Source organism: Salvelinus namaycush, chromosome 30, assembly GCF_016432855.1.
Source record: "Salvelinus namaycush isolate Seneca chromosome 30, SaNama_1.0, whole genome shotgun sequence".
Lineage (NCBI taxonomy): Eukaryota > Metazoa > Chordata > Actinopteri > Salmoniformes > Salmonidae > Salvelinus > Salvelinus namaycush.
Genome location: NC_052336.1, coordinates 12586809 through 12730987, shown reverse-complemented (window position 1 = coordinate 12730987; position 144179 = coordinate 12586809). Strand labels below are relative to the sequence as shown.

General features: G+C 41.2%; 4 protein-coding genes across 4 annotated transcripts in view; 1 reads left to right on the top strand and 3 right to left on the bottom strand.

The window, feature by feature from the left end:
• LOC120025185 (protein lin-7 homolog C) overlaps positions 1–3782 on the bottom strand; it is an 8047-nt gene extending 4265 nt beyond the window's left edge. Inside the window, exons 1-4 of the mRNA XM_038969639.1 lie at positions 3660–3782; positions 2269–2387; positions 1689–1760; positions 1398–1607 (exon numbers count right to left, since the gene is read on the bottom strand). Of these exons, the coding sequence (XP_038825567.1) occupies positions 1398–1607; positions 1689–1760; positions 2269–2387; positions 3660–3696 (438 nt within the window). The 5' untranslated portion in view covers positions 3697–3782. The remainder of the gene's footprint in view (positions 1–1397; positions 1608–1688; positions 1761–2268; positions 2388–3659) is intronic.
• Positions 3783–5325: 1543 nt separating this feature from the next.
• On the bottom strand, positions 5326–13001 carry LOC120025232 (brain-derived neurotrophic factor). Its single transcript, XM_038969710.1, has 2 exons — positions 12722–13001; positions 5326–6730 (listed from the first exon to the last, which is right to left on the bottom strand). The coding sequence occupies exon 2, from the start codon at positions 6707–6709 to the stop codon at positions 5900–5902; it is 810 nt and encodes a 269-aa protein (XP_038825638.1). The 5' UTR covers positions 6710–6730; positions 12722–13001; the 3' UTR covers positions 5326–5899.
• Positions 13002–39460: 26459 nt separating this feature from the next.
• On the bottom strand, positions 39461–60633 carry LOC120025153 (kinesin-like protein KIF18A). Its single transcript, XM_038969608.1, has 18 exons — positions 60559–60633; positions 59834–60166; positions 59348–59505; positions 59069–59173; positions 58821–58931; positions 58501–58698; positions 55874–56050; positions 55561–55635; positions 55342–55451; positions 54322–54484; positions 54001–54165; positions 50637–50758; positions 49533–49801; positions 47158–47217; positions 41306–41711; positions 40782–40871; positions 40567–40664; positions 39461–40009 (listed from the first exon to the last, which is right to left on the bottom strand). The coding sequence occupies exons 2-18, from the start codon at positions 60141–60143 to the stop codon at positions 39873–39875; spliced, it is 2754 nt and encodes a 917-aa protein (XP_038825536.1). The 5' UTR covers positions 60144–60166; positions 60559–60633; the 3' UTR covers positions 39461–39872.
• A 362-nt stretch (positions 60634–60995) lies between these two features.
• Positions 60996–121598, top strand: LOC120025326 (12S rRNA N4-methylcytidine methyltransferase-like). The gene is made up of 6 exons (XM_038969847.1): positions 60996–61151; positions 61450–61698; positions 103586–103722; positions 110196–110387; positions 114073–114251; positions 119243–121598. Exons 2-6 carry the CDS (start codon positions 61453–61455, stop codon positions 119665–119667), a joined length of 1179 nt encoding a protein of 392 aa, XP_038825775.1. The 5' UTR covers positions 60996–61151; positions 61450–61452; the 3' UTR covers positions 119668–121598.
• Positions 121599–144179: the final 22581 nt, after the last annotated feature.

The following is a 144179-nucleotide window of genomic DNA, read 5'->3' as shown; positions in this document are numbered from 1 at the left end:
TGCTGTTGTTCTGGGATTGATTTGCACTTTTCGCACCAAAGTATGTTCATCTCTAGGAGGCAGAACGCGTCTCCTTCCTGAGCGGTATGATGGCTGCGTGGTCCCATGGTGTTTATACTTGCATACTATTGTTTGTACAGATGAACGTGGTACCTTCAGGCGTTTGGAAATTGCTCCCAGGGATGAACCAAACTTGTGGAGTTCTACCATTTTTTTCTGAGGTCTTGGCTAATTTCTTTTGATTTTCCCATAATGTTAAGCAAAGAGGCACTGAGTTTGAAGGTAGGCCTTGAAATACACCCACATGTACACCTCCAATTGACTCAAATGATGTCAATTAGCCTATCAGAAGCTTCTAAAGCCATGACATCATTTCATTTTCTGGAACTTTCCAAGCTGTTTAAAAGGCACAGTCTGTATGTAAACTTCTGACCCACTGGAATTGTGATACAGTGAATTATAAGTTAAATAATCTGTCTGTAAACAATTGTTGGAAAAATGACTTGTGTCATGCACAAAGTAGATGTCCAAGCAGACTTGCCAAAACTATAGTTTGTTAACAAAAGAATTGTGGAGTGGTTGAAAAACGAGTTTTAATGACTCCAACCTAAGTGTATGTAAACTTCTGACTTCAACTGTATCCTAGTCCTGGACCATTGCTTAAAGGAATAATCCACTCAAAAGTATACATTAGTCCACTGTTGATAGAGTCCCAAAATGTGTTGCATGTCAGCAATCAAGTTTTCAAGATATAGAACTTTTCAAAAAGCCAGTTGTTGCCACATCATCATGATGATGCGTAAAACCACTAAACAAGGGACACTTTTTTGTTGTTGTCTGTTTAACTAAGCCAGTGTTTTATCATAATGATAGCATACGCTTTTGAGAATTGAGGGGGGGTACAAATAATGTCCTAACCGACTTGCCAAAACTATAGTTTGTTAACAAGAAATTTGTGGAGTGGTTGAAAAACAAGTGAATTACTCCAACCTAAGTGTATGTAAAGTTCCGACTTCAACTGTACTATTTAGAACGTAGTGTTTAGTAAAAACAAATGCAGTAAGCAAAATATAACAGCATACTAGGCTCATCCTACATCATCTAATGCGCAATTGTGTCGATTCCCTACATTAATTCATTTTGGTACAGCTTGTCCCCTCAGCTGTTGTCAGACACACGTGGGCCTCGAAATACAATTCTCTTCCTCAAGTGTGCAGCAAATTCTACTAAACAAAAAGCCAAAATGAGTATGACATCCTGGAATTTTTAAAGCATACTCAATTTTCGAAATTGCACATTCTACAAAACTTTATTTTTCGCCTTCCCAAAATGCCTACTATTTAGAACGCAAGTACGGGTATTCGGACACAACCAGAGACTGCATAAACGACACGTACCACTCCATTGACAGAAAGAAGCTGGTCGCCTCTCTTGAGGCCCCCGTGGCGGTCGGCGATTCCCCCAGGAATGATGCGTGAGATGTAAATAGGAGAGTTCTGTTCCTTCCCTCCCATTATATTGAAGCCAAGTCCTTCCTCCGTCTTAGGTAGCTCCACCACGCGAGGGTGTGAGTGCCCCTCACTGGCCGCAAACGCTGCAACAGTGGCCTACAAGACAAGAGAGGAGAGGTTGCTAACCCAGAGTTGCCTACAGAGTTGTTTAATATTGGTTGTTGTTGTTGTGCATACCTTGGCTGTGGCATTTGCCCTGACTTCTGGGCTACTGTTAATGTCCACTGTCTCATACACATGTTCATACACCTACAACAGAGTTGTTTAGAAAAGGCAGAAAGAAGGTTAGTCGAATGCAAACTGCAAAGCTGAATTACTTCCTTCAAAAAGTCTGACATGTTAAAAATGGAGATCCTGGTAGTTCTTGCTGTCCAGGGTTCCAAGCTATTAATTAATCCTCAAACTGGATAGCTTATTTCGTAATCACAACACTATACACTGACATCAAAGGAATGACAAATCTTATATCTGAAATCAAATAACTAGTCTATAGGCAGCAATCAAACAATTCATGTTTTATAGGCCTGTCTGTATCAGCCCCATCTCACACAAGTACACAAATCAGAGCCTGGAGGTCCAGGGTACTGCTGGTTATTTTTTTCCACTCACCTGGTGCCCCAGGTCTGAATCAATCACACTGATTGGGGGAGAATGAAAATCAGCACTACTTCTGGCCTTGAGGTCCAGATTTGGCCACATAATTTGAGTTGAACTTCGAAGGGTGTGATGGGCATTTAATAGCATAGTCTCAGCTCACCTCTCGCACAGCATTACAGAACTCGCTCTGCAAGACCCTTTGCAGTGCCTGCAGTTTCTGGGGTGGCACTTCCCCTGTCCTCTGGAGCTTGTCAAGCAATTCAATGGCCCGAGAAATGTCTGTGGGGAGAAAACATGGAGACCACCCACCTTCAGAGATCTTACCAATAATTGACATCGATTTAGAGACTTTGTTTTGGGAAATAATTGCTTGAGGCAGAGGATTTAACACTCCAGCACAAGAGTAATGGAGTCTGTTGGTTTTTGATTTTGTAGATTGATGAAGTAAATCTGTCCATGCACAGGGTATTATGAAGCAGGCATAGCTGATCATTACCAAATCTTCATCACACATGGTAGAATTCAATGGACAGGGACTTGTATCATCAGGACTTCAAGTAACATAGTCCGGGCTTTCGGGCGCAACATTTTCAAACTAACCTAGCTAGCTACTGAGCTACAGCTAGCTACATACTGGACGCTGAACTTTTGTTTGGGTGCAACTGCTAACATTACTAGGAAGCTACAAAGTACCAGTGGTGGAAAAAGTACCCATTTGTCATACTTGACTAAAAGTAAAGATACCTTAATAGAAAACAACTCAAGTAAAAGTCACCCAGTAAAATACTACTTGAGTAAAAGTCTATTGGTTTTGGTATTTGGTTTTAAATATACTTAAGTATCAAAAGTAAACGTATTAATAATTTCAAATTCCTTACATTATGCAAACCATACGGCACCATTTTTTAAATGTATGGATAGCCAGGAGCACAATACAACACTCAGACATTAATTTAAAAACAAAGCATTTGTGTTTAGTGAGTCCGCCAGATTAGAGGCAGTAGGGATGACCAGGGTATGTTCTCTTGATAAGTGTGTGAATTGTACCATTTTCCTGTCAAAATGTAATCAGTACTTTTGGGTGTCAGGGAAAATGTATGGAGTAAAAAGTACATTATTTTCTTTAGAAACGTAGTGAAGTAAAAGTTGGCAAAAATATAAATAGTAAAGTACAGATACCCCCAAAAACTATTTAAGTAGTACTTTAAAGTATTTGTTCATAAGTACTTTACCCCACTGCAAACTACCAGCCTTAGAGGATAGCTATCTAAATTAGCTAACGTTAGCTGGCTACAACATTAGCAACTCAGCCCATCTGTCTTTCTGAAAACTAAAGCGATTATATTGGAATAATCTATTTTTCTTTCGACTTTTGAGAGATGATTGTACTTTGGGCTAGTTATTTCAAAATTAAATGGCTAACGTTAGCTAACTAAGTTAAATTACAGATTAGCTACCGTTAACCAGCTAGCCATCTGTTTGGCTAGTGTGTATTTTCATAATTTTAACCATTATTATTGATCAAGCAATCTGTGTTGTTTGACGTTTTACCTCTTTCCAGTCGAACAGGTTCCCCCAAAGACGCCATAATAGCCTAAATCCGGCACTGTTCAGGAGAAATGATAAGACTAGCAAAATATCCACTAGGCGATAAACAACAGATTTGAGCTGTATTGACGGGGATTGTTGTTGCGCCAAGGACACGCAAACGGCGCAATATACAGTCAATGTGCTCAATCCACGATGGGGGAAAAACTGAGAAGTCATATATATTTTGGAAAATGTGGTGTCCTAAATGTATAACCTGCAATATTTACAGTTTTTCAATGGTTATTTAAATTATAGATTTTAACGTATAGTTATTAAAATGTCTTATCTGATCACTATTCATAACCCAAAATGAATTGTTTGTAAATGTCTTTGTAAACCTACAATGTTGATTCAATATGTTTAAAACCATAATTTTGATCTCTGTCAGTGCTTACATAATGTATGCATTTCTATTGACTAATTTCCACTTCTCACAGCAATAAGGAATTTGTTTTCTGAAAGCTGAAACACTACATAGGCCTAGTACTCATTACTATCTATTAAACTGTGTTACCTTATAATAACTGCAAAACTGATCACATAGACTATTGACCCATTTTTTATGTTTTTGTTGTGATAGGAGACACATTATGTAGGGCTGTAATTTGGAAGGATACCTCAAATGATGTTTAGAACAGTGATTTTTCTATTATAAAATGCAATTTTCCGAGTACTATAGATATGTATGCAATAATTTAAGTGCTATTTGTGTGTGCAAATTGTACGGAATATACCTTGAATGCACTTTTATTGTTATCTTTTATTATCACAATTAGGCATGTTTTGGTATCCTTTGTGAGAGAATGTTGTCCATCCATTTCTAGGCATGGGACACCTACCTGTGTCGATGGCACAGGGTTGAGATGGCCCATCCAAGGAATTCGCCAGTCAAGGATCCTGTCTTCAGAATTGAAAACTTTTGAATGTACTCATCATCAAGCTCTCAGAGGTCATCAAGGATCAGCTTGTAGCCTAGGCTATACGACGTAGACTTATGGGCCTTTTATATGTTCTGATTCTTTGTGTTGTTGATTGAGTATATATTGAGGCTTTTATAACCAAGCTAATGCTGATGAAAATAAAATCTATCTGGTCTATTTGTTTGTCTGTTTGTTTGTCTGTCTGTCTGCTATAGGAGGATGGGCTCATTGAAATGGCTGTAATGGTATGAATGGAACATAGCCAAACATGTGGTTTCCATATGTTTTGATACCATTCCATTTATTCCATTCCAGCCATTACAATGAGCCTGTCCTCCTCTAGCGCTTCCCACCAGCCTCCTCTGGTCTGCATGCATGCAGGCAGACAGGCAGGTACGTAGGTAGGTAGGATGGTAGGTATGCATGTAGGAAGGTAGGTATTTATGTATCTGTCTGCTGATCTGTCTGGCCGTCCATCCGTCCATGTTTTCCTCTAATGTTTATGCAGTGTAACTAGAAATGTAGGGTTCAAACTTTATTGACATTGGTTTTGTTTTTCAGTTGCCTATAGTCATTTTTATTTCTTCAAATATTTCAATTTAATATTGCAAACAACTTCACAACATACAAAATTAATTATATTAATCCAGAAACATATGTCAATGAATAAATTTTATATATATATATATTCTTATATTTTGTCCTCTGGTGGGGATAAAAAAATAAACAGCAAAGCTTTGACAACAGCACCTTGACATAGTATGTAATTCCAACATTACCTTGAGAAGTTTAGAACAGTAAACAGATAAAGTACTGAGGAGGAAACCCTTACTGTTGAGTATGTAAACGGAATGTTTTGGTCGGTATCATATCCTTTTTTCTTAGGTGGACAAATTCTCAATTCACAATTGAAGCAGCATGCAAGTTTTTTTTAATGGAACTCGTCCTCACCCTCTCCCTCATCCTCATCACTCTTTTCCTTCTTTCTCAAATTCTTGGCAACGTAAACAAACCACAATGTCTTGAGGAATGTGATATAGTAATTTAAACTGGGCGCAAATGACTGATCAGATCTTTTTTTAATTGTTTACAAGGTCATGAATATGTTCAATAAATAGACTGTAGTATCACTTTTACTGTATAAACTTCATCTTTTTTTACATGCAGTCCATAAAATTTTCATTTGACGGAATAATTTACCCTGTTATGTATATATACAAATAGATATTTTCTCTTTACTCTCTTTTTTAAACTCTCAATAAAATCTATACATTATATACACTATCTTCCTCTTTTAATGGTCAATGTGCATACACATGATGTGTCTATCCTTATAAACCGCCAGCCAATCTTCTTTTTGCTATCCATGGTGAGCGCTCGCACGTAGGACTGGGTTGTCCTGCATTGGGAGTTATAATGCCTCTTGTCTATTCCACGGCAGCCCTCCTTTGTGTACCCCATAGGGTTACATTTGGTCTCATAAAAGTATTGCTTCAGTTGGCCATTGGGGACAGGGACCTTTTCCAGGACGGTAACGGTCTGCCCAGACATGTCTATTGCTGTCTTTTTGTCCACAGCTGTCACCCACTGGCTAATACTATCACACACACTCAGCTCTCCACGCCGCGACGGGTCAGAATGCCGCCGTACCCTCATGGACATATTAGCGGCGTCCAGGTAGTTTTTGTATTCCTCCAGGAGAAAAAGCAGCGGTGGCTCTAAAGGCACTTGGTTGCTGATCATCACCCGCGATGCATACAGGTCAACATCCTTGGTCTCCGTGGTGACCACAGAGGAAGGACCCCCTCCTCCCTGGCCCTTGTCAGCCCCAGGCCCCAGCTGAGCTGCTTCTCCATCCACCTCCAAGAGCTCCTCAATCACCTGCTCAAACGTGTCTGTGAGCGAGGGCAGTCCCCCATGCTGGCCCGGCCCACCCCCGCTCTGTGGAGTCCCGTGGCCCTGGCCGACCGTCACTGCAGCACCCAAGTAGCCTTCCGTTCGGTGGCTCCGCATACCCGGGGCGTCTCTCATGGGAGCAGCTCTCATGCAACTGAAGTATGAAATAACCATAGTAAGGAACAGGATGGTCATCACTCTTCTAACCTGGTGGATCTAGAGAGAGAGAGAAAGAGAGAGTGGAGAGAGAGGGATGAGAGGGGAGAGAGGATGAAATGTTAGTGCAACTTATATGTATATAATCTTATGTAGCTATATTATGTATTATATAATACATCAACACTTTTCTTCCATTGAGTTATCAGAGTTGTGTGCTTATACAAAATACTGTACATAATACACTCATTATTACAGTATTCCATATCTCAAGGTTGGATCACAATCTAATTGTGTTCCTTTCAGTTATTACTAAGCACCATTAGATGATGCACGCCTACCATCTCCCCCCATTACTACCAGAGTATCACATTTCTCCTCCAGCTGCAAAGAAAGCCAGCAGTCTGACACCACCATGAGTGCCCACTACTATTTGGCCAACTTGAAAATAAAGGTATAAGTAATTACCATACATGATTGGATGTTTTTTTCTGGATTGGATCTCTTTAAAAATAACAACCCAGACCTAGTTGAAATAATTGCGCATGTAACCGATTGTGCTATTCTTGTGATTTCCATTTTTTCTGTTTCCTCATTTCCAATACAATATTTCCCATACAATATTTCCCATACAATATTTCCCACAAAGGCCCCAGAAGCAACATTAAGGGCTGCTGACACCAGCGTTTTCAACTGAGGCCAAGTTTTTTCAGACTGGGAGTGGATGTGGCTAGGCATCATGCTTTAAGTGTCAAAGCATTAGATTGCTAATTATCTCCTAATGGTCCATCCTATTATGAAGTGCAACCCAATATATCATTATTTTCTCTTCTTCAACAACGACAAACAACAAAAAAAATTTAAACAATTATGTTAAACTGATAAGGAAACTACAGTATGTCTTCATCATAATCATCATCATCACCATAATCATCATCATTATCTTTCTCATATTTTGATGTTGTAATCCCTGGATGGCATGTACTGTATCATAAACACTATGTGGCCTGAATACTTTTTTTCAGTTTAGCTATTGAGCAGGCAAGTTATATCATGTTTCCAATCCAATGTCATGTATTGTAGCCTAACACGTTTCATGTGTTAGCCTGACTTCACACCACATTTCCCACAGGGTTAATAGAGACTTATTGATCGATTGATTGGTTGAATACATGAATGTTTCTGACTAGGTTCAGATAAGTGACTGTTTATTTTATGTAATTTTGTAAAAGGCAACCAATATTTGTTGTAATATTACCATTAATATGCTAAACTTGATAGGGTCAAATTGGGAGCAGGATTTATTAAGGGACATAGAGATGTATAAATAAAGGAATGCTGAGAGTGAGCAGTAGCGCTAGCAGAGACTGAGAGAGAGTCAGTAAAGTACTGGTTAGAAAAGTGAAGAGAGGTAATGTGCTTGCATCCTGACACACTCACGTACCCCTTCTATCAGATGCATACTCTGTACAGCTGCTCACATAAATTTGGTAAACAGACATTGCAAGGGAAAGAATGCCACAAGGGCCCAACAGAGCCAAAATATATGAATATACACACACACCCTCATCCTTCACCCCTAGCTCACAATAGCATCTCTTACCTTTATGCCCTATGAGTCACAGCAATTCAACATATCCACGGACATCCCAGACCCAGAGTCAAACATATGAAAACAACCACAATATAAGAAACCTAGCTATCGCTCTCCAGAGGGGGGCATTTAAAAATAGCCACGGCAGGGCTTTGACTGCACTCTGCACTCTGCACCCTCCTTGTGTCCCGACCTGATGCAGGAATACGCTCCAAGCAGATCCGCTCCCCCACCAGGCAGTGTGGCGGACGGAAGGACCTTAGCAGAAGGGAGGGGCAGACCCCACCTAAAAAGCATTTGTTTCATTCTTAATTGGTGTCTGGGGCCACGGCTGCGATTAGCCAACGCCACGGTGACTGCCATAGAGATATTGCATCTATAAATAGGCGTGCTGGGAGTCTCACAGTCTCGATTGAGAATATCACATCCTTCTCCTTAATGAGCCGCTGAGTCCCCAAGCTCAGTGACGTGTTTCTCCAGAGTGTGAGTGTGTGTTAGAGGGAAGGGAGGGGATGGAGGAGGAGAGGATGGGAGGGCTTGGTTTGTACGTGTTTGCAGGGGGATGGGGGCATCTTTCCTCTTACCGACAAAACAACCTTGGAGACAAAACGCAGCCAAGCAAACATAGATGAGCAGGAAATCATTCCGACATTTTCTCAATATTGTAATTTGAAAATAATCATTCATATGAGGTAATCCTTTATCATCCTATAAAGTGTTCCTGTGACCTGTCAAATCCAGTCATTAGGCTGCCCCAATGATCTAGGAAAACAAATACATGGACTGAAATCCCATCACACTGCTTACTGATACATGAACTGATTGGGGGTCCATCTTCATGTAGAAGATGCTGCAGCAGATGTAGTAGTCCTTCTTCCCTGATGGATCACTGGGGCTAAATTGCAGTAACAGGGGGTGGGGAGTCAGTGCAGGCGTCATTTTGCAGCATAACAACCACAGATGACGTCTCTCCCAGGTCTCCATAGGGGACAGGATGGAGGGGAGGTGTTTTGGGGGCAGTGCCACTCATCAGTGTGCAATTGCCTGCCAGTCCTCTGGGCCTCCTCACACCGGGAACAACAAATAATTTTATTTCTAACTCGGCTATTTCCTGTTTCCATCAGGAAAATCAATATGGCTTATGCTCTCAATCAACATCCTGTTAAAATGCAATCTAGCCGATAAATCACTTCATTGCTGTGGGACTGGCTCAGAATAACAGCACTCTCTGAGACCGATCTAATTCAAACCAAAATAAAAGTGATTCTCACTATGGCTGATATGTTTTCATTTAATATATTAGATTTGAGAATATCTTCAGCTCTGAATTGGATTTTACAGTCAAGATTTTTTATCTCCAGGTAATCAGTGCAGTCATATTTAATTATCATGTACTGGATATGTACAGTATGGGTGTGGAAGAGAACAAGCAAACTTCCACACTCTATCCAGTCATAACATATATTCCGTAATATCAAGATTCCATAAATAAAATCAGTCCTTTACAGTTGCATTTGGTGCATTCAGAACGTTCATTGATAAAAGTTGACGGATTTCCACATAGTGGCAGGGCTTTGCGATAACACATTCAGATGAGCACATGTTCAATTGTTGTTAGAGAGGCCAGCACGGCTATACGGTTGGGTTTAGAGATAGCTTGGTGCCTTGCAGTGTTTGCTCTTCGTGTCAGGTGGGGATTATAATGAAAAATCTCCCTTTGACAGATGCTGGAGTGGATTCACAAACACAATGGTGTTTCAACCATGTACAAAACTCAGCACATGACAACATATGACTTCATATTTCACTTACACTTAACTTACACAGTCATGAATGTGGGCAAATTTTCTGTGGCAATACATACTAACTTTCTATTTCAAAGAGTCATTTTCTCAAGATTCTTGTCTTAACAGGCCTCTCTTTTTAAAATGTTTTCACTTTGAAAACACATTGTCAAGTAAGTCACTACGGGGGGGGAAATACCCAGTCTCCACATGATCCAAGATCCCTGTACATCAGCTTGTGCTATAGCTACACCAATCAACATGTTTCCCTATCCAGTCCATTAAAATATGACCTTTGGATGTGCTCCAAATAAACCTACCTAAAAGATAATGCTTCATTTATATGAACTATATATTTTGGAAACATACTAGAGGACTCAGTCACAATATACAAATGTAACGCCATTATCCTTTTTCCCCGTAATAGCTAACAGATGCAACCAAGAAACCACGTGGAAGCCTGTTTTGAGAGATCTGCTCCCTATCTGACACTTGCAAATAGCATCTTGAAATGGATAAGAATCATAAAATAAATGTAATGACCACTTAAAACAAGACATGTTAAGACTGTTGGAATATGTTCCAGTAGATCATGAAGGCCCAAGTGGCATCTTTTCCATTAACAGACAATGTGAGCGTTGTCCTCCACCACTTCCTCTGGAAATGTCATTAATGTCATTAATGTGCCAGTTTACAAAAGACAGGTCCAATAGCCTATATATAACAATATCATAATATTCAAAGGTTACCCACTTCATACTTAAGCCACCTCCTGATAAACGTAGTACTCTAATAAGTGCAACATTTCCTGCATGTCTATCCGTAAGTTGCACTTACTACTAATTAGTGGTGCAACATGCTAGCCTGTCAACGTGACTGCCAACCAGGTCACACAGGTAAAATGATAACTGCTTCAAAACCACAGCCTAACAATATTTTATTATGTGTACATTGGCTGTCAAAATTACAAGTTGCCAATTGCTAGCCTGTAATACCAGTGTAGGCCATCTTAATTAATAAATAAACATAAGGTCTACATTACATGTCAATGAATTTATTGACCCTGTCAGACAGTGTCCCTACATAGGTCGACAAGCCCAGTACTCTGTGCTCTCTTTGGGATTTTTACAACCATTAAATAGCCCTTATAAACCCGTAGGGTAATTACATTTAGCAACATGATGAAAGACATGTCTTGAAGATAATGACTTTCCTCAACAGTGCTCAAGTTAGCTTATTAGCCTACTGCATATATTCATATTTAAAGAAATCAGCAGTATCTTAAGACGATGTTGATTGGAATTTGATTGCAAGTGGTGTATACGAACAATATTAAGATAAAGGGGCAACAGCAGCACATAAGACCTAGACCTAGGCCTACTTTAAAACGGGTGTCAAGATGTTTCCATATATTTGCGCTAGATGGCGTATTAGACCACGAAATGTTCTTAAGACACATCCTCTCTCTTTCTCTCTCTCGAACACACACACACACACACACACACACACACGCACGCACACACACACACACACACACACACACACACACACACACACACACACACACACACACACACACACACACACGCACGCACACACACTTACTTACTTTAAGGCGATAACAAAGTCAAAAAGGAAAACATGAACACTTGTAGACTGAAAAAGCAAAATGTTACTAAACAAAAAGAAAATCGTGTTAACCGTATGGCATTAATTCATATTTAGTTAGTTTTCCAAGTCTGTGCCAAATTTGGAGCCTACTTTCAGAGCTATTTGATGCAATGTCCCGAGACAAACTAGCCCACACTACAAAACAGCAACAATCTCAGACAGAAAGCAAAAAAAATCTCTACACCAAACATTAACAAGGTTTACTTGGTAAACAGCAGTATCGAGGCGCCGCTGGGTTGTTCTCGAACTAGAGCGCATAAAATGTCATATTTGTGGTATTTTCCGCGCGCTCCTTGATAATTGCGCGACTGCTCCATGTAGGGATTCGTTTTATAATCCGTATATTCATCCTCGCCTTGCCTTGTGAGGTTATCCGGATTAAGAGAGAGCTAGACTAACACTGCAGGGTATAGCTCAGCATAGGTCTCAAGTTTCCTATAAAGTCTTAATGACTACATCAAACTTTTGTTTTCATAATTTGCTTACAAACCTGTCTGTTTTTTGAGAAAAGATAGTCAATTTACAGATTGTTAAAAAATGTGTTATCTGAATTACGCTGCTATATTATTTAACATAACATTTAAATGCATTGCATTTATGGATTATGGGTTAAAAGGAATAATCTACAATAGGCCTACAGCCCATGTGGGTAGGCAATGTAGCCTACTCGCCTATTTCTTACAGTGGCAATAGCCAACATGGCTAAATGTACAACTCTTCGCATTAATTAATTAGCTAAATACATCAGGAAACTAAATTATTACCTCCACTGACCCCTTTCGTGGTCCCTATTAGAAATTCAATCAGCATAATAACGCCGTTTTTTATTAATGAACAAGAGGATAGAGTTACACGTATCCTCTCTCAAACTGCGACAAAGTCGGTGCGCCTGCATGATCCCCAACTTGATTACAATACTTTTAAAACATCTCCCCACTCACAAAACGAGCGAGCATCGACACAGCAGAGCGAACACGATCAAAAAAGTTTAGAAAAACATACCTTTTACTGCCCAGTCGTAAAGGAGACCATTCAACAGGACAGTGTCATCTGGGATGTTTTGGACAACCCCCTATGTAATTACTTAGGCTATATTTTCCCTGTACTGTCCGACAGCTTCAGGATATCTCTTCAGCTTTGGAGCAAATAGATTAAATTATTGATGGTGGAAATTGCATGGTTGAGGTAATGGACTCCCATGGCTGCGCGGCTCCTTTGGAGATCGCTTAAAACCGAAGGGGTTGCATGCTATAAACTGCGCCGCGACGGCACTACGCGATGAGAGACCTCTTGAGCTTGAAATGACGCCTGTATCCCTTGCAACTACAGTAACTTACTACATAATGACGTTGCAACATGTGACTCTCCGCTGGCTGACTGGTTGCTTGCCACCAAACACAGTTACCAGAGTCCTAAAGCAGGCCTAGCTCTCATCATGCTTTTTATACGCCTTTGGTCGACAGATGGGAGTAGGATAAAGAAGGGATTGGCCATGGATCTTTCTTCCGTGTTTCACTGACATCAGATGTGTTATTTTTGTAGCTGTACTGTACATAAAAAAATAATAACGCATTTGATTCTGTGCCATGTGGCTACATTGCGTGTCATGATAAAATGTGATTAGATCTGATAAGATGTCCGAGGCTTATAGCATATATATATATATATATATATATATGTGTCTACTACTTAGAACTTGGTCTTAAAAAATCCCAAATAAATCATGAAAATAAGAAAACCAATACCCTACCCAAAAATATAGATTCTTATTCCATGTATTTTACCAGAAATATGGCATTTCTTTAGAGAGCACTGTTACTTTAGTTGTGAAATTGGACAGAATCACACATTCACTGCTACATAATTATTTCATTAATGTGTTATAACTAAGTGTATATTCTGTATGGGATTGATTAAGTCTACAGAAGACTTACGTCTAGCAGTGGATACATTGAAATGTTCCTGTATAGACCAGGAGATGTGTTATAAATGCAAAAGGTAAGCCTGCCTAGCTAGACCTCGTTTTCCTAAGCCTTTGAAACGGTTCATCGTCAGATCCCATAGGTAGGCTATGCCATGTATGTTATACCAACAAAAACTATGGGTTACAAGTAGATATAACCATCTCAGGGAATGTCCAAAGTTAAGACAAAGAAGCATTTGAATAGGCTAGCTCTCGAAATTGTTGTAACTTAAATTGAAGAAGCCGCAGATTCAATACAAAATAGCCATTTACCAGACGCCTTTATCCAACGTGACATATAATCATGCGTGCACATATAACTTATCTGTGGGAATCCCTCGTTGTGACATTATACCAGTGCACAAATATTCAGCAACATGGACAGCGCCGCGATCAGCGCGAGAAAAACAACAACACCATTGACAGTGTTGCGGTCAGCGCGCCCACGAACTAAACATTCAGCACCACGGACAGCGCCTCTATCAACGCGCCGCATACTCAACATTCAGAACCGCGGACAGCACCACGATTTGCGCGAAGTGAAGGACTAATCGCTGATTGCGAACTAGAGCTACTGAACAGCGCCGCTTCCAGGTAGCCTATATAATGAGAAGATTCCATGTCCTAGTTGTTAGGATCTATGCAGACGGAAAGCCTACTGGTAGACACTTTTTGCCATGATAGCAATTGTCTCCATTCCCTTTTCCCCTAACATAGAATTGTAAACTTCTCATAACACATAACTTAATCATATGAAAGCAAAAGTCTTATCATTAAATGCAAGGCTTCTCAATATTAAAGGTATATATTCAAGAAAATGTACACGTTATTCTGAAGATCCCAGCAGTGTTCAATAAGGCTTGAATCAATAAACTTGGAAAAGGAAAAAAAAATGTCTCACTTAAATTAATAAAGCCTTTGACTTAAGCACACAGTGGCTGTTCTTTAGAGAAGTCAAGTGATGAAGAGAAAAGGTTCTGGGCTCAACCTCAGTCAAATTGTCCTTGTGGCTTGGACCTCCTCCAATGAACGATTTATTGTGATGTGTTTGCTATATGGCCATCGTGATTCTTCTCTGTACAAGTTAATGAGGTGGATGGTTCTTACTTGGCATATAGCAGTATGGGATTGAATGCTCACACCTGCTTTGTGATTCACTCCACCTCCAACACACCTGGGGACATGCCAAGATGAATATAGCCCTCCCTGGAGGATCACAGTAGGCGAGGGCAAACTCTGGATGACAAAGAGTTGCATCAGCAATCGCTGAGCGACATGACTCCAAAAAAAAAAAGAAGCTTGCACGGGGGCTGTTCCAACAAGGTAATTTATAAATAAATCACTTGGCATCTCATTAGAAGAACAACAACATGGTCTCTCTCATATCTGCAAATACAGCACAATGCAAGGTGGCGTTCTAAGTAGTGGACAATTCAGGAGACTTGTTACCTAAGATAGTTTGTTTGAGGAGATTATTTAGCATTTTGTGTAGAGCTTCAAAATGCGTGTCTGAAATAAAGTGCATCGCAACTGAATTTAAAAAGCATAGTTGGGTCACGTTTAAGCAAAGTCAGAAAGAGCTAGCCAATACCGAGTACCATGCTGTGCTATGCTATGCAATGCTATCCTATGCTATACTATACATGTCAGTGCTAATGATCAGCCCTTGCACCTACAGTACACTATGTGTCTGATGAAGGTTACATTGGGTGCCTGATCAGAACTTGCTGCCCCTAAACTAAAACTCAGACACACATGCTAACATAAGACCCTTATGTTATGTTGAGCAGTGAACCAAACTGGCTTTCAGCATGCCACTTTCAGAATAAAAGATTTCAGACAATCACCAATCCTTTTTCAGAAAATAGACATCATTCTTGAAGTTAAGTGTGGGACATCTCCCACTAGGGTTATCTTTGTCAAAAAGTGTCATTGCTATGCAAAAGGAGTTCTCAAGAGTGATGGGTGCTTTACCATGAATTGTGTGGCAAGCCAACATTTCCTTGTTTCACGTCTTTCATAACATTACAATCCTTGGACAGAAGCGGCCTACTGTCTTTCTCTTACCCATTGAACAATTTTCTACTCAGAAAAGGGCAGCATGATGAATTAGATTTTTTATATAAAGACGTAAAGTTAGGCTACTTGAAGGGTACTATGAGGTGGTTTGAGCATGCCATTTAGAGCATGGTGATGGAGCCCTGTTCACTCCCATAGGTTCTCTTAGGGGTTGGTGGCAGTAACCAGAAATCTGAAGCATGGAATATACACTCTCTCTAGCTTTTACACCATTTTCAATGTAAGCGAACATTGAACTTAATTTTGTATTTTGGGTGAACTAAACTTTAAAAACTAAAACAGACATCAACTTTTAAACAGATGGTTCTGAAGTCCATAAACAAATAATTTAGAAATATTGAATAACGTTTTGACGTTAAAGTGTGGTTCATACAACATGATAGTCTTCACTTAGCGAACACAAGAAGCACACACTGTGGCACCCTATACCTGCTCTTCACTGACCAGATGCCCAAAACAACACTGATGACACTACACACAGGCATACATCTTTTCACATCTTGTCTTGCCAACTGTGACATAATTCTGACAAGTCAGCGATGCCAAGATCCATACTGTGACATGAACATTCAATTAAGACACCTTAAATTTGCAAGAAGTCTCATATATCTTTCTCTCTCTCTCTCTCTCTCTCTCTCTTTCTCTCTCTCTCTCTCTCTCTCTCTCTCTCTCTCTCTCTCTCTCTCTCTCTCTCTCTCTCTCTCTCTCTCTCACACACACACACACACACACACACACACACACACACACACACACACACACACACACACACACACACACACACACACAAACACACACACACACACACACACACACACACACACACACACACACACACACACACACCACAACACAAAAAAACAAAAACACACACTTTGTTTCGTCAAATTGACTGCAGCACCAACTCACACAAATGAAATGTACAGAAACAGAAATGTTTGCCAGAAAGTCTGGAGGATCTAAGCTGAGCTCTTATTTGAGCACTACACCTAAGTATTTCAATAGGTAAGGTAAATGAATCGCTCGCCCCTGTCCATAACACAGGCATCCAACTTAATGTCAATATCAAAAGAGTGTGGAAAGCCAACCAGTGGTAGAGCTCAGCACCTCATTCCATGTTCAAACACTCATGGCAGGTATCCTGAGTCCAACTCTACCACATAAGACATCTCAAAGTTATGCTGAATACAGATATTAATTAGGCTACTGTACAGACACATATGCATAATATGCATGCACAACAAATGCTTTTACAATTACATATATTTTTCTGAGCACATTCAGTACAATGCACTCTCTTTAATCAATTACATGTAAGAACGGAATTGAGTTGATTGTAAATATGACAATTCCCTTATGCCTCTTTTCTGTTTTCTGAACAGACGCAATTCATCGGACCTCATTGTTCCACACACACAAAGACACACACGCACATAGACACACACAAACACACCCACGCACACACACACACGCACCGAATTGTCCTGCAGTGGCGTCATGCCAGCAGCCAGTCAGACTCTTGTCTCGTTGGTTACAATTACTGGACAAGCAGCACAGCAAGGTATTGGTTTTGGAAACAACAACCTCGACATATTGTGTTGGATCAGCTTTTGTAATCGTGTATTCCCATGATTTAAACTAACCAAGATGTGTCTCGGCATCGTTGAATGGATAAATAGCTGGATTCAAACGTTTCAACCAGCCATAACTCATTATGATGACATGATAACTAGATGGATGGAGGTGCTGATGATGAAAATGATGACGCCACCGCTGCCGATTATAATCCGATTATTGTAATATTATTATCATTAGCCAATTAATATTATGATAATCATTAGCCTTTTGTTGGTTTTGATTTTTACTGTTACGGAAATGTTAAACTATCCCCTATCCAATTACGCACGAAAAGGATGGAAAACTTATTATTTTTTTGTTAAAACGTTGTGTTGAGACTCGGAGTTCCAACTGGAGTGTTATCAACTGTTAGCCTACTTCAGATCCTACCATGTAAAATAATAAAATACTTCCGAGAGCTATAGGCTATAGCTACAGCTATACATATTCATAGCCCTCACCATTTAAAGTTCATGAAAGGTTGACTCGGAAAACTAAACACCTTTATAGGAAAGCAAACAGAAATATCTCTCATCGCCCTATGAGTCATCTATAAAGAATGAAACACGCATATACTGTCAAATATGATGCCACAATAGCATTTCATGTTATTTGGAATGAAACCTACCATCCTCAGATTTGTTATTGACGCCCACCCCAACTCTGCAGCGCTAAGAGTGCGGAGAGGGGGGCGGGTTGAGGGAGATTCTCAGTAAGATAACACATCCCCATTTATGGACTGATCCGATGACGTACATTGCAGAAAGTTCTAAAAAAAAACTTCATACATACAAAGTGTGTCGTGCCACCCCACAGACCCCCCCCTACCCCGCCTCCGCTCTTCCCTCCCTCCGCACGCCTACACATAAACCCACGTCTCCTCTTGCTACGACTTTCCTGAAGAAAATATGTTATTCCTGAGAAAATGATTAAAATAAAAACCTGACCAAATTAAGAAATATAACAGATGACCTAAAAATCTAATAAATAACAATATACACGTTGCTTTGTATGCAGCCAATTTGTCATATTGTCGCTGGTCTATTCATTCATAAACCCACTGCAACAAATAAAACGAAACCGTTTTAGGCGATCGATTCGTTAAGCATAGCCCTAGTAATTATCATCTTATTATAAGGCCTATTATATAAAACATTTAATTCATAATATGAACATGATTCCTCTTGTTCTTATTATTACAGCTGATATATGTTACAACACACAGCGTCATCCTAGCTAACGGGTCTCCTGCTTTCCTATAGGCAATAGCCTAATAAGTATACTCATTTCGTTAAATTATTAAGTACATTATTTAATTAAATAATGAGTCACGCATGGACTATGTTTTAAAGAGCCTTATTTGGTTCTCTAAAGCAAGCTAGAATTGAACTTAAACATATAATTTAAAAACACAATCAAGCTGTAATAATTCAGACGTAGTCTATAAATGAGGATAATGCATCAATAATGCATTGAAATGTAACCCCACTGGAAGCCTCTTGATTAAAACAGGGCTGCGAGCGCTTGTGGGCGTTGATATCTTAGGGTTTCTCGCGCAGCTGTTTGCCATTCAATAGCATCGTCCTGAAATCAGAATATTTGAACTGAAGCCGTACAAAGAGATAGATTGAATACAGACAATATCCACAGTTTCTTCGCTGGCACGCAAGACGAATTTCTAAAGTCCGTTGGCTGTTAAGTCAGCAAAAACATTGTCGCGGACTAATCAATTTGAAGATCATCGCAATCTTGCATGTCTGATTTTCTACTGTTTTAAAAGCACACTGCTTTCAGACAATTTCTTATCTCGCCATCTTATCTCGCACCACCTTTAGCCAGCCATAGCCTAACATCTGTCAATAGGCAGTTTGACCACGCCTATCTTTCTTGTAATTTCATATCTCTGATTGCATCTTTGAAATTGCTCTGATTTCTATGCGAGGATTTCTCGGTAATGTTTGTGTTATTCAAATTTCATTAAATCATTGTGTAATTTGTGGTTTTGCTATTTATTGTAAAGGTGGAAGTTGTCTCCGACAGGTCGAATGTGGGCTACACAGACTTGCGAGCGGACAAAGAGGGGTAGCAGGTGATGCTAGCACTAGAGTGAAAGCGCAGTATGAATGAAACCAAGGAGCGGCCGTAGTAAAAACACAAGTGATTTGATCGCGATGACGGAGGATGGTAAGATGTTAAGCAGATAAGAGTAAGCTATTTTTTGCCGCTTAGGGTCGAGAGAGGAATAAAATAGTTTGATATGAAAAATACATATAGGCCTAGATAGATAGATAGATAGATAGATAGATAGATAGATAGATAGATAGATAGATAGATAGATAGATAGACAGACAGACAGACAGACAGACAGACAGACAGACAGACAGACAGACAGACAGACAGACAGACAGACAGACAGACAGACAGACAGACAGACAGACAGACAGACAGACAGACAGATAGATAGATAGATAGATAGATAGATAGATAGATAGATAGATAGATAGATAGATAGATAGATAGATAGATAGATAGATAGATAGATAGATAGATAGATAGATAGATAGATAGATAGATAGATAGATAGATAGATAGATAGATATGCCCTAATATGAAGCGAGTCAGTGAGAAGGAGGTAGCCTGGGTTGAGGCTAATATTTTATTTAGGACATGCACCATTATTCTGCTTAGTGCCGGGTAGAATGATTCATGAATTGCGCATTCCAAAGTTCCATTTCGATTGGGAGACAGGATCCCGTAGCCTAGATTGTGTTGCAGTAAATGTAAAAAAATATATTTGAGTGATTCTAAAGGTTTTGTTTGCGAGTTTTATTAAGCTTCCCTTCATGTATAGCCTTGGTAAGTCACTCTGAACAAGAGCGTTTGCTAAATGACTACAACATAAACCTAAACGAGTGCTTTGCGTGTTTAATTTAAGGCTCCATCATGAACTCATAGTAATGATTAATATTGTAATCTGTATAAAAATATACATCCTTCAAATGAAACTTTGATGAGGTGAAATAGCACCCTGCATAAATCCATAAACGCTGACTGTTATCAATCAAATCAAATCAAAATAGTAATTCAAATTGGAAAATAATTAGCTGGATATAATTTCACGCAAATCAATGCACAATACCATGACGGTGCATTTGATAGGATCCAAGTTCAATTTGAAACCACAAAACAATATAGACGATAATGAAAAGGATGGCGGATGAATAACAATGAATCACAATGGAGGGAACTCTTACCTTTTTAAGGGCTGACAACCACTATCAGTGGTTAGATCTCCAAGACCAAGACTTGCATTTCCCAAAGTTAACGCTGTATACCAAGACTGGAGCTTGAAAAGAACGCACGCCCTATACAGCGGCTCTAAGATTTCAACTTTCACATGCTCTAAGTGGCGAGACAAATCTCAAAGCGCAAGCCCTTCATTGACACGCGCTTTTCTCCTATTTTCCGTTTTAGATCACAGGGCTCCCTCAGCATACTCTTACCAAAAGTTGAAAAAAATTCCCCAGCTTTGGTAAGGGAACAGCAAAAGAGAGTTGATGTCCACTTGGTGTTTTAGTCCATGCAACGACTCCGGTGCCTCTGTCCAACGTGCTGAAAGCATAACACAGCGAGGGTAACTAAGGCGGCAAAAAAAATCTATAGTTTTGTTAAGTGCCATTTGATACTGCTTTACTCTACTGCTTCCCAACGCCTTGTCACGTGAACGTTTTTCTCCCCAAGCCCGTCCTGTTAATATTTGATCACATGTTGGCCGGACCTTAAGAAAAGCAGCACCTATACCAAAAGCCTCTAGTCACCACAAAGGCTCAATCAAATAGCATCTCCAAAATAGCTGTACATCTAACAATGCCGATCCTACTGCGTTATTGGCGCACTCTTCGAGTCATGTACAGGGCAGGACGACAGGTACACACACATGTTGCTTTTCATTGGCACCACACTTGAAAAAAAGATATTCAATACATACCATAAAACCCTGGTTGGCAATATACACAACCTTAAATCCCTCAAAGACAATACAGCACACTCGCTCATTGCGCGCACAGATGGTACAATATATCCCAATACATAGTTTACCTGCATTTCTTGAGCTTAGAAATTAATGTCTTCCAATATTTTTACGCAAGCTTTGCCAATATCATCCTTCTTAACAAACACATGGGTTTCTGTTGAGAGTTTCTTAAGTAGCCCACAGAGTCCATCCCATCATCCAGCTAGCCTAAATTAATTCCCGGATTAAATCGCAAGCATTGCTATTTCTTGGATACCATTCCTGTTTCGATTGTATTTCCATGTTACTTACCATTTTCCTCAACGCTGTCCTGGAGATAGAAGTGTCTTAATATCCACTCACTCCAACAGATGCTGGTAGGTAATGTGTCTTGTTTGAAGTCATCATATGAGAACTTCTGCTGTGCTCAGTAGATCGCCCACCACTTCGGTGACTTATCAATCTAATAACCCTTTGCAATCTCCGCGTGCTTAAACTCTGTAACACCTTGGTGGCTCTACAGTCAGGACAAACAACAACCAGCCGCGATTTTCACAAAAGCCTGTATAGATAGAAAGACAGATATACGCAATACCCTCTCCCGGACAACGCCATTAGAGGTCTTACGTGATTGAAATAAGCGAATGCAGTCAAGTTTATGAGGGACCCTAACTGACCGCTCAATGAATACAATCTCAATTATTTAAATTAGGCTATGTTTGCACAATAATGTTGAGCCCCCTAACAGTTGTACAATATAAGACATATGCACGAAGTAGCCTAGGTTATAGCTTTTTCTGCCTATCTATTGTTACCACTCAGGCAATATTACGCAAAGCCGGCACAACTTTTAACATTTTGATTTTTTTCAACCAGAGGTGGGATGATACCCGATAAGACAAAACATTCTCAATCTTTTATCGTCCCTCTCGCTAGTGAGATGATGTTCTTTGAGAACTTGTTGCTGCTAAAAAATAAAACTAGCGTTGAGGACGAAACAGAGCCAGACTCATATACTTACATTTGCAATATACTGTTATTTGCTTCGTTTTCAAATGCCTAGACAAATCTGAAGTGAATCCACGTCTTCGAGTAGCCTAAGCTATGCCCTAAACTTCTAGATATGTTTCGGTATTTTGTTGTAGCCTACACCTCAATGGTTTAAATCCTAAATGTTTCAGTTTACAACCATTAATTCCAAGTTCAAACGCGATATCTGTTTTCAGTAAAATTCCATCAGTTGCACCGCGAACACTGAGCCATCTAATTGTTATGCAGTGACGAAGCGCTATGCTTGGGGTATTCGTCACACCTGTGACACTCGTATATGCGCTACAAATGTACTGGTAAGTAACATGAGTAATAGGAGATATTTGCCCAACTTTGAACCAGGATTCGAACTATCTAGGGAGCTGTAAAATAAGTGAAACAGAATGGTATTAATAATTCGTCGCTCATGGCAAATACTGTAGGAATGGTAGCCTATGGCTACATTAGATCTCTAGCATATGCACACTGCACGCACCACATAGGCTACGTGGACCGTCGGACTAATTAGACAACTAGGTTTAACAATGTAACACATAACTAAATCAGAGGGCTGTACCCGAAAACACGATGCCACTGACACTTGCATGCATGGTAACCCTCCCCTAATTCTGATTATGTACATACTGTATGTCTATTTTAACTTCCAGTCCAAGAGACCACTACTAGAGTAAAGAGAGATAGCATTCCCCAGGTAAACATACATAAACTCCATCAACCTCCTGTGTGTGTGTGTGTGTGTGTGTGTGTGTGTGTGTGTGTGTGTGTGTATGTGTGTGTGTGTGTGTGTGTGAGTGTGTGTGTGTGTATTTGTGCATTTGTGCATTTGTGTGTGTGTTTGGGTGGGTTATGGAAGTCAAGAGGGCTGTGCGAGACTATGAAGTCCCTGAAATCAACTTGATACCCTCAAAAACATCACATGTGCACAATCAGATAGCCTATTCTTTTTATAGAAAATTTATTTTTTACATAGCTCATCACATATCAACTAAAAGTTGATGTAGTTTCCATACCTGTTCTACAGCAAGGCTATTCCCTAAGACTGTTTTTGTTTGGCAAAAATAACAGCACCCAAAAATAAATCAGTCTCCCTCCATGGCAATGGATACTACATTTCTTTAGTTTAATTCTCACTTATTTTAGACGCCGATCAGCTCTGTGCTAAATTAAGGCAAACTGTGGATGAACCACACATTATTAGATCACTAAGTTTGATTAGCAGTAGCCCTCCCACAAGCACATAGCATAGCTCTCTAGAAGGTGGTACACTAGAATGTACTTCACCCGTCACCTCTCCGTCTTCTACCGTCATCCTACTCTCAGTCCTCCATAGTCCTCCTCATAACATGGCAACTTGACTTACATCTACTTGTTATGTTGTTAACGCTTCTTCTGCTCCCACAGCTTTCACACACTCTGCCACTGACTCATGCTCGCCCCTTTTCCACTATCCATGCCCTCCCCCGCACTCTGCACCACAATATCTTATGGCTGACTCCGAGGTCACCAATTGATCACTTGATTCCTGGACTGCATGTTAGTTGGCATGGAATTCTCCCCTATGCCATGTGCCCTCCCCTACAATATCAGTCACCTCTTGTCTACAAAACATGCACATGACTTTAAGTGTTGTAGATGAACTGGTTTGTTAGGATTATTCTCTTCTTATCTTTTCAAGCTGTGATTGAACAGATCCAAGACTGATCAACACCAAGACCATTCCAGGAAGGGATTCCTACAATGGGGCCATGTACCAAGAACTTCATGTTTAAAGCAAAACAGGTCAGTGAACAGCAGGGACCGTACATTTAGCAATCTTGAAACAAAAGTCCCAAAGCAATTAAAACAGATCAGGCAATGTTTCATTACAGCATATTCACTATGCACACAAAAGGGAACTCAGTTTCAGTCAGCACAAAAACTCAGTATGAGCAAAAAACATTGTAACAAACAAATGATAACTTGTTACTCCGAGTCAACACATTGATATGATACATTTCCAGTTCCTGAATCCTCAACGAACAGAAACTAGACCTACTCCTGTGATAACTGCTCACAGGTCCCACCATTATGCATTCTTCACAGGGTCAGGGACGGACTGGGACCTGAAATCGGCCCAGGAATTTCTAATACACTGGCCCATTTTTTCCATTGAGGCGCATTATTAGCCAAATAATTATAATTCTGTACAAAACCCCCTATTTAGACCTGCCCACTGCTAAAGCTGGACCAGACCATATGGCATTTGCCCTAACTGCCCTATGGCCAGTCTGTTTCTGCAGGGGGTGAGCAACTCTTCACCTGCAGCATCATCAACTAACTACCTGTAGGATCTCTATCCAGGATTCTCTCGTATCATACAATAGTCACTAAGGCTTTAGTTTTTTGTTCATTTTATAGCAACAGTACATAGTTTTGAGTTGCAATATAATTTTTACCCTGATTTGATAATCAAAATCAAATCAATAGATCCACAGTCTGGTAGAATTCAATCATGTTTTAAAAATTGTTTGTGGGTTTGTAAGATCATTTCCTCAATAGATTCCTCATGCATTATTACTTATGCATGTAGTGCAGTCCTTAGAGATGTGTGATTACATTGGGTTTCTCTCAGTATGCTCCAACAGGTGAAATAGTGTTAGTATTGCAGGGCTAGCTTGGAAAATGCTAGGCCAAAATACAATCCTTAGCTTGTTTACCTGTAGCTATTTATTTAGAATGCGTGTTTCTTTATAGTTTAACATGTGTTTTAGGTCATCCGGCCTTCTTGTTTATGTCTGTTAATTACATTTGGGCATAGCCTGGTCTCTGAAATCATTACTAAATGTAAAGTGCCCACCTACATTTTTTTTGTCCATCAGCATTTTCCTTCGTTGCCTGTAACGACAACTATTATGGGTGGATGGGTCCTAAGAGGACTGCGTATCATTACTCTGTCTTAATCTTTGTTCCATAAATATTGATAATGAGTGCCTCACGTCACGAGTTACTAGTACCTGTGCTAAAAATAGTGTACACACTGATGGTGGGATATCTCTAACCCTCAGATCCCAGTCCATCTCTTCAACTTCTCTCCCCATGTCTCTGTTTACAGGATGTTAGGCTCTACAGATGAGCGCAGACTGAGCACATGGATTGCACAATTACTAGCATGACAGTGAAACTGTTTCACTCCCTTTTTATTTACCATTAAGAATCCTATATGCAGAAAGAGTAAGTATTTTTCTGTCACAAAAGGACATAGAGAAAAGAGAGAATTGTTTTAAATTATGCTTTTGTAACACAGACACCCCTCTCGTATTTCGACTGCCCTTTAGGAAGAGAACACTAGCAAAACCTATTTATCTTCTCATCACGGTGTGCTGAACTCTTTGTAGTTATTCTCTGTCATGCTGCACTGCAACATCAGAATCAATATAGGTTTATCAGATTTCATGTCCCCTCCCCAGTCTACTTGCTAGTGTCATACCCGAGTCATATTCTGTTGGCCCAACTTGTGACATAAAGTGACTGGCCTTCATGGCCAAAACTCTGACGTAACCACAATGATATGGGGTAAAATAAAATCTATCTAGATGAGGAAAAGGAATGTCATTACAGGATAGTCATTACAGATTATCAGTCATTTCCTTCATAACAATGTATGTTTTTACTCTTTCTTAACTCGCTTCCTTGTTGTTGTCACATCCCATAGGGCACAGACGTCAGTTCAACTAACATTACCTCAATGTGAAATCAACAAAACATGTCACCATGACGTTGGATTTAGGTAAAAAGTTGGGTGAAAAAAGTACTTTTTGTAAATCCAATCAATTTTCAACATTGATTCAACGTCATCATATTTTTGTTGTTGTTGTTGTTGAAATGTGTAAACAACGTTGATTCAACCAGTTTTTGCCCAGTGGGGTGATGTGTGATTGTTTATGGCTCTGCTAGGGCCTGTTGCATGCTGACAGCTCTGAGCTTGTCATAAATCATACCCTGTCAGGTTTGCCTGAGCTCATCACTAAATAGCAGCATTTCAGAACCAACCATGTACATTTCAAAAGAAAGTAAATATGCATGTTGCTATTACTTTTGGGGCTTTTGCAGGTCTGTAGAGCTGCTTGCCCTCTCCCTGAGCTGAGGGTAAGAACGAACACACCCATTTCACTAGGGTCAGAATTGCTCCTCTTAATAAACAACATATACAGACAGATACAGTGATGGTATTGCTCAGTCCAAAAGCAGTAGTTCATTGGCCATTGTATGTGTACAAAGAGGTAGGTGTACATTTGAATAAGTACATTTGCATACTGTTCCTTAGCCAGGCCAAAGGCATTGCAGGCTTCCGAGGAGTGCTGACCTGATCATTTGCATTTATGACTAGCCTGGCAACCCACACAGTCCATTACACTAATAGAAAAAAATAACTATCTGAAGTGTAGTAGATTGACCCTCAATTCTTACAATATAATGATATTAGTCCAGTAGTCAGAGACACTGTCTTCCATACTCATGGAAGTTTCTGCAGGGGGCCAAGTTCAAAGCTAACTACTCCCATTACAAATAAGTGAGAGAAGTACTGGTCATACTTTTCAGCACCCAACTTTCACACCCCTAAAAGCTATCTGTTACGCCATCTTAAGCCCTCACTCTATTCACTGGAGTAGGACTCATAAGTATACTTTTGTCTATGTTATGGGAAAAGCAGTTTAGGGGTCATGATCGGTTGGGCTCTATTCATGATATTGTTCACAGAAGGCAGCTGAGATGAGAGAAAAACTTTTATTCAAGCATACAGTCAGAACAAAACTGTCAGTCAACACAGAAAGTCAACACACAATTACAGTGTTGGGGCCTTGTGTAAATCTCAAACTTCTCTGGCTCCATGCAGATACTTAGCATTTTTATATTATCAACTTATACCTAAGAAAATGACCAGACCCATGCAGCTGCTGTGTTTAAATCCATTGGATTTACAAACAAATATTTTTTAACCTGTCAACATGTTTTCTTTGTTTCACTAATTTGCTACTGATGTTGAATATAATTGAGGAAGAATATTTGTCTCAAAACTTGAAATCCTTTAAAATCCAGCAGGTGCAAAGATGAATACCACTATAGGATAGCTAATGAAGCATCAACACAGGGCAAATGTGGTTGTGATGTGATGCTTCTGTAGCATTACTCAACGATTCCTAACATGTCCCTCACTTCAACCGACTATCCACCCCCAACAATAAAGTCATACAAAATTCCTCATTACACTTGAGAAACAGACGGTAGGCACAAAGGTTCAAAGTTAAGGTCTTAAAGTGAATAAAGGCTCTCCAGTGAATGGCGAGGAATTGTTAAGGATGATACGAAGGAGTGGGATTTCTCCTGCATTTGTCCACGAGGGATATCACAGCCAAAGTTTCTCTATACATCAAAGGGCCACGGCAAATAAAAGCACACTTGTCAGGGGCGAACAAACTGCTTCCTTTGTGCATTCTACCAGCCAAATTCAGGGACACAAAGCCTTTGGATGTAATACACTGCAAAGAAGACTTACCATTCAGATGACATGCTTTGCTCTGGCAGTTTGCTGTGTGCTTTTGTCTGCCCTGACCAGGACAGATATATAATATCACTGCATCAGAATCCTTTCAGTCCCTTTTACGACCTGTTAAAGACTCCAATTACACAACTTTTTTTTTTTTACAACAAAGTAAACTTGATGCAGTCAGATAAGACAAGGACTGTTAACACTTGCACCTCTAAGGCCTGAGGCCTAAAATGAGTGTCAGGTTCTTACTGGTTTTAGCAATGAGGTACTCTCAGATCTGATCGGATTGGACATTGTTGTGGCAGCTGGCAGGGAAGCTAAGTCCTCTTTTTTGTCGTCCCATTCTGAAAACCTATGTTAGATGCATGCTTACCCACAGTAAACTGACCTCCAGCGCCACACCAATTACCTAATTCACTATGATAAGAAAATGATTTTACTTCAGAGGTTTTACAGATAAACTCGCTACTTTTTCTATTCCATACACAACATATTTATGATAGGCCATCATTGTAAATGACTTGCCTAGTTAAATAAAGGTTACATTTAAAATGTAATTATTAAATTATTTCCAGCATGTACTTCTTGGTCGAATTAGTATTATTATGCTATAGCACACCATAATTAACCGTGATATAACATACAGGTAATTTGACATGATTTACTATTTTAAAGAATGACATACTGTAGAACTGTAACATGTAATATGCTGTGTAGAGCATGTGTTTTGCCATGTGATAATGCCATTGTAGCCACCCCAGTATGAGCTATGTCACCCAAAGTATGACACAAGCTTATGAATGATTTACAAAGCTGTTATGTCATGTTTGTGAAATGACTCATTATTTATGCAGGCTTTATGATTTGCACTTCTATAAACATAACTGATATGTCTGTTGTGCACTAGAACACGAGGGGAGTTTCCAGGGGATTTTACTTGGGAGGGCATTTTTGACAATAACCATGGCCCCATGGTCGCTCTTCACAGCAAAGCTTTACACCATTCTTCTTTCTCAGGGGCGCCTGGGCTTGGAATGAAAGGATTTTTAATGTGCTTTAAAAAGTCTTTAAGTGAATGGTATGAGTCATCGTTAAGGTAATTTGCCTATCGCTGTAAATGAGTGTGGGTGTCTCACTAACTCACTAATAAGCTGGATATTTTTTTTATTATTTGAGAGCTATATGGGATTTGGGGATTTGCAACGCCAGTAAGACGTTGCAAATGCAGTTGAATGTCAACTATTACAAATGACTGCTTCTCCTGATGAAGACATGAGCTACCCAGATGTCTATGTAACCAAAGGAACTCCAACTGACATCTTCTCCCCTCACAATTCTAAGTACACATAAAAAGCCTTGCCACCGCAAGGACAAAAAGTACTGGACAAAGGATTCTTCTCTTGTTGTTCTGTCAAACATAAGGACCTTTTCACACCAATAATACTAGTGTAGCCATGATTTGATAAGGCTGCCATGGCAACACAATAGGTAACTCTACGTTCATCACCCGACATCGATGAGACTTAAAGTGATAGTTCACTCAAATTTGTAATTGCATGAAGTATTTTCTTACCCTAGAAGTTGTCTTTAGGAGGGATGAGACCATAAGTTTCCATAACAAAAGTCCAAGATGGCTAACATTAGCTTCATTACTAAAATCGTACAGATAGGCTACCTCAATCCAACTTCTATAATGACAAATTATCACTCCTACTAAAGGGAATGTTAGGAACAGTTGCTTTTTTCTATGTGTGAGGGGTCTCAATAAACAGAGAAGTATAAAAGGAAGTATAACACTAAGGGCATAATTGGAGCACAGAAGAACATGCTGTGTATTTCATGGAATGACTGATAGGACTGGAAGCGTTGTTCTCGGATCAGCTTTATCTACTCCAATCATGACCTTAACACGAAGAGTTAATACACAGTGTTGGCACTGCGCCATGTCTTTGAGAGAAACCTTTGGCCTGTGCTGGCCAACATCAGCCACCCCAGTCATAGACTGTTCTCTCTACTACCGCATGGCAAGTGGTACCGGAGTGCCAAGTCTAGGACAAAAAGGCTTCTCAACAGTTTTTACCCCAAATCCATAAGACTCCTGAACAGGTAATCAAATGGCTACCCGGACTATTTGCATTGTGTGCCCCCCCCCCCAACCCCCCCAAACCCTCTTTTTACGCTGCTGCTACTCTCTGTTTATCATATATGCATAGTCACTTTAACTATACATTAATGTACATACTACCTCAATTGGGCCGACCAACCAGTGCTCCCGCACATTGGCTAACCGGGCTATCTGCATGTGTCCCGCCACCCGCCACCCACCACCCGCCAACCCCTCTTTTACGCAACTGCTACTCTCTGTTCATCATATATGTATAGTCATTTTAACCATATCTACATGTACATACTACCTCAATCAGTCAGACTAACCGGTGTCTGTATGTAGCCTCGCTACTTTTATAGCCTCGCTACTGTATTTAGCCTGTCTGTTTACTGTTGTTTAATTTGTTTTCTTACCTATTGCTCACCGAATACCTTTTTTGCATTATTGGCTAGAGCCTGTAAGTAAGAATTTCACTGTAAGGTCTACACCTTTTGTATTCCGCGCACGTGACAAAAAAACGTTGATTTGATTTGATCAAGGTTAACCTGTTTTGATAGACTATGTTCATGCACAACACCAGTTCATCTTTCCAAATGTGCATGCTTTACAAATTTTTAAAAATGAAATATAAATACGTATTGCCCTGTTACAATACAATTGACTTATATCAGCCTATTTTGTTCCTTTTGGATATCTAGGTTCTTGGTAACACTTCACATTAAGTTACACTTATTCTTGTGTAGTAAAGCAGTAATTAATAGCAACAACATTGTATTACCATGTTGTTACATGTTCATTTAGTAAATGCTGTGTAATTGGATAGAGAAGGTCAGGTGTTTTTGTTTTTACACTATTTGAATAAGGAAAGGTTGAAGGTTGGGGTTGAGAAACCGGGCTCTGAACAGTAACCAGTTCGTAATCTCTGCGTCAAACACCCCTTGAGGTAGAAACCATACAATATACTGTGTTTGTGGCACATCTACCGTCATTACAGCTTCAGATTCTGTTTTCCTTTCACAAAGGGCCTCTTTACCAGGTGAAATAGTTTATTTTCAAATACAAATGGCCAAATATAGACATCAGCTACATAGCCTTCAGTCTATTTTGTCTAGCATGTCTTCTTGAAGACCCCTTACTCAAAACCTAATCGCTTATCAATCTGAAAATCATACTCAGAAGGCACGATTCAGATGGTGAACAACACAGTGGCAAAGCCGGGGTAAAGCTGTAGTGCTGAAATGCAAGGCTACATGCTCAATACAACACATTCCCCTGAGGGTGAGTCATCACAAGCTCTATACATTTTGGGTGTGTTTTGGCTGAGTTCTTGAGTAGAGGTAGCGGGGCTGAGCATACTGCTGAGCCATCACAGCTATATAGTGATTTTATGTCACTTTATTTCACAACAGCAGACATTACCTGGTAAAGAGATTATTTGTACCCCCCCACCCCCCCATTCTTCATGAATCATGATGATGTGGAAACAACTTGCTTTTTGAAAAGTTCTATATCTTGAAAACTTGATTGCTGACATGCAACACATTTTGGGACTCTATCAACAGTGGACTAATGAAAAAAATGTATACTTTGAGTGGATTATTCCTTTAAGCAATGGTCCAGGACCAGGATACAGTATATGGGCAAAACACTGAATATATGCATTAGGAATATCCTTCTTATAACCATTCTAACAAACCAACCAACCATTGAGCCAATATATTATATTTGAATACTGGTGTAGTCAATCTCCTAGCTAGACACCCTGCTAAGATCTCTGCAAATTAACCACCAATAAATCAAGGCAGATTCATGGTACCTGATGATACCAAATAGGAGTTTCAAATCAAAATCAAAATTAAATGAATTCAATCTAATGAAATGAATCCATTCTAATGAAATCATGCACCATAACATAAATATATAGAGTTGAAACTGACAAGGACTAACAAGCTAATGTACAGCTGTCTATACATTTGTGGAATATTGTATATGACCTATCAGAACAATAATGTTACTGTTAGCTACAGGAAACTGCCAAAATAATGGGAACACTTCACTTGAGTAAATGAGGGATAGTATATTGAAAGCAGGTGCTTAAACACAGGTGTGGTTCCTGAGTTAATTAAGCAATTAACATTAAGCACGGGCTTAGGGTCATGTATAAAAATGCTGGGCAGGCCATTCTTTTGGCTACCATGGCTATGGTCCAATAGGATGACAATCCCTCCATCCACAGGGCACGAGTGGTCACTGAATGGTTTGATGAGCATGAAAATGATGTAAACCATATGCCATGTCCATCTCAGTCACCAGATCTAAACCCAATTGAACAATTATGGGAGATTCTGGAGTGGTGCCTGATACAGTGTTTTCCACCACCATCAATAAAACACAAAATTATGGAATTTCTTGTGGAATAATGGTGTCACATCCCTCCAATAGAGTTCTGGACACTTGTAGAATCCATGCCAAGGTGCATTGAATCTGTTCTGGCTCATAGTGGCCCAATACTCTATCAGGACACTTTATATTGGTATTTATCTTGGTATTTATCTTGGCAGTTACCTGTATAGCTTGCTTTAGATCACTCACCTTGTTTGATAAAGCAGATCTAAGTTCATCCACATGTACTGTACTTATGAGGCCAGTTGAAAATGAGACACTAACATCTCCATTGAGGTTATCAAGTTTGACAGGAAACCATGGAAAGATTTGAATCATAAAATATGGTGAAACAAGATCCTGTGGTGCTATTCTACCTGTGCAATCCAAGCATAAAGGAATCTGTGCAGCAAAGCTTACCTTATTCTGTAGCTATAGTAGGTGTCACTTGTCAGGCAACTGCCTATGGACTGCAATATCTCCTAGTGCAGGCCCAGATCCAGAAAATAATATATCAGAACCCCAAATCAATGTAATGCCAGGGTTCTGTCCTGTTCTGTTGGTAGGGAGTGGGTCCCAGCAACCATCTTCTACTGCCCTGCTTTACATTTCAAATCCAGGGTGCATGACAGAAATTTACATAAACCCTTTTTAAATATTTAAATTAAGCAACATGGGACAGAGACCAAAGCTACACTTTATAAAAAGCCAGTTTCACTGGATTGATAATGATAATTAAAACATGGTAATAAAACATCATCATACTGTATTACTCTCCTCCAACTGACTTACTCCAACTTTTGACTTTGGTTTACACCCGCAGCTTCCTCATCATCCTTTCAAATGCATTTCTTTATGTCATACAGTTTCCAATGTTGCAAAAATGAAACATTGGGCTTCAATGGTAGCAACAATTTGTGGTCATAAATTATATTAAATCACATCAAAATGGTTCATAAGCATTTACATGTGATGAAAAATATTGTCTAATGGTATATACATTTAAAATGAAGTTATATTTTGCCTGAAATAGCCAAATTGATCAACTTGAACAATCCAAATGTTTATATGTTTTAAAGTACACACTATTTTTTTTTAGTTTTCTGTGTATGGAGAACATTTAACTTACTTTGAGTAATATATTATTGTCCTTTCTATCTTTCAATCTAACTTCTCTACCATAAAATGAATAGTCGTCAACAGCAGTATTCTGACCTCATAAACCACATTAAAAAAAGATATTCAGTTTTGTTATTTAGATGTGTAGAGAGGGCATCAAAGTTACTCTTGAAGTATTTGGTTGTCCATATTTGCAGAATTTGGAAAGGAAACTTGTCTAACTTGTCTATCAAAATATGATTGTGGCCCTACACTCTTAGAAAAAAGGGTTCTAAAAGTGTTCTTCAGCTGTCCCCATAGGAGAACTCGTTTTGGTTCCATGTAGAACCTTTTTTAGTTCCGGGTAGAGCCCTTTTGGGTTCCAAGTAGAACCCTTTTGGGTTCTTCAAAGGGTTCTCCTATGGATCAGCCGAAAAACCCCTTTAAGCTCTAGAGAGCACCTTTTCTCTAAAAGAGTGTTTCTATCAGTGTCAACCCTTCAAACCCAATTTAGCTTTTTTGCAACACTTACAAAACTACCTCTCGCTCTGATTCAGAATGTTTGTTTCTAGATTTACATTTTTTGTACATAATCACTACATCTTAGAAAAGACAGGAAAACATATTTCATGTCATGTACATGCATGGATGGCCTACAACATATACCTGTGTAGGGGCCAGTGTGGTGTTAGATGAGTGGACAGTTTTTACATTTTCCAGAGGCTACTGATGCTATAGTAATCATACTGACACTGAACAAACATTATTGTAAGATACATCTGGGTCTACGGAGATGCACTATGCAGTGTTTGACATGATTGCAGGATGCAATTAAGAAAACACTTTATGCTGCTACCAGCTCTCACAGTCTCACGTCAGAATTAGATGTTCATCCATGTTTCTCAAATGTCAAATTTCAAAGTTGTTCAAAACGACAAATTTGTTAAAGGTTAAGTTTTGGCATTAACTCCACATTCTTAAGTTTAGGGTTAAGTTCAGGCATTAACTCCAAATTCTTAAGGTTAGGCATTCATTCCGAATGGTTAAGGTAAGGGTTAACTTTCTATAGCTGGATTCAAACTTGCAACCTTTGGAATCAGAGGCAGTTGCTTACACCCATCCACTATCCCCGTCCCCAATACCTTCTTGAAGGTAACGGCGCTCACTGTTGCCCCTAGTGTCCGGTTTCCACGTCATCTCCCGACATCCTCAGACATGGATGGACGTCAAATACTGACTTGTATCACGGGTGACTTGGCTGGTATTTTTACAATGTTGGGTCACACAGGGTTAATATGCATCAGAGACCAAATGCCAACTCAGTAGGAAATAGAGAAGCCAGAGTTAAGTGCAGGCAATTGAATTTCAAATGTGAACAGTTCCAATCTCTCTACAGTTGAAGAGATTAACAAAAACCCTGCATCACAGTTGTGTGGGGTTTTTGAGATCGTAAGGGAGGATGGTAGGCCCCCTACTTGGCAGGGATGGCTCAAAGTTGTTTGCTTGGTGCTGATGCTGGGATAGAGCTAATGCCAGCAGACAGGATTCAGTGTAAAACATTTATTTAGGCTCAGGAGAAAATAAGTTTACTGATAAAAAACCCTGGTCAAAATAGATTTTAAGCTTGCAAGAGAAAAGCTTGATACTATGTTGTCTGTTTTCCCTCCCTACAATCACTTTAGAAAAATAGCATTGTTCATTTCTATACTGCCGATACAATGATATTCTGCAGAGTGATTTACAGTAGCTTGAATGGTAGCCAAAGTCTTAATGTATTTAAGTGTATGCAAGCAATGAGTAATTTAGTATTATGTAGTAACATTTATGACTAGATTATGTTTCCACAAGGTGCATTGAAGTACTTGACTTCTATTTGTCTGTAGGTGAGTTTGTGTTCTGTTTACATGCTCTTGTTTTGTGGTTTATAATGATTGTCATTACTGTGATACTACTTGTGTAAGAGGATTTTTTTATACTTGTACTGGACCCTCCTGAGGAGGAAGTGGTGAATCTTGAGAGGTTTTCGCCACCCTTCTTTTTGGTAATATTTTTGGGTGATAATGTCTTTCATACACGTAGTATTATGTCACCTTTCCTGATCTCTACGTTTAATATATCCTTTTTGGACTTAGGTTGAGAAACAGACTTACAGAAACACAGCCATCTACAAAGATAAACCGAACCAAGATACTCCACAGAGAAAAGTGTAGTTAAGTAAAAGCTGAAAAACTACTGGAAGAAAGAAGGGGGGTGACTGAAACAATAAAAAGCAACTCTTCACTCAGGAAGAAGTCTTAAGTCTTCAGTTTCTCTAATTAGTCAGGAGACTAAAGGATCACAGCTGTGACGCGCTGCCTTGTGGGAGACGGCAGCATTGTAGGAGGGGAGTGCGTATGTTTGTGTGGGAGTCTGTGCTTGTTTTCCTGCTTACCAGTCATGGAAACAGCAAGCTGCAATCTGTCTTAAACTTCAGCATCTACCGCCCAAACCATGTTCTCTCTCGCACTCAGCTTTATCAATAGTAGCCTTCCTTAAAAGTCCAGCCAAACTCCCCTCAGCTGGAAAATCATAAAATTTTACAAGATGCAACCTGACAATAAAGAACATAGGATCTAGGAAAGTATGGGAATAAAGGTTTAATTTTGTCATATCAATGTTCTTTAATAGCACAACTGTAACTATAGCAGTTAGCAGTATTCATTTGATAATAGTAGGCTTGCCCCATTATTCTGCAGTAGAAAATCTGGCCGTTGATTAAGTACTATAACACATTTACGTCACAATTAAGGAAGGCATTTTCCAATGGGTTGGCAGTATACACTCAGAATACCAAACATTAGGAACACCTTCTGCTCTCAGAACAGCCTCAATTCGTTGGGGCATGTGGACTACAAGGTTCCACAGGGATGCCGGCCCATGTTGACTCCAATGCTTCCCAGTTGTGTCAAGTTGGCTGGATGTCCTTTGGGTGGTGGACCATTCTTGATACACACGGGAAACTGTTGATCTTAAAAAAAAACAGCAGCGATGCAGTTCTTGACACAAACCGGTGCGCCTAGCACCTACTTCCATACCACAGGAGGTTGGTGGCACCTTAATTGGGGAGAACAGTAATGACTGGAGCGGAATCAGTGGAATGGTATCAAGTACATCAAACACATGGTTTCCAGGTGTTGGGTGCCATAACATTTTCTCCGTTCCAGCCATTATTATGAGACATTCTCCCCTCAGCAGCCTCCACTGTACCATACCCCGTTCAAAAGTACTTCAATATTTTGTCTTGCCCATTCACCCTCTGAATGGCACACATACACAATTCATGTCTCAATTGTCTCAAGGCTTAAAAAAGTATAAAAAAACATACTTAACAAGTATAAGTATAAAAAAGTATAAAGTATAAGTATAAGTATAAAAAAACAGACTTAACAACTTCAAATTATTTTACGCATTTAAACAGATGTCATCTTCAAAAGTCACAACACATAACATGTAATGTCTCTCTTGGAGGCAAGATAAGACAATGATACCAACATGATCCTAGATTCTACCTGCAGTTGCTAAGCAACATCCACCTACAATCTCTCAATCTGTCCCATTGGTCAGTGGGTAAAACGCAGTCGTCTCCTCATTGGCTCAGAGGAAGTTAATAAACTTTAGTCAAGACCTGCCTCTCTTGGAGAAAAAAGCAAAATGAAGAGTTTCTTGTGAATGAGAGAGGTCAGTACTTGCGCAGAAGAGTGCGGATATTTGCATTGAGCAGCACCGTGCACAGACATTTCAGGGGTGCTCAAAATTAAACGTTTTAAAATAATAACTTAATAATATAATATTTATGATCTTCCAACTCATGATATATGGCTGGCAGGCTAGTGGCTCGTATAGATATTTGAGTGGTGGTTAGCTAGAGTCTAGACTACCTGTGTTGCTGATGGAGTCGAGTCAGAGGGTCGTTGATTCAGGCTTTATGTCTTTCTGCCTCTGTGCTGCGCGTATCAGCCAACCAGACCGAGTATTGATGACGTAAATCAAGTATTATCGTGTGTAAATGAAATGTTATGCTGCTGTGGTAGCTTGCTACACACACTTGACCAGTGACCGCATCTTAAGCAATGCAAGTTTGGATACCGGGCGTGCGCAATCTCCATACAGCGCAGACTGGAAAACAGGCGCAACCCGGGCGCGCCGAGCTCTGTACAGGGCAAACCACGTCATGACGACTTGCGGGCAGTGGGTTCAGAACAACTTTACAAAACAATATGTATACAGTGTCTTCAGAAAGTATTCACATCCCGTGACTTTTTCCAAAGTACATGTTAGAATCACACCTGCATTGTACAATATTTGACCATTATTCTTTAAAAAATGATTCAAGCTCTGTCAAGTTGGTTGTTGATATTTGCTAGACAGATATTTTCAAGCCAATTTAAGTCAACACTAACTAGGCCACTAAGGAACATTCAATGTTGTCTTGGTCAGCAACTGTTTTAGGTAATTGTCCTGCTGAAAGGTACATTTTTCTCCCAGTGTCTGTTGGAAAGCAGATTGAACCAAGTTTTACTCTAGGATTTTGCCTGTGCTTAGCTCTATTCTATTTCTTATATCCCAAAAAACTCCCTAGTCCTTGCCGAACATGATGCAGCCACCATCATGATTGAAAATATGAAGTGGTACTCAGTGAGGTGATGGATTTAACCCAAACATAACACTTGGTATTCAGGATGAGTTAATTACTTTGCAGTATTTTATTGGCTTATTGCAAACAGGCTGCAAGTTTTGGAATATTTGTATTCTATTCATTCTCATTCATGTTAGTATTGTGGGGTAACTGCAATGTTGTTGCGCCATCCTCAGTCATCTTCTTCAGCAATTAAACTGTTTTAAAATCACCATTGACCTCATGGTGAAATCTCTCAGCGGTTTCCTTCCTCTCCGGCATTTGAGTTAGGAAGGGTGCATGCATCTTTATAGTGATTGGGTGTATTGATATACCATCCAAAGTGTAATTAATAACTTCAACATGCTCAAATGGATATTCATGTCAGTTTTATTTTTTACCCAATTACCACTAGGTGCCCTTCTTTGTGAACCATTGGAAAACCTCCCTCGTTTTTTGTGCTTGAAATTCAATGCTCGACAGGGATCTTACAGAGAATTATGTGTGGGTTACAGAGATGGGGTAATCAATTAAAAATTGTAAAAACACTTATTGCACAGAGTGAGTCCCTGCAGCTTATTAAGCACATTTTCACTCCTGAACTTATTTAGGCTTGCCATAACAAGACATGAGCTTTTCATTAATTAATTTGTAAACATAATTCCTTTTTGATATTATGGGGAATTGTGTGTAGACCAGTTACAGAAAACTGTGTGTGTGTGTGTGGGGGGGTGGGGTGGGGGGGGGGGGGGGGGGGGGGGGTGCTCAGCACAGGTAGACCCCCTTCTATGCACCTGGCATTGAGCTTCCTGGCTAAAAATAAAGATCAACATTGGATGCTGTGCAACGGAAAGACCTAATTCAAAGTGATGAGTTGGCTTCTTTCCAGACATAATGTAAGTCTGATTTTTTTTCTCTGAAGATATATACAGCCATTACAAAAAGGGAGCTGGTATCAAAGTGCATGTACAACACCTATTGTTAGAGCTGGTAGAAAACAAATGTATTTACTTAAGAGCGGCAACTAGATGGGGCTCAATACAGCTCTCAGTGAGTAGGAATTCTTAAAACTGTTCAACATTTTAACAATATTTTATGAGCCTTCATTTCTGTTTATGTGTAGCCTGATATTGAACAGTGAAAAAAGCTCCACAGGTGAATGAGTTTCCCTATACAGATGGGTTACAAGCGGAATGAACAAACATCACAAGTCTCCATGTCAACAGCATTCACATGCATGGCCATATGACTTGACAGTAAAACAGCATGTCTGATAACTCAATCTACACCTTCCGTTCAATTTTATATTGAAAGGAAATATATGTACAGTAAACAGGGAAAAGCTCAGAAATGAACCATTCGAGAAAAAAAAGATTGAACGAGTTGAATTATTCATGGTAAAAACCAACCACATACATTAGTAGTTAAACATTTTATTACTAAATAACAATAGCAAATTATTGGTACAACAAATGTTAATGTAGGAAATAATGTAAAAACATTAATTCTACAACCAAAAATAAACCTAAGAACAAGTTCAGAATCATACACAATTCAAGCAAAAACTATTCAAGAAATCCATAGGACTTAATTTCTCTCTCCATAGCTACACACGATTCCCCAATATCTACACGACATCAGCAACATCTGGCCAAAAGCAGGTCTCACATCCTCTTTGTCACACTCTTGAATTTCTGGGAGGTTTTATAGAATATGGACTTTTTCCTCTGAACATCCATGAGGTGAAGATTCCCCTCAGAAACACTCCTCATAACTCTTCTGGGCTCGTTCTCCTCTGACCCTAAGGAGAAACACAATGCTTAGAAGAGCCCCCGTCTGTATGGAGAGCTTCAAATTAAATGTTTTTCCTTTGCAGTGTGAAAAATCCCATCATAAAAAAAAAAGTTGGTTATTTTAGATTACATAAATTGAACAATAAAACAAATTGCTGTCTAAAACAAATCACATCAAAAGTATGCAATCTGATGAGAAACCAAATTCTGCAGTTGTCCAAAAGCCAAACAAAATCCTTCAAAATAAAATACATGTCATACGTAACAGGCAGACAAGCGCCTTCATTGTTGATTAAAAACAGCTTGGTTTTCTAAAAGCTTGTGTCCTTCATAACAGACATATAAAAAAAAAGAAGCATATTCTGGCCCTGCCCTGAACTTTGTGTTGCAGCTGACAGATGTAGGCATAAGCTCTGCGTGTAAGCACCACTAATTGAAATGAACATGGGGATTTGAGGGGGAAAAAGCCACACATTTAATATATTTTAAAAATAGTGAATGAAAGCAAACTACACTCTTTCCCTGGGTCACTTCAGGGGAGAAATACTGGTCTTGTTGCACTCACCAGCAAAACGACGCACTCTTAGTGGTCTGCTTGCTACTACTGCGGGGTCCTGCTTTATGCGCTTGGGTGCTGAAAGGATTTCCTGCTCTCTGCTGCTGCTACAGGGGGAAATGGAAACAAGAGATGAAATGTGTTAATATCTGAGCAGCACAACACTTCCTTCCCTGATCCTTCACTAGAAAAATGTATTTAGAGTACATCACAACCACACTTACCAGTTTATTTTGCGTTTGCCCTGCGCAGCCGAAGTCATGGCCATGTAGGTCTTGCCACGTCGGATGTCTAACAGAGATGGTATCTCCAGTCTGCGGGAAACAACAAGTCAGGCAATGTCACTTTCCTTCTCAATATTTGATCAGTCTCTGACATGTGACCAAAACATATAAACAGACTGGAATGAGTACAGCACTCTGTTACGTTAGACATTTCTGAGCTCTCTCACTGCCACTTGCTCGTACCTAAAACTTAAGAGAGACAAGGCAGCTCAACGTTTAGAAATAAGTACTTGGAGGGGCTCGAACCCGAATACAATTTCTGCCAGTCTGTCACCTGAAACAAAATGTGTCAAATAAAAATGTGAATCGTTGAGATAATAAGAGAGGCAATTTAAAAAAAATTATACAGAGAAAGTCTTAATCTATGAATGTATGCACTGTTTTACATTGTTCAGCAGCTAATATTAAACTGGACTGTTGAAATGCTGGAGTATGATGACCATCTTTGACAATACCACACCCACCTTTTGGGGGGTTTGCTCATGTCATTGGCTCGGGGAGCCTGCTGTTGGCTTGGACTCAAGGGGCACGAAGTCTCAGCCTGATGATTGGGGCTACATTGGTAAAGGATGACGGTAGCGTTGGCAAGAGCTGCTTCATTGTCTCCATTTTCAATGTCAAATGTCATGTTGGGGTCATTGACTGCAGAGTGCTGGAGAGGCAGGAGTGAAGGCCTGTTGAGTGTACTGCTGGCCTCTGGAGTGTAGAGCAGTGGAAACATCCCCTCCTGTCTCAACACATCCTGAAGGACCATGGGAACCTGCGCTGAGGCGGAGACGACACTCCCAGGGTTTGGTGGAGACACTGCCAGCTTCCTCCTGGTAGGTTTCTTGGGAATTGGTTCCATCACTGTCACCTGGGCCACTGGGCCTAGAAAACAACATCAATAGGATTTATTTTTTATGAAGAAGCCACAAAGAACCTAACAAATTTAAGCCTATACATGATCAAATAAATTGCTATCAAGTTACACAACACACTTCATCAAGGTCAATTCCATTTCAATACAGTCCAATCCATTCACTGCGAATTGACAATTAGAGGATTTTTTCAATTTTGGCCTATCTCTACAAATCACTTAATGAATTGAGGGGTCAAATGGAATTGAAAAAAAAAAAATCATAAACATCCTCCACCAAGCACTTACATGGAAGTGTATACACCTTGAATGTATTCACTGTGTTAAGACCTTTGGAATGTTGCGGATATATAAACGTAAAGGGTTCCATATTTTACTTGACAGTCACATCTGTTCTACATACATTTATATGGGAGCGTTCTATAAGCTTCTTCCTGAACAGGGTCCAGGGTTCATCCTGTTCAGCCAGAACACTTCCTGTTAGTGGTTGGTGAGGCCTTGCTACTTGGTTTACTAGTTTGAGCTCAAGTGCAAGATAAGAATGCATTATCCAGTCTAAATCACAGTAGGCTGTCGGCTTCAGCATGTGGGTATTCACTAACAACATGCCAGTAGTTTGTCATAGCAATGTCATACATGGCCCAGGGATGAAAGTTTATTTTTTAATTACATTTTTTATCCCATGACTGGAACTGGAGTCGATCTCAGATCGGCGGGAAAACATTTTGCCTCGAGGTCCACATCGGGATGTCGAAATTCAACGGAGGGCTGCACAGATTTTTTTAATGACCGATATGTTTGTCAAAAATCGATTTGCGGTCATGAAAAAGGGCAGTTATTTGAAAATAGATATGTCCATTACAATTTCTACATGAATGTCTAAGACTAGATAGAATGTAAGTGTGGTCTGGAGTGTCTTTATTTTAATACCCCAAATAATCACCCTCCTGGAGAACTTTAACCCCTGCATGGCCTTACCATCTGTGTTGAAGCACCATACTCATATTTTAAGAAAATAAATCACATCTGAATAGATCTTAGGTGGCACCGGTATAAAAAGAAGACACAGTATCACCACCATTGAAAGATGAAGGAATAACATTTCTGTAAAATACTGAAAGGAGAAGGCCATCTGCAGTAGGCCTAATATGGGTTCTCATCTTTTGGCAGTTGGAGAAGTGTAGAGGTAGCCAAAGAAAGTGAACCTGGTGACCTATACACAGTGCAGACATTAATCAGAGGTATAAGGGAGTAAGGGCCGGGACACATTCATGCTCACAAATTGAGTTTCACCAGTCCCGACAAGCCCAGCTACTGTGACATGGAAGATGGCTAAGTAGGGGAAAGAAGAAAATGAATCAAATCGATCAAAATCAAAATATAATTCGATGTTACAAAGAAACCAAGACTTAAAGCCCTCAGAACTGCCTCAATTAGTCAGGGCACGGACTCCACAAGGTTTTGAAAGCGTTCCACAGGGATGCTAGCCCATGTTGACTCCAATGCTTCCCACAGTTGTGTCAAGTTGGCTTGATGTCCTTTGGGTGGTGGACCCTTCTTGATACACACGGGAAACTGTTGAGCGTGAAAAACCCAGCAGCGTTGCAGTTCTTGACACAAACCGGTGTGCCTGGCACCTACTAACGTACCCTGTTCAAAGGCACTTAAATATTTTATCTTGCCTATTCACCCCCAATGGCACAGATACACAAGCCATGTCTCAATTGTCTCATAAATCTTTCTTTAACCGGTCTAATCCCATTCATCTACAGTGATTGAAGTGGATTCAATAAGGGACTATAGCTTTCACCTGGATTCACCTAGTCAGTCTGGTCAGTGTTCATTAAGTTTTGTACACTCAGTGTATATTTCCACACCATGAGGTTGGAATAACTGTTTAATAACAGCTGTTTGAAAAGACAAAAATGTAAGCCTGTTTTGGTGGGATGGAGTTTTGGCCTGCCCTGTGACGTCGCCAGGCGGTAAACTAGTTAATAGACCAATAAGAGAGTTCCAAACCACTCTGCCAATAACAGCTAGTTTTCAGTTTTCCCCTCCCCACTCAGACCACTCCCAGACAGTCCTAGAACAATTCTTGCTTGAGAAATTACTCTTTGCTAAGAAGCTATTTTTGCTTCTTTTTGACATTTTTTATGGAATACAATCATAGTAAGATGACTTAATTGTTATCCAGAAATGACTTGATACTGAGAAAATCTGCTGCATTGGACCTTTAACCAATCAAGCAAACATAACAAGGCCACATAAAATCCTTATGGAACACAAAGCAAGGAATGAGGGAAAACAACTTATGGCCGACAAAGCAGGAGTGGACATAGGCCTAACATAGGATAAGTTATTTCATGGTATAAGTGGTTCACAATCACTAGCCATAATGGATGACTCACACGCTTAACAACCTGTCGAATAAAGGATACAGCTACACTGAATGGATCACCATATTAGTCATCAGTGAGGATGAGTCATACACACTACATACTGTTAATTTTTGGTCATTTGATCAAGACTAACTTAGATACAACTAACTTTACATACAACTGATTAAATGGGAATAATTGATATAGGCTACACAATACATTTTTAATATACACCAAAGTCGTTTTAATAGAAAACGTGTCTTCCATTAACCGGCCTAAATGTTATGAATAGAACTTTGGGATTTCATTCTGTAATAAGAGCTTAAACGTATTAACATGAATAAATATGTTTTACGAGAATAGGTAGACTATGATAAAACCTGTCTGAGATTGATGATTATGTCACCTAAAGAACATACGTAAGCAGGGTTGTTCGAGGTTAATGGCTGGTGTGTAAGAGTAAAGTGGAGAGCACGTTGCATCAGAGCACAAGGAGGCAGACTCACTTGTTGCAGTGAGACACTGCGGCTGCATCATTTACATGCTGCTGACCACAGCCCTGTGACGCCGCTTCCTACCTACTACATTTTACTGAGGAGGAGGCAATTCCCAGAAATGTGAACTGTGTGGTGGTGGATTTGACATATCAATTTGCCTACCCACCCCCACACAGACAAAATAGAACAACCAACTAAATTGTTTAATGTAGAAGCTTTTAAGTGACAATGCTCACATTTTTTAACAACATACTTGTGTATCATAAAACGGAGGGGGGATATGGAAGATTAATGGACCTATTTATTCATACGAAGAGCAGAAAGCAATATTTAGGAAATTTGAGTCACAGCTCAGATAGCAAGGCAGGATGAGGGGACAGTGATAAATGGTACTGCTTCTCTGACGGAGATCTGGCCTGGCAATAAATGGCAGCCAAGTTCTTTCAATCACATATTTTTGGCTTGTAGGATTAATACATGCATGAGGTGCTATTTCTGGTGGAGACCGCACCATATTAGGGTCGCTTGGCTGCTGCCTCCCTCTTTATAGTGCTGCTGCTGTTATCGCTGACGGGACAGGGGCGTTTACGCTGGCCTTGCCTACCTTCTTTTCCCTGCAGTGAATTTGCATTTTCATGAATGAGGTTTGAGCAGCCTGGGTTGGGAGGGCTGGATGCTGGATTGACTGAGTACAAGATATGGATGAAAGGGGGAGGGGGGCAAGGAGGGAGAGTGTGATCGAGCAGGAAAAAGTAAGACTGGCACAGAACAAGGTTGGAGAGAGAGAAGAGTGATTGAAATTGTGTGGGCCATCCTGTGCTGAAGGGAGATAAGGGGATGGGTACAAGGCATTGGACTGGCGGGGTGCAGAACCCTATTGAGAGTGTCATGTGTGGTGACCTGCCCTCGTATCCACTTAGAAATGGTGCGGTAATGAAAAGGTTGGAAGAGGGAGGATCTCCATACTCAATCATTATCAAGCGGTGATGCTAGTTACACAAACACAGAATAAATCAAGGATTTCACACTAAACAGGTAACATGACTTGGACAAGATCTTATTTCATATCTAAAGCGTAAATCATAGTCCACAGACACGATAGTCCAGTGTCCCATTGTGCCATAGCTACCTGGCTCTGAGATCACCATCTGCGGGGGACACAAAGCCCGAACGCGCACCGCCCCACAATTCCCAACCAACTTTCTGGTCTGGTACACGTCCTCTACTCATTTGAAAGTGTTGACAGTTGGAGAAACTGCTTGAGGTGCGCTCATAATGAGAAAAGTATGAAAGCCAACGGTCCAATATTCTAACACTGCAGTGCGAATGTGTACTGGTTTTGGACTATGATAAACCCTTAAGGCCATTCATGTAATGGACGATCACAAAAAGCCATTCTGAAGTAGATAAGACATGCAGAAAATAGGGTTGTGACGGTCATGGAATTTTGGATGACGGTTATTGGTCAGCCAAATGACCGTGGTCACCGTTATTACTGCTCGAATAGCAAAATAAAAAACACACATCTCCTCTGCTCTGTTCCTGACCGCATGTGCTGCTGCCTGTTTGCTACAACACCTTGCTTGTTTCAGCAAGGAGTAAAGTTATCACATTGTTAACAGTCCATGTTACCGTAGAAACAGACTCAACCATACAAATTCCTGGCCGTCCCGTCTTCAGTCAGCCGTTCCACAAAAAAAAAGTTAACTGTTATGAGGGTTATTATATTTTCATGACGGTTAAACAGTAATTGTGCCAGCCCTAGTAAAAAGTGTTTTTAAAGTCATTTCCTGTTGCGCTGTGGTCGTCCGGTGTTGTTTTCTTAAAAAATGTAGCTGACGTTTCAATCAAATGTAGACCATCTGTTCAGCAGAAAATATCATTACAGACAATTTGGACGGCCATATTTCACATACTTCCTTATTGTACTTCCCTAAAGGTTTCCCAGTCCTTTTCTTTCTCTAAAGGGGTCTCGAGTGTTATTTCATTTTCACAAAATATCTTTAGTTCCAGACCAGAAAGTCCGCAGTGCTGCACAACTGGAAATCAAATTCTATTTCATGTCGGAATACTTTTTGTAGTTTCTGTAACAGTTTGCCTATTTTATTTTTCCTCGTTTAAGAATCAGTTGAAGTGCCAATTGATATCCCATCATCTCGAGGATGGCAGAAGGGAAATTAAGTTGTTACACTAAACACCAGTGATCAGTGGGAATAAAACAAAAAACACTGTTAATCCACAGATCAATATTACTAATTTCTCACTTCAGTTTGAGCACTACAGAGGGGATGTTTAATATTGTCAGTTCATTATTTTAACCATTTCAGTCCTTGTGGTCTTCTGAAAAAAGCCTTCTCTGTTAACATCCCAAGTTTATACTAGTGAATCCTGAAACCAGTTTTATCACAACTGAAATTGCTGATGAACAATTAACAGCTGAAACAGAGCTTTTACCACAGGAGTGATGACTTTGATGGACATATTTGATCCCCTCTGACTGTCACTATGAAGGATTCCATGTGGCAGGCTGTTAGATTAATGACCAGGTTAGCAGGCCTGAAGGAGAGTAAAAACAGGTTTACCTTTCGATGATGGATTGGGTTGAAGGCGCAGCGAGACTCTCCTCTTATGTTTCTCAGCACCTGAGTGACAGACAACAGTATGTTCAACAACACAGCCTCCTTCATGAATACCATGCCACCCCCCCAGTTATCAGCACAACACACAGCATGACTAGCATCACAGCTCAGCCTGCACAGTTATCAATAGAACAGACACAATCGTGCCTCAGCATTTGGCTGTGGTAAATGTGAATAATCATCACGAGCTGTGTAGCAACGTCTGCTATTGTACACTTGTCTGGTTAAAAAATGGGTAGCCCTTTACACTTGTATCCGTATATGGGTTGAAAATGTCAGCTTTGGACATTGATAAGCTCTTAAATTGGAACAGTACAGTAACATGCTATACATGACGTCAGAACTCAGGCTCTGCACTTCACAGCTCTGTATGGGTTTTGACTGACAGCCGTTCTGAACTTGAGCACTGCTCATGACAAGAAGTTGCCCCAATCCCTCCTGCTAATTGGGCAACTTTAGAAAATGTTTTTTTCTGAGTGAGGGAAATGCTGTAAATTACAAGGACTATGTATTTTGAAAGATGAGATGCTAAGGATTATAATAAATACTGCTTTGATGTCATACAAGCAAGCCTAACACCCATGAGTCCCAATGTGCACTTCACATTTCCATATCATAAAACTCATGTAATATACATTGTCAACATTTACGATTACTATGTTTGATGTACAGTTACAAGATAACATGGCGTTATACCCTGGGTTGTCCTGAACAGAATGAGACTGTTTGTTGTATTGTGAAAAAATTTGCCGCAAACTATGCATTTGGATTTACTCATGAATCCAGTCCGTGCGCACCAAAATAAAAATCTGTTTCTCTGAATTGCTTTGTGACAGCCTAACACTAAGATCCTATTTTATCATTTTGATAGTCATGTTGGCAATAGAACAAGCGCTCAAATTTCACCCACCTGACCCAGATTGTAAAAAAACAAACAAATGCAGCGAAAATTACTGTAAATTTAAAAATGCACATAAAATCAACAGTGTAATGTTTGGATTCAATCTTGTGTCAGCTGAACGGTTGGCCTCACCTTTTGTCTAATAATTTCCCCATAATCTCCAAACTGTTCCCTTCTAATTTCTACCATGGTTATGCATTTCCATATTTTTTCTGTAAGAAACATTTCAATTTAGCTCTATCCCTATCCAATTCCCACAAGTGTAAGGGGTTAAATGTTCAATACAGCCATTTTTAATCAAAATATGAAATAATTGTTACCCAGGAATTAAGTTCCTTACTGTGATTGTTTTCAATTAAAAATTGTCAAAAATAAACAAATATTGCTTCTTAGCAAAGCACAATTTCTCAAGCAAGATGTTTTCTAGGACTGTCTGGGAGTGGTCTGAATGGGGAAGGGAAAACTAGCTGTTATTGGCAAAGAGATTTGGAACTCTTTCTTATTAACTAATTTACCACTTGGTGATGTCACCAGGCAGGCCAAAATGCCATCCAACCAAAACAGGCAGACATTTTAGGCGGTCTTTTCTTAAACTAAAATGGACAGCATCATAATTTTTTACAATTTCATAGAGTGTAAATATATATATAAAATGACAGAAATCAAGTTGATTGCACTGGGCCTTTAACTAAATGAAGCTTTAAATATATAATAACAGTAGTCTTCAGGATAGTCATTGCAAGGTGAAAACGGAGGGAATAGAACAAACAGACGGGACCTATTGAGATCTGGTATCATACATTTGTGCTCATGGCTTGTGAAAGGAGGGTCAAATTACAGGATATCACTCAACTACAAGCACAAGTGGACAGGGCCAAAAATACTAAATAAAAGACACAGGGAAACAAGCATGTGACGGGTGCAGGGGGACAGGTGCGGGGTGCACCTGCTGACATATGATGGACAGCAACATGGTAATTAAGTATTGCTGGCCAGCTTTGGTTCACGCTCCATTGTCTCCTAGGGGCTGAATGTCATGAAAGGAGGCCTGATGGCGCACTGGTGCTGGGTTATACAGGACCTGGAGAATGGTGGCTCCAGTGTGTGTAGGCTCCCATGATCAACAGTAAATAGAGCCCAATAGCCCAGGGCCACCAGATATTGCTGTATGTTATACTACAAAGCAAGATCAATGCCAGCTAACTTGCCAAAATATATTTTGATTTTCTAGAAAGAATGGGCATGGTCTAATTAAATCAACAACCAAAAACAAATATTGAACTTCAGCTTTCTTAATGAAGCAGAAAATCAATAGCTTTGTAGTATACCCCTCAGGGGGAAATTACATGTCATCGTTGTCACGGGGAGTTGAAGCTAAGTCTGCGTTTTTTTAAGACAACATAAGGTCATGACTTACTACTGCAGGGACTGTTTTGATGGGGACAGATGAGGTGTGAAAATGACAGGATGGGTGCGAGCTCTGGCCTAAGCCTGGAACCCTCAGCCTGGGTCTCCTCGTCCTTCTGCTCCCCTGCCTTCTCCTGATCGGCCCACACCACACCCCTCTCCCTGAGGACCAGGTGCTCCAGGTCCTGGTTCTCAGCCTCGTCGGTAGCTGTGACCAGGCCCAACCCCCTCAGCGTCCAGTACTGTCTGCTGTAGGCAGGCAGCAGCATGTGCACCATTCTGAACAGAAGAAAGCATGAAACTCAGGCTTAAAAGATGTTCTGTTGAGTCAGTATCACAATTTATAGTATAAAGTTGCCAAAGTGAATTTTGTTGCACATGTATGCAACACCTAGTATAGTATAATTCATAAGACTAATAATCTCTATTCACTAATTCATATAAGTAAGCGATAACGACACTGTACATTCTCTGGAGGTAATGTATGACAGGTATGGATGGCACACAGTCATTCATACTCACATAGTACAGTGTGAGTCACATGACTCATACTCCATTTTTCATAAATATTATTTCATATCATTCCCATCTTAATATGTCTGTATCTACCTGACCATATTTATCCATTCATGTAGGATTGAGGCCTGAAGATTCCTTCTAAGACATGTAGCAATATCTGTACAACAGATGTTGTGGAGTATTGGCTCAGATTGACTTAAGTCTACTTGACAGGTCTGAAAAGTCTGACAAACCCCTTTAAGACTTAAGGCCATCTTATGGTAATATCACTGCATTTCCACTCTCTGTCTTCAGTGGATACAGGTGTATGATTCAAGTCTGATACGCAATGCCAGGCTTTTGTTCCAGCCCTGCTGTAGCATACCAGACTCCAGCAATCAGCTGCTCAACAGGAACAAAAGCCTGCACACCCATTAGCTTCCAGCTGGAGCGTTGGCTTGGCCACATGTTTTACACAGTAAGTGAGGTATTTTTCCACTGTGGTATCACTGGGGTAAAGAGTATCAAATACAACAATGAATATTGGTATAGAAGTCCACATTTTGGTATGGCGACAACATTACGCGTTCAATACTGAAAAAGAAAAATGACCTACTTTTTAGTCTGTTTGTTCTCCTGGTCCTGGATGCCGATGAGGTGGGTCATTTGCTCAATGTGCTGCTTGAGGTCCTCTACCTGTAGCTGGAGCCTGTGGCAGCGAAGGTCCTTCTGGAGTACCTGAGGGGGAAAGTGGAAGAGCTGGTGAAATGACCACGAGGGAACATATTGAATAACCCTGACCACAGCTAGAGAACAAGCTGGCAGGGAGTCATCAGTGACGCACAAGACAATGAGTCTTGAGGGGTTTATTTTGTGCCATGCTTCATCTCTGAGAACCTGTCTTCTGGGTAAAAAAAAAATAGCTGTCATCCAACTCTGACGTAAAAGAGTATACGAAACGACAGCAGAGAGAACATTTGACAAGCGGATGAATCATTGTTCTGTGCCACTTCCTAGAAGAGGGATGAGAAAGAGGAAAAAAACATCTACATGGTTTTAGGTAACTGGCTGTGTGAAGGATGCGTAAAGATCATTGATCCATTCACCTCAGTCATCCACCAGTGAACAAGAGCAATAAAATAAGCACAGTTCTAATTACCTGGAAAACAGATGGAAGAAACTGTCACAACAAGTTGGGACGTATTTGCATAAACAAACAAACTAAAAAAATATATAAATGTATATTTATAGCATAGAGTTAACTTCCTGTGAGGCGTTCCCATCCCTTCTATAATTCTCTCTGGGAGATGAAAAATGACATATTTAAAAGGGATAGTTCCCCTTAACTATAAGTAGAACCATTTCTATGTATAATTAGCCATTAGTTTATTATATGGATCTTATCCAGCGAGTCAGCAACCAAAAAGGCGGCTTTAGGTAGCTTACAATTAAGCAGCATTGTCAATAAATCTTCACAGTCCCTCCTGGATTTTGTGAGGATTTTGTGTGATATTTGCGGGCAACAATGCACTGACGAGGAAAAAAATGTGTTAACGTGTGGCTTGATTGAACCATATTATGCTGTAAATGTGCAATGATTGTTTAAAATTGAAATTCTTTGCTGACTCAAAAGGAACACCTACAGCTGAAGTGGGAAGTTTACATACACTTAGGTTAGAGTCATTAAAACTCGTTTTCCAAGCACTCCACAAATTTCTTTTTAACAAACTATAGTTTTGGCAAGTCGGTTAGGACATCTACTTTGTGCATGACACAAGTCATTTTTCCAACAATTGTTTACAGGCAGATTATTTCACTTATAATTCACTGTATCACAATTCCAGTGGGTCAGAAGTTTACATACACTAAGTTAACTGTGCCTTTAAACAGCTTGGAAAACTTCAGAAAATGATGTCATGGCTTTAGAAGCTTCTGATGGGCTAATTGACATCATTTGAGTCAATTGGAGGGGTACCTGTGGATGTATTTCAAGGCCTACCTTCAAACTCAGTGCCTCTTTGCTTGACATCATGGGAAAATCAAAAGAAATCAGCCAAGACCCCAGAAAAGAAATTGTAAACCTCCACAAGTCTGGTTCATCTTTGAGAGCAATTTCCAAACGCCTGAAGGTACCACGTTCATCTGTACAAACAATAGTACGCAAGTATAAACACCATGGGACCACGCAGCCGTCATACCGCTCAGGAAGGAGACACATTCTGTCTCCTAGAGATGAATGTACTTTGGTGCGAAAAGTGCAAATCAATCCCAGAACAGCAAAGGACCTTGTGAAGATGCTGGAGGAAACAGGTACAAAAGTATCTATATCCACAGTAAAACGAGTCCTATATCGACATAACCTGAAAGGCTGCTCAGCAAGGAGCACTGCTCCAAAACTGCCATAAAAAAGCCAGACTACGGTTTGCAACTGCACATGGGGACAAAGATCGCACATTTTGGAGAAATGTCCTCTGGTCTGATGAAACAAATAATAATGACCATCATTATGTTTGGAGGAAAAAGGTGACGCTTGCAAGCCGAAGAACACCATCCCAACTGTGAAGCACGGGGGTGGCAGCATCATGTTGTGGGGGTGCTTTGCTGCAGGAGGGTCTGGTGCACTTCACAAAATAGATGGCATCATGAGGCAGGAAAATTATGTGGATACATTGAAGCAACATCTCAAAACATCAGTCAGGAAGTTAAAGCTTGGTCGCAAATGGGTCTTCCAAATGGACAATGACCCCAAGCATACTTCCAAAGTTGTGGCAAAATAGCTTAAGGACAACAAAGTCAAGGTATTGGAGTGGCCATCACAAAGCCCTGACCTCAATCCTATAGAACATTTCTGGGCAGAACTGAAAAAGCGTGTGAGAGCAAGGAGGCCTACACACCTGACTCAGTTACACCAGCTTTGTCAGGAGGAATGTGCCAAAATTCACCCAAAAGACCCTGGGACTAAACACCTCCCTCTGCAACTGGATCCTGGACTTCCTGATGGGCCGCCCCCAGGTGGTAAGGGTAGGCAACAACACATCTGCCGAGCTGATCCTCAACACGGGGGCCCCTCAGGGGTGCGTGCTTAGTCCCCTCCTGTACTACCTGTTCACCTCCGACTGCGTGGCCAAGCATGACTCCAACACCATCATTAAGTTTTCCGACGACACAAGTGGTAGATCACGACAACGATGGCCAGTCTATAGGGAGGTTAGAGACATGGCAGTGTGGTGCCAGGACAATCACCTCTCCCTCAACGTGAGCAAGACAAAGTAGCTGATCGTGGACTACAGGAAAAGGAGGGGCGAACAGGCCCCCATTCACATCGACGGGGCTATAGTGGATCTGGTCAAGAGTTTCAAGTTCCTTGGTGTCCACATACCCAACAAACTATCATGGTCCAAACACACCAAGAAAGTCATAAAGAGGGCACGACAATGCCTTTTCCCCCTCAGGAGACTGAAAGAGTTGGCATGGGTCCCCAGATCCTCAAAAAGTTATACAGCTGCACCATCGAGAGCTGCATGGCATCCAACCGAAGGCGCTGTGTTACTTTTTTATTAAATTTTTTAAAACTTTATTCAAGAACTCTTTCTTGAACCGCATTGTTGGTTAAGGGCTTGTAAGTAAGCACTTCACAGTAAGGACTACACCTGTTGTATTCGGCGCATATGACAAATAAAATTTGATTTGAACAGCGAGCCCTCTTTTTGTACTGCGGTGATGGGTCAGCTTTGTGATAATATTGCAATATTTTTACTGTTTTATGCAGAAATAGTGCAGTGATTGGTCAAATTTGCAAGCCCTCACATAATATGCAGGGAATTGTTGATTTAGCAACAAAAAAAATAAGATCACGGAATCCTGGAGGAACTATCTTCCTCTACCAGTACATGAACAAAATAACCCATATACCACACCACTAACACCACCCCTGGGTCAAGAGATACCATATCTCCTGACCCCTCAAGCAGTTGCCTCACCACTGGTGGCTGGGAGTCCTGTCCCAGTAGCTTCATGTCATTCTCCACACGGTGCAGCCAGCCATTGTTCTCAAGGAAGCGCAACTCAGCCTCCTCCAGCCTCTTGCGGATGTGCTGCTGCTGTGTGAGCAGGGAAGCCAGCTTGCGCTCGTGCTTGCAGGTGGCCTATTCAACAACAGAGCCTGTCAGATTGGGGTACGACAAAGGAGTGTATGCACTTTAAAACATCCATCTATCACTGGTAAATCATAAAAGACATGCTCCTTCTGGGACCATTTTCTGGCTAAAACGTCATGGTGATAAGCAGGGCCTTTAACAGACCTTCTCAGTCTTGTCTTTGGCACCGAAGAGCTGGGCCTGCTGGTTGCACTCCTCGCTGTGGTGCTGACGTAACTCGTTCTCCTTGAGCTGACGCTCCAGAACAAGGTGCTCCCTCCTGATCTGAGTACGGCTGGAGAAAATGCTCTGTAGGGACTCTGACACCCTATCCAGAAAAAAGGAGCAACCAGACAGTTATCATTAAATGGAGTCTTTGCTTAATAATGGAGGGTAAATGTTTATAAAAATAAAAAAACGTTTCAGTGTTTGCCCTTCCTCAAGTAAAAATCCTATGTCATGTTATTGTACGACTCAACAGGTTGAACAGTGTTCAAATCAGGCAGCTGCCCTGGATCACCCCCAGCAGCTTTTACCCATAAGGCAGAGGCCTTGCAACAATGTCTCATTCTAGTAAAGGAAGAGGGGTATGCAGGTAAATAAATAAATAGACAGTGGAGAGCAGCCGCTGAGATGTGACTGCACTCTCCAATGTAACCCCTGTGACGTAGGAGCCGCCGTGGCCTTGCCAGACTGATGAATTTTTTATTGTGTGAGAAGCATGCTGCCTCTCTTCAGAGCCTCACATTGTGCAAGTTGTGAATTCTGATGCCGGTGAATGAAATGCGTAGGAATGAGACTCATTCAGCTTTCCACCCCCCCTTCCCTCTCTCCCTTTTTAAAAAGATGCCACTGCAGCCCTTAGAGGGGACTGAAGGAAGGACATTTTTTATATATATAGCTAATATCGATATATTGTGTAGTTTTATTTACATTTTTTACGTGGCTCACAGCTGCCCCTATCAAAAATGCAGAGCAAACTCTCCACCCACCAGGTCCTTGGGCTTTGTACTTTTCCCCTCAACATTATAAATTATCTATGGATTTCAATTAAAGTGTACAAGTTTAAAGGACAACACTCAAGTGTGGTGCATATTATGCATGACAGAACTTGTATTACTATATAAATACAAGTTTTGCCTTTTGGTTGTTGCATGCACATTGGCACAAGAAATAAGTGCTTACTTGTGAATCTCTGTTTGGTTCTGACTGGAGATGGTATTAGAGCCTCCAGGAACAAGAGGGCCCATCTTCCTCTCCTCATATTCTTTCAACTTCTTCTTCAATTGAACGATCTGAAATGGCATAAACCATTGATAAATTGTGAAATGTATGTCCACACCTTTTCTGACCATAAAGGCCTCCAGTCTGTGTAGTAGAGATGGGTGCTTCGTCTTATATTACCTCTTCTCGCTGCCTCTCACATATCACTGCATACTGGCCGATGTGACTGTCCAAGCTGACAACATTCCTCTTGAGCTAAAGGACAGGTAGATGCATGTAATAATGTATGGAGGGAGAAAGAGAGGCATTACAAACAGAAATATTGTAAGAAATGCCATGTAGTACAAGTTTCACTATCAAAACCACCTCTGAAATCATGTTTGGCTTTTAAAAACAGAGTTTATTACAAATGAAGGTACACTAAGGAGAGCACAGCCAAAGAGGCCTAAGTAAATCCTATAACATTGTTGGGATGGGTGAGTAGTTTACTGACCGATGATTTGATCTCTTTGGCCCTGTTGGCGTATTTCAGTGTGTTGTGGGTGTCGTCATAAGATTTGGAGGTGGGGCTAATGTTGGCGATCATGACCGTCCTGCAGTTCCCACCAAGAGAATCTTTAAGGAGTCGTGTTAGCTTGCTGTCCCTGTATGGTATGTGGGCTTTCTTACTCTGCTAAAATAAAGAAAGCAAAAACAACAGCCTGAGAAAGAGTAAAAGTGCAAAACAGGAAAAGGTTAGGCCTACACATTCAGGTTTGAGGTGGGGAAAGGTCTGAAAAACCTCACTGGACATTAATGCTTTTTTATTTATATCAATTAATTCCAACTTGCCTGCATTAAAATGGAATTGACCACAGTCCTATGACCCTTAGGGACTCAAAGCATACAGTAAATGCCCAGTGACAATGGAACACACAAATAAGGCTGTATAGGGGGGTGTTTTAGAATAGTCAAATACACTGAATGTACAAAACATTAACAACACCTGCTCTTTCCATGACATAGACTGACCAGGTGAATCTAGGTGAAAACTATGATCCCTTATTGATGTCACTTGTTAAATGTACTTCAAATCAGAGTAGATGAAGGTGAGGAGACAGGTTAAATAATTATTTTAAAGCTTTGAGACAATTGAGAGATGGATTGTGTATGTGTGCCATTCAAAAGGGTGACTGGGCAAGGCAAAATATTTAGGTGCCTTTGAACGAGGTATGGTAGTAGGTGCCAGGCACACCAGTTTGTGTCAAGAACTGCAACACAGCTGGGTTTTACATGCTCAACAGTTTCCAGTGTGTTTCAAGAATGGTCCACCACCCAAAGAAAATACAGCAACTGTGGGAAGCATTGGAGTCAACATGGGCCAGCATCCCTGTGGAACGCTTTCGACACCTTGTAGAGTCCATGCCCTGACAAATTGAGGCTGTTCTGAGGGCAAAAGGGGGGGGCAACTCAATATTAGGACGGTATTCTTAATGTTTTGTATATACACATTCTTATTGGCAGACGGTAACTATTTGTTTCCATAAACAGGTTTCTGGCAGACAGATACCTTTCATTTCTATAGAATATGAAAACACCCAAGCACATTATCTTCTGCTGGTGTGAATGTGCTAGGTCTGAATTCAGCCTGGCTTCACTAATGGCACAGATGCGTCTTGAGTACATTACATCTGTTTAGGTGAGTCACAGTCACATGGAGATTCAAATGGCAGGAATTACCAGGAACTTGCCGAGGAAAAGTGATCTGCAATGGGCTGGGGGCTGCCCAGCTGTTCTCCCTGGCCAAAACCTACATCTGGAATCAGGAAACCCTTATATTTCCAGCTGATCCTATGGGAGCTCAAAGTTTGCAGCTAAAAGGAGGTTGTCCCAATTAAGCAGAGCGACTCTTTCGCCAGAGCAGGATTTACAATGTACAGAGAAACAGCCTGAGAGAGGAAATGGGCCAATGGAGAAAACCACAAAGGCTAAATGTGCAACTGCAATTCATGGCCATGGAACCAGTCCTAGCTGGGACATCAAGGTATCATTCCCTAAAGCGAACAACGGTGCTATAAAAATAAACTAAATTTAAAAAATAATTTCGGTACAGCGGTGGCATGTTTGTGCAGCATTTCCTAAATGCAAGTGGCCTGCTTGTGGAATCCCCAGGGATAGTGGTAAACCGAGATGACTCAGTGACAGGTTAATGTATGCAACTGGAATGAAATATTACCCAAATACTTGGCTTGCTAACAGACCAAGCAAGGCTCCTTGAGTCACAAGGAGCTGCTCACTTTTTTTCTGGCAATGACTGAGCAGGGGAGTATTGCTGCCAGTAGGATGTAAAATTGCAATCAATTAAACAAAATAAAGGCAGAATAAATTAGACTAGACCGACCTAAATATCCACAACAAGAAAAAAATTATCTTAAAAAATGCAGTGTGACCACAGAAATCAACTGGCACAGAGAAAATGAATGACAGCAAGGGATAACCCTAACACCATTCACAGGCGAGATAAATATAAGAAATCAGTTGTAACACCAGGGTAGTGGGTTCAATTACCGGGACCACCCATAAATAAAATGTACGCACACATGACTAAGTTGCTTTGGATAAAAGTGTGTGGGGGGGAATGAACTCAATAGTTTAAAATTACTAAACCAAATGGAAACTGTGTAGAAATTATAATGATCCTACATTCATACAGTTTCTTGACTGTGTCCAGCTCGCTTATAATCCCAAAAATGAAAGCCAGACAGTCCGGGAGCATTGAAAATTCCAAAAATTATAGATAGAGCACTATTTTTAGCAAATTTTGATGGCAAGGAAATATAAGTTTCAGTGCATCCCTCTGGACTTTGAAGACCGAATGCAGGTCCCAGGGCAAAATTAGTTTGACACACCTGTCATAGTGTTAAATCTAGACATAAGTTTGTGTATTCTCAGTGGTGAGGTAGCAGCACCCAGGCCTGCTCAACATTGTTTACGAGTCACACAGAAATGCCTCTGGGTGTTATTGTCAAAAGATCAACCAGCATTTTGAATTATATTGAATTCTGTGAGCAGAAACATTTCCTTTGAATAATTTAAGGTCCTATTCAATCAGAAACATGAATCAAGATGCTTTACACATACCTTAGGGTCAGCCAGAGCGTTGATGACATTTCCCAGGGCAAGGAGTGAACGGTTGATGTTAGCGCCTTCCCGTTGACGTGCTCCCTTTGCGTTAGTGGCACTTGCTCGCTCTGAGCCAGCGAGGTCAATCAGGCTCATTTTGGCCACACGGACATTTGGATTAAGGCTGGCCGTCCTGTCCTGTTGCTTCAAGTAAATCTAGTGGGACAAGAACACCAACAATTTCATCTTCACCTGTCCAGTGACTGCAGTGGGTAAACCTGCTTGCCGTCTGGTAAAGGAGGAAAGGTAGATGACGCCACTCCATTGAAATAGCCTACCTGAAATACAGCATGGGACCGTGACGAGGTCGCATTCATGTCAGTGGGGTGCTGCGTTCTATTCCGATTGCCATAATCCAAAGCTTCAAGGATGTGCTCAGCAGACTTAGGCTACAAAAGAGGTCACATTAATACTTTTAAACAAATAAAATCAGAACACATCAATCAGAAAGAGATGTACTTTATTTTAATTTTATTTTTTTACAACACACCTGACAGAGACAACAAATAACCTGTTGATCACTAACCTGGTGCAGAGTAAGGCCTTGGATTACCACTCCTTTCGAGGGGTCCTCCCTCACTGCAAGAGGTCCCACATTAGCCAAGAGGTCCCGGATCTGCTCATTATAGACCTGCAAACCAGTTATGACAAAAACTTGACTGATTTCTATTGACAATTAAAATTCTGATTGTTCATTAATAAAAGGTGTTTCTTTAATTCCCAGGTATGATGGAGGAAGATTTTTCCTTGATTTCTGTGTAAATCTATTAATTGAAAAATCAGACAGACAAAACCAAAGAGTCACCTCAAGATAAGAAAATGCTACATCAAATATTTTCTCTTCCTTGACTTGATCCATACGGTTGAAGAGCTCCGTCATGGTGCGATACATCACACCCGGGTCATTGCTTGAGCCCAACATGGTGTGTGTCTTGCCTGCTCCTGTTGCGCCATAAGCAAAGACTGCAACGTTTCAGAGAAGGATTAGTAATTAAACATGATCAAAACTTCCACTTCAAATTAAAAATAAATCTGATTTGGCAGGTTTAAATGTGACACCAAATGTATTGGAATTTAACTGCTAAATGGGGTACAAAGATGTAGGCTACTGTAGCATACTAATTACTATTTCTAAAATGGGCCTCTGTACTATGACATTCATTTAAATTAAGCTATTTGCAATCAATAAGCTGTTTTCACAAAGTCTGTCTCAATGTGCATATAGCCATAGGCCTACTAATCAGACAGTAAAGTCCTGTAAAGATTAGCAGGCTTAGGCCTATTTTATTACCTGTACAGTTAAAGCCATTCAACACTCCATCAAGTATCCTTTTAGTGGTGTTCTCAAAGATATCCACCTGAGAAGAATCCTCCCCAAAAACATGATCAAAGACAAATTTCAGGTCCTTATTAGCTCTCTTGTTGACATCTCTGTTTCGAACTATTGGTCCCCCGAAAGATGTCATTTGCTGTTCCTTGGGGTCAAATATTAGCATGTGGTTGTCCACAACTTGGACTACATTCCTGAAGTTCTCGCACTTCTCATTGTCGTTAGTTGGCCGCACACGAACAACCACTTTGACATGGCTGCACACGTCCATGACTCTTCTTATTGTGTATTGATCTAGTTGAGAGATCACAAGGAAGATGCTTTAGCTGACTAAACTCCAAGGTGAAAGATGTTTCTGATATACTCCAATGGAGTGGCGCAGAGGCCAGGCTTTGTGGAATTGGGCGTGGCCAGATGTAATAACATAGCTAGCTACTTGCATTCGACAACCTTACATTTTAAGCAGTGAACATATACAAATATGTTGTTACATAAAGAACAGGGAGACTTTAATGTCTCGTGTATTCGTCGCCCGTAGTGCCTTGTTGTGGCTAGCTAACATTAGCAGTCAACAAAGAGCCATATAAGCTCACCTCCGAGCGAAAACAGTAAGTGCTGCGAGTTGTAAAATACATCGTAAACATTACTTTTGCTCTGGAGCGAAGGATAATACACCCACAGCTTACCTTTGACTATAATTGTTTCACATTTGCAATTGTGGCTTGCTAGCAAGTAACGTTACAGCCACCGCTACTTTTTCTCCCAAGACCAGCGCGTCTTTTCAAAAACAAGCCCCCTCTTCCTTCGCAACAGCTGATTGGCTATGCACTTTGAGTGACGTCGATGAGCTTGGTGTTGCAGTCATTTGATTGCAGTGCTGGTGGAGGAAGTGGTTTAAAAACTATTTTCATATGCCAGCTATTTTCTAGCATTTTTTATAATGTAATTGAAACAATTATGACACATAGCTAACATAACAAAGTAAGTATAATATTGCGTCAAGACCAATGTCCTAAGTACGATTTGCATCGTCCAGTTGCAAGCTATTCAAGGTGTTGTAACCCTAGCTACTACAGCTGAACGGAACTCACATATCCGAACACTTTTCTCCGAGAGTTTTTTATGAAGATGCACCTGAGAATAGCTAGCTATTAGCTGTCTAACGCTAGTAGCTACCAAGTTAGCTACACACATCATTGTTTCGCAGTACTCCACTTTGGAATTTGATAACTCTTCAACGTGGTTTCTTCTACTGAGTACTGTACTCTACTGTAAAAAGGTGCCCTGGAGCCCACTTTGATTTGGCTTACTGTGTAGTTGGCTAAGTAGCTAGCTATTTACTGTAGTTGGATAACTAGATAGAAATAACGGATCAATGCTTTATATTTTCTGATACCTAGCTAGCTTAGCTAGAAATGTTAGCTACATATTGTAGCTCTCCAATAGCATTCTTTATGCCATCCACAATTAGTGGCATTTATTGCATTAGCCACTAGCTAGAATATTATCTTACAAAGTTGCTGTGTATTTGTCATGTCACTTTCATCATATGTCTGTCCCCTTCCAATTCTCTTCAGACCATGGCATGCCAGCATGTGTCTGCTTGTCCCACCTTGAGATCATCATGGAGAGTGGCTCTTGATGCTGCTTGTAGAGTCAGCCAGCCATGGAAGTTGAGTAGGTTGTCCTACTCTGGCTTTGCTCCCATGGAGCCAGGTCACCAGGACAGACGTAAAGATGACTCCACCATCTTGGCTGAACAGACACTGCACACACCTGTCATGCTTAAAGAAGTGCTCCGATGTTTAGATATTCAACCTGGCCAGGTAAGTCTTTCTTCTCTAACACGCTGTAAGTATGTGTCAACCCACCTTTTCTTAGTGAGCCCTTGATGGTTAAATATTCTATGGAACAGCAGGTAAGGTTTGTTGTGCATTTTGCCTGTTTTACCCCAATGAAGAATCATATGTAAATCTGCTTTCTTTGAAAGATTGGTCGTGGCCTAACTTCGCTTCTCAGTTCATAAGATGGGCTACTTCTATTGAGAGGGCACATTAAGTCACCAGGATCCCACTACCTTGGCTTTCCCTTACATACTACCAGGACAGATGGACATGAGTCAAAGGCCTTCTGTTTCTGGTGGGCAGTGCCGAGGGAGACTTTATGGGCCCCCTGGGTGGCCGAGAGATACTGCACGGACAGGGCAGGTGGGGGCCATGGGTCAACATCTTAGTCAGGCATTGTGCCACCTTAAGGCTGTTGGCAGGACATAGAGTGCTGTCTGCAACACTCCTGCCTGAACTTTAGCGCCTCTTACTGTAACTCCTTCAATGTCCGCCCATTGGCCAACTGTCCCAATAAAGCTTGCCAAGAGCTTGCCATTAAAAACAAGTGTTACATGTATTTTTTTATGTAATTCTAGTCACTGCACATTGACAGGCTCTATCTAGGGTGTAGCCTAGTTGCATATATATTACGGTATTGCTTTATACAGTTTGTGCTTCAAACCCAAATGCTGAAATAAAACATATTAAAAGCTGGAAGACCGGCAACGTAGCACAGTAATTAAAAGCTGTAATACTTTACATTAAAGCAGCAATCTGCTGTTTAAACAATAATAAAGGTCACCCCGCCACTGTTTTTGTAAAATGCTGAGGGATGGGGCTTGAGAAATGTAACCACTTTAAATTCATAGACAGAGCTATGTATGAACTGACTATCCATGATGCAACATTTTGAGTTTTAACCATGTTTTGAGGCCATAGTGTTTTATAATTACATTATTTACAAACAAGTTTAGCCAATATTTTGGGTTCTGATGGGGTACGACAGTTGAACTAAGCTCTTGAGGAATTTACAAGGTATTCTTCAAGAATCAGTGGGTATACATCATTCATTTAAAAGGCCATGTGGGATGTAGTAGTCACAGATTGCCCCTTTAAGTTGTGCTTACTTGTGTATGATGCTGTAATTACACTCGTAGCAACATTGTCAAACCAGCCTTCCAGTATATACACATTGGAATACTCAGTCCCCTCCACCATACTCAAATACATTAGCAGAATGTTTTGGGTACTGCACATCCATCTTACCTTCTTCAACTTTCAGACTGAGACACTTGTGTGTGCAGGAAGTAGGCTAGTTGTGTAAATAGAAACTACATAAACACTAAGCCTACTTTGGCATGTTTGATTGAATCCAGCTCTTACTGTAATTTCTCTTTGATGGAGAATTCAAATGCGTCATGTTCAGACTGCTCGCTGAAACATTGCAACGACAATGGCAACTATTTATAAACTGTAATATAAGGTCTCACAAACATGCGCTTAATAAATAAAATGTTTATTCATTCATGTGGTCTATTAGGCTATATGTAATAGCAGCCTTGGTCAAGGTATACATGTTAATAAACAGCTACCAGCACATGTAAACACTTAAGCAGTCTTACAGTAGAAATTCTTATGATAGAGATTCTCCATGTGAAATCCCCCCACCATTTCTGTTAATGAACCAGTAAGGCAATCAGGTGTCTGCACTCTGTTTTCATCAGCTGTCCTGTAGAGCAGCTAGGTAGTGTAATCACAGACCCTGTTTGTTTAAGTGGGGGTTTCACTGACAAGTCAATGACTGGGAGGAAACCCACGCTCCATGTTAGCCAAATACTCACTTAAGTCACTGAACTGAGTCAGATTAATATTTTGATCCGCTATTGTAAAGCAATCAACCCTGCGTAGTTGCTCTTGTCAGGCTAAGCATAGTGTGTATGAATGGAGCACTTAGGGAGATGATGGGTATCTGAGAGCAAACGCTGTAATTACACCAAAGTGGGTAAATGGCAATGTAGCCTTTCACGCCCCGCTGCCTCCCACGCATGAAGTCCAGCACAGATATCTACACAGGTGGACTTTGATATTTCCCCACATTTCTCTCACACTGTCAGGGCTAGTAGTGATGCACAGCCCTTAAAATAACAAGTGATTCTACTACTTACAGAAATGACGATACGGTTGTGGGCTTAGGTCTTAATTGTGCTGATCAGTCTAGAGATAGTTGATAAGTTTAGAGATGGACCTTGTAAAAGCTTTTTATACTCCAGAAATTAGCTTTATCTCAAGCAGCCACAGTGTTGCTCTCCTGGCCTTCCTTCCCTTCCCATCAACCATAAATTACCCAAACTAGATTGGCCTCATTAACCACCAAATTAGCTCTTAAAAGATTACAGTTTGTACAATTTAATATTTTTCTATTCACCTTGAACGTGAATGCGCTTAGCCAGCCGGATAACCATTTTAACCTAATTATCTTCACCATCTTGATGCAATTGTAGCATTTGGCTAATTGAATAATGGTTAGTGTGAGGCCTAAAGGTGGTTATAAACCGTGATGTGGGAGACGGCGGTCGGGGGCTTGGAGAAAGATATCCTTTCTCAGGGCAGAATCAGGCTTTTCCTGACCTGGAGGTTATTACTTTACTCAAGACAGGAGGAGCTGGAGGATAGGGTATTTTATTTACATGGAGGAGCAGGATTTCTGGCTGCTTATTGCTATGAAAATGACTAAAATAAATCCAATTGATTCAAAGTAAGAAGGTGTCAGAAGATGACTAACAAAGTGCCACTAAGATTTTTAAATGGATGAATAGGATGGCCATATTTTAAAAGTCCACATGATGTACGGTATCCCCTACTCTGTCACTCCTTTTGATACTTGCAAGTCATTAGTTTAATGACTGATCATAATACACTAGAGAAGGTAGTGTCAGTCAGCATCACCACATAATGTTAGGGCTGCCCCGTCAGCTAGGAACATACAGAGAGTATCTCTGTGTTCCTAGCACATCAGTCAGTAATCATAAATCACTGTGGTACACCCTGGCTGATGATACAATTAGGCTTTATTACTCAGGCTAAGTTAATAGCCTTGATGAAACCCCCTGCATCATCCCTGACACTCCCTTTGTTGTAACCTAATTGTTTGAATGAAACAATGAAGAAAACTGTCTTGCACAAATGTTCTCTGCAAGTGTAGAACATAGCTTTTATACAATGTTTAAAAATAAATAATAATTTTTAACTTTTCTCAGCAAGTTGAACCATTTATCCAGCCCCCATTCACAACCTCCCCAATCACTCTAAGGAAAAGAGACATATTTTCAAAATGTATGGACTAAAAGCCTGTCGCCCAGCCCCGGAACTCAATATTGTTGAGTATTTTGTCTTTGTCAGGTCCACCCACGACCACTGCAATAGATTTTCTCCTCCAGCATCCCTCATTACCAGCCCACAGATGATAGTGGGTGAGTGTTTCTCTGTGTGTGTTTGTGTGTGTCCCCCCCCCCCCCCCCCCCTGCTTTCACACCCCCACTCACAGAGGACATCCCGGTGGCTCCACGGGCAGGAAGTGATTTCTTTGTTTTTATGCTGCCAGGAATCCCCCGTCTTGTTGTTGTGGCCCTCGTCCCCTCCTCACCTCAGTGGTTTGCGCAGGCAGGTGAGAGTGAGGACAAGGTGTGGGGAATCCTTTTCTCTGGTGCCAGGATTGGGGAGCTCCGCCAGGGCAGATTAATGAGCCGTCAACTGGGTGTCCAGGGAAAGATCCACTACTGCTTTAGCAGGGAAAACGAGGTGGCCACTGCAGTCTCACAACACTCCCCCTTGTGGAATTAAAATGGCCTCCCGCGTTACACCTTCTCCTTACCTGAATTTAAATACATAACAAGTACAATGTCCTTTTACAAGAGTGTTTTAGTTCCAATGATATTTGTTAGCCAAATAATGAAATAACTTTTAGGAAATCAAAGCACCTTTATACTTTCTGCTGTCTGAAAAACAGGGAGACAGGAAAGTGTATGTGCTGAACTGCGGAGATTCAACTTACTCAGCATAAATAGTTTTTTAAATCTATAGTTCAATCTGTTAAATAAAAAAATAAATAAGTGAAGAAATGGATGACCTAACTGGCTATTATCCAGAGACTTTTGCAACTGTTTGTGGTTGCCTATGCATTTACATAAATAGCTCCATTTACATAAAGGCTACCGCTGCTAAATCGTTGCCTCCACTCCAAAAAATATGATAAAACATACATATTTGTTTACATGTTTCAGTGTAAACTTAAACGACTAAACCATATATAAAGTACGTAGAAAAGATAATGGCGCTATATCTACAGTACCAGTCAAAAGTTTGGACACACCTACTCATTCAAGGGTTTTTCTTTAGTTGTACTATTTTCTACATTGTAGAATAATCGTGAAGACATCAAAACTATGAAATAACACATGGAATCATGTAGTAACCAAAAAAGTATTGAACAAATTAAAATATATTTTAGATTTTAGATTCTTCAAAGTAGCCACCCTTTGCCTTGATGACTGCTTTGCACACTCTTGGCATTCTCTCAACCAGCTTCACCTGGAATGCTTTTCCAACAGTCTTGAAGGATTTTCCTTCATATGCTGAGCACTTGTTGGCTGCTTTTCCTTCACTCTGCGGTCCAACTCATCCCAAACCATCTCAATTGGGTTGATGTCAGGTGATTGTGGAGGCCAGGTCATCTGAGGTCATCTGATGCAGCACTCCATCACTCTCCTTTTTGGCCAAATAGTCCTTACACAGCCTGAAGGTGTGTTGGGTCATTGTCCTGATGAAAAACAAATGACAGTCCCACTAAGCGCAAACCAGATGGGATGGCATATCGCTGCAGAATGCTGTGGTAACCATGCTGGTTAAGTGTGCCTTGAATTCTAAATATATCACTGACAGTGTCACCAGCAAAGCACCATCACACCACCTTCTCCATGCTTGACGGTGGGAACCACACATGTGGAAATCATTTGTTCACCTACTTTGCGTCGGTTGGAACCAAGAATCTCCCATTTGGACTTCTTATTGGTGTCCTTTAGTAGTGGTTTGTTTGCAACATTTCGACCATGAAGGCCTGATTCACGCAGTCCCCTCTCAACAGTTTATTTTGAGACGTGTCTGTTACTTGAACTCTGAAGAATTTATTTGGGCTGGAATTTCTGAGGCTTGTAACTCTAATTAACTTATCCTCTGCAGCAGAGGTAACTCTGGATCTTCCTTTCCTGTGGCGGTCCTCATAAGAGCCAGTTTCATCATAGCGCTTGATGGTTTTTGAGACTGCACTTGAAGAAACTTTCAAAGTTCTTGAAATGTTACGTATTGACTGACCTTCATGTCTTCAAGTAATGATGGACTGTGGTTTCTCTTTGCTTATTTGAGCTGTTCTTGCCATAATATGCACTTGGTCTTTTACCAAATAGGGTTATCTTCGGTATACCACACCTACCTTGTCACAACACAACTGATTGGCTCAAATGCATTAAGAAGGAAAGAAATTCCGCAAATTCACTTTTAACAAGGCACACCTGTTTAATTGAAATGCATTCCAGTTGACTACCTCATGAAGCTGGTTGAGAGAACACCAAGACTGTGCAAAGCTGTCATCAAGGCAAAGGGTGGCTACTTTCAAGAATCTCAAATATGCGAAGGTTGAGTGATGCGTCCTCCGAAATATGACCCGCCAAACCCCGCTCCTTAACACCCGCCCACTTAACCTGCAAGCCAGCTGCACCAATGTGTCGGCGGAAACACCATTCAACTGACGACCGAAGTCAGCCTTCAGGCGCCCGGCCCGCCACAATGAGTCGCTAGAGTGCGATGAGCCAAGTAAAGCCGTCCCGGCCAAACTCTCCACTTCCCCGGATAACACTGGGCCAATTGTGCGCCGCCCTATGGGACTCACGGTCACGGCCGGTTGTGACACAGCCTGGGATCGAACCCGGGTCTGTAGTGATGCATTGCCTTAGACCGCTGCGCCACTCGGGAGGCATATATTTTTATTTTAAATTAATTTTTTAATAAGATCATGATCTATCACTATATAAATTAGAGGTCGACCGATTATGATTTTTCACCGCCGATACCGATTATTGGAGGACCAAAAAAAGCCGATACCGATCAATCGGACGATTTTTTTAATGTAATTTTTTTTGTTGTAATAATGACAATTACGACAATACTGAATGAACACTTATTTTAACTTAATATAATACATCAATAAAATCAATTTAGCCTCAAATAAATAATGAAACATGTTCAATTTGGTTTAAATAATGCAAAAACAAAGTGTTGGAGAAGAAAGTAAAAGTGCAATATGTGCCATGTAAGAAAGCTAACGTTTAAGTTCCTTGCTCAGAACATGAGAACATATGAAAGCTGGTGGTTCCTTTTAACATGAGTCTTCAATATTCCCAGGTAAGAAGTTTTAGGTTGTAGTTATTATAGGAATTATAGGACTATTTCTCTCTATACCATTTGTATTTCATTAACCTTTGACTATTGGATGTTCTTATAGGCACTTTAGTATTGCCAGTGTAACAGTATAGCTAACCTGGATTTCTTTTAGCTAAATATGCAGGTTTAAAAATATATACTTCTGTGTATTGATTTTAAGAAAGGCATTGATGTTTATGGTTAGGTACACATTGGAGCAACGATACGCACCGCATCGATTATATGCAACGCAGGACACGCTAGATAAACTAGTAATATCATCAACCATGTGTAGTTAACTAGTGATTATGATTGATTGATTGTTTTTTATAAGCTAAGTTTAATGCTAGCTAGCAACTTACCTTGGCTTCTACTGCATTCGCATAACAGGCAGGCTCCTCGTGGAGTGCAATGTAATCAGGTGGTTAGAGCGTTGGACTAGTTAACTGTAAGGTTGCAAGATTGAATCCCCCGAGCTGACAAGGAAAAAATCTGTCGTTCTGCCCCTGAATGAGGCAGTTAACCCACCGTTCCTAGGCCATCATTGAAAATAAGAATGTGTTCTTAACTGACTTGCCTAGTTAAATAAAGATTAAATAAAGGTGTAAAAAAAATCGGCCAAAAATCGGTGTCCAAAAATACCGATTTCCGATTGTTATGAAAACTTGAAATCGGCCCTAATTAATCGGCCATTCCAATTAATCGGTCGACCTCTAATATAAATACTAGACAGTCAGGGAGAATCAAAAAATGTCATGGCATGAGGCCAACATTGATTTTGTTATAATGTTTGAGTCACTCAGATGGCTTATGCTGTGTTCTCATGCTATGGCAAAATATGTAAAATATGTAAATATGTAATTGCAGGAAACTAGCTTTAAAACTGTAAAATTCTCTTCGCAGGATGTTCTCCCACTGACTTGGAAAAACATCCTATGGAAAAACAGAAAACCTTGGCATGGTTTTCTGTTTTTCCCTAGGATGTTTTTCAAAGTGTATTTTGGAAGTGGGTCATTTCATGACATGACACCTACCATCTCGGATTGTTCTGAAATAGTTTCCGTAGTTAGAAACAGATAAGACTAGCATTCCTGCAACATTATTTTGTTGAAATATAATTTGATCTCTGATAAATTAAGCTAATTAAATTGCTCCCAAATTGGCAATTTTGTATTTATAGAATTCATATACTATTCAATAAATACCTAACATCTGATTTGGACCAAACTTTTTTCTAACAGGGAGTAAGACACGAGGAATCCAAATAAATAGTCAAAAGCCACCCATGGACCCCCTGCACCCCACGCCAATCCCACCCTAACAACCAGTATACAGAATCTTATCAGTTTCTAACAACAGAAACAATTTCAGAACAATCTGAGATGGTGGGTGTCGAAATCCTCTTTCTTGTGCTTTTTGAAGTAGAAGGACCTCAATATTAGGAGCACCTTCCCTTTTCCCTCAGAACAGCCTCAATTTGTTGAGGCATGGACTCTACAAGGTGTCAAAAGCGTTCCAATGCTTCCCATAGACAAAGGATGTCCTTTGGGTGGTGGACCATTCTTGACACACGGGAAACTGTTGAGTGTGAAAAATCCAGCAGCGTTGCAGTTCTTGACACAACCCAGTGCGCCTGGCATCTACTACCATACCCCGTTCAAAAGTACTTCAATATTTTGTCTTGCTCATTCACCCTCTGTATGGCGCACACACCCAATCCATTTCTCAATTGTCTCAAGGATTAAAAATCCTTCTTTAACCTGTCTCCTCCCCTTCATCTACACCGATTGAAGTGGCTTTAACAGGTGACATCAATAAGGGATCATAGCTTTCAGCCGGATTCCCCTGGTCAGTTAGTCAATGTCATGGAAAGAGCAGGTGTTCATAATGTTCTGTACACTCTGTGTATGTCCAAGAGCAGGGGGTTAACTGTCCCCCAAGGGTAAAATTGGGCCCCCCTGTGGGCCATGGCCACTGTTTTTTTTTCTCACTCATCCATTGTTTTTCGGCGCATAGTGTAGTGAAAGAGGAGGCTGGTGAATAATTGATCCTTGTAATTAAACACTCCAGCTAGGGACGCCGGGGCTGATTGACGGCCAGATATTAAGCCCTTGTCTCGTAAGGTTGCAAGTTTAGTCTGAGGTTATCAGTGGCCAGCAGAGTCTCTCTCCCTCCCTGGCTCATTACTTTCATGAGTAGACCATTTCATAGTGGTGATGGGGGCGTGGTGTGAAAGAGAGTCTGGGACTTCATTAGTGAAATGGGGTGCCTGAGTCTATAGAGCAGCAGGTGGTTCAGCATTGCTGAGCAGACAACCCCCTCGTGGGTGCTCCACCGAACTGTCATGTTGAGCTACTTTAACCCTTTCATCTTACACAGTCTGCGGCTTTAGTTTAATTTAGATACATGTACATCAATGTACTGTACATGCAAACTATTAGTGGCATAGGTCCATAATGTGAATATAGCCGTTTTTATCATATCACACCCAAACGTATCCTTGTGCCAGTTTTAGTTGCTTACATTACAAATGAGAACATTACTGTGTGCAGAATGTGCTTGTTTTGTCAACAGGTTCCATGAATTTGACTTCAGTTATTGATATCTTGAGATCAAAATGTACAGTTGAATATCTGCCTTGATGGTTACTCATGTTGTCAATAATGAGGATGATATTTATACTAATGATGAAAATGGCAGGAGAGAGAGCATAAGGCACAGAATAGAGAGGAGGGTGCCTGTAGAAGGATCTCAGAAATCTGCACCTGAAATCCAGTTTTAATAACTGTTATTTGCGTACTTGCTCACAGTCATACAATATTGCTGAAAGTGGGAAAAATATACAAAGCAAAGCCTTTCCAAGACATGGGAGCAATGCTATTATGGAGGGTTTTATTACAATATTTACATTTGCGCCTGGTGTGTGAGCGTGGGTATGCTAATCAGATGTATGCCCCGTGGACAGCTGGATTGAGATGATGACTCATCCCTGCAACATGTCCTTGATTGGGGTTTGAATGAGGGCTCAAAAACGGCATTATTTGAATGAGGATTTCTCTTAAATGTATTACAGTAGATCTCCATAATGAAACCTTTTCCTGAAAAAGTACATCTCCAACTATGTTTGTGAATTTAATGTTATCATTATGTCCACTAATATTTCCTTTATTAGTTTTATCTTTGGGGTGAGGGGGAGTATGGGGCTCAGTGTTCCCCTATATTTATTTAGCAGCGACGCACGACCGCTGCCAAATCATTGCCCAACTGCACATTAAAAAACATATATAAATGTATTTGTTATAATAAAACAATTCTGCCGAGATGTGCTTTTAAGATCAGATTGACAAGTTACAAGAAGTTACATATCTTCCTCATATTCTCATCAGATCGTCTGAGAAACCTCCAAGGTAGGTACCTAGCTAGCTTGTAATCCTGGAAGTGTAGCCAACCCATAGAGATGGATAGAGGACTCTAGTACCCAATAGCATGTTTTAGATTAGGCAGTGCCATTCAGGACTTGCACCATTCTGAAGTAGTCAACTGGTTGGGACTTCCTATGGGTTAAGGAAGGATCACATAATTCCATCCAGGTCACCAGGAGGGATCAGCCAATGAATTATACACGTGAGCAAACATTCCATAACTGCAGGTGGCAGTAAATTGCCAACCATGGCTTCATACCTGTACAAATAACACACTGCAGGTGGCCGTATGGACCCTTTCAGTTTGTTTACCAACTCATAAAGTAGTAGTAGAAGAAGAAAATGTACTACTTCAAAATGGTGATGGCCTCAATTCATCTGACCATGCTCTCACAGATGCCATAATGGGACAGATACAATGTTTCGTCCTCTATCTATCTCTGAGCCAACCCTATGAATAGATGTATGTAATAATTGTTAGCTATGATACAGTAAAGTTACGGCAGATACATTATTTTTTGGGGTTAATATTAGGGATGTAACGATTTAATGATACGCATCGGTCCCTAATTCAAATGTTTAAGATAGAAGTGCATCGGTCTGCGGACCCCAAACCGATCTAAATGTAGCATGCATCAGTCAGACCATCTATTTAAACGTTACGAATTGCCGGTTCACAAAAATGTTTTCTTTCTACCTTCCGAAAATACCTCTTATCTTTTGTGACAACTGATGCGTCAAAATTCAGTGTCGAACTGCATGTAACTGTGTTAACAGTCATTGAGCTTCAAGTATTTTTGCATGTCAAACAACCCCAGGCAATATCAGTAGCCGAGACAGAACTTTCATCTTGGCTATACCTGCTGAACGGGGCTTACAATAGATTTTATTTTGATTGTTCAGGGTTTGCTTTAAACAATCAGTGTATATATTAATTTGAACTAATGGGAAACAGCCTCAGATTTAATTGAAGTGCAGTTGTTAGCCCATCACCTGATTTGACAAGTCCTCAAAGTATGAACCCCTATTTATTTATTTCTTGTTGCAGGTATGCTCATGCCACCATGGATCCCCCTAGTGGTTTTGTGTTTATTTTGACAGTCGTGGGGGGCAGCTAACAATGCATCGATCCAATAAATGCATTCATATGTAATGGGGCCTGTGTATAGTGCATACACAGGTCACAGAGATTTGGGTAGGCATATGGAACAATTGTAGTGCTTTGTAATACAGCGCTGGAAATTAAACTAGTTCTCTTGTCTGAGGCAAGTTCAGAGGGGGCGAGTTGAGAAGCCTGTCATTTTGTCTTGTTTAATTTTGTGATCCTAACACTGTGCTGTCATTTTCCGATCATACAGAACATGTCAAACATTGTGGCACTGTAATCATCATTGGTTATTGATGTACAATTCAACATTTTAAACTCATCACTGATGTAAAACATTTCATGAATTTGCCAGCAAACCCAGTTTAACTGATTGTTGACATAATGTAGTCATTTTGGCATGACCTTCAGTCTACAGTGTTATGTCTAGCCTACTTTAGACCAGACTGACTTTGGCTCATTTACACAGGTAGCCCAATTCAAATATTTTATTTTGTTCCTTTGACCAATCACATCAGATCCTTTTCAGAGCTGATTTGATTGGTTCAAAGACCAATTTAGTGAAACAAAATATCACAATTGAGCTACCTGTCTAAACGCAGCCCATGTCATCTAAATCAGTGTTTGCGAACTCCGGTCCTCAAGTACCTGAACAGTACACATTTTTGTTTTAGCCCGGACAAACGCACCTCTTTCGGCTCATCTGGGGCTTGATGATTAGTTGACAAGTTGTATCGGGTGTACTTGTCCGGGGCTACAATAAAAATGTGTGCTGTTATGGGTACTGGAGTTGGGAAACACTTCTCTACGTGACTGTCTATTGAGTTAATGGATAGTACTTGAATGATGGTTGAGTGTTTGGTAAACGTACATCACTTTTGCCTATTTATCAGAATTTTCCTGTACTTGTGTCTTGTTAGTTCTCTAAGCATCAGCCATCAGCATCCACACAGCTCACTATCTCATGGGAATGAACTAATTGATTATTTGAATACATGACTAATTTATTTATGTAAAATATAGGTAAAAATAGGGTCCGGGAAAAATAAGGAATCACTTCACTGTTAGTGATATAAGAAAAAAATAGTAACTTTCATAATGATCAGGGAGATCATATCCTGAGAGAAAAGACGTTTCACTTAGCAATGTTAAAAAGTACTCCTGTAGGTGAATTTTTATAAACATGAATGTTTCACATTCATTAAAACCCCTGAAAAGATTATAGCAGGGATTTGGTCAATCTGCATTGTGCTTTAATATACCAATATGTTAACAATATTTTATCTGCAATACAAACACAATGTTTGTGATACAAATTCAATATCCAATAGGAGCTCAATCCAAGGCTTTTAAACCTCATGGCCACACAACGATACGATACAGTATCGATACTAACGGAAACAATACCATATGTTGGATTTATCTACTAACTCATACGATCATATGCATTCACTATGCACATGATTGTACAAAGTTAAATAATGGTTTTCTAGTGCTTTAAATGTTCTACACTGAGCCCATTGAAAGTAGGATTATACTGCGGTGTTGGCCTTGTTCCTGCTCAGGCTGCTTAGTGGCCCAGGGTTCAGGTGGGGTAGGATGCATTACTCCTTGTGGTGCTGAATTACACCTGCAACTAGTCAGCTGTGGAAAAAATCAAATATATATATATATTTTCTCACTCTGGCAAAACCAGAATGAAAGGATATGTGGTTAGCAGTCTTCACCAGCAGAAGTTAGTCCTCATAAATGATGTCTCACAAACCCAAATGATTGCATCATGAAAGACGTGAGATTTGATATGCAGATTAAGCTGCAAGGCCACCAAAACAAAATCTAGGACTGCCCAAGCCAAAGTAGAACATTTTGGGTTTCCAACATTGTAAATGTTCAAGGCTCAAAGTGACAAACGAGTAATCTCTCAGTTAGCATATATTGTTGTCTAACAGAAATTGGGGCAACCGGACTAGTACCAGTTATGAATGGTCTACTCTACACACACATTGCCTTAGCTTGTACGAAACAGGCTCATAGAGCTCCCTGTATGCACTGTGATCATTGCTTATTGTTAGTTGGGTAGGTCATCTGTTTGCATTGTATCACACTCAATGCGGCTCAAACAGCCCCAGAATAAACACTCTGCTAGTGAAGTGCCACATATTTGGCTTGTAGGTAGGGTTGAGTTGGCTCTGTCATTCCCAGAATGATGCTGCTGTTATTGTTATTGGGGAAACATTGGTATGGGGTAGTGAAGGGCAGGTGCAGCAGGGCTTTTAACACAATGTCAACAAGCAGTCCTCAGTCTGATTTCATGCATAGTCACTTTACCCCTACCTACATGTACAAATTACCTTGACTAACCTGTACCCCCTGTATATAGCCTCATTATTTTATTGTTACTTTTTATTAAATTCTTTACTTGAGTTTATTTAGTAAATATTTTCTTAACTCTATTTCTTGAACTGCATTATTGGTTAAGGTTGTAAGTAAGCATTTCACGGTAAGGTCTACCTGTTGTATTCGGAGCATGTGACAAATAACATTTGATTTGATGTGCCTGCCAGCTAAGTATTAGAAATCTACATTTGTACTATAATTGTAATATGGTTTGATATGTTTTGACAACTTCAAAAGTCTGTTTCACAGGAAGTTCATATTCAAACATGCCTGTAAGCTGGAATACCCAGAATCTGTCACAATAATATTTTCTGAGACGTTTTTGTATTTTTAGTTGTCCAATAACCCTTAAAGCACTAGCCTTCAAGGGCGGCAGGTAGCCTAGCGGTTAAGGCTAGTAACCAACTGCTCCCCAGGCGCCAATGATGTGGATGTCGATTAAGGCAACCCCCCGCACCTCTCTGATTCAAAGGGGTTGGGTTTAATGTGAAAAACACATTTCGGTTGAATGCATTCGGTTGTGCAACTGACTAGGTATTCCCCTTTCCGTTTCCCTAATTGGAGCTAGACCAATCTACTGCTCCCACACAAACAAACAAATAAGAGCCTTGGAGGGGAAGACCAGGTCTCTGAACACATGCAGTCTCCCCCACTGTTCAACTCCTACCCTGTGCACATAGCATAGACCTAAACCTGCCTCTTGATTGGGTCTTGAACATTTTCTCCCTTAATAATACTGATACTAAGTAGTATAATGTTGATGATAAGTAGCCTACTCTTTTTTTAAAAATTTTTTTTTTACTTTCATTCATCATTTTACACCATTTCTATTTTTATGGCAGCATGGGCATATATTTTGTTTGTAATTTATCAAACTCCGATATAAACAGCCACATTAATATTTGTTTACTCATTAGATTACTCAGCTTTTCCAATGGTTTTCTTTGGTACAACTTTGGAAAGCGTATTTAGTACAACACCTAGACTACAGCTTGTTTTCCTTGCAAACTAATTATACTACAGTTATATTGGGGATAGTGCTTGCTCCAGAAACTATACTGAACAGAAATATAAACGCAACATGTAAACTGTTGGTCCCATGTTTCATGAGCTGGAATAAAAGATCCCAGACGCACAAAAAGCTTATTTCAAATCAAAGTTTATTTGTCACGTGCTCCGAATACAATAGGTGTAGGTAGACCTTACAGTGAAATGCTTTCTTACAAGGCCTAACCAACAGGGCAATTTTTAAGTAAAAAATAGGTATTAGGTAAGCAGAAGATAAGTAAAGAAATACAAAATAAAAATAAAACCGTAAAATGACAGTGAAAATAACAGTAGCGAGGCAATATACAGGTGGTACCGGTACAGAGTTAATATGTACATATAGGTATAGTTAAAGTGACTATGCATAGATGATAACCAGAGAGTAGCAGCAGCGTAAAAGTGGAGGTTGGCAGGTGGGGGGTGGCAACAGCCAGCTACCATAGCCTCCAAAGTCGGTTTAGAGAATTTGGCAGTCTGTCCAACCAACCTCACAACCACAGACCACTGGTATGGCGTTGTGTGGGCGAGCGGTTTGCTGATGTCAATGTTGTGAACAGGGTGCTCCATGGTGGTGGTGGGGTTATGGTATGGGCAGGCATAAACTACAGACAACGAACGCAATTGCATTTTATCTATGGCAATTTGAACGCTCAGAGATACCGCAATGAGATCCTGAGGCCCATTTCCAGGCCATTAATCCACCGCCATCAACATAATAATGCACGGCTCCATGTCGCAAGGATGTGTACACAATTTCTGGAAGCTGAAAGTGTCCCAGTTCTTCCATGGCCTGCATACTCACCAGACATGTCACACATTGAGCATGTTTGGGGTGCTCTGGATCGACATGTACAACAGCATGTTCCAGTTTGTGCCAATATCCAGAAACTTCAAACAGCCGTTGAAGTGAGTGGGACAACACAGGTATCTGTGAGATTTCCTTATATAAACTCTAACTCAGTAAAATCTTTGAAGTTGTTGATTGTTGCGTTTTATATATTTTTTCAGTATAAGTGCGCTGATGAAAATTGTCAAGCTCAACGGCCCATCTATTTTTGAAAGGAGCTTCACTACGAAGGCTGTTTACTGTGGATCAATGCTTGCTTTGTGGCTTTAACAGATCAGGCCCACAACACTCTTTTCCGTCCTACTCCTCATCCTTGCTTATTCTGCCCAGTCCCATAGCACATCCAGGAATGCCAACCTCTGCATATTATTGCCAACATTGGATTATGTGTCATTTAGCATATTGCTAGACGATACAACATGATACAACTGTACCATACAAAACAAATAAAACACAAAACAAAGATAATAGATTAAAATCTGAGGAAGTTTTGGTGCCTTAATGACTTTCAGGCTTAAAAAGTGAAAATTCTCTTGTGTTTCGATAGTGTCTGAGAGGTTGAACTAGAAAAGCTGTGCACTTAGTAGGCTACACCCCACCCCCTTTCTAACAGCTAGATGTATACAAAATAGCTAGCTTTGGACTGATGATAATTCCTGTCTTCGAACTGCCTGGGGCATCCACTTTATCAGGAAATCTTTAAACCGTTGCAGTACATGATGAAGGATGGCACAGTCTCTCAACCCATCCAACACTCCCTACCCCCAATTCTATTTCTTTCATCGGTTATTGTGAAAGCAGCCTTCAACTACCAGAAGCATCTCTTCATATGCCTCTAGATTATTATTTTTTTGAGTACTCTTTCACTGGGAGGTCTTCATTTAGCTTGATGCCACACTTGACACATACTAATGGACATGACCCCGTTCTTCTTTTGTCTTCCTTTAGTAGCATAAAATTCACCTTCAGGAGGGAAGCCATTTCTCCTTCTGCTTCTTTACATTTTGTGAATATACAGTAGTTAGAGGATTCTACCCCCGAACCCCCTCCTTTCAATTTGGCCTATAAATAGTTTGCGTTGTTTCCTTTGCACGCCGTGTTGACAATACTGTTACACTCTCTCATCCATTTGACAAAGTGGAGTCTTTTAAAATGGGCACCAACCGACCGCATAGTCATTTTGAAAGGATCCGCTGTATCATGTTTGACCCTGTTTTTGTTTTGTTCTTGTTAAAATGAATTAAGAAGAGCTTTTTGGCATTGCCATTTCTTTTAAATCCTTCCCCTCATCCCCCAACCTCTGGAGCTTTTCTCATCTCTATAGTCTCAAGAAATATTTCAAATTAATGGCAATCAAAATATCTTGGTGCAATATTAAGCTACGCCCCTAGTTCAAGCTTTATAATAAATGATTTGATATTGTCAGTTCCACTCCCTCCCAGAGACAGCAGGCATGACTAACATCCTTTCCGTACCTCAAAGCTATGGCTTGGATTCAGCCTACTCACCAAATTTCACTCTCGTTAGACTTTCTTTTTTCTTCTTCAAATCAACACTTCCTTCAGTCGAGTGATGTCTGCGTACATCTGTCGACACACTTTTTCACAAGCCTTTTTATTTTAAATGTTTTATCTATCTGCATATTATTTGATGGTGATGATATAAATGAGTAAGTCCAAATTTATTTGGAAATAAGTGGTGCTGGTGAATAACTAACCTACAGGGCAAAATCTGTCTAGAATTCTGGGTATGGGGTGATGACTCATGCACACACTTAGAAGAGTTTGCTCCTTCTCCTTAACCTGGAACATTCAAATAACTAATTACCTGCTGCCATTCATTGCCTCCAGACTAGATTGCCACCATATTGGACTTTTACCTGTGAAACATTTTGGCTTGTATTTGACAGAGGAAAAAAATACTCTTCACATCAGATATAGCTCAGACATTTGTCTAGCAATGTATTTTGCTGACAAGTTCAGTATGTGATTCATTGCAGTCTATTTTAACGGTAGAATTAAGTGCTTCATATACAGGCTCCTCCTTACTTTTCCATCCACCACTGTATCTGTTAAGGCAGTCTCAGGGCACCTGCCGTGGGAGGTAGGGTTGACAGGGGCTTTATGAAGAGGAGGCTCGGACAGGAGTTGTCGATGACATTTGTAACATCTAGAAACATCTTTGGGGGCGTTGATGGAGAGAGAAGATTTATCTCCCAATTCCCTCTGTCCTCCTCCACTCAGTGTGGCTTGGGGACACGACGTGGTAGCCTCATGATCTGTAAAACAGCAAGTGATTGTAGGATCATTAAAGAGTTGATCACCCGAATGAGACAATTAATAAGCCATGAATTTATGACAGAATTGGTTGCCATAAAAAAACTAAATCCTTTGTTTGTTTGTTCTCACCCCATGTCCTGTGATTCTGAGAAAGATGACGTAGGCCTATGTGGTTTGATGTTAGGCTAGATTTAAGGGCAATGCAAATTAGTTTAAAATACACTAGATCCCTCACCCTAAGCCCTAAAGGAATTAATATGGATTTATTTGATTATGTTGAGTCCATCTAATAATGAGAAAAGTATTAAGTGCAAATATATATTTTTAATGCAGCTTGAATAGCCTATATGGTGTAGTAAAATGTAGCTATTTTCCTTGCTAGCAAAGGGCGAAAGAAGATGGAGTTCGTCCACTGACTGTGTGCTAGGTAGAACTGACTGAAACATTGGATAGCTAATTTCACCTCTGAGTCCCGGGGACAGTTCCTCTTGCACACTAAGTCCATTTCTTTCTTCCAATTAATTGCAGCATTACCACAAAAATGGAAGAGGCAAGTAGAAGGGGAAACAAGTAAGGAACTTGTATGTCGGCCCTGTATTAAAGACCATAAATGGTGAAAGAAAAGTGTGATAAATAAAAACATATACCAATTTCATTTAAGGACCAAAAAACTGACAGCTGTGCCATATAGATTGCAAAGTAGTTGGGAAGAGATTTTCGATGTACCCATTCCATGGCACATTGTTTATGAATTCATACGCAAAATAACGCCGGATTCAAAACCTCAAATTTTTCAATTTAAATTTCTATACAAAATTCTTGCTACCAATAGAATGTCATGTATATGGGGGATACAATCTTCCCAGCTCAGCAGATTCTGCTGTGAGGAGGCAGAGTCATTAGATCATTTATTTTGGTGTTGTCCATATGTAGCTCGTTTTTGGTCACAGGTCCAGGAATGGCTGAAGAATTGCAACATTTGCCTAGAACAAACGCTGCAGATAGCAATACTGGGTGATTTGAAAAGCCATAGTCAATCAATCAATAATATAATCATTGTTTTAGCAAAAATGTATATTTTTAATTTACAATCTGTAGAAGCTATGCGAATAGAAAGGTTCAATAATTTTGTGAAGCATCACTGCACAGTTGAAAAATATATGGCAAATAGAAATCCAAAATGGATGATGTTGAGAGATAGATGGGAGGGGTTGAATGGAGCTGAAGGGTGGGACCAATAAGATAACCAATGTAAAACATACGCGGTCTGTAAAATGTATATAGGTTCTGAACTTTTGTGAAATAGCACAGTTACAAATAGAAATCAAACTGGACGGACATCAGAAATAGAGGAAGGAGTAAAAACAAACAAAATATAACTATTGTAAAATAGATTGTGTCTGTAAAATGTGTTTAAGATATATAAACTGAAGGTAGAAGCCTAAGTGGTAATTGGTTTAAGTAAATTTCTGAAAAATCATTCAAAAATCAAACTGTTTTTATTTAAAAATAATTATATTGTAGTTTTGCAATTGATTTGCATGCAATTGATTTGCATGCAATTGGTTTTTTACATGCTGACTTTTTGGACTGAAAAATCTGTCTTGGTCTACAAAAGGCAGTTAAGATTTTGTGAACATCGTGATGGGTCTAATCTCTCGTAACAGACATTCATATAAATATGAAGATAGAGTTAGCTAGCTACCTGGCGAGAGATGTGCTAATGGGTTCCGAGGTTAGGATGGGTCAGATCTCTAGTATGGCAGCCATTGGCCGGACTCTCCACAGAGGGGTTATGGTAGGGTCCTAAAGACTGTGTACTCTGGGCCTCTGACTATTTTTCCTGATGGAATTCAGCTGCTAATGTTTTCATTTCTTTGGGAAATATTCCCTAAACCTACTCAGACAGGGTGGTTATAGTAACAAATGTTTTGGCTCATGCAGTTCTGTCTTGTCCTCGCTAGCTTAAAAGCTTTCTCCAAAATAAATCTTTACTTAAAATCTCTAGAGGTTTGAATAGACAAAGAATATTTGTATTTGTTGTAACTCTACTGCATTCCATTAACAAAAGGGAGATTACCTATACATACAGCAAGGTAGTCGAAGACGGCCCTTTTGCCATCTCATTTTTTGTCAGGCGGCACACACACACACACACACACACACACACACACACACACACACACACACACACACACACACAGAGGGAAGTTTTTCAGGTAGGTATATTCAAAGCCTGTAGAGACAGTTGAGGCAAGAGACCACATGTGTCTTGGCCACGAACAGCAATGAAGCCGATAAACATAATAACCTCAGTCTTGACAGAGTAATTGCTAGAAGTTTTCTTGTCCGTGAGATATTCACCTCTCATTTGCCTTTTGCGTTGCTGCTGTTCAAGCCTTGGTGTATGGAGTTGATGCCTAGACAATTATTTGTTTTCTGATGTAGCTTGCTATTTCTTTTCTGTAACATTTTAAACTTCCACTTGGTTTGTATTGGATTCCGTTAAGAGTTTCTGTTACACATTTGAAGATAGTAAGTTATCCTAGTGGGAATGAGTCTGACCTTGATTAATAATGTGAAATGCAGATGCAACATCTTGTGCTACAAAGGTCCATACTGTATATTAGTGCAAGTTCTTCAGCGTGGCTCTGGCTTGCCTGTTCTGAAGCAGACCTATTTTAAATTAAGTGTGAACTCTGTTTCAGTGTGCTGGGTTGTAAATTATATGTGCACTTGGAGCAACAGAACTTGGTTTAATGTAAAGGGAAAGTGGGATACCTAGTCAGTTGTACAACTGAATGCATTCAACTGAAATGTGTCTTCTGCATTTAACCCATCCCTCCTGTATCAGAGAGGTACGGGGTGCTGCCTTAATCGACATCCACATCGTTGCTGCCCAGGGAGCAGTTGTTGTTGTGGGTTAACTGCCTTGCTCAGGGGCATAACAACCGCTTCTTACCTTGTTGGTTCTGGGATTCGATCCAGAAACCTTTTGGTTACTGGCCCATACCCGCCAGGCTACCTGCCAATTGGCTTGTCCAGATACTGTACATCTTTGTTTCAGTATTATGTTTTATTCCCTCCCTGTGTTCGGCCCAGACTTATTATAATTCCTGAACAGGTGTGCAGCGAGAAATACTGATTTAGAGATCTGCACGTGTCTGTGATGAGAGGTAAATGTTGACCCTAATAAACAAAACATCTTCTTCTGTAAAGCACATTGACCTTATTCCAAGATTTTATCTCCAGTCTTCAAGATTCAGTGTAAATGTAGATGTTTAACAGTTCTTTACAGCTTCTTAATAGCCTTAACCAGTAAGTGCCAGTTGGCTGCCTGCCTTCCGTGCAATTGAGTGAATCCATGGGCAACGGCTATACAGGAGACACTTCTGCTTCTCAACCATAAAGTCATCCAGTCGAGGACAACTGCCCTCACCCCCATAACATTCTGCACCTTTATTAGCCATTGAAGACACTGAGTGCCCTACATAAAATACACACACTCCATCACAAGATTGACAAATTTATGTTTACTTAATCTTGCTCTGAACTTTGAGTGACGGGGGAAATGCAAACCCACTCCCCCATCCCTGTCATGGCAACAGATGCGACAAGGAAAGCGATCCTGTACCAGTGGATCGGTCTCCCTAATGGTCTGTCTGTTAGTGTAACAAGATATTTAAAAACTCCCTTCAATGACATTTTAGATCCCTCACTGTAACTGACCCGGGCTGGGGAGTCACAAGTAGGATTTTCGTGAGTCCTCTGCCATCTCTCAGGTTCCTGTCCCCTTTTCCTAATGAACTGAAGAGGGAGATTATCGAGATATGGCCTTTTTTTCCATATAGCCAGACTGTCATATGTCTTCATGAACTAAATCACTAATGAACTCAATATGTAAAACCATTTTATAAAATGCAAGGGCATCCCTGAAGGATTTTCATATAGGCTATTGTGTAACTTTACCCTTTAGCAGTATCTAACTCTTCTCCTCTGTTTCTGTTAGGATGTTGAGCATAGAAGGTGTTTAGAGGAATGCAGTGAGGTGACTGTGCCCAACTGCCCTGCAAGCTACAGTACCACTGCCTTGTAGTTTCAATGCCCAACTGCCCTGCAAGCTACAGTACCACTGCCTTGTAGTTTCAATGCCCAACTGCCCTGCAAGCTACAGTACCACTGCCTTGTAGTTTCAATGCCCAACTGCCCTGCAAGCTACAGTACCACTGCCTTGTAGTTTCAATGCCCAACTGCCCTGCAAGCTACAGTACCACTGCCTTGTAGTTTCAATGCCCAACTGCCCTGCAAGCTACAGTACCACTGCCTTGTAGTTTCAATGCCCAACTGCAACACTTGGGGCGCTCCTGACTCTCCTGTTCCCTCTGCTGGAAAAGGCAGATATTACATCCCTTAATTAGTGGACATGCAACTGTATATTGACGATCATTCATTCACAAGGCTAAGGTTCAAGATGTATGTCTCACCTGTTATGATTGCTTTACCTTTCCTCCTGCCTTGTCAAATCAGATTACAACCTCATCATTAACATATGTTCATCTAAGACAGGGGTGTCAAACTAATTTTGTCCCGGGGGCCGCCTTCGATCTTCAACGGGGTCTGGGGGGGGGCCGCACTGAATATTGGTTAGATTTCCGCGCTGTCAAAACTTGCGTAGTTTTTGAAAATTTCTATACTCTTCGACTGTGTAGCTTTAATTCCGGTGATTATTAGTGAGTTGGACACAGTCAAGAAACTGTATGAATGTAGGTCCATTATCATTTCTACACAGTTTGATTTGGTTTTAGTAATTTTAAAGTATACTGAGTTACAGTTCATATAAGGAAATCAGTCAAATTAATTAAATTCATTAGGCCTTTATCTATGGATTTCACATGACTGGAAATACAGATATGTATCTGTTGGTCACAGATACCTTAAAAAAAGGTAGGGGCGTGGATCAGAAAACCAGTCAGTATCTGGTGTGACCACCATTTGCCTCATGCAGTTCGACACGTCTCCTTCGCATAGAATTGATCAGGCTGTTGATTGTGGCCTGTGGAACGTTGTCCCACTCCTCTTCAATGGCTGTGCGAAGTTGTTGGATATTGGCGGGAACTGGAACACGTTGTCGTACACGTCGATCCAGAGCATCCCAAACATGCTCAAAGGGGGACATGTCTGGTGAGGATGCAGGCCATGGAAGAATTGGGACATTTTCAGCTTCACGAAATTGTGTACAGATCCTTGCAACATGGGGTTGTGCATTATCATGCTGAATGAATGGCATGACAATGGGCCTCAGGATCTTGTCACGGTATCTCTGTGCATTCAAATTGCCATCAATAAAATGCAATTGTGTTAGTTGTCCGTAGTTTATGCCTGCCTATACTATAACCCCACCACCACCATGGTGCACTCTGTTCACCATGTTGACATCAGCAAACCGCTCACTCACATTATGCCACGCACGTGGTCTGTGTTTGTGAGGCCGGTTGGACAGACTGCCAATTTCCCTAAAACGACATTGAAAGCAGCTTATGGTAGAGAAATGAACATAAAATTCTCTGGCAACAGCTCTGGTAGACATTCCTGCAGTCAGCATGCCAATTGCACGCTCCCTCAAAACTTGAGACATCTGTGGCATTGTTTTGTGTGACAAAACTGCACATTTTAGAGTGGCCTTTTATTGGCCACATCACTAGGTGCAGCTGTGTAATGATCATGCAGTTTAATCACCTTCTTTATATATTTCCCCCTGCCTGATCCAGGATGTCTTGGTCCAGGCAGACTTGGCTAGAGCACTACAGACACCCCTCTGTATGTATGCGAATGATTTGCTCCAACTTCAGTGTCAATCGTCATTGCAAATGCCAAGCCCATTATAGCCAAATCCTTCAGGGAGTTGTTTGGTCCGTCTGGTTGCCGAGATGGCAGGTTGCTTAAAGGGGAAGGATCACATAAAATGATGGCCTCTGTAGATGTTACACAAGGCATTCATATTTGAGGCTTTTTCTCGTTTTCTTTTTCAAAACAGACATCATGCTCTAAAAATACATCACAGGAGGAGAGTTGTGGGTAAACAAATGAAAATACCCTCCAATGACACTGCTGGATCTGGTAGACTTGTTGCATTGCATGCTCCCTGCGTAGTAGGATATATTTCCATTTGTCACATGAGGTTTAACACATAGGCAGGGTTTTTTTCTGTATCAAAATGGGGCTTAGGTATGTGGGTGGTGACAATGGGCTTGGCCATTGGTGCAGCCGCCGACCAGAATTTGTTGTGGCACTTCTCTTAGCCACAGAGACAAAATGTTGCTTTTTTAAAGGCAATTTCTTGAAATTCTACACATTTTGCAATGGAGCATGGAGAAACAATTGCAGTTTTAAAGTCCTAATCCAGTTTCCTGAAATTCTACACATTTTGGCATGGCTTATGCTATCTGAGTGACTCAAACATAACCAAATCCTGCCATGACAAAAATACTCCTGAATGTATGAATTTTTGATTCTCCTTGACTGTGCCTTTTTTGGTGTTGGTGATTGATAGTTCTCAAAGATGATCTTATTAAAAAATATATAAGTCAATTTTCTTTTCTATGTAGTGTATATCTGGTTTTAGTCGATGTAGTGTACACTGAAAACGTTTTACCATTCCCCCCAAAATTGGACTGTGGGGTGTATTTGGTGCCCGAAGCTTTAACCCATATGTTCACACGCCTAATCCACAATGAGCAGTCATGGTGGTGATCTTCCCATCATACATCTAAAGCATGGATTAAAAATTTAATAGATTATCTGTTCATGCCCAGAGGCAGTCCTTGTTATCCTAGACTGGGCTAGGAGACATCATGAGTATTGGTGTCTAGACTGGAGTGGGTTGTGCTGGGATTACATTAACAGGTTTACTAGCTTCAGGTTAGTACTGTATTAGAAGGCATTTTAAAATAATATTAGTTGATGCTCATAGGTAGATTCCTCCTTATCTAACTCTGATTCCAATACTGCCACATAGCCTAGTAAGCCTACACTGTTTATTATCATATTTGACTTGATCAATCCACATCACCTAGGCATGATCAGCATTGTTGCTTCTATGGCCACAGTTCTAACGATTTAGGAGGCTTGAGCTGAGCTGAGGTAGAGTTGATGAGATTGGATCCCCTGCGTGCCCCAATAGAAGACTAGTTTTCCTTTTTTTTGTGTACGATTTTATTTTTAACAATACAAAACATAAATTTACAAACGACAACATACAGACTCACACAAACATCCACAACATCACCCTGCCCAGACCCACCTGCTCACTCGCTCGTATCACTCTCCGCCACATGGCCTCAAACGGCACCATTTTGTTTCTCTCCATCGCCCACACACTTAAAAAATGTAGATAATAGAGCATTTGACCTTTCCATTGTGTTAATGATGCAGGATTGCCTGATTTCCAGTTTTTAAGTACATGTTATTTCAAGATGATTGATGAGGAAAGTATTGCCCAACCCATTGGGTATCTTACTGCACCCTCAAATGCCATGTCTTGACATATGCAGACAAACAGATTAAAAGTACATTTACATTATAATACTTCTGACAGCCAACTTTCTACCTCCGCCCATAACTTTTGGATTTTAGAGCATTCCCTGTGTCATTTAAGCAATAAGGCCTGAGGGGGTGTGGTATATGACCAATATACCACGGCCAAGGGCTGTTCTTAAGCACGACGCAACGCAGAGTGCCTGGATACAGCACTTAGCTGTGGTATATTGTCCATATACCACAAATCCCTGAGGTGCCTTACTGCTATTATAAACTGGTTACCAATGTAATTAGAGCAGTGAAAATAAATGTTTTGTCATACCCGTGGTATACGGTTTGATATACCACGGCTGTCAGCCAATCAGCATTCAGGGCTCGAACCACAATTTATAATGTTAGTTTTACACTTAAGACATGACTCTGCTGTTGTGCTGTAGAATTTGTCAATTTTTGTTTAGTCTAATAACTAGTTTGCCTTTTAGTAGCATATGCTTACCCTTTTGGTTTTGAAACGTTTGGTTTATTCCGATCCCCATTTAGCTTTTGCCGAAGCAGCAACTATTCTTCCTGGTGTCCACACAAAAACAAACCAAAACACGACATGAACAGTCACACAAATGTTAAATACAACAATATACAAATAATACAACAAAAGAAGGCGTGAGTAGATTGTGTATGGTAGTGTTTGTGTGTCTGTGTGTCATTTCACAGTTCCTATTGTGCCATACGATGTTGTCTTATAAAACATGTTGGTTAAAGGCCAGCAGACTTTGCAGTTTGTATTTTTGTTGTTTTTCTTTTTTTTGTATTGAATGGCACAACAGGCGAGTTCATTATGCGTGTGACTCATCCCACTAGCCCACACCACCTCCCCATCTGCTGCTGTTCTTTAAATGGGGAGATGGGAGAGGGAAACGCCATTGATCACCTCTTCTCTCACATGCACGCACACACCCCACCTCCGACGTCACTATCGATCGGCATGTTTAATGTTTTTGTGGGGAACGGAAGACATTTCCCATTATCATTTTCCATCTGTTGCCCACCAAAAAGCCCTTTTTGTTGATGCAATGTGACAAAAGGCAGAAGTTATAAGCCACAGACAACTTGACTGCAATGTTTTCCTTTCACTTTCTTAAAAAATGCAATGGTTAGGGAGCATCCACTGTTGAGAGACGCTGAGAACAATTTTCCTTCGAACCCAAAATAAATAGGCATATGGTTGTAAAGGCACAGAAAGCAAAAAAAGATATTGAAAGTACAGTATGGCTAAACTTTGTGGTTACTGAATACTTATGGTTATGTACATGTGACTGACTGAGTTCGAACCCGGGTTTCCTGCACACCACAAGACTGTGTTAGCTCACTGAGCTGAATCGTAGGCATTAGCTCGGGATGTATCACAAGTCCTCAACTCTCAGGCAATGCACAAGCATGTCTTACCAAACCATCTTTATTCAACTTTACCCCCTTTTGAGGAACTTCTTGCAAAGACCGATCTGAGGCATGGCACTAATGTCAACAAATAGGTTCAAACCCGGCTGTCTCATATGCCACAAGACGGTTATCCCGCTGAGCTAAAGCCTAGACATACACTCTGGGAGCTAACACAAGTCTTCAGGCAAAGTTACTCTTCACACAACCACCACGAACCACCTCATTCAGATGAGCTGAATATGTTGGTAGGAATCTACACAAACTGTTATCAAAACAAATTCTATTCAAAATGATTTGTGGTCTAATCAAAAAATGTGATGCTTGCCGTTTTCTTTCTTCCGTCATACATTTTTTCCAAAGCCATGCCCCATTTCACTGGGAGCATAACAGTATGACCACAGCTGCTGTAATTGGATGCAAGTGCAATGTAGATAATTGTACTGTAGGCCGCTCTGTAATTGGGCATGTGAGCACTACATCAATCATTTTTACATAACATTCTTTATAGTAGAAAAAGAAAATGAATGGAAAGGCAGTAAAGTAACATTTTGTCACAGTTTGTGTGGATAACTTGGCCCCCACCTTCTGTTTGACAGTCACACAAAAAAGGCAAGCAAGTCCTGACAGGGAAAGCTCTGTCTCTGTGACAGAATCAAATAAAAAAACATACCTAGTGACATTTAACCCCCTGGTAAACCCCTGCCCCCCTGTTCTTCCTTATGGCAATAGTGGATCATGTCTGAAACAGTTAGAGGTGACAAGACTAGAATTTTATGGTCGCTCACCCAGACTTTGCAGACAACCTTAGTCTTCTGTCCCAAATAAGACACAAAAGTTGGCAACTTGTTTCCTTTCCAAAATGTAGAGATATATTTTTGGGGGGTGTAAAACATATATACAGTACCAGTCAAAAGTTTGGACACCTACTCACTCCTACTTATTCTTTATTTTTACTATTTTCTACATTGTAAAATAATAGTGAAGACATCAAAACTATGAAATAACACATATGGAATCATGTAGTAACCAAACAAGTGTTAAACAAATCAAAATATATTTTTCAAAGTAGCCACCCATTGCCTTGATGACAGCTTTGCACACTCTTGGCATTCTCTCCTTCACTCTGCGGTCCAACTCATCCCAAACCATCTCAATTGGGTTGAGGTCGGGGGATTGTGGAGGCCAGGTCATCTGATGCAGCAATCCATCACTCTCCTTGACCAAATAGCCCTTACACAACCTGGAGGTGTGTTTTGGGTCATTGTCCTGTTGAAAAACAAATGATACTTACACTAAGTGCAAACCAGGTGGGATGGCGTATTGCTGCAGAATGCTGTGGTAGCCATGCTGGTTAAGTGGGCCTTGGATTCTAAATAAAACACTGACAGTGTCACCAGCAAAGCACCCCCACATCATCTCACATCCTCCTCCTCCATGCTTCACGGTGGGAACCACACATGCGAAGATCATCCGTTCACCTACTCTGCGGCTCTAGGCGGTTGGAACCAAAAATCGCAAATTTGGACTCATCAGACCAATTTGGACTCATTCCACCTGTCTAATGTCCATGGCCAAAGGACAGATTTCCACCGGTCTAATATCCATTGCTCGTGTTTCTTGGCCCAAGCAAGTCTCTTCTTTATATCGGTGTCCTTTAGTAGTGGTTTCTTTGCAGCAATTTGACCATGAAGGCCTGATTCATGCAGTCTCCTCTGAACAGTTGATGTTGAGATGTCGGTTAATTGAACTCTGTGAAGCATTTTATTTGGGCTGCAATCTGAGGTGCAGTTAATTGCCGTTTTCTGAGGCTGGTAACTCTAATGAACTTATCATCTGCAGCAGAGGTAACTCTGGGTCGTCCTTTCCTGTGGTGGTCCTCATGAGAGACCGTTTCATCATAGCGCTTGATGGTTTTTACGTCTGCACTTGAAGAAACTTTAAAAGTTCTTGACATTTTCTGGATTGACTGACCTTCATGTCTTCAAGTAATGATGGACTGTGGTTTCTCTTTTCTTATTTGAGCTGTTCTTGCCATAATATGGGCTTGGTCTATTACCAAATAGGGCTATCTTCTGTATAACACCCCTACCTTGTCACAACACAACTGATTGGCTCAAATGCTTTAAGAAGGAAATAAATTCCACAAATTAACTTGGCACACCTGTTAATTGAAATGCATTTCAGGTGACGACCTCATGAAGCTGGTTGAGAGAATGCCAATAGTGTGCAAAGCTGTCATCAAGGCAAAGGGTGGCTACTTTGAAGAATCTAAAATATATGTTGATTTGTGTAACACTTTTTTTGTTGCTACATGATTCCATATGTGTTATTTCATAGTTTTGATGTCTTCACTATTATTCTACAATGTGGAAAATAGTAAAAAATAAAGAAAAACTGGAATGAGTAGGTGTGTCCAAACTTTTGACTGGTACTGTATACACTCCCGTTCAAAAGTTTGGGGTCACTTAGAAATGTCCTTGTTTTTGAAAGAAAAGCAAAAAATGTTGTCCATTAAAATAACATCAAATTGATGTTACACTCAATAACTGGTTGTGCCACCTTTAGCTGCAACGACTACAAGGTTCTTACTGTGGAATGCAGTGTTTGGTTTTCGCCAGACATAATGGAACCCATGTCGTCCAAAAAGTAATACTTTTGAATAATCTGTCCAAAATCATTCTTCCAAGAGTCTTGATGTTCATCCAGGTGCTTCCAGGTGCTTGAGTCAACTTTTTGGATGAGATTGGTCCCATCATGTCTAGCTAAAACAAAACACTGCATTCCACAGTAAGAACCTCATTCCAACGGTGAAGCATGGTGGTGGTAGTGAGATGGTTTGTGGATGCTTTGCTGCCTCAGGACCTGGACGACTTGCCTTAATAGAAGGAACCATGAATTCTGCTCCATGAATTCTGCTCTGTATCAGAGAATTCTACAAGAGATTGTTTGGCTGTCCGTATGTGAGCTGAAGCGCAGCTGGGTCATGCAGCAAGACAATGATCCAAAACACACAATCAAGTCTATATGAAAAATTTAAGTCTTGGATGTTCAAGTCAAAGTCCAGACCTAATCCCAATTGAGATATTATGGCCGAACTTGAAACGAGCAGTTCATGATTGAAAACCCACAAATGTCGCTGAGTTAAAGCAGTTCTGCATGCAAGAGTGTGCTAAAATTCCTCCACAGCGATGTGAGAAACTTATCAACAACTACAGGAAGAGTTTGGTTTCAGTCATTGCAGCTAAAGGTGGCTCAACCAGTTATTGAGTGTAAGAGGGCAATTACTTTTGTTGCATAACTTTGTTAATAAAATAAGTATCCCATTTTTTTATTTGTAAACTCAGGTTCTCTTTATCTAATATTAAGTTTTGGTTGAGATCTGAATGTTAAAAAAATATGCAAAAATAGAGAAAATAAGCAAATACTTTTTCACAGCCCTGTATGTGGTAGTTGTTTACAAGATAACTTTATTAGTTGTTTTGTGTTCTAAATTAGCTTGAGAATGAAACCAATAAGCATTTGGCTAATGATATAGACTGGAAGTAAGTGTATATTTATCTGCAGCCATTCATTTTCTGCCGGTCGACTTTCCAATTCTACGGCACATTTTGCGTAAGGTTTTTTTGGAGCACATTTGCAGAACTTTAAATCAGTCGCTTGGAAAATGGAAAAGGATGCCAAGCTTCGGCCTTAAAACCTGTTCAGGACTAATTCTCGTACCTTTATTAGTATGCCCGAGTAATTATTTTTCTTCATGTGAGGGCCATGAACAGTACCTAGTAATGCTGTGTACTGTTAGAAAGTTCTGATCCTCTGATCTTTATTTAAGCAATAAGGCACAGTCACAGGTAAATGGCATTGTTCCGCCCTACACGAAAGCAATAAGACACTGCCTCGCATGTCTTATTGCTTTTATAAAACGTTTACCAAATATTAAAACAGCAATAAATTATACAATTCATAAAAAATATATAAGTAAAGTAAATTGATACAATTTAATTATTCTACCAGAGGAAGTAGTCCAGACAGAAATCTGGTCTTTTAATTATTTTCGTCATGTTGCTACAGATGCGCTCCAGTCGTTAATTATTTTGCATCGTTGCTATGTAAAAGTACTGGTCGTACATTCTAACAAAAATGGTTTCTATGCAGGCTGACTAATGTTTCTGACCATTTCTAGCTAGCTAGCCAACTTCAGCTAACTCAGTCACGTCAAACATTGCACCTGGAATGACTAGCTGCGTTTTCATTTGTTTTAGCTTCTTTTCTATTGGAATTTACTTGGCTATATCCATAATAATGACGTTGATGCATGATATCGCCTGGCTCAAATAAAGTTGAGTTCCGTGTAGACACCCGTCCACTCTCTATGTAGGCTCCAAGGGAGTTTGCAATTCAAAAGTGAAACAAATTTTCAGAGGCCGGACAGGCAGACTTCTGGGCTTATATTAACCCCAGCTGTACCAAACCAAATGCTAGGCTGGAAGCAAGGGGAAATAATGTGCAAGTGGCGATAAATACAATCAGGGATTTGGACAGCAATGTGAACATAATGAAATTCTTATGGAGGCACAGTGTTATTTCAGATGGAATTGTTAGCAGGCATAGTGGTTTCCACTAGATTATATAGCCACAAGGTCAAAATTGTTTATATCATAAAAATGTATGAAAACCTAACATAGCAGGCGTAAAATAAACACCTCAAATTAGATCCCCTACATACTGGTCTTGAGGAGAAGAAAAACATGTGTTGGGAGGTTCTCTTCAACACTGTTCAACCAATCCAGTAAATGTGGAGGAGGAGTTAAGATGGAGTGTCACCTTGTTAACTTCTTACGGCTGAGATCCCGTTAACGGGATCGACTTGACAACAGCCAGTGAAAGTGCAGGGCGCCAAATTCAAACAACAGAAATCTCATAATTAAAATTCCTCAAACATACAAGTATTTTACACCATTTTAAAGATAAACTTGTTAATCCCACCACAGTGTCCGATTTCAAAAAGGCTTTACGACGAAAGCACACCATCTGATTATATTAGGTCAGTACCTAACAGCTACCTCTCATGTGAATGTGCGTGGCCAGCTCGTGGCACTCTGCCAGACCTCTGACTCAATCCCCTCTCATTCCCCCCTCCTTTATAGTAGAAGCATCAAACAAGGTTCTTAATACTGTTGACATCTAGTGGAAGCCTTAGGAAGTGCAACATGACCCCATTGTCACTGTATCTTGGATAGGCAAAGAGTTGAAACACTACAAACCTCAGATTTCCCACTTCCTGGTTGGATTTTCTTCTCAGGTTTTTGCCTGCCATATGAGTTCTGTTATACTCACAGACATCATTCAAACAGTTTTAGAAACTTCAGAGTATTTTCTATCCAAATCTACATCTACATGCATATCTTAGCTTCTGGGCCTGAGTAGCAGGCAGTTTACTCTGGGCACTTTATTCATCCAAGCTACTCAATACTGCCCCCAGCCATAAGAACTTAACGTCCAAAAACGGAAGTTGTGTCACAGGCTCTCTTTCCATTCTTTCCACTCGGCAGAGGCAAGGGTTAGGCATAAGGTTAGCAGTGTGGTTAGGGTGATGTTTCAAATAACATTTTAAGAGGCTTAATTGTAGAAATAGGTGGGGTTTAGCCATAATTATAACTTTGTGGCTATAGGTCATTATCAATAAAATGTCACAATAAGGTGCAGAGCGTTCGACTTGCCTGCTGGGGTCAAGGAAACCTGCAGCTCCGCAAAAACAATTGACATCTGTGTGCTCTTTTCAAGGGATTGTTAAATAAATGTTAACTATTTGGTTGTAATATCATCCATCACCTCTTGAAGAGCATAGTCAGAACTACAAATTTCAGATTATTCCATGCAAAAGAATTGCACACATTTAGCTCTATCGTAAGTTATAGACCTACAGCAAGTAACTGTATGCTTTTCATGATCAGTAAACATCAATTGATCATGTCATTTCAGATAAATGAGGGTAGCCACAAACTATCTTTCAGTATTGGCCACCATTAATTGGATATTTGAGTGATATAAAATGAAAGTGAACAATACCTGACAAGTATGAGTGGTTTAGGTTCATTTCCCATCCCTTGTGGGGTCTGCCTTTCAAACCGCAGAAGAGTGCATTTGCCAATGTAACATTACTGTTAGCTGATGTTTACTTTGCAAGCTACAGGTAGAAACTTTGTGCAGTTGACTAAACATAGTGGTAAGTAGACCTGGGGTACTTTTTACACCAACGTAGGCCTACCCAGTGGAGTTGGCAAGCAGTATCCCCTTTCAACGTTGTTTTTTGTGTTTGATCATGATTGCTGCTGACAGACGTGATAGCTAGCTAATAACAGATCAGATCAATATGGCTAGTTAACAAGCTCACTTTCAGGAGATTAACTAATCAAATATTGTTTGATTTGCTTTCCATCTTTAGTGTTGATGACAGTAGTCCGATTTGACAACTTTACCAGGACAATGTCAAGCTCTTTCCAAAATCCTAATCTCTGATGAAGCAAGCTAAATGACACGTTGTTTCCTTTAGCTAGCTAGCTACATGACGAATGGTTCGGGCTACCCTCACATATCTGAAAATACATGATCAATTGATGTTTACTGATTTGCTGTATTTTTTTAAATTAACTTTTATTTAATCAGGGGAGCCCAATTTGAGACCAGGGTCTCATTTTCAATGGTGGCCTAAGACCACAAAGCAAAATATAAAAAATATAACAAGATACAATAAGAAGTACACACACCGAACATCACAGCCATCATAAACAAGTTATTAAATCAATCAAACAATTTTACGCCTTTGTGAACTCATTTATCATCAGGGGTTTAAAATGCCCTAGTGACACCAGGGAATCCAGATGTAATGCATTTTGTAAGTGATTCCAAAAATGTGAAGTGTGAAAACGGATTAACTTAATTCCGAGTAGACCCTAGGATTCTAGGCTGGAACCCACTCGATGAGAGAACCATCCAATGAGTAAAAATGTAGTCCAACTGTGACATTTTTGCCTGAATTATAGAACAACATATATTTAGTTTTGCCCGCATTAAGTACAAGTTTTAAATCAACAAGGGCCTTCTGTGATTAAACTAAATCACATTGTAGCTCTAACAGCTTGGTCAACAGTTGGTGCAATGGCATACATAACTGTATCATCTGCATACAGATGAATATTACAGGATTTAATAGACCAATATTATTTATATAAATAGTAAAGAGAATTTGTCCCAAAATCGACCCCTGCGGTACACCTTTCATAATAGAGGAAGTTTTACAATTTCATATGCATTGAACAACCTATTCAACAACCTATTAATGAAAAATGGGTGAATAGGGCCTGAATATATATATATATATATTTAAAAAAAAGTTGGGACACACATACTCATTCCAGGGTATTTCTTTATTTTTGTTATTTTCTACATTTTTGGCTACTTTTGTTGGCTGCTTTTCCTTCACTCTGCGGTCCAACTCATCCCAAACCATCTCAATTGGGTTGAGGTCGGGCGATTGTGGAGGCCAGGTCATCAGATGCAGCACTCCATCACTCTCCTTGGTCAAATAGCCCTTACACAGCCTGGAGGTGTGTTGGGTCATTGTCCTGTTGAAAAACAAATGATAGTCCCACTAAGCACAAACCAGATGGGATGGGATGGCATATCACTGCAGAATGCTGTGGTAGCCATGCTGGTTAAGTGTGCCTTAAATTCTAAATAAATCAGACAGTGTCACCAGCAAAGCACCATTACACCTCCTCCTCCATGCTTCACTGTGGGAATCGCACTTGCGGAGATCATCCGTTCACCTACTCTGCGTCTCACAAAGACACGGCGGTTGGAACCAAAATTCTCAAATTTAAATGTCACCAACAACCGGAATGTCAGCACTCCCCGATGCTTTGTATGAAGCCGTCTGCATTCTGTAAGGACCAACGCCGGGGATGAGAAGCAGGTACGGGGAGTCAAACATTCAATCAGGAACAGATATAAAACCAGACAGGAACAGCGTCAGCACACGGGTATACAAGGACATAAGACAATCAATACAGAAGCCTTCATACGAAGCATCGGGGAGTGCTTCGTATGAAGGCTTTCTTGCCCCGGTTGGCGCAGGAAGGCGCCCATCCCATGTCATGCCTCAGCCGGATCGTCAGGTTTTTACGCCCAGCCAGCTCGTCAGGCTGCTACGCCTCTGCCGGATCATTGGGCTCCCACGCCTCAGCGGGATCGACAGGTCTTCATGCCTCAGCCGGATTGTCAGGCTCTCACGCCTCTGCCGGTTTGTCGGGATTTCATACCCAGCTGGCTTGTCCAGTGCCCGTTCCTCGGCCGGCCCGTCAGGCTTGCCCAGGTGGGAAGCCGGGTGGTGCCCCAAGAGGGGGGGGGTACTGTCACGCCTGCGCCTACTCCCCCTCCCTGGAGCTCGAAGATGCCAGGCTCCCCAGCATTACGCACTCCTGCCACCATCAGTACACACACCTGCCTTTCCCCGTCACTCGCATCAGCGTATTATTGGACTCACCTGGACTCAATCACCTGTTTTATTACCTCCCTTATATATTTGTCAGTTCCCCGTCTCTGTTACCTGCTGCTGCATTGATTGATGATTGTAATTGTGTACCCGTGCGCTGACGCTGTTCCTGTCTTGTTCTTTGTCAGTTCCTCATTTAAATGTTCTACTCCCCATACCTGCTTCTTGACTCCAGCGTCGGTCCTTTCACTGTATACCAACCCTACCTTGTTACAACACAACTGATTGGCTCAAAAGCATTAAGAAAGAAAGAAATTCCACAAATGAACTTTTAACAAGGCACACCTGTTAATTGAAATGCATTCCAGGTGACTACTTCATGAAGCTGGTTGAGAGAATGCCAAGAGTGTGCAAAGCTGTCATCAAGGCAAAGGGTGGCTACTTTGAAGAATCTAAAATATATTTTGATTTGTCTAACACTTTTGTGGTTACTACATGATTCCATTGTGTTATTTCATAGTTTTGATGTCGCCACTATTATTGTCAAATGTAGAAAATTGTAAAAATAAAGAAAAACTCTTGAATGAGTAGGTGTCCAAACTTTTGACTTGTACTGTATATTTACTATAAACTTCGTAAATGACATCCTATAAGATTTCAGCTGCCTTTTTACTGTAATAATTCATCATATAACTAGTGGGTTGGAAAAGTATCCTTATTTCTTGCAGCACTGCCTTGATTCATTATTTCCTCCCCTCCTGTACATCTCACAGAGTTGGTTAGTGACTCTACAAATTTGTTAAGATCTCAGCTTTCGTCTCCTATAAATGTTGTCCTGCTGTAATGAAGTACGAATTATGACTGTCTACAAATTGTTAATTTTTTAAAATATAGTTTATAAAACCATTTGTTTATCATAGAACAACTAGCTGCTATCCAAATGGAAGGTTCTTAGTTTTCAACTCTGTGCTGCATATGAGGGTGCGACCTATCCTTCCACCAAAAATGTACGGACACTCCGACCAGCGAATGAAAGTTTAGGCGGGACTTCCCAGCCTCTAATGTTGTGGATATGTAACCCGATACCCGAGAGTATTCAATTCAAACTGGAAACCGTAGCTGTCAGCCAAAACAGTCGGGAAGTGAATAGACTTTACATAGACTGATCTATAAGCAAATTACCTTGATAAACAAGTTGTATCTTTACTGGTTTATGCTCATTGTGTTTTGTTCACTGGAAGAGAACAACTCTGTAGGTGTTTTAAAAAGATGTCTGGATGACTCAATTATTTTACAAACCACTGAAGTAAAAGAGAGAGACGGCTAGGTAGTAGAGAAACAGCTATGTAGTGATTTTCTCAGAAAATACTCAAGGGTAATTTCTACAAAACTATGTAGTGATTTTCACAGACAAATACTTTTGAAAAAGGTCATACATTTTATTTACTCAGTTAAACCATTTTACCATTTGTTGATTTGAATGCTCAGTCACAGACAGCCATTTTCCACAATCCCCATTCACAGTGATGACGCAGAGTGATCAATCAATCAATCAAATGTATTTATAAAGCCCTTCTTACATCAGCTGATGTCACAAAGTTCTGTACAGAAACCCAGCCGAAAACCCCAAACAGCAAGCAATGCAGGTGTAGAAGCACGGGGGCTAAGAAAAACTCCCGGAAAGGCCAAACCTAGGCAGAAACCTATAGAGGAATCAGGTTATGAGGAGTGGCCAGTCCTCTTCTGGCTGTGCCGGGTGGAGATTATAACAGAACATGGCCAAGATGTTCAAATGTTCATAGATGACCAGCAGGGTTAAATAATAATAATCACAGTGGTTGTCGAGGGTGCAACAGGTCAGCACCTCAGGAGTAAATGTCAGTTGGCTTTTCATAGCCGATCATTCAGAATATCTCTACCGCTCCTGCTGTCTCTAGAGAGTTGGAAACAGCAGGTCTGGGACAGGAAGCACGTCCGGTGAACAGATCAGGGTTCCATAGCCGCAGGCAGAACAGTTGAAACTGGAGCAGCAGCACAGCCAGGTGGACTGGGGACAGCAAGGAGTCATCATGCCAGGTAGTCCTGAGGCATGGTCCTAGGGCTCAGGTCCTCCGAGAGAGAAAGCAAGAAAGAAAGAGAGAAAAAGAGAAGAGAATTAGAATTAGAGAGAGCATACTTAAATTCACACAGGACACCAGATAAGACAGGATAAATACTCCAGACTGACCCTAGGCCCCAGATACACAAACTACTGCAGCATAAATACTGGAGGCTGAGACAGGAGGGGTCGGGAGACACTGTGGCCCCCGTCCAACGATACCCCCGGACAGGGCCAAACAGGCAGGATATAACCCCACCGACTTTGCCAAAGCACAGCCCCCACACCACTAGAGGGATATCTTCAACCACCAACTTACCATCCTGAGACAAGGCCGAGTATAGCCCACAAAGATATCCGCCACGGCACAACCCAAGGGGGGGTGCCAACCCGGACAGAAAGATCACGTCATTGACTCAACCCACTCAAGTGACGCACCCATCCTAGGGACAGCATGGAAGAGCACCAGTAAGCCAGTGACTCAGCCCCAGTAAGCCAGTGACTCAGCCCCAGTAATAGGGTTAGAGGCAGAGAATCCTAGTGGAGAGAGGGGAACCGGCCAGGCAGAGACAGCAAGGGCGGTTCGTTGCTCCAGTGCCTTTCTGTTCCCCTTCACACTCCTGGACCAGACTACACTCAATCATAGGACCTACTGAAGAGATGAGTCTTCAATAAAGACTTAAATGTTGAGACCATGTCTGCGTCTCTCACATGGATAGGCAGACCATTCCATAAAAATGGAGCTGTATAGGAGAAAGCCCTGCCTCCAGCTTTTTGATTATTAATTCTAGGGACAGTATGGAGGCCTGTGTCTTGTGACCGTAGCGTACGTGTAGGTATGTACGGCAGGACCAAATCAGAAAGATAGGTAGGAGCAAGCCCATGTAATGCTTTGTAGGTTAGCAGTAAAACCTTGAAATCAGCCCTTGCCTTAACAGGAAGCCACTGTAGAGAGGCTAGCACTGGAGTAATATGATCAAATTCTAGCAGCCGTGTTTAGCACTAACTGAGGTTTATTTAGTGCTTTAGCCGGAAAGTAGAGCGTTGCAGTAGTCTAACCTAGAAGTGACAAAAGAATGGATTCATTTTTCTGCATCATTTTTGGACAGAAAGTTTCAGATTTTTGCAATGTTACGTAGATGGAAAAAAGCTGTCCTTGAAACAGAGATCAGGGTCCAGAGTAACGCCAAGGTTTATTTGAGACGACTGTACAACCATCAAGATTCATTTTCAGATTCAACAGAAGATCTCTTTGTTTCTTGGGATCTAGAACAAGCATCTCTGTTTTGTTCGAGTTTAAAAGTAGAACATTTGCCGCCATCCACTTCCTTTTGTCTGAAACACAGGCTTCCAGGGAGGGCAATTTTGGGGCTTCACCATGTTTCATCGAAATGTACAGCTGTGTGTCATCCGCATAGCAGTGAAAGTTAACATTATGTTTCCGAATGACATCACCAAGAGGTAAAATATATAGTGAAAACAATAGTGGTCCTAAAACGGAGCCTTGAGGAACACCGAAATGTACAGTTGATTTGTCAGAGGACAAACCATTCACAGAGACAAACTAATATCTTTCCGACAGAGAAGATCTAAACCAGGCCAGAACTTGTCCATGTAGACCAATTTGGGTTTCCAATCTCTCCAAAAGAATGTGGTGATCGATGGTATCAAAATCAGCACTAAGGTCTAGGAGCACGAGGACAGATGCAGAGCCTCGGTCTGACGCCATTAAAAGGTCAATTACCACCATCACAAGTGTAGTCTCAGTGCTATGATGGGGTCTAAAACCAGACTGAAACGTTTTGTATACATTGTTTGTCTTCTGGAAGGCAGTGAGTTGCTGCGCAACAGCTTTTTCTAAAAATTTTGAGAGGAATGGGAGATTCGATATAGGCCAATAGTTTTTTATATTTTCTGGGTCAAGGTTTGGCTTTTTCAATAGAGGCTTTATTACTGCCACTTTTAGTGAGTTTGGTACACATCCGGTGGATAGAGAGCCGTTTATTATGTTCAACATAGGAGGGCCAAGCACAGGAAGCAGCTCTTTCAGTAGTTTAGTTGGAATAGGGTCCAGTATGCAGCTTGTGGGTTTAGAGGCCATGATTATTTCCATTAATGTGTCAAGAGATATAGTACTAAAAAACGTGAGTTCTCCCTTGATCCTAGGTCCTGGCAGAGTTGTGCAGACTCAGGACAACTGAGCTTTAGAGGAATACGCAGATTTAAAGAGGAGTCCGAAATTTGCTTTCTAATGATCATTATATTTTCTTCAAAGAATTTCATGAATTTATCACTGCTTATGTGAAAGCCATCCTCTCTTGGGGAATGCTGCTTTTTAGTTAGCTTTGCGACAGCATAAAAAATAAATTTTGGATTGTTCTTAATTTCCTCAATTAAGTTGGAAAAATAGGATGATCGAGCAGCAGTGAGGGCTCTTCAATACTGCACGGTACTAGTCTTTCCAAGCTAGTCAGAAGACTTCCAGTTTGGTGTAGCGCCGTTTCCGTTCCAATTTTCTTGAAGCTTGCTTTAGTGCTCGGGTAATTTTCTGTTTACCAGGGAGCTAGTTTCTTATGACAAATGTTTTTTGTTTTTAGGGGTGCGACTGCATCTAGGGTATTGCGCAAGGTTAAATTGAGTTCCTCAGTTAGGTGGTTAACAGAGTTTTGTACTCTGACATCCTTGGGTAGGTGGAGGGAGTCTGGAAGGGCATCTAGAACTCTTTGGGTTGTCCGAGAATTTATAGCACGACTTTTGATGATCCTTGGTTGGGGTCTGAGCAGATTATTTGTTGCGATTGCAAACGTAATAAAATGGTGGTCCGATAGTCCAGGATTATGAGGGATAACATTAAGATCCACAACATTTATTCCACGGGACAAAACTAGGTCCAGAGTATGACTGCGGCAGTGAGTTGGTCCGGAGACATGTTGGACAAAACCCATTGAGTCGATGATGGCTCTGAAAGCCTACTGTAAACAGTAGCTATAAAAAGTGATTGAGTAGGCTGCATAGATTTCATGACTATAAACTCAAAAGATGAAAACGTTTTTTTTTTTTTGTAAATTGAAATTTGCTATCGTAAATGTTAGCAACACCTCTGCCTTTGCGGGATGCGCGGGGGATATGGTCACTCGTGTAACCAGGAGGTGAGGCCTCATTTAACACAGTACATTCATCAGGCTTAAGCCATGTTTCAGTGAGGCCAATCACATCAAGATAATGATCAGTGATTAGTTTATTGACTATAACTGCCTTGGAAGTGAGGGATCTAACATTAAGGAGCCCTATTTTGAGATGTGAGGTATCACAATCTCTTTCAATAATGGCAGGAATGGAGGAGGTCTTTATTCCAGTGAGATTGCTAAAGCGAACACTGCCATGTTCAGTTTTGCCCAACCTTGGTTGAGGCACAGACACAGTCTCAATGGGGATAGCTGAGCTGACTACAATGACTGTGCTAGTGGCAGACTCCACTAAGCCGGCAGGCTGGCTAACAGCCTGCTGCCTGGCCTGCACCCTATCTCATTGTGGAGCTAGGGGAGTTTGAGCCCTGTCTATGTTCGTAGATTAGATGAGAGCACCCCTCCAGCTAGGATGGAGTCCGTCACTCCTCAACAGGCCAGGCTTGGTCCTGTTTGTGGGTGAGTCCCAGAAAGAGGGCCAATTATCTACAAATTCTATCTTTTGGGAGGGGCAGTTTTTTTTTAAGCCAGCGATTGAGTTGTGAGACTCTGCTGTAGAGCTCATCACTCCCCCTAACTGGGAGGGGGCCAGAGACAATTACTCGATGCCGACACATCTTTCTAGCTGATTTATATGCTGAAGCTATGTTGCGCTTGGTGACCTCTGACTGTTTCATCCTAACATCGTTGGTGCCGACGTGGATAACAATATCCCTATACTCTCTCCACTCGACAGTTTTAGCTTTAGCCAGCACCATCTTCAGATTACCTTAATGTCAGTAGCCCTGCCCCCTGGTAAACAGTGTATGATCGCTGGATGATTCATTTTAAGTCTAATACTGCAGGTAATGGAGTCGCCAATGAATAGGGTTTTAAATTTGTCAGAGCTAATGGTGAGAGGCTTCGGCGTCTCAGACCCCGTAACGGGAGGAGTAGAGACCAGAGAAGGCTCGTGATAAAGTATGTGCAGGGGCTGAGCTTAACTCCAGAAAGAGATTGGCAGTCAAACTAATTGTACATTTTTGCACAAGGTACTATTGGGGATAAGTCTTTATTTTTCAGTGGCGTTTTTATTTATCAGGACACATATTGTGTGGGTGTAGCTTAGATCGTCCAGGGAATTTGGGGCTGGGGTGTAGCTTGGACGGCAGGCTGAGTTGAGAAAGATCTTTCAAGAGGGGCAAGGATGACAAAAAAATTGACTTTTGGATGCGAATGGAGAACTGTCTAGCTAGATAGCTGTTGTGTGTTTTGTGACAACTAAAAGAGACTGAAACAGTACGGTTGGTTAAAAGGTTCTTCAAATGTTTACAACTATGTTTAAGTGCATGATAGCAATTAATACAATGGCAATAATATATAATTGCAATTATATGATTGGACATTTCATGATTATTTAGTCTTTCATAGTGTACTAGTGCATTATGAATTGAGGTATGCTAACTAATCATTCTCTGAGCAATCACCTTAGAAATGAGGACTATGTATAGGCTAATTGATAGAGGGTTGTCATTGTAAGGCCTCTGAAAGCACTGTCCTTGACATCAGACTACCTATTGTCTGTGTCCATAGGTTGTTCTGGACATGACCTTTGGAGGTGGAGGTCACACCAAAGCCATCCTGAGGGCATCTCCTGAGGTGACAGTAGTGGCCCTAGACCGAGACCCCACAGCATTCAGCTTAGCTCAACAGCTGGCCAAGGAACACAGGTGATTGCCTTTTTTTATAATAATTACAGTGGTATGTATAATATTGGAACAAATTGTACTTAAGTCACATATTTCACAGATTTGCAAGTCAAAATACATTTGTTTGCAAATGTAATCTGCATGTAGAAATGTCAATGAACATCAAGGGATCCTTTGGGATTTTGGCAATGAGGCCTTTTCTTCTTCCCCAGAGTCAGATGAACTTATGGATACCATTTTTCTGTCTCTGCGTGCAGTATGAAGGAAGTTGCTAACTAGTTACAAATACATAAAAATGGTACACACGAGTTCATCTGACTCTGGGAAAGTAGATAAAGGTTCTCATTGGCAAAATCCCAAAGGATCCCTTTAACACATCTTAATATGCAGTAACACAAAAGTTATTGTAAATTGTGTAGGCTACCTACAATGCAATTAATTGCACTGTACCTGCTTACATTATGATTAATATATACATGCTTTAGAGACAGTTATTTGAAGTGACACTACAAAACAGAATAGACACTCTAATGAAGTCTGATTCACAATATCTCTACGGCCGAATGTGATTGGTATGTGCTTGCATTGTTAATGCTGTTATGTGGGTTATTTCCCCTCAAAGTTATACAGTCAACAATTTATGGATCATAGTTTAGATTGAAGGTTAGCTAGATCACAATACAGCCTTTTGCATGCATCCCACCTCTCAACCCTCTACACCTCCTTGCCAACCCTCAAACCCTGAAAAAAAATGAACCACTGAGTAACTGCTGCTAAAGCCCCTCGTTTCACAATCCATCCACATCCATTGTGTCAGGGAGACTTAAACCCAGTCCCCCCACGCTTAGCTGGTGGGCCTGGCGTCTCATTTGTCAGAACAGGGGCCCACGGCCCCAGTGTGAGGGAGATGCTGCCTCCCACTGAGGTTCCGTCAGTGGTGAGTGGGAGGTAAAGAGAGAGGAGAGCCCAGCAAACTTCGAAGAGAGAGGAGGGAGACACCGGGCCACTGTGTTTAATAATGAGGGAGAGAGTGTGTGCGAGAGCGAGCGAGAGCGCATGAGGGAGGATGAAAATGAGATGTTCCTAAGACCATGGCGTGGGTAGGAATTCTTTTACGTAGATTCCGGGGAAACCTCTCTCGGGGGGAATGTCTGCTACAGATACGCGCCTATGAGAGGGGGATGAGACGGAAGAGAGAAAATCAGAGTACGCCATTCTGTCAGCAGCAATATACCCCAGCTATAAACCCTTCCACACCCACTCACGATTTGAGTTGAGAGGAGAGAAATCTAGCAATTAGCTAATATTATTGGAAGCCTGTATAAAAGACCCTTGCAGCCCACGCAATGCCTCCACACAACAGGGCTGGAGAGCGTTCTCTTCTCTCTCGCTCGTATTTCTATCCTCACTGATTTCACTTCTCTTTTGCCTTGCAAAAAGTACAGCCTTGATGCAAACTATTGAAGAGCGATGTGAATCTGCACTTATGTAGTTGCTTAGATTAGTGCCCAGAGGAAGAGTTAGATTTTCTAGCGTAGTAGACGCCCTGACAACTTTCACATTGGTTGCAGTGGTCTGAGGGGTATCCTACGAAGGAAGCTGGATCTACTCAGTGTTTTCTAAAGCTAACCAGCTTCAATTAGCTTCAGATTCCAACTCAGGCTTCATCCGTACTACTACGGTATGAAGCCTGCCGCAAACTCTATCAGGCTTGTAACTGCTCGTACATGTCACACATGGCTAGTCGAACGCTGAACTCTTCATTGAGACAATGCTGAAACATCAAGCAATGGGCAAATCAGTTGCACATTTTCATTTGAGCCAAAATCAAAATGAAAGAAGGCCTGGGACGATACCAGTATCGCAATATATATCGCAATATTTCCTTGCCAAAAATGGAAACGCGAAGCAGATCAAAGTCTTTGGTCCTTTATAAACCTGCTGTATGTGAAATAGTGTGTGCTTGAGCTTCAAAAATCAATACATGTAACTCTGAATGACATCATGTTGTTGTTTGTTTCCAATATTAGGGCTGTTTTCCTAAAGAAGGTAAATCCGCTTTGTGTTTTGTTTCCTTGCCACGACACTGAGTATTGCAATACTGTTATTGTCCAGGCCCTAATGTTGAGACTTAATTCTCTATTCTGGGTGTGACAATATTGTGGAGATTCTACGCACTAGTCTATTACCAGAGATATCTTTGTTATTGCTATTACTTACGTACAGGGGGCTTTATGTGTGTGCAACTTTTAGGTAGAAAATTAACTAAAGCCACATCTGGGGGGAAAAAGAGAAAGTAAATTACTAGGTGTCTGTATGTCATTGATTTGCATGGGGTGATTAGCATTTAGCAAATAACCTGATGTATCATGTTTACTATAGACACCGATCCACTCTCCTAGGGCGACAATCCATAAGAAATCTAGTGAATAGGCCTACCAGGGAGAAGAAAGAGGAAACGACATTAGTTGTGGCACTCTACTGAGACTCTACGTAGCTCTAACTCTCTTTAGTCTGAGGCTTACATCTTAAACACATACATGCTACATTTGTTTATTTTTAAGTTTAGTTTAAACTTCTAGAGTTGAGGTTGCTTAAGTTCACATTCCAAACCAAACACAAGCATCTTTCGCCGGTGGTACTTTGTGTGTGTTCTTTTTTCATGTCCTGTAGATATTTTCATCACTGCTCCCCTGCTGAAAGCAATCAATCAGCATCTTGTCTTAGGCCTTAGTGACGCAGGTAGAGGAGCTGAGCAGGTCAGCACTGGGGAATATTTCAGACTTGATTTGTGGAGAAGCAGCGCGTCACGTTGGACACACACACACACACACACACACACACACACACACACACACACACACACACACACACACACACACACACACACACACACTTAGCACTCAACGGTGAGGACTCCTGGCACTTTTACCTCAAGATGGGGCGTTGGGAGGGGAATGGCATCTGCGGATGTGTGTTTTCAAGTGCTGCTGAAAATAGTGCATTTTTGTGTAATGTGTTCAGGTTACAGTCATGAAAATGGAAAAAAGGACACGATCTTTACACAGTACATCCGTACTGTGCATTTGTGTCATCCGTCAGAGGAAGCGCTTAAAAGATTAAACAAACCAACAGAGGAATTGTATTTTTAATTATTTTTTAATTTAACCTTTATTTAACTAGGCAAGTCAGTAAAGAACTAATTCTTATTTACAATGACAGAATATGTGTAGGCAAACCCTTATCTGCTCTACTTCAAACCCAGATAAACAGGTGACAGACGTTCATATGAAGAAGACTGCAGCAGCTCAAAGCTCTGTTCCTTTATTAAGGTCCTGCTCCAGGGCACCAATACTACCACCAATACTTACTCCCAGGATTGGCCTACAGTGCACAGACAGGGGAAGGGCTTTCTTTATCACATTTGTGGACAACTGGGGACATCTTCTGGGGCAAGTAGCAAAAATAGATGCAGGCTGAGCACTTGTGGAGAACCTTGACAGAAATTGGAACAGGGTGTTGATTAAGAAAGACGGAAGTTTCGCCATTTAATGGCCAATCTTCACACTTCCTGAAGACCCTAATGGAACTTAAATGGAAGCAGTTCCCAAAACCCCTTTTAATGTGATATGTGACATGGAAGTTGTAGTGACTACAGACAGTCAGAGCCTCAGTGTTAACATCTCCTCTGACGAATGGCGCTCTTTGCAGGACAGTAACCCCAGTCACCACCCTGGGGCATTGGGGTCTACCTTGTCCAGAGGGAAGTCCCTACTGGCCATAGTTTGACACATGCACGTGAAGGAGAGTGGTTGTAACAATAACCAGTTCATCATTATTTTTTAAACAAGGTTGCCCTGCCTGCCCTGCCTGAGCCCTGTTACCTCACTCAGCAGGGCAGGGCATCGTCCAGCATTACTTAAGGTCATTCAATCCACCATATGCCCCAATGTGGCCTTCTCTTCAATCATTTAACATGTTGTAGGTGGACCAGGGGAGATGGCATTTAAAACAACAACAACCTTTTATTCAGTTATAAGTTAAGAATGATGTCAATGTTGTGGGTTGCACAATTACATATAGATCAGTTCTCTAAATGTAACGGCTTTCTTCTGTGGACGAAGAATCGGACCAAAGCGCAGCGTGGTTAGTGTTCATCATTTTTAATTAAAGCCAATAAACGTGAACACTACAAAACAACAAAATGTGAAAAAACCAAAACAGTTCTGTCTGGTGCAGACACACGAAGACATGAAGACAACCACCCACAAAACCCAACACAAAACAGGCTACCTAAATATGGTTCCCAATCAGAGACAATGACTAACACCTGCCTCTGATTGAGAACCATATCAGGCCAAACATAGAAACGGAAAACTAGACACACAACATAGAATGCCCACTCAGCTCACGTCCTGACCAACACTAAAACAAAGAAAACACAAAAGAACTAAAACAAAGAAAACACAAAAGAACTATGGTCAGAACGTGACACTAAAGCAATTATAAGCCTATACTTGGACCACACACACACACACACACACACACACACACACACACACACACACACACACACACACACACACACACACACACACACTACCGAAACTGGTCGTGTTATAATAATATAATAATATAACAATAATAATAATATAACACCTTACATAAGGCATTTATATATCCAACCATGTGTCTAAGCCACATAAAGAAGTTAATCAATAAAAAACGTTGTGACTGTTTTGCATATTCTTAAATCCTTCTGTGGCTCACAGAAACAGAGCATCGGAGCCTCCTCAGCGTGTTGGGGAGTTCAACCGGCATAGCTGAGGGTGTGTAGAAAAAAAGTACCAGGATCTTAAATATAGTAACTGAAAATGGTATGATAAGGAAATTGCCCACTTGGCCAGTGTCTCATCTCTTGCAATTATCAATTAATAAAGTCCATAGATTAAAATCCCTTACTAAGAAAGCTCCATTATAATCTTTTGTAGTTCAACACGTTTTAGCCACAACTACTATAAGAACAGTTTGTTAGGGTCTTTGTCTCTTCAATGCTTAATCCACCTCCTCTCCTAGCCTGCCTGCCTTATTGCTGAAGACAATGTAAGATTTGTGGAGGAGGCTAGAAGAGTTGACACGACACCATCTGTACCAAACCAAGTTTATGATTAAACCTTACGATGCATTTAAACAAGTCAACTACCTGGATGAAATTAAATGTATCTCCACACACTGTGTTGTTTACCATGGTATCCAAGTTTAATTGAATTAGGGGGATAACAAAGGTATGTCAATTTTAGATGTTATGTCCATGAAACAATGTATGGATAATATGATATCCCTTCAGTTTTCCTACACTTTATTACATTTTATAGCCAATGTAACTTTTTAGGGGTCTTCAGTCTCTGAAGGGAGTGAAATGCATCAAGAGTCCTGATTGATGAAAACGGCCTTAAACCAATGAGCTGCAGAAGCCATAAATTCTCAGCATATTGACATAAGGTCTTACTGTATACTGCATTGGTACACAGTAGGCATGGTTGCTCTGTCTGGGGGCACTGCTCTGTTGAGATGGGACCGGGAGAGGGTGGACGGGTCTGTGAAGCACGTGGGTGTGGAGAATGCCTTGCTATAGATTTTACAGCATATTAATGACTGCAGCGAAGAATGAAAAACTTCTAGAGCATGATAAGGAAAAGCCCTGGCCTGACAGCGCGGGCGAGATGCTAAACTCAACCCTTGGTCTCTCAAGCGTCAGTGGGTGTATATACACAAGGACCCCAAGGCCTGCTTGCTAAGCCGTTAGTGGGAGAGACCTTATCGAGATGGCCACTGCTATTATATCTTTATTGCAGCAATGGGGGTCTTTTATTTAATTTCAACAAGACTATTGAGAGGAGACTAGAGGAGGTTAGATGAGGAGGAATCGCAATTGTCTGCGGTGCTGAGATGTGGAAGACGTTATATGTCAGGTTGGTGTGGTGTCTAAAACCCTGCCTCTGTCTCTCCCTTTTTGTCTGCCAGTGTTGGGTGACCCCTCAGGCTGATTTATGGCTGCCCCTCTAGCTCACACCAGCCATCATCTCTGCTGACTATCTGAAAAGGTCACATGAAAAATGCATCCCACTACCTGTGTGTGCGGCAGGAGGCTGTGTCTTGTACAGGGCTGTGTGTTGTACAGGAAGGATTTGCATGGGGATGGGGTCCAGAGGAGACAGGTGTTGAACAGCAAGGAAAGGCTGACTTTTTCTGTCAACCACTTTTGCTTTAAAGGTTTTTATAGTGCTTTTTATTTGTCTCATTAGCATTCATAATAAACAGGAAGTGTCAACAGGAGTTTTTGTACAAATTCTTGTACAGTATTTCTGACCTGTGTTGAATGTGTTTACATAATTTGTACCCATTTCTCCATGTCTCTTTCCTGACATTTAATTATCTGATGAAAGGTTTTCTTCCCCCCCCCCCCCCCCTCCCTCCTTCCCTGCCTCCCCCAGTGGCCGGGTGCATCCGTTACTGGGGCGTTTCAGTGAGCTGGGAGCCCTGCTGTCTAGACTGAGGTTGCAGTCAGGTAGTGTGGATGCTGTTCTTCTGGATGCTGGCTGCTCCTCCATGCAGATGGACTGTCCCGAGAGAGGCTTCTCCCTCAGTAAGGATGGCCCTCTGGACATGAGGATGGATGCAGAAAGGTGGGACCACGCATAATCACACCTACACTGCTGATGCGCTCTTAAAGTGGCAGCGCACGGTGAAGGCTCCGTGCAGGATTTCGCCACAAGTTGCACAAAGCATTATTGTCATTTTCTGTCCATCACTATGTATTATAGGGTAGTATCAGTGATGATTAATTATATAGGCCTATGTGTCTGGAGGATACATTGAACTACCTTCAGCCCAGATTACTCTAACATAGTATGTGTTCCTCAACACACATACGGCATCTCCTTCCTACTTCATGCTGGGAAATTTTATAATCTGTGGTGGTAATTTTATTTCCCTGCTTCTGTCACTGGCATGAGAGGAAAGTAATTTGGGTCAACAATTTATTCCCATAGGTGTGTGTATGTGTGTGTGTGTGTGTGTGTGTGTGTGTGTGTGTGTGTGTGTGTGTGTGTGTGTGTGTGTGTGTGTGTGTGTGTGTGTGTGTGTGTGTGTGTGTGTGTGTGTGTGTGTGTGTGTGTGTGTGTGTGTGTGTGTGTGTGTGTGTATTTGAGCATTGAGCACTCATGAGGCCTGGAACTTGTAGTCTATCAATCTATCCTTGCCTCCGAGGACTTTGACAGTGATTTGACATGAGCTTTCAAATGGACAGGTATTATGTTTCTGCGGAGAGGAACGGCAATTGTTATTGTATAATCAGTAGGATTCCGCCGCATCAGCCAACCCTTACAGCAGCAAAAGGAAAATGATCGATGCAAAGCAGAGTGGTTCATGAACTAGTATATCATGTTAGTGTTCGATGAAGGAATGAGTCACTCTTGCTGTTGTAGATGGACAACATATAAGGGCTTGCATCTGTTCTTTATCTTTACCTCCCATTTACACTGTAAAAACCCATCTCGGTCAATTATGTGGTTTATTTTTTCCCCATTTGAGGAACCTCGTAGGCAATGTATTTTAAACACCGTTTGAAGCTACATATTTTTGTCTTTTATGACAACATAAACAGACATGGAGCAAAATATCCTTTGTTTTTAGGTTATGATAAGGTATGACAATTGTACTAAACGCACCTACTCAAGGCATTTTATTGTAATTCATATTCCTTTAAAAATTATTTATTATATTACCCTCGTTCTGTTACCCTAGTTGAAATGACCAATGAAGCTCGTTCAATAATTGTTCATATGGCAGATCTCAAGTTTATACAGTTGAAGTCGGAAGTTTACATACTCTTAGGTTGGAGGCATTAAAACTAGTTTTTCAACCACTCCACACATTTCTTGTTGACAAACTATAGTTTTGGCAAGTCGGTTAGGACATCTACTTTGTGCATGACACAAGTAATTTTTCCAACAATTGTTTACAGACAGATCACAATTCTAGTGGGTCAGAAGTTTACATAAACTCAGTTGACTGTGCCTTTAAACAGCTTGGAAAATTCCAGAAAATGATGTCATGGCTTTAGAAGCTTCTGATTGGCAAATTGGCAACATTTGAGTCAATTGGAGGTGTACCTGTGGATGTATTTCAAGGCGTACCTTCAAACGCAGTGCCTCTGCTTGACATCATGGGAAAATTTTATGAAATCAGCCAAGACTTGGAGACCTCCACAAGTCTGGTTCATCCTTGGGAGCAATTTCCAAACACCTGAAGGTACCACGTTCATCTGTACAAACAATAGTACGCAAGTATAAACACCATGGGACCACGCAGCCGTCATACCTCTCAGGAAGGAGACTTGTTCTGTCTCCTAGAGATGAACGTACTTTGGTGCGAAAAGTGCAAATCAATCCCAGAACAACAGCGAAGGACCTTGTGAAGATACTGGAGGAAACAGGTACAAAAGTATCTATATCCACAGTAAAATTAGTCCTATATGGACATAACCTCAGCAAGGAAGAAGCCACTGCTCCAAAACCGCCATTAAAAAGCCAGACTAGGCCTCCCGGGTGGTACTGTGGTCTAACCCAGAGTCTCTGGTGGCACAGCTAGCACTGTGATGTAGTCATGTGCTACCAGAGACTCTGGGTTCGAGCCCAGGCTCTGTCGCAGCCGGCCGCGAACCGGGAGGTCCATGGGGCGACGCACAATTGGCCTAGCGTCGTCCGGGTTAGGGAGGGTTTGGCCGGTAGGGATATCCTTGTCTCATCGCGCAGGTGTTTCCTCCGACACATTGGTGCGGCTGGCTTCCGGGTTGGATGCGCGCTGTGTTAAGAAGCAGTGCGGCTTGGTTGGGTTGTGTTTCGGAGGACGCATGGCTCTCGACCTTCGTCTCTTCCGAGCAAGTACGGAACTTGTAGCGATGAGACAAGACAGTAACTACTAACAATTTGATACCACAAAATTGGGGAGAAAAAGCCAGACTACAGTTTGCAACTGCACATGGGGACAAAGATTGTACTTTTTGGAGAAATGTCCTCTGGTCGGATGAAACCGAAATAGAACCGTTTGGCCATAATGACCATCGTTATGTTTGGTGGGGAGACTTGCAATCCGAAGAACACCATTCCAACTGTGAAGCACGGGGGTGGCAGCATCATGTTGTGGTGGTGCTTTGCTGCAGGAGGGACTGGTGCACTTCCCAAAATAGATGGCATCATGAGGTATCATGAGGTAGGAAAATGATGTGGATATATTGAAGCAACATCTCAAAACATCAGTCAGGAAGTTCAAGCTTGGTCGCAAATGGGTCTTCCAAATGGACAATGACCCCAAGCATACTTCCGAAGTTGTGGCAAAATGGCTGAAGGACAACAAAGTCAAGGTATTGGAGTGGCCATCACAAAGCCCTGACTTCAATCCTATAGAAAATTTGTGTGCAGAACTGAAAAAGCTTGTGCGAGCAAGGAGACCTATAAACCTAACTCAGGTACACCAGCTTTGTCAGGAGGAATGGGCCAAAATTCACCCAACTTATTGTGGGAAGCTTGTGGAATGCTACCTGAAACGTTTGACCCAATTTAAAGGCAATGCTACCAAATTCTAATTGAGTGTATGTAAACTTTTGACCCACTGGGAATGTGATGAAAGAAAAAAAGCTGAAATAAATCATTCTCTCTACTATTATTCTGACATTTCACATTCTTAAAATAAAGTGGTGATCCTAACTGACCTAAGACATGGAATTTTTACTAGGATTAAATGTCAGGAATTGTGAAAACCTGAGTTTAAATGTATTTGTCTAAGGTGTATGTAAACTTCCGACTTCAACTGTAGATAGTAGTCTACACTGTTTATTTCAAGGTCTACTGTACAGGTGATTTTTGTATGCCTGCTCCTTTTCTATGCATTCAAATCTGAGGCGTTTGTGGAATTTTAATATGCAGAGGTCAGCATTGATTTTTCCTCTGACATAACCTTTCGCATTTGTTTTCTCCAGCACCAACTAAAATGACACTTGATATGTATGATCATTGGCACATTATTCATCTAAAGCGTTAAATGTCTTTCCCACCCAACACTTTGTTGTAGTTCTATTTATGTATTTTTATCCATATTAATTATGTTTCTCTAATGAGATGTACCCGAGAACCTGTCGATGAGTAAATGGAGACAAATGAACTGGCAAAATAGACATATGGCTCTGCCACTGGCTACATCTCCCTTGTTAGCCACAGAGGTTTTCATCTGTGTCTGAGATATGTCAGACTTCGCCGCTGTCAGCAAGGACGTGACGTCAAGCAGTCTAATTGGGCTCTTCTTTGTGTGTAGGTACCCCGACATGCCCTGCGCCGCTGACGTTGTGAACGCCTTAGATCAACAGGCTCTTGCGTCCATCCTCACTGCCTATGGGGAGGAGAGGCACGCCAGGAAAATAGCCTCGGCAATGGTGGAGGCACGCAGTGTCTACCCCATCACCCGGACACAGCAGCTGGCCAGCGTGGTGGCAGGTACCCTCATTAATTCCCTACATCGTCTTAGAGGCTCAGGGCAGAAACGGTAGGGAAATATTAAGCCCCTGTCTCCCTGTGGGACCTATTTGTCTGGGGAAAAATCACGATGGCTCTAATCTCAAGCATCATCCTCTCCTGTCTGGGTTTTGGATGCCTCTCACACCCCTTTCCTGATGAGATTACTATTAATAAGGAGGAGAGATGCGTCTGGCGTAGAGTGTGACTACCTCTCTTTTTCACACGAGCCCCCATTCTCCCTTCCCTCATTCCCATCTTCCTCCTCCCCTTTGTTGCTTTTGATTTCGTTTCCCACCCTACCTCATTTTATGCCCATCCCCGCAGCCCGTCTCGTTCACACACATGCACACACACTCATGCACAGATTGAGGATGGATCATAATTTTTTAATGCATTTTTGTAAATGTTTTTTTTGCCTCTGAAAGCTAGAAAGAGAGGTCTTCTCAATGGCTGTTACGGAGCTAGGCGCTACGTGCGTCACACAGGGAGAACAGGTGTGAGGGAGGATAGTTGTTTGATCTCTTGAAGAGCAGAGCGAGTCACCAGCAATCTTTATTCCAATCAATCCAAGAGGTCCTGACTCGTGCGGGTCCCAGGGGGTCAGCTAGGCTGCTGGTGACACCGTTGCCTAGGGAAGAATGCCATGTGGGTGGAGGGGAGGGAAGGTTGTATTTGTGTAAGGGGGCACACTTTGTAGCGCAATGGTTGGGGGGTGTTCAGGACCGAAATGATAGTGTGCTGTAGGTTTATTGGACGGGTCTTTCTTTTTCTCTCTCCATCTCTCTACCTTTTTGCAGGCACACTTAGATCAGGATGCAGATCTCTTAAGCCCCATAGACTACAGTGGCAGGAAGGGTTCCAGACTGTTTGGCCATGTTGGTGTGCAGAGCTTGTTTTGAGCCAGGGCTCAACACTGTGTTTGCTACCGATAGCCCTGCAGCTCTTCTATAAGGAGTAGTAGCCCTGCAGCTCTTCTATAAGGAGTAGTAGCCCTGCAGCTCTTCTATAAGGAGTAGTAGCCCTGCAGCTCTTCTATAAGGAGTAGTAGCCCTGCAGCCCTTCTATAAGGAGTAGTAGCCCTGCAGCTCTTCTATAAGGAGTAGTAGCCCTGCAGCTCTTCTATAAGGAGTAGTAGCCCTGCAGCCCTTCTATAAGGAGTAGTAGCCCTGCAGCCCTTCTATAAGGAGTAGTAGCCCTGCAGCTCTTCTATAAGGAGTAGTAGCCCTGCAGCTCTTCTATAAGGAGTAGTAGCCCTGCAGCTCTTCTATAAGGAGTAGTAGCCCTGCAGCTCTTCTATAAGGAGTAGTAGCCCTGCAGCTCTTCTATAAGGAGTAGTAGCCCTGCAGCTCTTCTATAAGGAGTAGTAGCCCTGCAGCTCTTCTATAAGGAGTAGTAGCCCTGCAGCTCTTCTATAAGGAGTAGTAGCCCTGCAGCCCTTCTATAAGGAGTAGTAGCCCTGCAGCTCGTCTATAAGGAGTAGTAGCCCTGCAGCCCTTCTATAAGGAGTAGTAGCCCTGCAGCCCTTCTATAAGGAGTAGTAGCCCTGCAGCCCTTCTATAAGGAGTAGTAGCCCTGCAGCTCTTCTATAAGGAGTAGTAGCCCTGCAGCTCTTCTATAAGGAGTAGTAGCCCTGCAGCTCTTCTATAAGGAGTAGTAGCCCTGCAGCTCTTCTATAGGGAGTAGTAGCCCTGCCTCCATTTCCTTTCCATTCACCTGTATTATGAAAATGTAGTGACGTACTAAATCAAATAGTTCCTGCCTCAATAGAGCCATTCAGAGTTAATTGTACTGAACGTAATTCCGAAATTTGAATTTGATTAATCTGTTTATAAACCTCTTTAGCAGAGCTAGCTAAAGGACATGGATCTGATTTCATGAGGAGAAAAACACCACAGAAATAGACAAACCAGTCAAATAAATATGACTTAACCAACCCATAGGTTATATAAATTGATATGAATACAACTAAACATTTTCGGGGTGTGATGAACAAAAGCAACAATCCACTAACAGATCAAATATTAGACTATTAGAATTCATTTTGTGTGTTTAGCTTACATACATTTGCATAACACAATCATACAGTTTTGCTTCAGTTATGGCTCCAATATATTAATTCTAAGCCGATTGTCGCCCTCCCCCTTCCCTGCCAGAGTCAACAGTAATGCCTAATGAGTCCTCCCTACCCCCTCTCGCTTGCACCCCAGCATCTATTTTGTTACAAATTAAGCAGTGGTGGTTGGGTTGTTGAAGGTGTTGAGACACCATAATGACAGGTGCCTTGAGAGCCTTTTACTCCCCCCACTCACTCCCTCCCTCCATACATCCCCTTGTCTCTCTCTTCCTTCCTTTGTGTAAACCCACACAGCTGAGGCCTCTAAAATGTTTTCATATATACATATATTTTTTTAAGAACTCCTAACATAATATTCTGGAGTGCAATCCATTTAGCCCATATAGCAGGGGTCAGCAACACGTTATTTTGTCAAATAAGACCGTAACATCCAGGAATTCAGCTAAAAATGTGTTTAATTCTCAACAAAAAAAAGTTTTATATGTCATGGCTCAATGTAATCAAGGTATGAAATGATTGTATTTGAAAATAACAATCTCTTCTTAGGCTGAGATGTAGTCATATTTGCAGTGTAAAATTATTCTAATTATGTTCCGGCCCCCTGACCATCCGCTCCGACAAAAATAGGCCCGCGGATGAATCTAGTTGTCTACCCCTGCCATATAGGCTCTGCTATTCACTGGGTCAGAGTGGTGCAGCCAACCACTAATGCATCTCAAATGGACTCAAGGTGTTGAGAGTTAACGCAGCAGAGTGAACAGGCACATCCTTGATATGGTGATGGACACAGCTAGTGAGGATAACATGATTGACTGTTGTAGGAGTGTGTGGCCTTTCAACCCAACATTCACTCACGTGACGGATGTGGTTAGTAATGGCTGTTTGCCTCGCAATAAATGCATTGTGTCAGTGTGAAGTTTGCCCAGCTAAATGGACACCCTAGTTTTCTTCAATTACAAATGAACAGCCCTTAGAATTGCAATGCTGTGTTGATTTCTAAATCACACTTTTCCAGTGTTAAACAACCTCAAAAGAATAACATTCTAATGTGAATTCTAAGTAATGTTGAGAATGTTTTCTATCCTCGTCATGGTGTCTGCAACTTGGTGACATTTGGCGGTGGTGTTTCACTAACCACAGACCGTGAATGAGGCGGTGGTTTCAGCTCACAGAAACAAATAATCACCACGGCACAAGCCCAAGCTCCATGGAGAGTTCACGAGCAGTCCGTTGAACTCATGCCTCAAGCGCTGACAATATTAATGATGTAATACATCCTCAAGTGCCTCACTGCTTTATAGAACACAGGATTTATGAACTAATAATCAAGCATCACTCTGAAATACTCTTGTGCATAAACATGCAGCGTATGGCTGCCTAGGAATGGTTCTTCCAGGACTCCAACTGAAGCCATGTAATTAGGATCCCTTATCTTTAGTGGTGTGTTGTTCCACAGTGCAGTACTGTCCTTATTGAGAAGCAATTGCTGTAATATGATTGTGAAGTGAATCCCTTTCCCTGACCCCCTTTATAGAAACAAATGAGATGGAAAAGAACATATCCAGCTCAGCGATACCCTTTCATTTCATAGCAAGACAGAGTCCATCACATCAGCCTTCGGACCAGACAATCACCAGGGATAACATCACCTGGAGAAGAAATGTATTTAAACATGGGCATTCTTATGTTTCTTAGACTAAATTCTTCGTTAATAATTATGCTTTTTTGTCATTCTTCCAGATTTTATGTCAGGGTTGTAGCAAATAACATTAGACAAAAGTATTTTTAGAATATTATTTATCCATTAGCGATGAAGAAAAAGTGATTGGTCTTATAAAATGGTAATAACCACTACATCCCAGAGGGGTTTCAGAACTCCGCTGCCTCCAACAGGTCTGGAGGATTTGGTGTCTGTTTGGCAATGCTATTTGTTCAGCCTGTTCAGTTGATCAATGAGATTGTTTGGATGTAGCTAGATTTGTGTTAGCTTTCCCAGTCTGCTGCTTTGTGGCATCTTTGCTTTTTTTTCTCTCATGCACTCTAGCTGTGGGACCCTTGAAAGATGAATTAGAGAGAGAGAGTACAACTTGGTGAAGCTGGGCCACGGCCGCAGCGCAGGTTTTCTATTGATTGCTGGGTGACTCACAGTCAGTGCTGTTGAACGCAGGAGGAGAGAAATGCCACACTGCTCTCTCTCTCTCTCTCTCTCTCTCTTTCCTCGCTTTTTCTCTCTCTCCCCCTCTTGCGCTCTCTCTCCCGCCCTCCCTCTCTTCTCCTCTCACGTACACACATGGGCTGGGTCCTACGTCAATGCTGGCATTACTCTGGACAGTGGACACCAAATCTCCAGATAGGAAACAGAGCAGTGCTTCAGCAGCCAGGAAGGCACTGCGGTCTGGACCCCTTGACTGTCAATCAGTGCCAGGGAGCAGGGAGAAGTGGTCGTGCTCTTCACCCAGCACAGATTGTTTTGTGGCACTTCAAACAGTACCAAATGCAAACATGACCATCTGAGCTTACTTGAACACAGTCTGTCTGAACATGGCTGAAAGAGAACCACAACTTTATTTTCAATATTATCACAAGCACCTGTTTATTTACAGGTTTTACTTACTGTCATTGTCAATCACATATTAAAGCTGCAGCCTGGACAGGATATGGGAAAATGTGGCTATGATTGGGGCTTATTCAGACTGGGAGTTAGGTTAAAAACTAAGCGTCATTAGAGAGCTGTGAGACTTTTGGTCTGTTGCTGAGAAGCATGTGTCTCCTGGATAGAATGTGAAACATTTCAGGTATGCTGCTCTCCAGGTGAATAACATGCTTCCTGCGCTATATAAATGCTTCATGTCATTTGTTTGATTTATTTCAAATAAAAGCATTTCTTTGTCTCTAGGATCTTTTGCAGCCAGCGCTCTCTATGCCCGCAAAGATCGGCTTCAGCGGCCCTCACACGTTGCCACCAAGACATTTCAGGCGCTGCGTATGTTTGTCAATGATGAGCTGAATGAACTGCATGCTGGACTCTGCACTGCTCAGACAATGCTTAAACCTGGCGGCCGCCTCTGTGTGCTGACCTTCCATTCACTAGAGGACCGCTTGGTAAAGCGTTTTCTCCATGGAGAGGATGTAGGTGCCCCACCCCGTCGGAGTCTCCGTCAGAGAGTCCAGCGATGGGAGGAGGAAGAAGAGAAGGATGGGGAAAAGGACAGTGGTCATTGGGTTGACCTCCAGAGAGGGGTGCTGATGCCACAGGCAGAAGATGTACTGGAGAATCCACGGGGACGCTCAGCCAAACTCAGGGCAGCATTCAAACAATAACCCTCTGGAACTTGGCCTCAACCTGCACCAATTAAATCTTCCTTGTTTTTTAACTAGACTACAGAACCACCAGGCTGGTCTTCGTCAGATACGAGCATACTGATCATATCCAGGCACAGTCTCACTGGTGTCGGTCGGGTGACATACAGAACAAGTGCCTTGTTAATGGTGGAACTCTGAGGCTGACTGGTATTTAACTGCCATGCACTAATAGTCAACAATCCATGTAGGCATGTGCTCTTTAGTTCGTAGTATACTGTGTGTTGGCACTGAGTATTTATTTCATTTAGTTTAAGTGACTTGTGTACACTACTTGAAGTATAGGAAACACAATTGTGCTGAGTTGAAGATATCAAAGGTTAAGACAAGGATTCTAATATCCCATAACTCTTTGCATAAATGAGAAAGAATTAGAAAACAAAGGGGTCAGCTATGCTAGTTAGCAACGGCGCTGGTCCCATGAATCTGTTTATTTTTCGAAATATTCTAATCTGGGTATCTTCAACCTTGGCTGAAGCCGGGTTTGTTCAACCTAGGCTGAAGCCGGAGATATGGAAGACAAAAAGTCTCTCTCCCACTCACTCACTCAATTTGTACTGCATTACTTTATGGCTGAGCTGACACAGTTGCATACAGTAACAGTTCTGTCTTGAATTCTGAGTTTCCTCAGTTCTCCCCGTTGGCTGAACCCATAATGTCTTTGCTCTTTTGACTAATTAATTAATCAGAACAATGTTGCCTCCAACCGACTGATGAGTATCCAGATCAACGGATGTAGGCACTAACCTCACTCACTGATGTCTGTATACTCCAGCAATGAGATGACAACTTCCTAGGTAGTTTTGGCCGAATGTGTACTGCACTGCACTGCACTGCACTGCATGAATCAGTAATGTCTTTAAATACCAAGTGACTCAAGTGTCACAAGTGGCGGTGAATGAGCGGATGACTGTTTCGTTCATGAGCCTTCTCCTCCAACTGTTAACAGATGAGGTGTTTTGATCTGTACTATTGGACTTTGTCTATTTGTAATTGCTCCATCAAGAGGATCAACACTTTTCTTCCCCTCTGCCTCGTTCTGTACACTCTAAATATACACTTCTTGTTACCTTGGAAACTAAACAGCACAAGTAACATTTAACTGTGTTTAAATGCGTTTTCTGTTTTAATCTTCTGCGAAACAATGCCGTATGTAAAATTTTGACGTCACACAGTCGTCATGGTTATTTGAATTCAATTTGAAATAAGAATGGTAATCCTGTTTGATCTGTTCTTTAATGGATGGTCCAAGGGTTCTAAGCCCCTTACTCTGTAGACCCCCATTCCTCCCCTCTAATCAGGAATGATTCAGACGTGGAACACCTGGTGTGTGGAATCTGAATTCAAAACTCAAAATGTGACTCTCTCCCTTTTGATGACCACTATATAACTATGACTCATAATCGTGCAACTGGTGACAATTCAAACCATAAATTCTTCTGTAGATATCCGCCAGCACCTGTACACATCATCTGCCTTTTCCTTCCTGTACACCCTCTCTGCCACCTGACCAAATTAAAGCTTTCTTCAGTTCTCCCAAGTTTGTCTAACTTTAACCAATTTAACAAACGTTGCTTTGTTTCTCCCCACTTCTCGTAACCTGTCAGCTTTTGTCTTTTACTAGTAAGGAATGACCCCTCAACACGTAGCAAATTCCACATTCTTCTTTACACTCAAATCTATCAAGTATTTTGTATTAACTAAAGCGGTCAAAAATTGTTGTCAGTTTTCTCTGTTTTACACTGCATGCTCTTGTTCATGGATCCTGATTTGTTAATATTAAGACTTGTAATGTACAGTTGTGGCCAAAAGTGTTGAATGACACAAATATTAATTTTCACAAAGTTTGCTGCTTCAGTGTCTTTAGGTATTTTTGTCAGATGTTACTATGGAACACTGAAGTATAATTACAAGCATTTCATAAGTGTCAAAGGCTTTTATTGACAATTACATAAAGTTGATGCAAGGAGTCAATATTTGCAGTGTTGACCCTTCTTTTTCAAGACCTATGCAATCCGCCCTGGCATGCTGTCAATTAACTTCTGGGCCACATCCTGACTGATGGCAGCCCATTCTTGCATAATCAATGCTTGGAGTTTGTCAGAATTTGTGGGTTTTTGTTTGTCCACCCGCCTCTTGAGGATTGACCACACGTTCTCAATGGGATTAAAGGTCTGGGGAGTTTCCTGGCCATGGACCCAAAATATCGATGTTTTGTTCTCCGAGCCACATAGTTATCACTTTTGCCTTATGGCAAGGTGCTCCATCATGCTGGAAAAGGCATTGTTCGTCACAAAACTGTTCCTGGATGGTTGGGAGAAGTTGCTCTCGGAGGATGTGTTGGTACCATTCTTTATTCATGGCTGTGTTCTTAGGCAAAATTGTGAGTGAGCCCACTCCCTTGGCTGAGAAGCAACCCCACACATGAATGGTCTCAGGATGCTTTACTGTTGGCATGACACAGGACTGATGGTAGCGCTCACCTTGTCTTCTCCGGACAAGCTTTTTTCCGGATGCCCCAAACAATTGGAAAGGGGATTCATCAGAGAAAATGACTTTACTCCAGTCCTCAGCAGTCCAATCCCTGTACCGTTTGCAGAATATCAGTCTGTCCTGATGTTTTTCCTGGAGAGAAGTGGCTTCATTGCTGCCCTTCTTGACACCAGGCCATCCTCCAAAAGTCTTTGGCTCACTGTGCGTGCAGATGCACTCACACCTACCTGCTGCCATTCCTGAGCAAGCTGTTGTACTGGTAGTGCCCCGATCCCGCAGCTGAATCAACTTTAGGAGACGGTCCTGGCGCTTGCTGGACTTTCTTGGGCGCCCTGAAGCCTTCTTCACAACAATTGAACCTCTCTCCTTGAACTTCTTGATGATCCAATAAATGGTTGATTTAGGTGCAATCTTACTGGCAACAATATCCTTGCCTGTGAAGCCCTTTTTGTGCAAAGCAAGGATGACGGCACGTGTTTCCTTGCAGGTAACCATGGTTGACAGAGGAAGAACAATGATTCCAAGCACCACCCTCCTTTTCAAGCTTCCAGTCTGTTATTCAAATTCAATCAGCATGACAGAGTGATCTCCAGCTTTGTCCTCGTCAACACTTACACCTGTGTTAACGAGAGAATCACTGACATGTCAGCTGGTCCTTTTGTGGCAGGGCTGAAATGCAGTGGAAATGTTTTGGTGGATTCAGTTAATTTGCATGGCAAAGAGGGACTTTGCAATTAATTGCAATTCATCTGATCACTCTTCTTAACATTCTGGAGTATATGCAAATTGCCATCATACAAACTGAGGCAGCAGACTTTGAAAATTAATATTTGTCATTCTCAAAACTTTTGGCCACGACTGTACATTGTGAACATCAATTGAGTTAATCTTGTGTAGAGGGGGATGAGCATAAAGCAGATATGTCAATGGTTGTAAATGAGACTGACCTGTGCTTGTATGTTCTCAATTACCATGGAAACAGTGGCTTAAGTGAACAGTCATTGGGATAACTTGCTCTATTATTAACAGCCATGTATCAATCCATGGATTGAATTACTACCAAGTAATAAGTAATACCTACCAGGAAGATGTTAATCAGTTCTCAGAAGCCCGTTTCTGGCTAAGTCTTTCAGTGTGCAGACAAGAGTTACACACGTCCGTCCCCATGTACTAACAAAAGGTGTGTATTGGGTCAGTTGCCATAGGAACAAACTCACAAAACCGATTTCTTAACTCACCTCAGTTTTCTGAGAGGATTTACAGAGGAAAACTGTAACTGAATGCAAATAATAAATGAAATCCAGTCCTTTTCTCTGTGTATGCTTCGGTTGTTTATTATATGTCTCAAAAAGGAATAGATTTGACAGCCTTGACCATATTGGAATAAGCCTTTCTGTCAGGAGACAAAGGATAAGGCTATGAATGGATCTGTTTTCTACATTAACAACGATTTGACACTTTTCCAGATGTTTCCACAAATTTGGCTATATTTACAATGGGAGGGGCAATGAAAGAATGCTGTTACCTGCTCTGTGCATTAGCTTTGGGCTGCTCATTCTAGACCAAAATGAATACATTCATCGCCTAACTCCACCCTGACTTTGCGTGCTGTTTCTTTTAATGTACCAATTACAAATGTGAGTCAACAGAATATCTGGGCAAGTAATGAGATACCTGCTTGCATTCATTCTAATTAGCCATAATTAGACACCTTTTGTCCATTATGTGAAATCCTGAGTGGGCTGAGTGGAGATGGTATGGTGGTGGGGGGTGGGCTATTTCTGGAGGTTGGGCGTGCACGCTGGATCCCCGCTGTCGAGTCACCTTGGAAAAGGGACATTTTATTTATGATAACAAGTCTTGGAACACTATCCATAGCTTTGAAAAAGGGAGCATAGAATGAAGAAAATAAAAGAAAGATAATATATGAAATATGCATTTAATGAGAAAAGCGGGTAGAATCATGTTAAGATTCAATGAGTATGGCTGAAAAAATGACATCCTCTTGAAATTGGGAAAACGTCAATGATTGAAGACATGTCCATGACCCAACCAATGGAATCGGAGCTCTACAGTACATGAGTGTGTAGGCTGTGTGTGTGTGCGGTGCATTCTTGCTAAACTGGTAGATGAACAAAGGAGCTGAAGTATTTTTGCCTGTTCCCAAGACAAGCTCACTGTTTCACTCAACCTGTCTGCACTGCTGTAGCTTAAGCCAAAAGCCTTCTCTAGCCAATCCCTAACCAGAGGGCTATTCCAGCCAATGGTTTACTGTTCAATAGTTGCAAGGTCTGACTGATGCTTGCTCCAGACAATTTTTCACTATCCAAACCAGAAGAGATATGTATCTTGGCCAATAGCTCGTCACACGAGATGAAACAGACACATGTGCCGGCCAATGGCTCCCCCTCTGAGAGATGCAGAGGAGCAGAAGCAGTGGCTCAGGTAAGGACAGCACAGTCTGCAAACCCCCTCCCCCCACAACTCTCACCCTCCTGCTCTCACTCACTCCCGCCTGTCTCTGCTGCTCCTGCTATAAAAAGATTTCTCAATGAAAAAGGCTTTGAGGTCAAAGCCATTTGAATTATTTTTGTGAATGACGCAGGGGCTGTGGGAGGAGACAGACATTGAAGCGGAGCCGGGGAGCACAGCTACTGTAGGGGGGGCTTCTGCTGCATTTGGCTGACTTTCAATTAAAACTTGGATATGGAAAATAAAATATTAAATTAAAATAGTATTTATGAAGTCCTCCCCCTCCTGAGAATGCATAGCTAATGCCTTGAACCCAACCATAAATATCCACCCTCTGACTCAGTCTGTTCTCAAAATAATCTATTTTATTCTCACCTGTAATAGAATGCACCCCTCTGCGTTGTCAGACGACATAGTAACCTGAGGTAGTATGGTCTCGTCTCAGGAGAGTAGATACCCTGGACCGGTCACCGACTCCCCAGTGGACTGTATGAATGGACTGAATTCCACATCACTCTGCTCATATAATAATGATCGATGACATAGTAACCTGAGGTAGTATGGTCTCGTCTCAGGAGAGTAGATACCCTGGACAGGTCACCGACTCCCTAGTGGACTGTATGAATGGACTGAATTCCACATCACTCTGCTCATATAATAATGATCAACATACTGGACAGGCTGAGAAGTCCAAGAGCTAGAGGAATAACTTGTGCTCAGTCTGTAATGTAATTTACACAGGGCACAGACATTACTATAGGATTTGGGGCCAGGAGTTTTTCCTCATCAGTAAATTCTCCAGGCCTGAGGTTAGATCTGCTCTAGCTTGTAAGCACAGTATGGCTATTGGAAAAAGTATGTTGGTTAAGGCTTCACCAAAGTCCATTTATGAATTTGGAGTTTTGAAAAATGCAATTTATTTTCGTACATGGGAATAGATTAATTGAGATGGGTTATTTTTTACCAATCTCTTTTTATTGGTCGTTTGTTAAAATAACAAAATTGTCAGGTGCTTTAAAGGAAATCACACTGACAGGAGGATTCTTTGGCACAGTGTGGAATGACAAAGCCCAGAAACCAGGAGCTATCAGTAATCAACACCAATGAGGCAACGTATTGAATAGTGGCGGCAGAATAAAATCATCTTCCTCAGTGGGGGGCCCTGACTCAGTCCAGCGGCCCCTCCACTTTGGCTGCATTATCGTTCTCTAGGAAAATCACATTTGCACTGCGACCTGTAATATTCCAAGTGGTTGTCCATGGGCTCTCACCACGGCACCATTTTAAGAGGACAGTGAATTGGAGGTTGCAAACATAACAATCACCCTTAGGTAATGGCAGGGTTTGTTGCAGGTGTCATTTACTCCATACAAAGCAGCACATCCTCCTGTATGGCCCAAATGGAGTCCTCCTCAGCCTGGTCTCTCCTGGCAGCTTATCAGCAGCTACCCTGTTGGTGTGTCAGATTGCTGGAGCAGTGTACCAATAGGAGTCCTGTGGTCTGTCTATAATGGTCACGGCATCTGTCTCTCATCGTTAGTGAACTCTAATGCAGTTAGCGGGGAGGGTGATTCCTTTTTTAATCAGGGCCAAAGAGACTGTTAATGATCCCTGGTGTTGGATTTGTGAGCTGTGATGGAGCATGTAATTAGATGATGAGAGGGAAGGTTCCTATGATTCCTCCACTCCTCTGTTAAACCTTTTTATGTCTTTATGATGACTCCTTCCTCGTTTTACACTGTCACCTTGTCTGTTTGATCCACAGTGTTACCAGAATCAATCTGGTCCCAGGTGAATTGAAACACTTGTGATCAGGCCTATATTATTCCACTGTGCTGCATAGTGTAGCTGAAATGATTTATGCAACAGCATGATCAAGTGTCAAAGATCATTTAAAAAATGTGTTCGCTATGGGTCAAAATCACAGGAGGTTGGTGGCACCTTAATTGGGGAGGATGGGTTTGTGGTAATGGCTGGAGTGGAATAGTATCAAACACATGGTTTCCATGTTTCATGCCATCCCATTCGCGCCATTCCAGCCATTATTGTGAGCCGTCCTTCCCTCAGCAGCCTCCACTGGTCAAAACATGGAGGATAAATAAACATGACCAATGAGGACCCTCTTGGCCAGATGGTCATCGGCTCCTTGGCCGCCACAGGCCTGAGTCACAGCACAAACCAACAGCTGCCCCACATGAAATTAAGCTCCACTTTAACAGCGCTCTGCTTTGTAACCGACAGAGAAATGGGTGATCCTAATTGGTCAAAAAATAAGGATCTCTAGTGGAGTCAGGAACATACAATTATTGTAATAATATATTTTATCCTTAAAACATCTTATGGCTGCAATCCCGTTAACGGGATGATATGACAACACCCAGTGAAAGTGCAGGGCGCCAAACTCAAACAACAGAAATCTCATAATTAAAATTCCTCAAACATACATGTATCTTATACCATTTTAAAGGTAATCTTGTTGTTAATCACACCAATGTGTCCGATTTCAAATAGGCTTTACAGCGAAAGCACCACAAACGATTATGGTAGGTCACCGCAAAATCACAGAAAAACAGTCATTTTTCCAGCCAAAGACAGGAGTCACAAAAAGCAGAAATAGAGATAAAATGAATCACTAACCTTTGATGATCTTCATCAGATGACACTTATAGGACTTCATGTTACACAATACATATATGTTTTGTTCGATAAAGCTCATATTTATATCCAAAAATCTCAGTTTACATTGGCACCATGTTCAGAAATGCCTCCAAAGTATCCGGAGAAATTGCAGAGAGCCACGTCAAATAACATAAATACTCATCATAAACTTTGATGAAAGATACATGTTTTACATAGAATTAAAGATACACTTGTTCTTAATGCAACCGCTGTGTCAGATTTCAAAAAGCTTTACAGCAAAAGCACAATATTCAATAATCTGAGAACAGCGTTCAGCCACAAAAGGAAGCCATACAGTTACCCGCCAAATTGTGCAGTCAACAAAACTCATAAAAAGCATTATAAATCTTCACTTACCTTTGCTGATCTTCATCGGAATGCACTCCCAGGACTCCCACTTCCACAAGAAATGTTTGTTTTGTTCGGTAATGTCCATCATTTATGTCCAAATACCTATTTTTGTTAGCGTATTTGGTAAACAAGTCCAAAGTCAGAAAGCGCGTTCACTAAAAGCTGACGAAATGTCAAAAAGTTCCGTAACAGTCAGTAGAAACATGTCAAACGATGTATTGAATCACTCTTTAGAATGTTTTTAACATAAATCTTCAGTAACGGTCCAACCTGAGAATTACATTGACTTCAGATATGCGATGGAACAGAGCTCCCTCATGTGAACGCGCATGGTCAGATCATGGCCAGGTCATGGTAAACCTGACTATTTCCTGTCTCCTTCGGCCCCACTTCACAGTAGAGGCATCAGACAAGGTTCTACAGACTGTTGACATCTAGTAGAAGCCGTAGGAAGTGCAAACTCATCCATATCCCACTGTTTGTTCAATAGGGGCTGTGTTGAAAATCTACCAACCTCAGAATTCCCACTTCCTGTTTGGATTTCTTCTCAGGTTTTTGCCTGCCATATGAGTTATGTTATACTCACAGACATCATTCAAACAGTTTTAGAAACTTCAGAGTGTTTTCTATCCAATACAAATAATAATATGCATATATTAGCAACTGGGACTGAGGAGCAGGCAGTTTACTATGGGCACCTCTGTGCACCTTTCATCCAAGCTACTCAATACTGACCCTGCAGCCATAAGAAGTTAACCGACTATATTTTTGTAGTTTTGAATGGCATTGTTGAACCGCAGCTCTGTCAATATCTTTGGATAATAATGGTTCATTGAGTGGCTACTATCTTTGATGCATTTGAAGTACAGTACAGTATGTACAACACAAATATGGAATCCAGCGGAGGCTGGTGGGAAGAGCTATAGGAGGATGGGCTCATTGTAATGGCTGGAATGGAATAAATGGAATAGTATAAACACATCAAACATATGGAAACCACATTTTATTCCACGGAAACCGCCATTTTATTCCATTCCAGCCATCACAATGAGCCTATCCTCCTATAGCTCCTCTCACCAGCCTCCTCTGACTGAATCACATCACATGCACACACTCGTACACACACACAGCTAAAACTACTGTATCTTCCATCTCAGTTTTAACACAATGATTTTTAGTCTAATATTCCACATCAAAACATTCACTCTTGCAGCCCAGCAGCATGACTAAGACTGTTCTTATTCATTATTAACAGATACAATTACCATTGAATCAGGCAGTTGGTTATTTTACCGCATGCTTGACATTTTACCAGAGAGAAAGAAAGGGAGCAAGAGGAGGCAGGGCAAAAAAAGAGACCGGAATAGTCGTTGGTATTTCTGGTTTCTACCAGGCAAATTATATGATTATTGCTGATTACAAGTAATTGATCAAAACAAGTCGTAAGTGCCACAGCAATTACCACTGATGCATTATTTGCCAGGCGAGATAATAATGTACAATTTCCACGTTTGAGGATGCCCACTTATGATTTAATTGCAACTTACCCCTGCCTCTTACTGTTCTATGCTTTGTTAACTTGTGGTGTTTGTGTGTGTTGTTCTCTTGCATAGTTTTCATTCAAAAGGAGAGGCCACCAATGTACACAAACCTGCAGCATCATGGTCCTTTAATGCACAGTACATTCATTTTCCCCTGAGTAGTAAAAACAGTGACGATTTCACCAACTTAACAAAAGGTATAAACCAAATTGGTCAGCCCAAACCCCATTGAATAATGTGATGCAACTATTGCATCATGAGACCTGTGCGTAGGTGGCAAACAGACTAAAACTGTCACTTTTCTGGAGAAAACAGTTGGTGATCTAGTCCAGTGTGATTGTTTTTCATTTAATTTCATCTTGGAGACATGATAAAATGGTATACCCAGCCATTCACATCTGTTTCCAGCACTAAGTAGCCAGAAGGTTTTGGCTGAGGGTTAAGAGGGAATCATTAGGTAGACAAGAGTATTGACATGAGCAGCAATAAACAGCAATATGCCAGAAAAGAGGCTGTGCGTGAATGAGACTGCAGGAGGGAGTGTACACATTTGTGTGAGTCTTTTAGAGGAGAGGGTTCGAGTGCGCCTGCCTGCAAGTGAAATGCCACAGCCCGCCGAGTGACGTCAGCCAGGAGGCCTCGTGGGGATGAGGTGAGTCAGAGCCAGGGCCGCGGCCTCGCCAGCTCTCCGCAGCCATGAGCGCGTCATCACCAGTCTCACTGACACCCTCTCACATTTCTCTGCATCTGCTTCAATGTGCCTCCTCCTCCTCACGAGGATCACTTCATCTGTGGCGTACGCCAGTCCTCTGTTTCCCTATCCTCCTCACAGGCAGGCATGCTCACAGGGGAGAGAGGTGCACATCAGCCTCCCCATCCTTATTATTCTTCAAAGCCAGCACACAAGCTGTTAAGTTTCTGTTTGTGAGCTCAAATAGTGAGGAGACTAATAAAAACAAAAGAGAATATCTGGAGCTGGACAGGATGTTTCATTGTTTTCAGGTGTTAGGTAATAACGCGTTGTGTCACACTCGAATATAGGTGTGTACTGTACCCTTTTGCTTAAAACACTAAATGTACTGTACAAGGGCAAGCAGTGGGAGTTGACAGGTGTGGTGTGGAGGTGCTTTCCATATTGATATTTATTTTACATTTATTCTTTGTAAAGAACCTGTTTTGCAGCCCAAAGTGCATACTGAGACATTACTACCATCCATTATTGTTGTTCTGCTGTTGTGTTGGGATTCATATGCCTTCTGATGATTACAGCTAGCTTTCAATCATAGGAGGGATTATTGTTCAGAATATTAGGCCACTAAACCTTGATTAGGCTGATATCAATCGTTATTTTGTTTTATGATTTTCAATTTGCGTGTCATTTCTGTATGTCCGACACTTTCTCATTCTGAACTAACGCGGGTGGGATATAAGGATGGGTGTGGTTTCGTCACAATGACCCCAACAGCAGCCACTCACCAATTTGACAGCACCAATGCAGTTACACCTCCGACATCGCCTAAACAAAAGCAATGATAAGCTATGCGTTTGTCGGGTATTGCGGGTTAACTCTAATCTGATTGAATCCTGGCCTTAAAGAGTAACTTTCATAAAAATAAAAAATAAATGTTTTAGGCTTAGTTATAGTGAAACACGTCAATTCTGGTCTTCATTTTGACAGTTTGTTGCAAAAGTGATATAAACTCAGCAAAAAAAGAAACGTCCCTTTTTCAGGACCCTGTCTTTAAAAGATAATTCGTAAAAATTTAAATAACTTCACAGATCTTCATTGTAAAGGGTTTAAACACTGTTTCCCATGCTTGTTCAGTGAACCATAAACAATTAATGAACATGCACCTGTGGAACGATCGTTAAGACAGTAACAGCTTACAGACGGTAGGCAATTAAGGTCACAGTTACGAGAACTTAGGACACTAAAGAGGCTTTTCTACTGACTCTGAGAACACCAAAAGAAAGTTGCCCAGGGTCCCTGCTCATCTGCGTGAACGTGCCTTAGGCATGCTGCAAGGAGGCATGAGGACTGCAGATGTGGCCAGGGCAATAAATTGCAATGTCCGTACTGTGAGACAGCGCTACAGGGAGACAGGACGTACAGCTGAATGTCCTCGCAGTGGCAGATCACGTGTAACAACAACTGCACAGGATCGGTACGTCCGAATATCACACCTGCAGAACAGGTACAGCATGGCAACAACAACTGCCCGAGTTACACTAGGAACGCACAATCCCTCCATCAGTGCTCAGACTGTCCACAATAGGCTGAGAGAGGCTGGACTCAGGGCTTGTAGGACTATTGTAAGGCAGGTCAGACATCACTGGCAACAATGTCGCCTATGGGCACAAACCCACCGTCGCTGGACCAGACAGGACTGGCAAAAAGTGCTCTTTACTGACGAGTCGCGGTTTTGTCTCACCCGGAGTGATGGTCAGATTTGCGTTTATCGTCGAAGGAATGAGCGTTACACCGAGTTTTTTTTAAGTCAAGTTTAAAAAAATTGATACATGCAATGACTTGTTCAACTACAAATCTTTGTTTATTTATTGAGGCTACCAGATAGCCCTTTTGATTATTTTGTCTACAGCACATTTTGATGATGTAATTGTAAAATAGGGACCTTGTAGTAGTGGTAAGGGAATGACATCAGCAAAAGGCAAGGCAGGTTGACTACTAATTATACTAACCTGCTATGCATTTTAGCTAAGCCTAACCCTTTTCCTAACTCTCCTAACCTGCCACGTTAATTATCCTAACCTGCTACGTTCATTCTCCTAACCTGCTACGTAAGTTCTCTTAACCTGCAATGTAAACATTAAGCTGACCAGCGGTGATCCTGACTATGGCCGGTCTGACCAATAATGGAGCGCTGATTTTACACCCATCACTGTTGAGCCACCCACTTATTTTGCAACGCCCACTTTCAGAAACAGTCCAAGTATGCAGTTACCCATAGTTGGAGCCTCCTCTTGAGAAACCAAATCGAATCTGTGTAATAGGAGCTCAAACAGGTTCAGTACATAAGCACTTGGCCCCTCCCAGGATCATACAATTACAACATTGGCAATTACAACCAATAAATTGGTTCTACATTGTAAAATACAATTTCCACATCCATTGTTACATTGGTACATTCATCTTTATCAGAATTAATGATTATTAATCCCATTCATACATGGAACAATAATTGTATCTTGTTCAATGTACTGATTCCAAAGCGTAGTCACAATGGGCCTCAGGATCTCGTCATGGTATTTCTGTGCATTCAAATTGCCATCGATCAAATACAATTGTGTTCGTTGTCCATAGCTTATGCCTGCCCATACCATAACCCCACCGCCACCATGGGGGCACTCTTTTCACAACGTTGACATCAGCAAACCGCTCGCCCACACGATGCCATACACGTAGTCTGCTGTTGTGAGGCCAGTTAAACATACTGCCAAATTCTCTAAAATGACGTTGGAGGTGGCTTATTGTTTAGAAATGCACATTAAATTCACTGGCAACAGCTCTGGTGGACATCCCTGCAGTCGGCATGCCAATTGCATGCTGCCTCCAAAACATGAGACATTTGTGGCATTGTGTTGTGTGACAAAATTTTAGAGTGGCCTTTTATTGTCCGCAGCACATGGTGCACCTGTGTAATGATCATGCTGTTTAATCAGCTTCTTGATATGCCACACCTGTCAGGTGGATGGATTATCTTGTTAATGGAGAAATGCACACTAACAGGGATGTAAGGAAATTTGTGCACAACATTTGAGAGAAATAAGCTTTTTGTGCATACGGAACATTTCTGGGATATTTTATTTCAGCTCATGAAACATGGGACCAATACCTTACATGTTGCGTTTATATTTTTGTTCAGTGTAAATAAACAACGTTTACCTCATGAGCCTTGCGAATATTTATGTGCACAATAAACATCCCACCCACTCAGGGTAAGAAATGGTAAATTAAAATGTATTGTATCAAACTTGAAACAGAAATGTCGAAGTGTTGCAATAAATGGTATGGGGATGAATGATGAAACGCTAGCAATTATTGTAGTATTGGATGGACTAAAGATTTACCACATATGCATTTAAACATGTGAAAGCAACAGCAAATATTTCAACAAGAGAACAAAGCACTCTCCACTGGCGGGAGTTTGGAGAGCACAATTGGAGCGACACCTACAGTAGGGTGCTTCTTCACCACAGTTCAATTCATTTTAACAACAAATTCCATATGCAAGCTTTTAAGTAAATTGTCACTTTCAACCAATTTTGACATACCAAAAAAACAGTAGGTAATGCTGAGCGATTAACCCGAAATTTCTGTTATTTTTTGTTTGACCAAAGTCGATTCAATTATTTGAATTCCATTTCCTTCAGGGTTTTTTTCTGGGAGCTCACAGTGCACATAGCAGTTTCTCTAGAGATAAATCAGATCCAGCCTGAACTGTGCGATGTAGTATGGAGTTTCCAACAGGCCAATATTCGACATAGTTTAGCGCATAAAATATGATAATAACCTACAATGACCATAATCCACCTTCTTGTCTGGTCTGTGTTCTTTAAAACTGTTAAGGAAGAGAGAAGAATGTGCGATCTTGAGGTGATATAGAGAGCAGTTTTTGATTCGCCAGGTATCTCTACCTGAAAATACATGGTCTAAGTGATTGATAGTTGGTATTCAGCAGTCATAAAAGTGTGCCTTATTAACTTTGAAGAACTACAAAATAGAGATTTTGTCAGACAGCATAGGCAGAAACTCTATAGATATGAGATGATTTGGAATGAAATAAAGTCATCAAATAAAACAAATGTAATATACACAACAAATGAAATACTGAGTCCGCTAAAATAGTTGGCTCATAGATCAATGGTTCAGAGTTTTAATCCCACATGGAGCAGATATATTTTTTCAAATCCTTTATTTGAAATATTCATCCCGTGCCCACCCACTTCTAATTCTGAAAAGTGAAAGCATACCTCTGAAAGGAGTTGGCCTGGTAGTATTTGTAGGTTTTTATACAGAACCCAAGACCAATCTGTGAGTGAATTTGACAATTGGAAAAAGAGCTACTGGATAAATACTGCCTTGCAGGTTGGATTGAATTGAGCCCCTAATCTTCATTTTCAAGGTGATGATTGCACTTTTCATCCCAACATAATACCGCAATAAATGTGAGTCCACATAAAAAAAATGTTTTTGTGGCCCATGAGTGATTAGAATTTACTCCGCAAATGGCAATAGCTCTCAGGAACTCAGCACCTTACCACTCACTGTGAACTAACTGTCAAGAGCCATATTTGCTCTCGATGCACATCATTTTATTATCAGAGCATGCCAGTGGACTTCTGGTAAGTATGCTTTAGTGAGAAAGTGTTGGGATCAGGTGCAACTACGTTTACCCACCCCAAAATGTATATTTATGAGCAATTCTCCTCACCAACAACTTCTCACCTAAATGCATCCATTTTTATTTTATTTTAAGGGGTTGGGCAAAGGCTGTAATTGGGGTTGAGAGTTACCCATGATTACATTTAATTTTGCTAATGTTCTAGGAACACTGGTTTGAAACAACATTCTTCTGTACTTCAGTATACCACAGTATAATGTTTCCTAGAGGTTTCCTCATGGTTCTATTGAAAGTAATGTTCTCAAGTTCAGGGAACTTTAAGAAAACTTTCTTTAAAAACCACAAGAAAACTTTAGTAACATTGAGAGAATGTTCTAAGAATGTTATTTAAAAACATATACGTTCTGTTTTCAGCATCAACAACTCTCTATCATCTATCTTGTTAATTGTGTTCAGGTGTGTTGGCCGCGCCCACTAATTGGCCTCACCTGATCTTAAAGCTGCAATATGTAACTTTTTGGGCGACCCGACCAACTTCACATAGAAATGTGAGTTATAGATATGTAATTGTCATTGAAAGCAAGTCTAAGAAGCGGTTGATTTGTTCTATGGGCACTATTTCTATGCTTCCTGTTCTTACGTTTAGTTTTTACGTCTTTTACTTTTGGTGTTGTACACCAGCTTCAACCAGCTGAAAATACTATATTTTTTTGTAATATTTTACAGCGGTTTAAATGGTACATTGATTCTCAACACTATCCATTGCTTGTTTTATCACATAAACTGAAATTAGGTGAACTATTAGAATTTTAGCAACCAGAAAATGGCAGAGCAATTTCTGCATATTGTACCTTTTAACGAGTGCTTGTTTCCTTTGAAATTCGGTCTGTTTGAATAGACGAAAATTAACAGCGTTATATGCGTGAAGAAAAATGGCATGCTAGCTCCATTCTGGTGGGGCAGTGGACTAATTCAATTTGTAGAGAACAGAAGATAGGTTTGAATCTCTCATGCCATGTCACAATAAAAAATACATGATTAATGTCTAAGGAAATGCATTTCCATTTGTCCTATCTTTGCTTGGAGCTCAAAAACGTTAACCCAAAATAAATTAACAGTGTTATTAAAAGTCTTATTGAAAAATTCTGTTAAAGTTTTAAGGAAGTTATTCAAAAACCTCAAAATAACCTATAATTTTCATTCTCAGTGTAGATTAAACGTTCCAAGAAAACTTTCAAGGAACCAGAGTAAAACATTATCAGAACCTCCCTGCAACCTAAAAATAAACATTCCCAAAACAGGAAAAGTTTTCACTGTTAAAAAACATTTCAAAAAAAGTGTTCAGTTTTACCGCCAGGAAACGTATGGCTTTATTCCGACAACTAGTGTGAAAACAAAAACATACGTTCCTATAACTTCCGAAGAACCAAATGTGCTAGCTGGGACACCCTTCATGTTGCTGCTGATGGCTAAATGTTAATATGTACAGCAACAGCCAACATATTATTCTCCAGTCAGAATTTCTATGGATTTACCAGGTTAGAGAACAAATGCACATTTACGTGTGACCAGAGTGTAACTTGATGCTGATAAGGAGCTCATTAGTAGCTTGTATGGTACTAGTGGTGGACAAGGGGCAGGAAGGGGGGGGGGGGGGGGGGGGGGGTGGCGAGATGATTCACCCATCATTAACAGAGATAGGCACTTTTAAAACAAGCACAGACACATAACCCTCCCTCCTCACCCCCACCGCCCCTCAGAACAGTTTTCCCTGAGCCGGCCGTTGGTTGTCAATAATGAATATAAAAGGATGAAAAGATAAGTGACTCCAGGATTACTCATCATCAGCATCAGTAGCTTGTCATATGTCCCTCAGCCTGTTTAGCATCATTTTTATGAGCTCTCTTCAACAGTCCTTTAAGCGCTTGAGTCTCCTTCATCACTTATTTCAGAGAGCCCATCTCTATCTTAAGTGTGTAAAATGCCCTAATTGGTGTTTATTTTCGTTATGTTTATTGGAGGACATTGCAGTCCTCATTACAGACAGGCCATCTAGAAAGATACATCTTTCTACCATTGTTTATTAAAACTCTAAAAAGTGATGCTATGAAGAGATTAACCCTTGGTTGCACCCTCCCAGACAACTGAATTAAAATGTGGAATCCATTTTCTTTTCCCTGTGGCAAATGTGACAAAGTGATGATGCAGGAGGACCTTAGTCTTCCAAAATGAAATGAATCTATTATCAAAGCCCAAGCACCTCTTTCACAAGCTCACAAAAAAACTTTCATTTGCGTTCATTTGCGTTATATCATTTCCGAAATGATATAATAAAGAGTTTAAAATGTTTATCTCTGGATTGCTACAGTAACAACATAGTTAAACACCTATAGACAATTCAAACGCGTTTGAGTTTCATTATGCAAGAAAGTTATTTATAGAAAGTGTTGTACGGGGCAACACTTCTAACTGGTAGTCAAGCGTATGGATCACACCTTTAATCTGTGAAATAGTGAACATACGTAGTTGCGTACTTGTGCGGTAACTCAAACTTTTGCTCACTCCCACTCTAATTCATGAGACCTTGGAACATCTTTCCAGTCTTTTCTCAATTCTAGGTCTTATTGGGACTGGGCAGCAGAATGAAATAAGTCTGGCTTGACTATGAGCTCTGAATAGGCTCTTCAAAACCTATTAAAAGCAACAACTGTAAACTTCTACCTTCCTTCTATCTGTAGTGGATGAGGTTGTCAGTCTATATCTTCCTCTCTCTCTCTCTCTCTCTCTCTCTCTCTCTCTCTCTCTCTCTCTCTCTCTCTCTCTCTCTCTCTCTCTCTCTCTCTCTCTCTCTCTCTCTCTCTCTCTCTCTCTCTCTCTCTCTCTCTCTTTATCTCTCATAAATGGCCGTCATTCATTAGAAAGAAGGTAGTATGTGCAGATCACTGTATACTATTTCCGATCAAAACCAGCTGGTAGATAACATTCTTTTTTATTTTTAAAGGACACGTCAACATCAAAATGATATTCTGAATATCAATCTTAGAGAGAGGTACAGTTGAAGTCGGAAGTTGACATTCACTTAGGTTGGAGTCATTAAAACTAGTTTTTCAACCACTCCACAAATTTATTGTTAACAAACTATAGTTTTGGCAAGTCGGTTAGGACATCTACTTTGTGCATGACAAAAGTAATTTTTCCAACAATTGTTTACAGACAGATTATTTCACTTATAATTCATTGTATCACAATTTCAGTGGGTCAGAAGTTTACATACACTAAGTTGACTGTGCCTTCAAGCAGCCTGGAAAATTTCAGAAAATTGTCATGGCTTTAGAAGCTTCTGATAGGCTAATTGACATAATTTGAGTCAATTGGAGGTGTACCTGTATTTCAAGGCCTACCTTCAAACTCAGTGCCTCTTTGCTTGACATCATGGAAAAATCAAAAGAAATCATCCAAGACCTCAGAAAGAAAATGTAGACCTCCACAAGTCTGGTTCATCCTTGGGAGCAATTTCCAAATGCCCGAAGGTACCACGTTCATCTGTACAAACAATAGTACGCAAGTATAAACACCATGGGACCACGCAGCCGTCATACCGCTCAGGAAGGAGACGCGGTCTGTCTCCTAGAGATGAACGTACTTTGGTACTAAAAGTGCAAATCAATCCCAGAACAACAGCAAAGGACCTTGTGAAGATGCTGGAGGAAACAGCTACAAAAGTATCTATGTCCACAGTAAAACGAGTCCTATATCGACATAACCTGAAACGCTGCTCAGCAAGGAAGAAGCCACTGCTCCAAAACCGCCATAAAAAAGCCAGACTACAGTTTGCAACTGCACATGGGGACAAAGATCATACTTTTTGGAGAAATGTCCTCTGGTCTGATGAAACAAAAATAGAACTGTTTGGCCTTAATTACCATCGTTATGTTTGGAGGAAAAAGGGGGAGGCTTGCAAGCCGAAGAACACCATCCCAACCGTGAAAAACGGGTGTGGCAGCATCATGTTCTAGGGGTGCTTTGCTGCAGGAGGGACTGGCGCACTTCACAAAATAGATGGCACCATGAGGTAGGAAAATTATGTGGGTATATTGAAACAACATCTCAAGACATCAGTCAGGAAGTTAAAGCTTGGTCGCAAATTAGTCTTCCAAATGGACAATGACCCCAAGCATACTTCCAAAGTTGTGGCAAAATGGCTTAAGGACAACAAAGTCAAGGTATTGGAGTGGCCATCACAAAGCCCTGACCTCAATCCCATAGAAAATTTGTGGGCAGAACTGAAAAAGCATGTGCGAGCAAGGAGGCCTACTAACCTGATTCAGCTACACCAGCTCTGTCAGGAGGAATGGGCCAAAATTCACCCGACTTATTGTGGGAAGCTTGTGGAAGGCTACCTGAAACATTTGACCCAAGTTAAACAATTTATAGGCAATGCTACCAAATTCTAATTGAGTGTATGTAAACTTCTGACCCACTGGGAATGTGATGAAAGAAATAAAAGCTGAAATAAATCCTTCTCTCTACTATTATTCTGACATTTCACATTCTTAAAATAAAGTGGTGATCCTAACTGACCTAAGACAGGGAATTGTTACTAGGATTAAATGTCAGGAATTGTGAAAAACTGAGTTTAAATGTACAGTGGGGCATTTAGTCAGCCACCAATTGTGCAAGTTCTCCCACTTAAAAAGATGAGAGAGGCCTGTAATTTTCATCATAGGTACACTTCAACTATGACAGACAAAATGAGAAAAAAAATACAGAAAATCACATTGTAGGATTTTTAATGAATTTATTTGCAAATTATGGTGGAAAATAAGTATTTGGTCAATAACAAAAGTTTATCTCAATACTTTGTTATATACCCTTTGTTGGCAATGACAGAGGTCAAACGTTTTCTGTAAGTCTTCACAAGGTTTTCACACACTGTTGCTGGTATTTTGGCCCATTCCTCCATGCAGATCTCCTCTAGAGCAGTGATGTTTTGGGGCTGTTGCTGGGCAACACGGACTTTCAACTCCCTCCAAAGATTTTCTATGGGGTTGAGATCTGGAGACTGGCTAGGCCACTCCAGGACCTTGAAATGCTTCTTACGAAGCCACTCCTTCGTTGCCCTGGCGGTGTGTTTGGGATCATTGTCATGCTGAAAGACCCAGCCACGTTTCATCTTCAATGCCCTTGCTGATGGAAGGAGGTTTTCACTCAAAATCTCACGATACATGGCCCCATTCATTCTGTCCTTTACACGGATCAGTCGTCCTGGTCCCTTTGCAGAAAAACAGCCCCAAAGCATGATGTTTCCACCCCCATGCTTCACAGTAGGTATGGAGTTCTTTGGATGCAACTCAGCATTCTTTGTCCTCCAAACACGACGAGTTGAGTTTTTACCAAAAAGTTCTATTTTGGTTTCATCTGACCATATGACATTCTCCCAATCTTCTTCTGGATCATCCAAATGCTCTCTAGCAAACTTCAGACGGGCCTGGACATGTACTGGCTTAAGCAGGGGGACACGTCTGGCACTGCAGGATTTGAGTCCCTGGCGGCGTAGTGTGTTACTGATGGTAGGCTTTGTTACTTTGGTCCCAACTCTCTGCAGGTCATTCACTAGATCCCCCCGTGTGGTTCTGGGATTTTTGCTCACCGTTCTTGTGATCATTTTGACCCCACGGGGTGAGATCTTGTGTGGAGCCCCAGATCGAGGGAGATTATCAGTGGTCTTGTATGTCTTCCATTTCCTAATAATTGCTCCCACAGTTGATTTCTTCAAACCAAGCTGCTTACCTATTGCAGATTCAGTCTTCCCAACCTGGTGCAGGTCTACAATTTTGTTTCTGGTGTCCTTTGACAGCTCTTTGGTCTTGGCCATAGTGGAGTTTGGAGTGTGACTGTTTGAGGTTGTGGACAGGTGTCTTTTATACTGGTAACAAGTTCAAACAGGTGCCATTAATACAGGTAACGAGTGGAGGACAGAGGAGCCTCTTAAAGAAGAAGTTACAGGTCTGTGAGAGCCAGAAATCTTGCTTGTTTGTAGGTGACCAAATACTTATTTTCCACCATAATTTGCAAATAAATTTTCTGGATTTTCTGGATTCTGGATTTTTTTTTCAAATTTTGTCTGTCATAGTTGAAGTGTACCTATGATGAAAATTCCAGGCCTCTCTCATCTTTTTAAGTGGGAGAACTTGCACAATTGGTGGCTGACTAAATACTTTTTTGCCCCACTGTATTTGGCTAAGGTGTATGTAAACTTCCAACTTCAACTGTATGTGTTAAGAGTGAATTTTTGTGAGCTTACTCTTCTCTCCACCTGAAGTTTGTACAAGGAACGCTGAACGAGCAAGAACTAGGCCTAATGTTTCACCCAGTTAATTATTCACGCTTGCCCTATTGGCCGAATGTCACCCATTGATCCCGTTGACAGATTTGGTATTCATCATTTGTCCCCCAATTTCCACACTGGTGAATGCATTGCTAAGCTGGCCATTCATTACTAACATCCGTCAGATATTCAAATGGTATCTTTCAAAAATATTTTTAGACATTCAAAGGGAATCAATAACAAGAAGCACATTTTGATATAACAAAATGTTAGCATTTTGTAGTGAAGGAAATACAACTTTTTCTGCCAATTGCCTCATTATGTTATGATTGCATAAAATAATGAGGCAATGTAACTTGTAATATAACATGTTAAAATGTGTTGACCAAAGGTAAAATGTATGTGAATAAAATATTAACAGATAGATGAAGTGTTCTTTATTTTATTAATTGTGCCATATCCACTTTTAATCTTTCTAAAAAACATTAGGGGAAAATAAGTATATCCCAGAGAATATGATGCTATGATCTGAGAAATCATAATCAGCCAAATCCTAGCAGTGCTCTTTGAGATGCAGTTTACCATAGGAGCCAGCTGCTCCAGAGAGTTACACCTCTCTGATGGCATAGACAAGCCTCTAGCAGAGGGGAATGCAGCAGAGAGACTCATTTTTTATTATTATTCAACGCTTGTGAATGCCCCATCCTCCTCGTGCCTGGCGCCGCCTTCTCATTGGTTGACGCCTCTCTGCAAGCTGCTTGCAACGTAAGCACTGAGAGTTCCATTAATGCCAGGTAGGGGTGTCAGATAGGGGGGAGTTTGTGAGGGGAGAGGAAGTAGCCAGCCCGGAGAAAGAGGTCTGCACCACATACAACATTCAAACGGACGTCTGACGTCAGCACATTAATAATTAAAGTGTTTTATTCATAGCCTGGGAGAAGAAAAAAAATCAATTGACAAATCACATATTCACTTTGAGTTACTTCAAACAGTGAGACAATTAAAATGCAGAAGATGGCAGAGGATGCGTATGTATGTGTGTGAGGGGTGATGCGACGTACCCCTTATCTATTTATATGCCTCCATGTGATTTAGGATGCATTCCCTTAATGTAAGTTAACGGAAGGCAAAACATTCCAAATACTAGTGTCTCAGTACTTTTCTTAAAATACTTTCCATGCATAGTCGCTTGGTTACAAATTACTTGTGTCCTTAATCTATTAGTAGGGAAGTCGCTAAATTTGGAATGTCCCAAACAACTACGTAACACTTTAAGGGCTATATTTTCGGTTGGCGCTTAGGAGGCGCAAGTGTCAAATGTAAAAACTGGTGCACTGGCATTTTCCAGCCCTAACGCCAGGTTCAGCAATTTACCAGTTTAACATCAGCTTGCTTGCGCTAAGGTGGGAGGGGTGGCAATATTTGAGATGTGTCCTTAAAAACAAGCGAAAAGTGAGAATTTCATGCAGCGCTAATGGGAAGTTTTAAGACCCACAAAAAGCAGGTCATAACAGCAACACAGTTTATAATGGGATGGATTTTGAAAGGTGAAAGCACAGCCTATCCAGCCATGATGCACAGGTTTTCCATTTAATTTGATTAAAAACCCAGCATAGCTGTAACGTATACACAGGGAGTCAGGAAGCAGGTGCAGAAGGTGAGTTTAATAATAATAAACATGAAGATAATACAAAACAGGAGATGCGTACTGAACATAACCAATACTGCCTGATGACTATATGAGGGGAGAGTAATCGGGGCAATGATGGTTGCCAGGTGTGCGCTGCTAGGACCGGTTAGTAAACCGGAGACATCGAGTGCTGGAGGGAGGGAGCAGGAGTAGGCATGACAGATAGAAAACCCGGATGATGGGGCCTCCCGAGTGGCGCAGCGGTTTAAGTGCTAGAGGCGTCACTACAGTTCTGGGTTTAATCCCGTGCTGTGTCGCAGCCACCCGTGACCGGGAGACCCATGAGGCGGCGCACAAATGGCCCAGCATCGTCCGGGTTAGGGGAGGGTTTGGCCAACTGGGATGTCCTTGTCCCATCGCGCTCTAGCGACTCCTTGTGGCGGGCTGGGCGCATACACACGGACTGCGGTCGCCAGCTGTACGGTGTTTCCTCCGACACATTGGTGTGGGTGGCTTCCGGGTTAAGCGAGCAGTGAGTCAAGAAGCAGTGCTGCTTGGCGAGGTCGTGTTTCGGAGGACGCATTGGCTCTCGACCTTTGCCTCTCCTGAATCCGTACGGGAGTTGCAGTGATGGGACAAGACTGTAACTACCAATTGGATATCACGCAATTAGGAAGAAAAGGGGGTAAATAGTAAGAAAAATAAATAAAAAATGATTATGTTGGGGTCCAAGATGTCTGCCATCGGGACCCAAGAGCGCTCCTCAGGACCGTACCCCTCCCAGTCCACCAGGTACTGGAGCCGTCCCCCACAACGTTGGGAGTGCAGGAGAGACCTAACAGTATAGGCAGGTGTCTCCTCGATGTCCAGGGGAGGCGGAGGGATGTTGCGGGCGACAGCCTCAACCAGGGGACCAGGAACCACCGGCCTGAGGGAAACATGAAAGGAGGGTGAGATCCGGTAGTTGACCCTCCGGAGGACTTTGAGGTCCCCACAAACCGGGGGCTCAGCTTCCGGCAGGGCGGGAGGTTCCAGGTGGAGAGCCAGACGCGATCACCAGGATGGAACACGGGAGCCTCACTGCGATGGAGGTCCACCTGATCCTTCTGATGCCGGAACCACTCGTCCACTGCAGGGGCCTTGGTCTAGCTCGGAGTCCAAAGAGCCAGGGCTGGCTGATATCCCAGGACGCACTGGAAGGGAGTCAGTCCGGTGGAGGAGTGACGAAGTGAGTTCTGGGCGTGTTCCACCCAGGGAAGGAACCGGGCTCCTGGTTGGACCTCTCCACCAACCCCTTAGACTGAGGCCAGTACCTGTATATGAGGCTGACCGTGGCCCCAGTTTCTCCATAAAGGATTTCCAGATCCGCAACGTGAATTGGGGACCACGGTCAGAAACAATGTCCTCCGTAAGGCCATAGTGCCAGAAGACCTGCTGGAATAGTGCCTCAGCGAACTGAAGAGCAGTAGGTAGACCAGAGAGAGGGATAAAACGGCAGGATTTAGATAATCTGTCAATAACAACCAGAATAGTGGTAAAACCATCAGAAAGGGGAAGCTCCGTTACAAAGTCTTTGGACAGATGTAACCAAGGCCGATGAGGTACAGGAAGGGGAA

Coding starts and splice junctions, on each gene's coding strand:
- LOC120025232 (XM_038969710.1), bottom strand. CDS start 6,709: ATGACCATCCTGTTCCTTACTATGGTTATTTCATACTTCAGTTGCATG.
- LOC120025153 (XM_038969608.1), bottom strand. CDS start 60,143: ATGGACGTGTGCAGCCATGTCAAAGTGGTTGTTCGTGTGCGGCCAACT. Junction 55,636..55,873: donor CCAAAGAGATCAAATCATCG/GTCAGTAAACTA, acceptor CCTGTCCTTTAG/CTCAAGAGGAATGTTGTCAG. Junction 40,665..40,781: donor GGCAAACGCAAAATAAACTG/GTAAGTGTGGTT, acceptor TTCCCCCTGTAG/CAGCAGCAGAGAGCAGGAAA.
- LOC120025326 (XM_038969847.1), top strand. CDS start 61,453: ATGGCATGCCAGCATGTGTCTGCTTGTCCCACCTTGAGATCATCATGG. Junction 110,388..114,072: donor ATGAGGATGGATGCAGAAAG/GTGGGACCACGC, acceptor CTTTGTGTGTAG/GTACCCCGACATGCCCTGCG. Junction 114,252..119,242: donor GCTGGCCAGCGTGGTGGCAG/GTACCCTCATTA, acceptor CTTTGTCTCTAG/GATCTTTTGCAGCCAGCGCT.